General features: G+C 43.6%; 34 protein-coding genes across 34 annotated transcripts; 18 read left to right on the top strand and 16 right to left on the bottom strand.

The window, feature by feature from the left end:
* Nucleotides 1-144: 144 nt before the first annotated feature.
* On the bottom strand, nt 145-1,968 carry HO173_011293 (uncharacterized protein; the record flags this gene model as incomplete). Its single annotated transcript, XM_037313174.1, has 1 exon — nt 145-1,968. One exon carries the CDS (start codon nt 1,966-1,968, stop codon nt 145-147), a length of 1,824 nt encoding a protein of 607 aa, XP_037159969.1.
* A 562-nt stretch (nt 1,969-2,530) lies between these two features.
* On the top strand, nt 2,531-3,060 carry HO173_011292 (uncharacterized protein; the record flags this gene model as incomplete). Its single annotated transcript, XM_037313173.1, has 3 exons — nt 2,531-2,607; nt 2,662-2,700; nt 2,760-3,060. The coding sequence occupies 3 exons, from the start codon at nt 2,531-2,533 to the stop codon at nt 3,058-3,060; spliced, it is 417 nt and encodes a 138-aa protein (XP_037159968.1).
* A 3,142-nt stretch (nt 3,061-6,202) lies between these two features.
* On the bottom strand, nt 6,203-10,255 carry HO173_011291 (uncharacterized protein; the record flags this gene model as incomplete). Its single annotated transcript, XM_037313172.1, has 1 exon — nt 6,203-10,255. The coding sequence occupies one exon, from the start codon at nt 10,253-10,255 to the stop codon at nt 6,203-6,205; it is 4,053 nt and encodes a 1,350-aa protein (XP_037159967.1).
* An 885-nt stretch (nt 10,256-11,140) lies between these two features.
* Nucleotides 11,141-11,891, top strand: HO173_011290 (uncharacterized protein; the record flags this gene model as incomplete). Its single annotated transcript, XM_037313171.1, has 4 exons — nt 11,141-11,178; nt 11,234-11,254; nt 11,311-11,364; nt 11,405-11,891. 4 exons carry the CDS (start codon nt 11,141-11,143, stop codon nt 11,889-11,891), a joined length of 600 nt encoding a protein of 199 aa, XP_037159966.1.
* Nucleotides 11,892-13,267: 1,376 nt separating this feature from the next.
* HO173_011289 (uncharacterized protein) lies at nt 13,268-16,485 on the bottom strand (the record flags this gene model as incomplete). Its single annotated transcript, XM_037313170.1, has 3 exons — nt 13,268-15,752; nt 16,158-16,261; nt 16,450-16,485. The coding sequence occupies 3 exons, from the start codon at nt 16,483-16,485 to the stop codon at nt 13,268-13,270; spliced, it is 2,625 nt and encodes an 874-aa protein (XP_037159965.1).
* Nucleotides 16,486-45,998: 29,513 nt separating this feature from the next.
* Nucleotides 45,999-46,493, bottom strand: HO173_011288 (uncharacterized protein; the record flags this gene model as incomplete). Its single annotated transcript, XM_037313169.1, has 1 exon — nt 45,999-46,493. The coding sequence occupies one exon, from the start codon at nt 46,491-46,493 to the stop codon at nt 45,999-46,001; it is 495 nt and encodes a 164-aa protein (XP_037159964.1).
* Nucleotides 46,494-52,796: 6,303 nt separating this feature from the next.
* HO173_011287 (uncharacterized protein) lies at nt 52,797-55,189 on the top strand (the record flags this gene model as incomplete). The annotated part of the gene is made up of 4 exons (XM_037313168.1): nt 52,797-53,102; nt 53,166-53,438; nt 53,509-54,754; nt 54,816-55,189. 4 exons carry the CDS (start codon nt 52,797-52,799, stop codon nt 55,187-55,189), a joined length of 2,199 nt encoding a protein of 732 aa, XP_037159963.1.
* A 2,539-nt stretch (nt 55,190-57,728) lies between these two features.
* Nucleotides 57,729-58,086, bottom strand: HO173_011286 (uncharacterized protein; the record flags this gene model as incomplete). The annotated part of the gene is made up of 2 exons (XM_037313167.1): nt 57,729-57,979; nt 58,080-58,086. 2 exons carry the CDS (start codon nt 58,084-58,086, stop codon nt 57,729-57,731), a joined length of 258 nt encoding a protein of 85 aa, XP_037159962.1.
* A 1,294-nt stretch (nt 58,087-59,380) lies between these two features.
* HO173_011285 (uncharacterized protein) lies at nt 59,381-60,744 on the bottom strand (the record flags this gene model as incomplete). Its single annotated transcript, XM_037313166.1, has 5 exons — nt 59,381-59,436; nt 59,490-59,630; nt 59,684-60,124; nt 60,203-60,278; nt 60,382-60,744. 5 exons carry the CDS (start codon nt 60,742-60,744, stop codon nt 59,381-59,383), a joined length of 1,077 nt encoding a protein of 358 aa, XP_037159961.1.
* A 568-nt stretch (nt 60,745-61,312) lies between these two features.
* HO173_011284 (uncharacterized protein) lies at nt 61,313-62,001 on the top strand (the record flags this gene model as incomplete). The annotated part of the gene is made up of 2 exons (XM_037313165.1): nt 61,313-61,416; nt 61,473-62,001. The coding sequence occupies 2 exons, from the start codon at nt 61,313-61,315 to the stop codon at nt 61,999-62,001; spliced, it is 633 nt and encodes a 210-aa protein (XP_037159960.1).
* Nucleotides 62,002-62,524: 523 nt separating this feature from the next.
* Nucleotides 62,525-65,962, top strand: HO173_011283 (uncharacterized protein; the record flags this gene model as incomplete). Its single annotated transcript, XM_037313164.1, has 3 exons — nt 62,525-62,762; nt 62,823-65,706; nt 65,767-65,962. The coding sequence occupies 3 exons, from the start codon at nt 62,525-62,527 to the stop codon at nt 65,960-65,962; spliced, it is 3,318 nt and encodes a 1,105-aa protein (XP_037159959.1).
* A 373-nt stretch (nt 65,963-66,335) lies between these two features.
* HO173_011282 (uncharacterized protein) lies at nt 66,336-67,547 on the bottom strand (the record flags this gene model as incomplete). The annotated part of the gene is made up of 2 exons (XM_037313163.1): nt 66,336-67,259; nt 67,359-67,547. 2 exons carry the CDS (start codon nt 67,545-67,547, stop codon nt 66,336-66,338), a joined length of 1,113 nt encoding a protein of 370 aa, XP_037159958.1.
* A 266-nt stretch (nt 67,548-67,813) lies between these two features.
* Nucleotides 67,814-69,996, top strand: HO173_011281 (uncharacterized protein; the record flags this gene model as incomplete). Its single annotated transcript, XM_037313162.1, has 2 exons — nt 67,814-67,845; nt 68,124-69,996. 2 exons carry the CDS (start codon nt 67,814-67,816, stop codon nt 69,994-69,996), a joined length of 1,905 nt encoding a protein of 634 aa, XP_037159957.1.
* Nucleotides 69,997-76,113: 6,117 nt separating this feature from the next.
* Nucleotides 76,114-76,636, top strand: HO173_011280 (uncharacterized protein; the record flags this gene model as incomplete). The annotated part of the gene is made up of 3 exons (XM_037313161.1): nt 76,114-76,382; nt 76,449-76,512; nt 76,568-76,636. 3 exons carry the CDS (start codon nt 76,114-76,116, stop codon nt 76,634-76,636), a joined length of 402 nt encoding a protein of 133 aa, XP_037159956.1.
* Nucleotides 76,637-76,661: 25 nt separating this feature from the next.
* Nucleotides 76,662-77,492, top strand: HO173_011279 (uncharacterized protein; the record flags this gene model as incomplete). Its single annotated transcript, XM_037313160.1, has 2 exons — nt 76,662-77,108; nt 77,169-77,492. The coding sequence occupies 2 exons, from the start codon at nt 76,662-76,664 to the stop codon at nt 77,490-77,492; spliced, it is 771 nt and encodes a 256-aa protein (XP_037159955.1).
* Nucleotides 77,493-78,659: 1,167 nt separating this feature from the next.
* Nucleotides 78,660-80,933, top strand: HO173_011278 (uncharacterized protein; the record flags this gene model as incomplete). Its single annotated transcript, XM_037313159.1, has 3 exons — nt 78,660-79,154; nt 79,203-80,761; nt 80,825-80,933. 3 exons carry the CDS (start codon nt 78,660-78,662, stop codon nt 80,931-80,933), a joined length of 2,163 nt encoding a protein of 720 aa, XP_037159954.1.
* Nucleotides 80,934-82,055: 1,122 nt separating this feature from the next.
* Nucleotides 82,056-83,439, top strand: HO173_011277 (uncharacterized protein; the record flags this gene model as incomplete). The annotated part of the gene is made up of 2 exons (XM_037313158.1): nt 82,056-82,649; nt 82,852-83,439. The coding sequence occupies 2 exons, from the start codon at nt 82,056-82,058 to the stop codon at nt 83,437-83,439; spliced, it is 1,182 nt and encodes a 393-aa protein (XP_037159953.1).
* A 1,880-nt stretch (nt 83,440-85,319) lies between these two features.
* HO173_011276 (uncharacterized protein) lies at nt 85,320-85,964 on the top strand (the record flags this gene model as incomplete). Its single annotated transcript, XM_037313157.1, has 1 exon — nt 85,320-85,964. One exon carries the CDS (start codon nt 85,320-85,322, stop codon nt 85,962-85,964), a length of 645 nt encoding a protein of 214 aa, XP_037159952.1.
* A 370-nt stretch (nt 85,965-86,334) lies between these two features.
* HO173_011275 (uncharacterized protein) lies at nt 86,335-86,883 on the top strand (the record flags this gene model as incomplete). The annotated part of the gene is made up of 1 exon (XM_037313156.1): nt 86,335-86,883. One exon carries the CDS (start codon nt 86,335-86,337, stop codon nt 86,881-86,883), a length of 549 nt encoding a protein of 182 aa, XP_037159951.1.
* An 892-nt stretch (nt 86,884-87,775) lies between these two features.
* Nucleotides 87,776-91,293, bottom strand: HO173_011274 (uncharacterized protein; the record flags this gene model as incomplete). The annotated part of the gene is made up of 6 exons (XM_037313155.1): nt 87,776-89,792; nt 89,862-90,081; nt 90,271-90,448; nt 90,501-90,851; nt 90,946-91,171; nt 91,232-91,293. 6 exons carry the CDS (start codon nt 91,291-91,293, stop codon nt 87,776-87,778), a joined length of 3,054 nt encoding a protein of 1,017 aa, XP_037159950.1.
* Nucleotides 91,294-92,221: 928 nt separating this feature from the next.
* On the bottom strand, nt 92,222-93,274 carry HO173_011273 (uncharacterized protein; the record flags this gene model as incomplete). The annotated part of the gene is made up of 1 exon (XM_037313154.1): nt 92,222-93,274. One exon carries the CDS (start codon nt 93,272-93,274, stop codon nt 92,222-92,224), a length of 1,053 nt encoding a protein of 350 aa, XP_037159949.1.
* A 1,303-nt stretch (nt 93,275-94,577) lies between these two features.
* HO173_011272 (uncharacterized protein) lies at nt 94,578-97,155 on the bottom strand (the record flags this gene model as incomplete). Its single annotated transcript, XM_037313153.1, has 8 exons — nt 94,578-94,746; nt 94,802-94,886; nt 94,936-95,200; nt 95,354-95,995; nt 96,042-96,792; nt 96,844-96,938; nt 97,011-97,080; nt 97,133-97,155. The coding sequence occupies 8 exons, from the start codon at nt 97,153-97,155 to the stop codon at nt 94,578-94,580; spliced, it is 2,100 nt and encodes a 699-aa protein (XP_037159948.1).
* Nucleotides 97,156-97,646: 491 nt separating this feature from the next.
* On the bottom strand, nt 97,647-99,761 carry HO173_011271 (uncharacterized protein; the record flags this gene model as incomplete). The annotated part of the gene is made up of 6 exons (XM_037313152.1): nt 97,647-97,728; nt 97,788-97,935; nt 97,992-98,472; nt 98,530-98,933; nt 98,985-99,082; nt 99,154-99,761. The coding sequence occupies 6 exons, from the start codon at nt 99,759-99,761 to the stop codon at nt 97,647-97,649; spliced, it is 1,821 nt and encodes a 606-aa protein (XP_037159947.1).
* Nucleotides 99,762-101,230: 1,469 nt separating this feature from the next.
* HO173_011270 (uncharacterized protein) lies at nt 101,231-102,215 on the bottom strand (the record flags this gene model as incomplete). The annotated part of the gene is made up of 3 exons (XM_037313151.1): nt 101,231-101,353; nt 101,519-102,069; nt 102,128-102,215. 3 exons carry the CDS (start codon nt 102,213-102,215, stop codon nt 101,231-101,233), a joined length of 762 nt encoding a protein of 253 aa, XP_037159946.1.
* Nucleotides 102,216-102,638: 423 nt separating this feature from the next.
* Nucleotides 102,639-105,099, top strand: HO173_011269 (uncharacterized protein; the record flags this gene model as incomplete). Its single annotated transcript, XM_037313150.1, has 8 exons — nt 102,639-102,875; nt 102,932-102,983; nt 103,053-103,074; nt 103,124-103,172; nt 103,228-103,312; nt 103,372-104,039; nt 104,092-104,991; nt 105,043-105,099. 8 exons carry the CDS (start codon nt 102,639-102,641, stop codon nt 105,097-105,099), a joined length of 2,070 nt encoding a protein of 689 aa, XP_037159945.1.
* A 1,224-nt stretch (nt 105,100-106,323) lies between these two features.
* HO173_011268 (uncharacterized protein) lies at nt 106,324-107,247 on the top strand (the record flags this gene model as incomplete). The annotated part of the gene is made up of 3 exons (XM_037313149.1): nt 106,324-106,707; nt 106,767-106,832; nt 106,882-107,247. 3 exons carry the CDS (start codon nt 106,324-106,326, stop codon nt 107,245-107,247), a joined length of 816 nt encoding a protein of 271 aa, XP_037159944.1.
* Nucleotides 107,248-112,973: 5,726 nt separating this feature from the next.
* HO173_011267 (uncharacterized protein) lies at nt 112,974-113,252 on the bottom strand (the record flags this gene model as incomplete). Its single annotated transcript, XM_037313148.1, has 1 exon — nt 112,974-113,252. The coding sequence occupies one exon, from the start codon at nt 113,250-113,252 to the stop codon at nt 112,974-112,976; it is 279 nt and encodes a 92-aa protein (XP_037159943.1).
* A 1,864-nt stretch (nt 113,253-115,116) lies between these two features.
* On the bottom strand, nt 115,117-115,918 carry HO173_011266 (uncharacterized protein; the record flags this gene model as incomplete). The annotated part of the gene is made up of 4 exons (XM_037313147.1): nt 115,117-115,182; nt 115,242-115,493; nt 115,543-115,629; nt 115,694-115,918. 4 exons carry the CDS (start codon nt 115,916-115,918, stop codon nt 115,117-115,119), a joined length of 630 nt encoding a protein of 209 aa, XP_037159942.1.
* Nucleotides 115,919-117,700: 1,782 nt separating this feature from the next.
* On the top strand, nt 117,701-118,282 carry HO173_011265 (uncharacterized protein; the record flags this gene model as incomplete). Its single annotated transcript, XM_037313146.1, has 1 exon — nt 117,701-118,282. One exon carries the CDS (start codon nt 117,701-117,703, stop codon nt 118,280-118,282), a length of 582 nt encoding a protein of 193 aa, XP_037159941.1.
* Nucleotides 118,283-119,664: 1,382 nt separating this feature from the next.
* On the top strand, nt 119,665-120,314 carry HO173_011264 (uncharacterized protein; the record flags this gene model as incomplete). Its single annotated transcript, XM_037313145.1, has 2 exons — nt 119,665-119,959; nt 120,025-120,314. 2 exons carry the CDS (start codon nt 119,665-119,667, stop codon nt 120,312-120,314), a joined length of 585 nt encoding a protein of 194 aa, XP_037159940.1.
* Nucleotides 120,315-120,449: 135 nt separating this feature from the next.
* HO173_011263 (uncharacterized protein) lies at nt 120,450-121,499 on the bottom strand (the record flags this gene model as incomplete). Its single annotated transcript, XM_037313144.1, has 1 exon — nt 120,450-121,499. The coding sequence occupies one exon, from the start codon at nt 121,497-121,499 to the stop codon at nt 120,450-120,452; it is 1,050 nt and encodes a 349-aa protein (XP_037159939.1).
* Nucleotides 121,500-125,754: 4,255 nt separating this feature from the next.
* Nucleotides 125,755-127,470, top strand: HO173_011262 (uncharacterized protein; the record flags this gene model as incomplete). Its single annotated transcript, XM_037313143.1, has 1 exon — nt 125,755-127,470. One exon carries the CDS (start codon nt 125,755-125,757, stop codon nt 127,468-127,470), a length of 1,716 nt encoding a protein of 571 aa, XP_037159938.1.
* A 554-nt stretch (nt 127,471-128,024) lies between these two features.
* Nucleotides 128,025-128,790, top strand: HO173_011261 (uncharacterized protein; the record flags this gene model as incomplete). Its single annotated transcript, XM_037313142.1, has 3 exons — nt 128,025-128,288; nt 128,382-128,477; nt 128,620-128,790. The coding sequence occupies 3 exons, from the start codon at nt 128,025-128,027 to the stop codon at nt 128,788-128,790; spliced, it is 531 nt and encodes a 176-aa protein (XP_037159937.1).
* A 301-nt stretch (nt 128,791-129,091) lies between these two features.
* HO173_011260 (uncharacterized protein) lies at nt 129,092-130,668 on the bottom strand (the record flags this gene model as incomplete). Its single annotated transcript, XM_037313141.1, has 5 exons — nt 129,092-129,773; nt 129,832-129,895; nt 129,989-130,073; nt 130,130-130,142; nt 130,202-130,668. 5 exons carry the CDS (start codon nt 130,666-130,668, stop codon nt 129,092-129,094), a joined length of 1,311 nt encoding a protein of 436 aa, XP_037159936.1.
* Between the last annotated feature and the right edge of the window lie 2,856 nt (nt 130,669-133,524).

Here is a 133,524-nt window from a genome sequence, read left to right as displayed (position 1 = left end):
ATGCTATGTTAGTGGGCCGCCACGAAGCCTCCATACATTGGAGTGGAAGAGATATCTTTGATCTGTTCAAACTCTCCCTGCATGGCGACTTTACCATGTTGTGCTTCGACTTTGGCCGGTACTTCCGCCACTCTACCGACGGCATCAAGCATTCTGAACATGGCCGATCTTGGCAATACTTCTCAGGCAAATTTCAGCCTTATCGCAACCGAGTCGAAGCAGTCTCCACGTCCAACCCAGAGAAGTTGAGCTTGGTTTGTCGCCACAAGTATCAGCAGAGGGTTCCGTTCCCTGCTCTCGGGCTTCGACTTTGCTCAGGAGTGGGGGCTCGGTTACAAAAGCGTCCATGTAGACGGGTTTATCATCGAACTGATTCGTAGAATCGTTAGCTACCATGGCTTGGTCCTCATCATCTATCTCTGTCGCTTTGGTGTCGGTGCTGTCTTTATCACTATTGCTGCAGATGTTGCTCTCGGTGCCGCTGCCGCTGCTGCCTGAAACGTACTCCACTGTGGCACTACCCAGCTTGCGCTCTATCATCTCGGTCTCTATTTCATTCTGGGTTGAGAAGGATGAGTCACAGTCGGGCTGTACATCCCCCCAGTCCAATTTTGTGAGGTCTACAATCAAGGCCAGCATATGGTCAACAATATCGGAGGTAACCATAGGAGTATTCGTAGCAATTTCCAAATTTTTCATCACCAGAGACCGCCGAGTCACATCAGCTTCTTCCTTGGGCGTGGTACCGTGGACTGTGAGATGTGCCGACCCTTTAGTGTTGAGCGCAATTTCCTGTTCCATAAACTGCGCGTACATCGCTCGGTAGCACGAAAGCTCGTTAGGTGAGCTCTCATTATATCCAGCTTCTTCCCGTGGCTTTCCCGCACTAACGTCGTAGTCATATTGAGTCTCTATCCAGTCATGCATCAGCCAAATGGGAAACTGGGCGCAGCCGACCTCTCGCGGCACTGCAGCAACACCATCCCAGTCAATCAAACCGCGTAGCGTTCCATCTTCAGCAACCAGGATATTCTGAATATCGAAATCGGGGTGTGCCAAGACAAAACGGGGCCCGTGTGGTTTCTTTTGGCACGCCCACTCGACGAACATGCGCAGTAAAGCATCAACACCCTTGAGGTATGCGTCATCTTCAGGTCTAGATGGACGACGGTCCAGCATGAAACGAAGAGCGGGTTTTGGATCAGCAAATGGTCCTTTCTCGCAGAAGATGTCGATGTTGTTTGGGTTTTCGTCTTCTGAATACCACATGGCATTCGCATCAACGATCTTCGCTCCTCCAACACCGACCGCTTTGCCATCAGAATCGAATACAACCGAGCCTCCATGATCCAGCATGAACAGATTAAGCTGTGCCATAGCCGCTGCAAGGCTCTGTAAAGCTCTAGCCCGAAATTTCTCGAGCTGAGCCTTTGGTTTTCCGTCTTCGTTGAACCATCCTTTGTACAGAGGTGTCCCATCGATTCGCTCCATTAAGATGAAAGGCACATGCAACTCGTTATCCAAAGAACCGTCAAATGCATACACAGCAGGAATAAGAATCGTTGTTGCTTTCTTGATCATTTGCATAGTGCGCGCTTCAGATATAAGAGCCTTGCTTGCAAGCTCACCGAACTGCTCATTATGGCCGTTGGCGGGGATTTTTAGCATCCAGCAAACGCCATCAGTAAACTCGATCGCAAAGACAATGTTGTAAGATCCCGAGAATGGTGCTGTGTTTACTTTGCAGGGTGTGAAGCCGAGTGAGGCCACTATCCTCGTGAGGTTGGTTGCTGTGGAAAGGTGGCCTGACTGGCGCACCGTAGAAGCAAACTTGGATATTGCGTCCAAATCAACGATTGCAAGGATGGATGCGAATGTCGCGCGTTCCTGTCCGCCAATTCTGATGCCATCTGCATGCCGATCCTGCTCGTTGGAATTCATCGACTTCTGTGTCTTAGTACTAGCCATGACACTGCCACTTCTTTAAGAGCCGACGATGGCGGGTGCGGACTGGTTCGAAGTTGCTGAGGATTGCGGGAAGATGCTAGATGAGTGCACTGACGCTTGTTTGTGATGTTTTGAGCTGGAGAGTGGTGAAAGAATCTGACGCAGTTGGCCGTCTTTTTGTGTACGTCTCATACAAAAGCCTTCCCGATACTGTCCTCCTGTTCAGTGAGCAGATGCCGCAGTTGGAGATATGTTTCGCTATCGATGTGCTTCAATGCCACAGTGATGTCGAGCTTGTGGTATAAATACCTACGGCGGGTGTTGTTGAAGCGCGGAGCGTGTTCTTGAAGTGCAGTGGCAAAGGTCAGACATTGAGTTTAGCGTGGAGAAAGTTGCTAATGGAGACGCGCTAGATGCAAGTTGTTATGGTTTTGAAAGTGTGTTGACTGACGTTGATAGGACTTAATACATATATACCGATTCCGAACACAGTCCCTCGCTCCCTGTCTTCTGTGAAGCCCATCACTCCTAGATTTCTCACCCCTCAAAAGTTTCAACAAAGATCTGTGACTACGCCCAAGCCATGGGTCAAAACCCTCCTCTACCTCCACCCTACCTCGAGGACAACTTGAAGCTCGCGGCAGAATTGAAAGTACCAAGGTTTGTTGGATCTTGTTGACATCTACAGATACTCTGCTGACAATTATCCGGTAGACGCCCAAGCGGACATGTATCAATGAAGAGCCACCACTGGTACTGCCTACATGAGAGACTCACAGACTTTCATCGACAATCTCTGATCAATTGTTTAGTGGAAAATGTCACGGAGTGTTCAAACAAACATGCATCGACGCCAAGCACATGGTCCTTTGCCTCAAACACAAGACGTATTCGAAATGGGAGGGCCAATGTCCACCATGCGAGCGAGAGTGGAAGACTCAGGAAAAGGAAATAAAGGAAGCAGAAGCCGCTCTGAAAGCCGACAAGGAACAGGAGGAGGCGCAGGCTACGAAGATAAGTAAGAAGACTAAAAAGACGGGGAAAGATGGCAAAAAACTGGGTTCCAAATGTGTGCCCGGGTGGGTGGAAGCGAAGAAAGGGGATCGCAAGTAGTGGACCCTCAATCTACATCCTGTCTTTTCCAACAGTGGATCAACATGGAGACGACGGAGACTGTCGTGAACCCCTATATTATTCAGTCCTCCTTATTACTTCCCTCACACCGCCAGCAACTATAAGATTGAGAAAGATCCAACTCCAAAGTCGGAGGTTTACGTACCCACAACCTGCTTAGTGTTCACAGCAAGATACCCCCTGCGACCCTGGCACGCTGGGCAGCCGGTGTGGTCATTATTCATCCACAGTGGGACTGGGGGTTGGTGGGTCTCATGATATAACCGCTTTTTTCACGCATGTGGCTATAGCAGTAGACACCTATTCATCATGGCCTATATAGACATCCCCTCATCAACCCCTACACAGACACCTCTTCTGCACCAGCAAGTGGCTGTTCATTCATATTCATCTCTTTCTGAACCATAGTATACTTTGACCCACCCATCCGCGCTTGTACATGACTAGACTTCCACTCCAGATCTACGTCGTACAGACATAACACTTTCCCTACGCTGAACTACGAGAATATGCCTGTTCCGACCTCTGTTCGGACTTCCTTAGACTTACCATCCCCGGCGTGAGATGGCACAACCACTTGTTCACATCCTACGTGGGAAGTATATGTGTGAGTGGGTGGGATATACGTTTTTCACACATGGAACAACTAAGTTGACATTTACTTGGCAACAGGCTTCGTGGATATCGATGGATTTTTTTTTGATAATTAGCTCTCTGTCTTGTTTGTCCAGGCCACATACAAACGAATCTTCAAGCAACACTGTTCGCTTCTCCTCTGGAGCTTTCTCGAAATAAGAAGGTTTGACCATATCTTTCTAGGCTCTTGATTTGGGTAAGTTGCTATTCACGGACCCTGTAGTCTGAGTAATTACCTCAGAGTGGCGAAAGGTTTTTGTGTTACGCTGAATAAGAGTTTCAGTGCCACAGTATGACCCCATGACCTGGCTCTCGACACCTATGTGTCGATTACGACTAGGTCCTCTTCTAGCGCCTTGATGTACAATATATATTGCACTCCATAGCCGCCATTAAAATTTCTTTGTATTACACTACACACATACCAACGCAGTTATAGCTCGTCAGTAAGAAACAAGAGGTAGTGTCCATGGTGCCGAGAAATTGAATTGCAAAACTTACTGAGACATTAGGTAAATATATAAACATAGTTATGGCATCTCGTGCACGGCCGCTGCTGCCACAGGGAACACTCACCACCCTTCTACTTTTCCACTTCCATTAGAGAGAAAAAATCCTACAACGGAGCTCATTATCAAATCTCTCAACAACATTCGCCACGTCTTTGAAGTTTGCATCCTCTCTTCCGAAATTGGCTCCTGCGACCCTCTCTGATCTGTTCAGAAGGTATTAAGGCTTGTCTCACCCATAACTCATCCTCGAGCTTTGATGCTAACATGATGTAGCTCAAAACGCCTTGACCTAAACACGACAAACACTCAAAGGACGTCAAGACGTACTAGGGTATGGCACGCCTTACAGACTTATTCCGGTCCCTGTTGACGTTACCACGGTAGGAAAGAGAGATAGCAGGAGCCATCACCGGTACGATTACAAGAACACCGAAAATCGGATGCTACCCAACTATTCCGAGCTGGTGTGGCAGTACCAATATCCACTTCTTGCGTTGAGATACACCACTTGTACCAGTGCCGGATCCACCCCAACCACTTTTGGAGAAAAAGTGGTAAATGCATAGAATCCATGGACGAATGGGACCGAAGGGAAAGAGCACAGAGGGAGCAAGATCGCGTGAGGAAGCTAGAGAGGAAGGCTAAGGACGCCGGTAACGCTGACTTCGCGAACACAAATAATGATAACCAGAGGGAAATCATCATGAAGCCCGAAAAACCTCGACAAACAGCGACTGCCAAAGCCGGGGTAACTCAGAAGTCACGAAAGTGGCCAAAGAGGGAGAAGCAGCAGGTCTCCGGGGCACAGTTGGCTCCAGAGGGTCGCAAAGGAGAAAGGAAAGGGCAAAGCCAAGACTCAAGCAGTGTTGGAATCAGCCAATAGGAGGCCAGCATGGCTACACTACTAAGTTCCAAATAGGTGTTATTACTACTCCTCATGGTGGCAAAGACACAAGTGGCAAATAGCCTTAGTGTGGACTTCACACCATAAATAGATAGTCAACCTCCATTCTTCTTATATACTTTATAGAATATCACAATAGAATAACTATTCTACATGCTATGAGATTACTGAATGCACACATTATCCAATAAGCAGGATTTGGCAGCAAGCGAATAGTACTACGGATGCTTAGTATAGAGAACCATGGCTTTTAAGCATGTTTGAGCAAGGGTGCCGCATTTATTACTTGTCTGGGGAACGCGCTTGTGAACAGCACCTACCTCCTCTCATTCGACACTTTCAACGCCTTAGTGTACCACGAGGAGCCTGTATCTGGAGTGATGGAAGACAGCATTATTTTGTTAGATCTAGAAATCTTGGGGTTGCCTCTAAGCATGACTTTTGAATATTTGCACTCACATTTTCTTCCAAGTCCATAGTATAGAGTCCTCAAAGTATAGAACTCAATCTGCAAGCATGAGCATTAGTATGAACTTGCATCATCTCTATCCAGACCAAAACGCGAGGTATGCTCTTACATGGGATAGTTATCCTCGATTCGTGATTCTTGGTCTTGTCGACGCTTGTAGAAGATCTAGTAATTTAGACAGCGCCCGAGAAAGATTGCCTCAATGGTCTAGCTATGTTATTGAGCCTATGTATGCAAGCCAATCATCGAGTCTGAATACAATCATGACCATAGGAATCTCTCTCGCTGCAAAGGAAAAAAAGAAATACCCTGTCTCTACCATTTTCCATGCTTCTAGGCGCTTTGACTCGCCAGAGCCAACTGAGCTTTATGCCGTCCCCATATATCGTATGTAACCGCTTCACCATCTCGTGAAGAAAGACCCTACACATCGCCAAACTCCTTGGAGTCCACTACCGCGTCTCACATTGCCCTTGCTAACGACCCACGACGTGATGGCCTCCAGCACTTGAAACGCTCCTCTTTATGCCTTAGAGTGTTCACCTCCATCCCCACCTTCTTCGACAGCATGTGACTCCCCCCCAAACCCTTCATCGAGCCTCAATACTGCTCAAGTAGCATCAAAAACCCCTCTTTCAGGCGTAGCAGGCGCAGCTCGTCGAGTTCCCCCATCCCTAGGAGGTTGCAGACGGTGTAGCGATCAAATCCGCCATGATCCTCGAATTCAGGTATGCCTGAGTCACCCAAAGATTCAACCCCTTCGTCGCCGCCAGCTTGATCCTCATGGCCGGATTCAATGTTCGCATCTCCTTCATCTCCGCCGTCATCGTCATCTATCATTTCGGCGAGTCGTGCTTTGTCACTTGTTGTAGTTGTGCTTCCAACCTTGGTTGGTTTGTCGAAATTCTTTGCCTCTACCCAATCTTCAGTGCAGGGGTCATACGTCCTTCGAGATGCGCAAGGCTTGATGAGCCCGTCTTCCTCGCGCGAGCCTTTGGCGAATGACGCATGCTTGTGGTGGTTCGTCTGTCCCATCGCTTCGTTTATTCTACCTTCTTCGCGTCCCTCTTCGTCAAACTCTTCGCCATCTTCATCTCCACCGCATCCACCTCCGTTGCCTTCGTTGGTAGCAATGACTGCAAATTCTGGCGTATCATCTTTATCTTCCTTGATTTCATGGTTCTCTTCATCATTGACTTGGTCGTCACTTAGCGAAGTGGCACTAGAATGATTATCTTCGACGTCGCTTCCTCCTTCTTCTTCATTACCACTCTCACTGGTTACACTGCTTTCTTGAGACAAGCACCCTTTGTTTTCCTTGGATTGGTTGCGGTTAAAGAGGATCTGCGTGAAGTACGACGTCCCAAACTTGCAAAGAGCTCTAAGGCTGTAAGAGATTTTAGCGGCCGCCGGTAGCACACATTCTCTAGACGTAGATGAGGACCCGGACGATGTCTGCGATTCTCTTACTTTGGTGAAGTCTCTAGCCGCTTCTTCGTGGAGCATCTTGTTCTTCTGCCCGACGTTGAACCCAACAGCAAAGTCATCTTCTTCGGGTGGTACTTCTGGTTGGTTCGTTGAAACAGAATTGTTCGGGAGAGTGTTGAATGCAGACCATTCTGATGAAGAAGGATTCTCTTTTCCCAATGCAGGCAACGTCTTGTCCCCTTTAGCTGTCGTCGGCTTTTTCGTTCTCTTCTTACCATTTGACTTCGAGGTACGGGAGTCCCGAGGAAGACACAACCCAGCTTGAGGCTGTGGTGTGGACAGAATGGCATTGGGCGACTCTGACTCATCTTTGTTGTCTTTGAAGATTTCGAAGACGCTGTTCTCCGGTGCACGAATAGCTTGACATGTGGTATTCGAAATTTTCAAGTAAATCCGGTGAGCCTTCGACTCAAGTCTACTATTCTCTGCAACACCGGGAATGGTGACCTTGGACGCCCTCGACGGCTCATCGCCGTTGACCTTCGCGGTCTGTGGCACGTCTTCTTCTAGCCGGACTTCCTCTGGTTCCCCTTTTGACTGCATGGAATTGTCTTCAAGACGGCTCAGAGCAGCTGCACTGCTATCTACCATCTCGGCGGCGGCAGCGGTTACTTCAGTCGCTGATGGGAGATGAGTACTCACTGCTAGACCATCCTCATGCTCTTGCTCCGAGCGGATCATATCGACAACCGAGCTAGCAATCTTGCCCTGGTTCAGTTGGAGCTGCTCGAGAGAAATACCGCGACGCCAAACCGCAAGAGCAATGTTCTCCCACACTTTTAGCTCTTTCTTTATTGCCGCTTTGTCAGCAAGATAATGAGCCTTTCTTTCCGCCTTCTTCACCGCCCTCGCTGCTTGCAGGAGCTCAGCCTTTCGTAACAGAATGTCTTGCGGCTCTACGGTGGGTGGGATAGAGGCAGATCTTTTGATCCTGTCTGAAATGATAACCGTTTGAGTTGATGGGATTTTCTGTACATCTGCAGTGGACCCGATCGACCCAACGTCGTTGAGCTGCTCCGGCCCTCTCGTATCGTTAGTTGACAGGGTGTCTTTGAGTTGCTTCGTTCCCATCTCTTCAGAAAGCTCAATCGCATTTATTTGCTGTGGAGTGTCGAGCTCCCCCACCTTCCCAGTATTTTCTTCCGCAACAGTCACGGCAGATTGTACTCCGGCTTCAGATGATAGCTCTGCGGCTTCGTCAACGGCAATTTCTAGGGCATAGCCGATCTTTGCTAGTTTCCTCAGAGATTTCTCTGCAGTGTTGCAGCCAAATCGAAGGAGTCTGCGTGTCCAACCTAGATGAGCTGATGTCGTGGAGCAGTCTTCTTCAGGATCCACTTTGGATGCTTTGTGCGTCTTGGATTTGCCAACGTCTGTTTGAGACGCCCCCAAAGGGGCCGGGAATACTCGATCCTGTGCCCCTGCTCCCCAAGAGTTGTTTATGACCTTGACAGTCACTTCAGGCACAGTGAATTCCATCTCTTTAGATTCCTGGTCTGCCCCATGAGCAGAAACACTCACTCTCATACCAATCGAGCCTTGCTCGTCTGTTTCAGGAGCTTGGGGTTCTGTATCTTCTTCTTTGATACTACTGTCAACACTCCTGCTAGAGTCACTGTCAGAGTCACAGCCACTGGAAAATGAGGAAATGGAATCTGTGTCCTCCCATCCAGGAGCTGTCAGTTCCTCGATCTGATCGATAATGTGATTCACAGTACCCAAAGCAACCCAAGGGTCACCTGCTGAAAGATCCAGGTTCCTCATGATCAAGGATCTGCGTGTCAAATCGGCTTCCTGCTTTGGTGACGTTCCGAAGGTAGTCCTCTTATTTGAACCACCGGTCATCTTCTCAATCTCCACTTCCATCAAGTGGGCGTACAAGGCGCGATAGCTTGCAAGCTCTGCAGGCGAGCTCTCTTCGTATCCGGCGCGTGTACAAGCTCTTCCTTTGTCTATATCGTACTCATACCGTAATGGCACCCAATCGCGCATCAACCATAGCGGATACTGGGCGCATCCAACTTCACGGGGCACGGCTGCGACTCCGTCCCAGTCAATCAAGCCGGTCAATGTACCGTCTTCGGCTACCAAGATATTTTGGACATCCAGATCAGGATGGGCGAGGACAAAACGTCGGTCATGATCTCGAGAATCGGCAAAAGCCCAATCGATGAACAGGCGAAGAGACCTATCGGTCCCCCGCTCATATGCATCAGCTCTGAAAGCAGGGTCAGATCTGTCTAGATTGGACATGAAATATTCTTTCGGGTTGCTGAATGGGCCACGCTCGTAGATGATGTCATCATCATCACTCTTGTCGGCGTTGATCTGACTACACCCAAATGCGTTAGGGATGCTGGATTTGGCTGCTTCGACACGAAGATCATCGGGGTTGCTCTCGTCGCCCTTGTCGGAGGTTGTTTGATGGACCTGAGATGCTCTGGCCTTGTTGAATATAGCTACTCCATCCACTACCTTTGCACCACCAAGACCAACAGGAGTACCATCAGTATTGAAAACAAGAGAACCACCAGTATTGAGGGTGAACTTGTTTAGCTGCACCATAGCTCCAGCAAGGCTCTGGAGGGCTTTGATACGAAAATGCTCAAGACGAGCCTTCGGCACCTCGCTATCGAACCACAGATGATATAATGGTCTACCATCCAGCTTCTCCATTAGAATGAAGGGAGTCAAGAGATCGTTATTAGAATATGTATCGAATGCGTAGACTATTGGGACTGGTATGCTGGTCTCTCTTCTAAGCATCTGCATAGTCCGTGCTTCGGATGCCAAGGCAGCAGCAGCAACGGAGTCGAAGTGATCGCCTTTGGCGGGAATCTTGAGCATCCACTTCGCTCCATCCGCGAATTCAATGGGAAAGACGATATGGAAAGATCCATAGAGAGGAGGATTGATGACCTTGCAGCTGATCGAGCAAGGCTCAGACAGACCCTGGATAGGGCTACTGACTGTAGAGTAATGGCCGTACTGGCGAACGTTAGATGCGAAGTCGGGAATCTTGTCGAGGTTCATGGTTCGCAATATTCTGCCGAAGAGATTCATTTCCTCTTCGTATAAACCAAGCATGCGGATCCGATCATTCTCATCACTGGAGCTTGCCATGTCTGAAACGTTTGCGTTGAGGGTGTTGATAGTCATGTCCATGAACACGTCAATGCACGGCTCCGAGCTCTTGTAAGCTATCAGCAATGGAGATTGTCTTGGTTGAAGCAAGGTAGACTCACCGATAAACATACACAAAACAGTTTGCAAGCCCCTGTTGTGCCTTGACGTGAAGAACCGGATCGAGCACCGCGTGGTGTAACTCGGTATCGGAAACAGTTTTGGGAGCAGGGTTGGGTATATTGGATTAATGAACCTGATCTTAGCGTGGTGCGATTTGCAAGTGCAGGTATCCGTCTGTTTGTCTCTGGTGTCTCACATCTGACGGCCGTCAAAGATTGCTCTGCGCTACTACAACAGCGCTCACAGACAGACTTAGCGTCAGTGCCAGCTTTCACTGCTCTCCTAGCATCCAGGATATGTCGCTAGATAGGCTCAGAATAAGAAGACGAACAGGATTTTGATGTCAGAAGTCAAGTGCTTAGCGTGTTGGGAAGCTTGTGTGTTGGAAAATTGGTGTGTTAGGAGGGAGCCTAGAGTAGAGTAAGCGGGAGTGAAATGAAACTGTACATGGGTGGTCAAATACAGCTGTGTTGAAATGACCAATACGCGGGGTAAATATATACACACAGGCTTAGCGTGTTTCCTATGGCTCTTGATGCTCTAAAATCGAGCAAGGTTCCTTACCTCGACACCTCAACCCACACGATCCACCTTTCAAGATAGCCTCCTTCACCAAGAGGTTCCCTTCAACAAGAGGTTTCAACAAGCCTCCTGTCTCATTCAAGCGTTTCCATCAACTCGTTGGGGGTCCAACAGTATCGTTCAAAAGAGGTACCCGCCATCCTGTCTTTCACTACCACTTTCTATCGAAAACACATCAAAGTCAGCGATCCTTGCCTCCTAACATCGAGTTCGACTGCTGACATGTATCAGTTCAAAACATCCGAAGGACACACAACAAAGTTGGTCATACCATTAATTGTCTATTATGAGCATTCTGCTGACATGCTCGAGCAGTCTCAACCCAATCATACAAGAGTATGAAACATACTACTCGCTCCCAGGGTGACCTTGCTGACACAAAAGAGGTCCAGATTGCTAGCATGGGCGTACATAGTCCTCATCACTGGTACGGCAGACAACACCCTGTGATGACTCTGTATTCAAGACATTGCTGACCACAATTAGTCCCTACTGCGGCAAAAACGCAGTGCCACGGTGCGTGGAACTGGAGCATGTGTTCCATTGTTCATACCATCCAGAGGTATACTGCCTTGACAAGGAAGGGAAGACATGTGTCTTGTGTGAGGAAGGCGAGAGACGATTCGAGATGAACCAACTAAAGGTGAAGAGATCCGTTCGAGACGCACAAGTCGCGGCAGCTCTCGCCGCCAGAGCAGATACTATGGCGACGGGAAAGGTCCGGTGGGATGACAAGCTTCCCACCGTTGACAAGCTTGCGAAAACGGCGGCCAAAAAACCTCAGCAGGCTCTAAAAACGGGAAACTCTCAAAACATGGAGTATGGAATAGCGGAGAAGATCTGGAAGGGACCCAAAGGAAAAAGTCCGGCAAAGGTTCAGCATACGGAAGCAATCAAAGCCGACGAGACTTTCCAGGCCGAACAATACAAAGCAAAGGTCAAACCCAAACTCCGAATTCAGCGAGGACGATGAAGCATGGCGGTCAATGGGTAGCCATCTGCCCCTACTTGTGAGTCATCTTACCTTAGTTGAACACAACAGACGCTGACTCGTTACTACACCAGCTACCAGAGAGATCCAGAGCAATGCCAACTAGGCGTAGTGCGTGGCCACTTTAGCTTTTGTGATGGACCAAACACTTGTGCATGCTCATACGAGTAGTAAGACGCCTGTCGCGTTGGTTATGGTCCGGACGGATCCTCACTTGCATTACACCATCTCTCATTCGCTTCTTTCGATGTTTGGTATACAAGAACTTGTTATCATGGAATCAGCGAGCAGTTAGAGTGAGCATTGCTTATTGAACAAGTCTGTGCGTGGTCTGAGGCGGACTAGCAAAGGTGAGCAGCTGATGAGAAGGTGGAACTGCTCTGTCGGGTATAATAGATTACCAGCACGACTGTTGTACTCATAGCCCTTGTTATCTCCTTCACACAATGAAGAATTAACCATTCGACACTGGTCAAGCTCCATGCCTCCTTTACAAGTTGACAGAGCGTCCTGACACCACTGAGGAGGGAAGTCAATGTCGAAATAAGGTTCCCAGCCTCCTCCTGTTGGAACAAACACCTGATTTGTGTGGGGTACAAGTACTGGCCCAGGGGAGTCCTCAGATAGAACAACTCATGCAACCTACACACCACTCACTCTACTTAACCTGATATTCTGACAGTCAACCCCGCAATAACGAAGCACAAAAGATCATCATTGCCTTTTGGCTTAGGCTAGATGCTCTTGATGGAAGCTATAGTATACGATATCCTTGATGGAAAGGCGATCACTCGAGATAGGTAGTGGTTGTTGAAGTTGTGAGTGTGAGGTTGAAATTGGCTCCCTGGTGTGCCGTAATGAAAGATCTACAAGTCACGTGACTGCAATTTCCCCCTGCACAAATTTCCTCACAGTATCGACAACCAACTTGAACATTGGCACTCACCATACGCTATTTCTCAGATCAGACTGTACGACAACTATCATGTTTTACTTAGGGAAAACTTGGGCTCGAGAAACAAATTTACCGAACCATTGACGAAGCGGCTAGCAAAGTTGCCTAGAATTCTATGCATACAGCTGCCGACATTTTTGCACTCAAGTAACTCAACAAAAGGCTTGACCAAGACTCCTCTGCCGCAACCAGGAGGCTCGAAGCGCCCTTCAAACGAAGCCCGCGCTGCTCACAATGTTTGGTTCAGCAGTCCGAAGAAGCCGTCTCTAAGTCGCTGCATCCGCTGCTCCTCAAGACCATCAGTCGCAAGGGCGATGCAGACATCCAAAAGATCAAAAGCTCCTGTGTCCACTTGCTCGGAGTTGTCCGGCTTTGGACTAACCGCGGCTTGTGATACCTGGCTTCATTCCTCGTCGAAGTTCGTCTCTGCAGTTTCTGTCGCAAGATGATCGCTCTCACCAGACAGCGACCTACAGGCTTGACCCATAGGCACAATATTGTTCTCTTCAGCATCCTGAAGCCCAAGTCTTCCAATACCTTCGTCTCCACCTTGACCATCAGTACTACTTCCTCCTCCATCTTCATGACTTTCTTCATATCCAGAGTCATTTCCTAAATCGAAATCTCCACCATGCTCACCCCCTTCGTGGCGTTCCGCCATCCCATCTGCAGGGCCATATGTAGGACCCAGGCTCAGGTCTGAAAAATCTGGGCTCTGTAGCATCTGAATGATCCACTGGGCAACGGCAACTTGTTGATCCACCGTCAGGCAAAGCTTGTTATCTCGTACCACGTGAGAAAAATTTTCACAGACGGTTCGCTTTTCAGCTGTTGTGAGCTCTTTGGATATGCTTGTGACCTGTTGATTCCGCGAAGCTTCCTCTTCGCCGCCTTCAGAGCCCGTGGAGTTGTTATTCCCCTTGCGATGCAACTTCTGTCTCAATTGCTTGAGTTTTTTCTGTAACCGTTTCAGAACATCGATTCCCCCGTTTTGCACCGCCTCAATCTTAGATCCGATTTTGTGCTGATCGTTATCGTCGCCGTCCCAGTGCAAGCAGTGAGCCACTCGCCGCAATCTCTTCTCAGTCCAGCCACAGAAGGTTCGGGCAGCTCTAACAGGCCCAGAGCTTGGGGGCAATGCTGTATTGGAGACAAGGTCCTCCTTTTTAGGCTTCTTGTGGAGGCGCTTCGCTCCTCGTTGCATCTTCTCCTTGAGCCATCCATAACCGCGAGCCGCTCTAGGGTTAGGAGCTTCCTTGGCATATTCCACTCTGCACATTCCTTGACGCTCAGTTCCGGGATCTGGTGTCTTATCCCCAGCTGGGAAGGTATCTTGAAGTTCTGCCGAATCCTCTGTAGATTCAAGATTTGGATTGCCGGCCGATGACATATTCATAAGCTTCTCTATCTCGTCCATCAACTCGTCTATTGATAGGTGCTTAGTATCGACTACCTTCTCTTCGGATCTAGCATTGTGAACGCATGACTCCTTCCCCACACCATCACTGTTGTCCACATCGCTCGCCTCGGTGTCTCCATCTTTGTTGCCACCTTCACTACCGTCTTGTTCTCCAGAATCTGCGGTCGATGACTCTTCTTGCCACTGCGCAGCCGTGATCTCTTCGATCTCATCGAACAAGTGCACCATCAGTTTCTGCATCTCAGACGGTGCTCTTGCCGCAAGATGCAGAGTAGTAGTGATCAGAGATCTTCGTGTTATGTCAGCCGCCTCCTTGCGTGACTTTCGAACGCGCGCAGCGTGCCGACGGCTCTTAGCCAGGTTCATCCGATCATTATTTGAAAGATATGACTCCATGAACTGTGCGTATATCGCGCGGTAAGAGGCGAGTTCTGCTGGTGAATCGGCAGCACAGCCTTCCATGGGTTCGCCAGCTTCCACATCGTAAGCATAATTTCCCGCATCGTAATCTTGTGTCAGGAACTTCGGGAGTGATTGAGGTCCAATGCAATGGGGTACAGCGGCAATCCAGTCCCAGTCGATGATACCAGCGAGGGAACCATCGTCATTGACGAGAATATTCTGACTGTCAAGATCGGGATGGGTCAGAACGAACGGCTTCTTCTCCTCCACAGTGCTTGCATCCATTAGGCTCCACTCAATCAAGAGGCGCAGTAGCTTATAAGCGCCTTGTTCGACTATGCCGCGCTCGCCTTTTTCCTTGCGAGCATCAAGAAAAGACAGCAAGTAAGCTTTTGGATCTTTGAATGGTCCATTTTGGCGGAAGGCCATGGTATTGTCATAGTCCGCCGAGCGCATGTTTGCATACTGTGCCTCGAGATCGACTATGTTCGAACTACCAATGCCTACAACATCCCCTTTGGCATCGAAAAGAAGCGAGCCACCCTGACTGAAAGCCAATGAGTTGAGTTGCGCCATTGCTTCAGCGATGCCGTGAAGAGATCTTATGCGAATTTGCTCTCGCTTAGCATGAGATATCTCCTGATCAAACCACACATCTTGCAAAAGTTTCCCATGAATATGCTCCATGAGTATGAATGGGCATCCCAGCTCATTCTCGAGAGAGGCGTCAAAGGCAAAGACTTCTGGAAGCGGGATTGTAGTTTCACGTCTTATCAGACGCATTGTGAATGCTTCAGAGGTCAACGCCTCACCCGCAGGTGCATTCCAACTTTGCTGGTGCCCATTCGCCGGGATCTTAAGAACCCAGAGAGTCCCATCGGCAAACAAGATCCTGAACACGGCATTATAGGAGCCGCAGCTAATGTGAGATAGGAGTCTGCAACCAACTGGTCGGGGAGTAGTCGGTACGTCGATGGTACCCGTGGAAGCGTGACCTGAGTAACGAACTGCAGATGCAAAAGACGGAATGTTGTCTCGCCTCAAGTTCCGCAGTACAGTTGCGAACCTAGCTTTATCAAAATGGTCTTGATCCGAAGAGTCCATAACTACCGTGGACAACTCTGTGTCGTTGAAATGGAGAAAGAAGAGGAGGAGTCGATCCGTCGGCTTCACCAGGTATGAAGGGAAGGAATCCAGGACCTAGCAGTGGATAGCCGGCTCGGCAGACTGCTTGGGATATAGTGATAGTTTCGAGACTTCTAGACCAGTCTGTTATTTTGTGAAGGGTGTTGACAAGACAGTCTTTCTGGATTTACCACAGACTGTGTGTGTTGAAAGTCGTAAGACTTGAGCTGTGTTGATGGTTTTCTGCAACCTCAAGAGGATTGAGTCACCGAATGGAGGATGCTAAAAGAGCTCCAAAAGTCAGAAAACCTTTGCAGGGCAGCGAGTTGGCCGAGGAAAAACTCACCGAGAGCGATCCAGTGTTTCCAGAGGGATGGTGAGACTTCGATGCCTGCCAGATACGAGCGCACAGCTGGCCGTTTCGGAGGGCTCGAGATATTTGCTGAAACCCTTGGACTTATCAGAATAGACCTTTGCGGGCAGAAGTGTGTTTTGCGTTTGAGTTCCGAAACGGTGTCGAAGTGGTGAGAAGGAAGGAAGGAAGGGAATCCGAAAACGCTGAAGATATATTTGCTAGAGCGACATAACACATCCTCCGACTATTCCACTTATGCTCAAGCAGTGTTGACGCAGCCTACCTGCGAGATAGCACTATTGAAAAGCCAGAGATCCATGCAACCTTTCTTCTAGCCAATTTATCGACTTTCATAGACACCATCTCTTCCCACACAACTAATCTCAATCCTCAACACAGCCATCCTCCAAAACTTCTACACTCTCCTCAAAGTGGGTATGTAGAGGCCTATCCGCATGGGCGCAACCGTCAATGGCAGGTAACAGGTACTCGATTTCTCCATCTCCGACTTCCATCGGCGTCCGCCCGGGGATTAGGCGTTGGGATGCGTAATCACGGATTGTTCGTGTACAAGGGTTGTTATGTACTCTGGATACTTGATGTGCTGTGGGTTGTTTTACACAATGATGCATACGGCTGAACGTCAAATTTCAGCCGAGGGACGGTCTGCTTGGCGAGAAGGGATGTGATTATGACTAACAAACAGCTTTTGATTTAGCATGGTACTGATTAGCTCACGAAGGACGACGCAATGAGAATCGTTCATCCATATTAACTAATCCCAGTTGTCTTAGTGCGCACCCATTCCTAGGGTATCCATCCCTACCAATCCCAAAGCAGAGCATCGAGCAATGAAACCGAACAAACACAGCCCCCCTTCTCTCCTTCTCAATCAATCACCCTATCGGCCCCCCATCTCGAAAAGAATGATGCCAATCGAGCTCCCACCCAAAAACTTCCAGCCTTGGTCCGGAACTCAGAGTCCAGATCCCCCTCCCATCTCATGATAGTACCCCCAAGCTCTCTCTAGCTCAGATCCTAGCGGAGGTAGTATCCCTTCTTCATTCAACCACGGTCCAACTCATGCGAGATAGATGCGATCGTCATCTTTCTCCGCAAGGCTTCCCAGGCTGAGTAAACGGAGGAGAGGACATATAGAGCCGGTATGGCTTCATTGGTGATGACCTCAGTCACGCAAGAGGCAGAGGACTGACTTTCCCAATGACATTTGGAGTTACGCAATTCCCGAAGCACGAATCCGACAATCTCAACTCGTTCAAATCACGCGAAATGCAGTTTAAGGATAGCCTTAAGGCTTGGGGAGAACTAAGACCTTCGTGGAGGTCGAGAAGCTTGAAGGTGACCTTCTTCTAGTGGCACATTTCGTGGCGGAAGTTCTGGAAATTGGTGCGTTATTATATCACGCAGCCAGTGTAGGAGAGGCAAGATATCCTTGTCCAGCTCGTGGCGGATATTTCAGGCTGCGCAAGCTGCTCGTCGAGCTCGGTTGGGGCCTTACGTTGCGACCAGCAAAGGTCTGAAAACGCCACAATGCAAAGAGAAACGCGCAGTCTCGTTTTTCCCCAGACGTCCGATGCTTAGAACTTCAACAAAAGGACACAGATGACAGTGATCAGCCGAGGACGACTACAACTGTTCTGTTGCCTGCGGCGGACTGGAACTACATTTAGCGTATTCAAAAACGTCTGGAATGCTTGGCACCGGAGATCTTTCACACCACACATCCAAATTCGTACTGTAGCATAGAAATCTCTCCGCAAAATTATTCAATAACACTGCCATCGTTAGTATAGGTCCCAATTGAAAAAATGAAGCTATACTGAAGTCTTAGCGTGTTCCTCAGCCCCTCAGTTACCTGTTTCTGAGCTTCTTGAGCAGAGGCTATTTCAGTAGTTGCGGGGGGGTAGTTCTTGCCGCGACGGCGGCGGTTCGGTGGCTGCTGCGTTATTGGTGCGTTTGGGAGGTATAGCTGAGGTTGTATAGCTTCAAAATTGATTAAATGCGACTATTTACAATGTGGCTACTTGATTTGAATGATTTTACGGAGAGATTTCTGTGCTACAGAGGGTCGGGTACAAAAGTCTCTGCCGACTCTCTTCCGCAGCCCCTATTAAAAATTAGCTGGAACCCCTAGGATTATTCTTTCTTTTTTTTTTTAATAATAATTATATTTATATATAAGAGAGTCTTTACGTCTATATTCTTATCTAATTCTATTACTTTTAAATATAAATAGCTTATATTAAAACGCGTAAAAATTATTATATTAAATTAAAAAAAAATTTAAGAGATATATATTACGAGTATATTCTATATCCTTAATACATTACTTAGCCCTCTCACTTATTCGAGCCTAGCGTATCTTAATAGAGACATTTATCTATTATTTAATATCTTTCTTCTATCTATATAGTTCGATATCTTAATTATCTTATTTAATATACCTATATTAATATTATATCTATATCGATTCTAATACTATAATTAAGATTAATCTACTTATTTCATTTATATTAATAAACGAATTTAAAGAAACGCGCTAATAGAGGCTTTAATAAGAAATTAAGTTAAGCTAATATTTATCTAGATAAGTCTATTAAATAGATAATTCGATTTTAGAGTAAATTAAACTCGATAAATAGTAGTTAAGAGATAAATAAGATATTAAATTATTTATATAACTAGCGAATCGAAAGAAATAACTAATATTATTAAAATATTATTTATAAGCTTTCTCATATATAACTTCTCTATAAGATAAGGGATCTTCTAGACGAAGTAAGTATATTCGAAAGAGTACTATTTAGAGTATCTATAGTCTTCTTAATATCTTAAACGATTAAGAGATAAGTATATTAAACCCTCGCAAAGAAACACTTCTTAGACTTTATAATAAAATTTTTTATTCTTAATATCGAATAATTTTTAAACGCCTTAAAGAGGCTTTATTATTTTCTACTATATCTAATATCTCTAACACTTATTCTTTCGAAGTATTTAAACTCCTCTTTACTTTATTTTAAACCTTTCTTTCTTCTTTTTTATAATAAAGTCTAATATCGAAAGAATAGATTAAATTAAGATCTTATTTAAGTAAACTAAGTTTTAATAAGTATTAATTCTATTACATAATATAGTCGACGATATAAACTCGATAGAAATATTTTAGAATATTATTAATAGTTTATAATTATAATATTAGATTAAGTATTAACTTAACGAATTCATGATTATATTAAATGAAATTCGTTAGAAGCGAGATAATTTTTAAAAGGTTATTACTCGATATTACGCCGTTATAATAAAAAAGAATTTAGTTATAAATGATTTATTTTAGATCTATAGAATAACTAAGAAGATTAATTAACTAATCTAAGACTTTTAAAAAAATATAACTTTTTTATAATAAAAAATTAATAATCTTAATCTATAGTTAATAAAGGATTTACGGCTACCCTCGATTGATAAAGAATATACTTTTAGACGTTTAAAAGAGAAATTAGTTAAGATCTTAGACTTATCTCTATTTATCGATAATAGCGACCTTATTTAAAACGATTAGTTCTTTAGAATAGAATAGAAATTTAAGATTAATAGCGATTATTATCTTATTAAAGACTTTAAGATAGTCTACGTAGTCTTATAACTCGATAATAAGACTATATAGTATACTATATATAGAAGACTTCGAAACTTTATTAATTTATATTAATTTATTAGTAAGATTATAGACGAATTAACTAATATTTATAAGAATTTAGATTAATATAATAATATATAGTATAAGATAAATATTCTATAATAAGAAATCTAATTCTTTATCGATTTCTATTTAGACTTTATTCGACTAGTCATTATTCTTAATATTAAAAAAACCCTTCTATTAGAGAATTATCTTTTAAAGAAATTAAGAAAGAATTTAAAGGATTTATAAGAGATTATAAGAGATTTTATTATCTTAAAGACTATAAAGAAATATCTTCGAAAATTAAATAACTCGTATTATACTAGATAAAAAGATATAGAGCTTATAAAGATTACTATTAAGTCGATTATTATACGAATCGCGATTAATATACGCTTTATATTTATTATTAGAGTTATAATCGCTATACCTTTAAATATTAAGATTAATCTAAAATTAAGAAAATTAATATATTATAATTATAATAAAAAAGATTATTATTAAAATATCTATATAATAACTATCTAAATTAAGATCGATAAAAAGGTCTTTAAGAAAGTATAACTCTACGCGATAGAAATAGATAAAGAATTTAAAATTAATAACGTCGATATTATAGGTAGCGACGATATTTTATCGAATTTAAGAAATAAATAGCCTCTTCTAAAGTTAAGATAAGAGATATTTATAAAGTATATTTAATAGATACTTCTAATAACGCTCTAGCACGTCGTCCTTTTTATATATAAATTACGCTTTCTTTATAAGAGAGAATCTATTTACTTAAGAACTCTCTTATAAATAATAAATATATCGATATTTATATAGTTATAAATGAGTTCTTAATTCTAGCGATATATAAAATCCTATATCTGAAACTACTCTTATTATTACGATTTAAATTATTAAGAGATTATAATAACTAGATTATAAAACGATTAATTATATATTACTTACTCTTTACGATAATAGTAGAAGGCTATTAAAAAGGAATATATTTAATACTAATTATATTATTAAAATACGATATAATAGTTGGAAAACTATAGATGAATAAATACGGGGTAGTTCTTAATATATTATAAGATAAGATACTCTTTTTACTCGATTAATATAATTATAATAATAATTAGATATTAATAATAAATAATCTTTTCTTTCTATTAACTTCGGAACTACGATTATCTATACTATTTATTCTCTTATCTATTATATTAAAATAATAAAGCCCTCCTCTATCTATCTACGATAATAAGATTAATTTAAATATTTTCTTATTAAATAAGAATAAGAATAGTAAGAAGTCTAAGTTTATTAATATCGCTAAGATTAATATAGCGATTTATATTACGAGCGTACTCTTAATATTACTTAGCCCTATAACTAGCGAGCTCTAGCGAAGATATTCTCTATTATATTATATCTTCTTTTCATATATATAGTTTAATAGTCTTATTATTCTATTCTATCTTATTTATATAATATATCTCTATACTAATCCTAATATTATAATAAGGCTCCTTTATACCCCCTTCTCGGCGAAGAGAATTAACGAGTTTTTTACTTTCTACTCGAAGCAAGCGATCGAGTTTAATAAAGAAAACGCTAGATATTTCTATTATATAGAAGTCTTTATAAATAACTAACCTATATTAATTTAAAGAATACACTTTATAGTATCTATATTCTTCACCGTATCTCGAACGAATAAGAACTCGTCTTACTACGTTCTCGCAAAGATATTCTTCTTCGTCTTATTTCTCGCAAAAAGTCTATGCCGAATAATGGAGCCTTGACGAACTTTCTATTATTTAAAAGAATACTATTTAGAGTATTTATTATATTTACGACGATCTAATTAATTAAGAAATAAGTATTATAGATTTCTATAAAGAAATAATACTATTTTAAACGTTATACTCTTAATATAGAGATCTATTATATTTCTCGAGTTATTACTATCTTTATAATATCGAAATTTTAGAGATCTCTTTACTTTATTCTTATCTATATTTAATATATTATAAATTTCGACTTAAATCTATCTATATCAATATCGAGATATCTATCTTTATATCGTCGATTATCTATATATCTTAATTAGTTCTATCTTATATACGACGATCTATATAGAAGATATTTATCTTCTAACTCGCTATTATTACATATATTATATATATAGCGATCTCTATCTACTAAGAATCTTTACTAGCGATATTATAAAATATCGAGTTAGTTAGAAGAGAATTAGATTTAAAAACTTAAGATATAAAATTAAAACCCGTCTAATATCTCCGCTTCGCCTTTATTCTTATTTTATATTAATTAAGAGAAGATATTAGGATAGTAAGAGAAGACGTAGGGCTAAAACTCGGCTAGCGTCTCTGCCCTTCCACCCCCGTTCTCACCTCTACTTACTTTATAAGATTTTGAGACACTTAGAGTAAATCGATATCGATCGATTTTATCGTATGTCAGATAACCGTAAATTAGATAATTACTTAGTCTAAGACTATTAGATCTATCTATCTTTATAAATACGAATTTAATATTATTTAATAATTAAAAAATAAGAATCTAAGATAAACTTACTTATAATAGCGATTATTTTCTTATTAATATCTTTAAAATTATCTACGTTATAGCGAGACTTAAAGAAAAGGCTAGTTAGCATATATCTACTAGACGACGATATCGCTTATATTCTATAATCGACGTTCTTCTAAATTATCTAAATAATATATACGAAGTATCGTTATTTATTATTCGATAGATATATTAGCGTATTTATAGTAGAATAAGTTAAGAAAGTTAGCTCTTTCTTAAATTCTATAAAGACTTTATAATATACGTCGAATATAATAAAGATATTAATAATATTATACGTAATTTATAAGAGAAATTAAAGCTTCGTTTATATAACGTACTTATTATATATAGAAGAAATTAAATTATATTTTAGCTAAAAGAGTATATTATAAGAAAATAGCTTAATTATTAATAATTTATAAAGAGACTAGTCGAAAAGAAAGTAAAGAGATTTATAGAATAATATATAAAAGTAAAGGTCGAGGTCGATATTAAAAAGGGGAAATACTTAATTATAATTCGTCTTAACGTAAGCGATAACGACGATTTAGATATCGATAAGATATACGAACGTAGGTGTAAAAACTAAGTTAATATATAGAAGTATAATAAATACTCTCGCTCTGATATAAATATCGATGAAGTATTCGAACTTAGTTGCTAGGGCTATCTATAATTAAAGACGTAGTAGTTAGTCGAAATTAGCATAGATACTAGTAAATCCTCGAACATCGTATTTTTAAACGAATTAAAACCGTTCGATATTTTTAGAATAGCCTTATTTTCTCACATTCGAAAATCGATTTCTTAGGTCTATATTATTTATTAATAGTCTTATATCAGATCTATTAAGTAGGCTTCTCTTATTATTATATATCTAAAGAGCTTTCGAAGCTATAATACGTTATCTACGTATCTCACCGTCGTCGTTAATAGTCTCGATCGATATCGACTATACGGCGTTTCATGAAGAAACGTATATTAAAATCATTTAATATTGATTTAGAGTTTTAGCGTCTACGGTGTCAGGACCGGTATAGATGCAATATTAATATAGATATATTGAATAAGATAACTAAGGTACCGAACTATGTAAGTAGGAAGGAGGCATGATATGGTAGGGGATACCTCCGCCAAGGCCCGCTAGCCATAGGGCTAAGGGATATATCAAGGGTACGCTCGTAACACTACCCCCCCCCTTCGTTAAATTATATCCCATAATTAGTGAGTGGAAAGGTAGAAAAATAGATATACATGCACGCTTAACGCCTGAAAAATAATAAAAGCAGTAAAGAAATAACCGTATCCGGGAACCCCAGCATTATACCTTTCTCCGTAAGAGGTATTGGGGATAATAGCAGCTTTTTATATTTGCGCTGTAGCGACGTCGCTAGCCGAGGTGTATACGCATGTAGGAGGCCTAGCCGGGAGGAAATCGGTGTGGTGTGGCGAAAACCATGCCTATGGGCGCAGGGGTAAACAATAGTGATTTCCGAATTCGTATTTGAGCGGATGGGATGTCTATAGAATGATGCGACGTGATTGGTTGAGGGCTCCCGAACCAAACCGAGCCGCAGGCGCTAAAAACTCTAATCCAATATCAAGTGACTTTGGTGCAGTCTTCTCTGTGGTATGTCATTTAGCTGATATCGATCATGTTTCGTGACAGCGACAACGTGGTCCATGTGTGTACTGGTATAGCTCCGGAAGGTCTTCAGGGTTATATTAGCAACGGGGGCCTGCGCGGAAGACCATGTATAAGGTGATTCCTGATTAACATAGGTCTGAGGGATCGATTCTCGGTTTTAGAAAAAATAGAGCTATCCTGAAGACATCGGACGGTTTCAATTCGACTGAAAACGAGGTATCCGAGGTAATTCCGGCCCGGGGACGCTGCCGCTATTAAAGGCCCCTCGCCCTGATTCCTTCATAGGTGAGGCTCTTCGAAATACCGCTTATAGAAGTCGTCTATTAGATCCTAGCAATTTTCGAATTCACCGCCGTCCGCATTATACCAGGTAAGGTCATTATCGAGGCCTTTCTACTTAACTTTATACTTGAGACGGCCATAGATCAATTTAAAGCCAAGTATTTCTTTAATAACCTATTCGATTCGGCCATTGATAGTGATATACTCCGACGAAGGGTTTACCTGCCCTAATAAGGGGTTATTTACCACGAGACTTAAGAGATTAGAGTAGAAGACGTCGTGGATCCTTATAATTGACGGAAGTTCCAGACGATATAAGATTTCCATAAGGCCTGTAATCTCGAATAAACCGAGTCTCTTATGGTCTAGTTTGCGGGAAGGGCGATTGAAGGTAATATTCTTGCTATTTAGAAAGACCTTATCGCCTATTTAAAAAGTAACCTTTTATCGATACTTATTAGCTTATATAACCATGGCCTTCTAAACGCGGTCCATATTACTCCGAATATACTTAAGAACTTATTTCATATAGTCCGTGATATTCTTCGCTCGAGCAGTATCGAGACGCTTACGTATGGTCTCGTAGTCGATAATATTCAGACTGAAAGTTATTCGAGGATAGAACCCCTTATTCGCGAGGAAAGGTGGGATATTAATAGCCGATAAGGTAGTATCATTGTCGGCGAACTCGGTGATAGGTAGTCATCTTGCCCAGTCGTCCTGCATGTAGTTGCAGTATGTCCGAAGATAACGCTCTATATCCTGATTCGCTCGTTCGATCTGTCCATCGGTTTTAGGGTGGAAGGCTATTAATAGCTTGGCTGTGATGTCTAGTCTCTCGCAAAAAGACTTTCATATGGTAGCTATAAATTAAGGGCCTCAATCCGATATTATTAAGGCCGGCAGGCCGTGTAGCTGGAACACTTCCTTAAGTAGTAAGTTAACTGTCTTCTCAGCGGTAATACCTTCATCGATGTCGAAACAGGCTACGTAGTGACATTCCTTGGTGAGCCTATCGATCGCTACCTAAATAGCGTTATAGTTATCGGACATAGGCAAGCCTGTGACGAAGTCGACCGATATATCTTACCATCGTTTCTGTGGGATTGGTAGAGGCTACAGTAAACTATGCTCTCGATCGCGAGGCGCCTTAGCCCTCTGATAGGTGTAGCAATTCTTAACGTAGGTGGCCACGGTAGCCCTCATACCTCGCCAGTAGTATTCTCTTTTAAGTAGTTCATAGGTACATGCTACCCCGGGATGGCCGTAGGACGGTTGATCGTGGACCTCTCGAATAATATCGGTGTATATGTTATCGGATATCCATAAACGGTTTTGATGGTAAAGTACCCCGTCTTGTACGGAGTATTTACTGAGAGTGATCTCTCGAAATTTGTCCTTGCCTTCGGCGATAGCGTTACGGATTTCCGTACAATATTCGTCTTCCTTGTTGGCCCCTACTACTTTGTAGTAGATAGGGTCGTCGATTGCATATACGTCGATATGTTCGCCGTCTAATTTCAATCGATTAGGGGTAAGGATTGTTTGATGCTGTTGGCGTAATCGTTCGTCCCCGGAATCGGTTGGTTTGTACTTAGCCATTCGTGTGAGTGCGTCGGCCTTGACGTTCTGAGGTCTAGACCGGTAAATGATCTTTATATTGAATTCTAACAACATATCTAAATACCGGGCCTAGCGACGGCTAAGGTCTCTTCCTTCGGCGAAGTACATCAATCCCTTATAATCTGTGAAGATCTTGATAGGGATATCGGTGCATTTTAGTTTAGGACGCCAGTGTTTAAGACAGCGAATAATGGCCAGCAACTCCTTATCGTAGATCTGATAGTTACACTCGGCTAAAGTGAGGTTCTTGCTGTAGAAGGCTATCGGGTGAAGCACTCCCTTATCGTCGTATTGGGAAAGAACACCTCCGTTGACGTAGTTGGAAGAGTCAGTCTCTAGGATGGCGTCCTTTATCCTATCGAAATAACGCAGAACTAGGGCTTTCGTAATAGCGACTTTAAGAAAGTAGAAGGCCTTTTAACATACTGGGAACTAATTAAATATAACCTCTTTCGCCGTAAGTTTTACCATAAATTTAACTATTTTAGAGAAGTCTCTAATAAACCGCCGATAAAAATTACAAAATCCGATAAAGGCCTATACCTCTTTAAGGTTAATAGGTGTAGTCCACTCGATAACAGCCTAAATTTTAATAGGGTCCATTCGCAACCCGTCTATAGATATCAATAAACCTAGAAATTTAATTTCCTAAACGTGGAATTCGCACTTAAGGATATCTACCTAAAGGCCGGCGTCCCTTAATTTCTAGAGGATTTATCTGACGTGTTAAATATATTTCTTTTTTATCTTATTATAGATGAGTATATCATCGAGGTAGACCTGGCAGAAGTCGTTCAGGTACTTAAATAGAATGTCATTCATGTACTATTGATATATGGCTGGGCCGTTGGTCAGACCGAAGGGGAGGACCCGATACTTATATGCTTCAAGGGAGGTGACAAAAGTAGTAAAATCCTCACTATTGAGATGTATACGTAGTTTGTTGAACGCGGCTATGATATCTAACCGAGTGAGGTATTTATATCCCTGGATCCTTGCCAAAACCTCATCTATCAGTAGAATTAAGTATCGATTCCTTTTGATAATAGCGTTTAGCTTCCGATAGTCCACACAAAAACGCAACCCTTCATTCGGCTTTTCCGCGAACAAGACGGGTAAGGCGAAAGGTATATGACTTGGTGTTATGAATCCCTTCTTTAAATATTCGTCCAGGTACTTCTTGACCTGTTCCAGTTTGTGTCTCGACATTGGATAGATTCTGCTTTTAGAAAGTTTCGTTTTATCGAAGCTATCGTTGAATTCTAGCTTGTGGTCATAAGGACGGTGTAGGGGAAGTATATCCGCCTTAGTCCTATTAAAAATATCGAGGTAGTCGTGATACTCCGCAGATAGCTTACGTTTCATCTCCTTAGGATTGACCTTGTCGGCGCTATTGATCTAAATAGGGCAATAAGAACCACAACATCTTTTATATTTCTTTCCTAAGTCGCAGGGACACGGTTTATTAACCGGTATGCGAGTTCCGCGAGGTGTTCGGGCAGAGGAAGGCGTATATAATGTAGGCGACGTATCATAGATCTCATTTATTGTCAATATAAATAGCTTATTACTTTTTTCACGGGCTAGTTAATAGTAAGCCGCTGTATTAATCTTAGCGATATTAATGAACTTAGGCTCCTTGCTATTCTTATCCTTATTTGATAAAAAGGTGTTTGAATCGATCTCGTTATCGTAGGTGGGTGGGAGAGGGCTCTGTCGTTTCAGTATAATAGGTGGGGGGTTGGTGGTGTGGGTGGCCGAAGGTCCGGAGTTGGTAGGAAGGGGAGTTCGTCTATTGTTGATATCTGATTATCATTATGGTTACATCGACCGGGTAGGAAGAGTATCTTATCTCGTAATATGTTAAGAATTACCTCGTGTTTGTTCATTTAAGGTTTCCCGACTATTATGTTGTGTTTTAATGATATAATCAGCATTGGGCATGTTTTTTCTCGATAGCCTTCCACTATTACCGTTGGGAGTAAGTAGTGTGTAATTAGTCGTTTTACGATCTGGCCGTCGTAACCCCTTAGTGGTTTAGGTCGTGATAGTGGGAGTGGTTCTAGATGTAAGGCTTCATATATCGCTGGGACTAAGGACTCGTTTATGACTGTGTAAGCACCGGTATATCCATTATCTACAAGGGAGTCTTTAAGTAGATAGATCCTCTCTTATAAGGAAAGCGTGACTTGTATACGGAAAGGACGACGTGCTAGGGCGTTATTAAAGGTGTCTACTAGGCATACTTTATAAGTACCTCTTATCGTAACTTTAGAAGAGGCTATTCGTTTCCCGAATCTGAAGAAGAACCGTCGCTACCCGTAATATCGACGTTATCGATTTCGAATTCTTCGTTTATTTCCATCGCGTGGAGTCGTGCCTCCTCGAAGGCCTTTTTGCCGGCCTCGGTTTAAATAGTTATTATATAGTCCTTTCGGTAATAGCCTTTCTTGCCGCAGTTATAGCATATTAATTCCCTTAGTTTCGAACCGGTCGTGATATTTAGAGGCGTAGTGGTCGTACTTAAACTGGACCCGGTAACGGGTATAAGGCGTGTATTGGCCGCGGGTATTATCGTCGATGTCCGTGTTATAGTTGACTTAACAGTGGCCTTTGTGGACTCAATATCCTTATAATCAGCACGTTGTAAGTTATCCAGCTTCTGAAGGTATTCTTTTATAGCCTTTAAGGTAGTAAAACCTCCTACGATCTACTATACCTTCTTTAGCTTCTTTCTCAGTTTCTTAGAAAGATAGTCCTCCAATATAAGGGCTTCGTTATAATTAAGAATAGTATCTAGTCGAATAAAGTCTGAATAGAAGTCGATAAAGGGTTAGATCCCTTACTATAGAGCTTACATGTTACGCAATACATTACTACGTCGGTTTAAGTTCTCGTAGATATCAGCCAACTCATCTATGATCTTAGTGAAAGACTAGTACGGGTTAGTGGAGTTCCGAAGTCTTCTATATATCGTATATTATATAGCCTTACCGCCGAGTCGTAAGACTACGTAAACTATCTTGAAATCCTCGATAAGATAATGATCGCTATTGGCCTTAAATTTCTATTCTATTCTAGAGGATTAGTCGTCTTAGATAAGATCGCTATCGTCGATAAATAGAGGTGGATTTAAGACCTTAACTAATTTCTCTTTTAAACGTCTAGACGTACGTTCCTCCTCGATCGATAATAGCCATAAGTCTTTTATCGACTGTATCTTAAGGCTATTGACTTTCCGCTAAAGAGAAGTTAGGTTCTTCTAAAAGTCTCGGGCTAGTTAGTTTACCTCCTCGGTTATTCTATGGGCCTAATAGATATCGTTTATAGTCAGGTCCTTTTCTATCACGACGGTGTGATATCGAGTAGTAACCTCCCGAAAATCGTCTCGCTCCTGGCGAATTTCATTCAACATAGTCATAAATTCGTCGGGTTGGTGCTTGACTTAATGTTATAGTTATAGACTATTAGCGACATCCCAAGGCGTATCTATCGAGTTTGCCTCGTCAGGGGCATCATCTGGTAGAACTGATACCCGTCGGAACTTAGTTTGCTCTAGTAGGGCCTTAATTTGATTCATTCTTTCGATGTTGGACTTCGCTATGGGAACAAAGTGGAGAGGAGTTTGAATACTCCGAAAGAATAGATATTGGGGATACCAGATGTACTAGAGAGCAGTGAAGTTTCCCGAAAACGCGTCGAAATTATTCGGTATTGAGAATAAAAAATTTCACTATAAAGCCCGAGGTAAGGTTGTTTCTTTGCGGGGGCTTAATACACTTATCTCTTAATCGTTTAAGGTATCAAGAAGACTATAAGTGCTTTAAACAGTGGCCTTTCGAGTGCACTTGCTCCGCTTAGGGGGTCCCTTGTCTCATAGAGAAGTTATATGCGAGAAAGTTTCGGTTCGAAGAACAGTATCCTAGATTGACTGTAACTCGGCCGTTTCTTATCTGATTAGGGCCCCGTTGAAACCCTAGGCGTTATAGTATATGAAGTTATAAGTGCTGTTACTGGTATGTGTTTTGAATGTGGAGATGTGAGATGGTATTAGCTATTTCTTTCGATTCGCTAGCCGTATGAATGGTCCAATGCCTTCTTTATCCCTCGACCACTATTTACCGAGGCCGTTTCGCTGTCCCTTTTAGGCTCTTTAAAATCAATTTACCTATCTAATAGGCTTATCCAGGGATACAATAGCTTAACTTAATTTCTTGCCAAAGCCCCTGCCAGCGCGTTTCTTTGAATTCGTCCGCTAATACGAATGAAATGAGTGGGTTAACCTTAGTTATAGTATTAGAACCGGTATAGATGCAATATTAATGTAGGTATGTTGAATAAGATAACTAAGGTATCGAACTATATAGGTGGGAAGGAGGCATGATATGGTAGGGGATGCCTCCGCCAAGGCCCGCTAGCCATAGGGCTGAGGGGTGTGTCAAGGGTACGCTCGTAACATACGGCTCGATTCGGTTCGAGAGGCCTTAACTAATTAAATTATATTATCTTATCGATTTCTTCTCTATTATAAATATGAAATTAGATGATTACTATATAGTAAATTCGTTTTCGATTACTATTTATTTAATTCTTTATAAATCTTCGTTAAATTAAGAGCTCTTAATACTTTAATAAAGTACTATTAACGATACGCTAGCGAAATCTCCGAGACGCGATATTATTATCGCCGTCGTCGTTAAAGAATAATACTAATTTAATCTAATATAGTATATCAAAAGTTCTTATTTCTTTAAATTGATTTTCAGCGAGTAACTAAATTTATAATATATATATAATTCTTTTAAAGAATTATTATAAGAAAACTAAAGAAGGGCTTAGAGATTCTTACTTATATATAGATAAGATATAGTCTATATCTTTAGAATCTCTAGTAAATCTTCTTTAATTAAGATCTATAGAAACTATAGATATTTAAAGATATAAGATAAGTAATAGATCTATATCTTCGATCTATTAGCTATAGAGGCTATGGCTATTTAAGAGAGAGAAGTACTATTACGAGCGTATTCTTAATATATTACTTAGCTCTATAACTAGCGAGCCTTAGCGAAGAAATCCTCTATTATATTATATCTTCTTTCTATATATATAGTTCGATAGTCTTATTATTCTATTCTATCTTACTTATATAATATATCTCTATACTAGTTCTAATAGTTTACTATTAACTAGTCTATAAAAAAGATAATAAACTATTTATATTAATAATAAATAAGATTTATAAAAATACGTTAATATTATATATATCTTCTATTAATTAAACACCTCGCGATTCTTATATATCGATTAATAAATTCTATTTTTATAACTTAGAAAAGAAATATAAAAAGTATTATAGTTTTTATTATTTTATTTAGATTAATAATATCGACGAGATTATAGAAATATAGCTTCCGCGTATCCCAGCCATTATGTTTTTCAGCCATCTGATTTTATACTTTATTTAGAACCTAGCCTCGGAGAGGTTTTAAAGAATTAATTCGTTCGTTCTATATATTATATACCTGATATTCTAATAGATTATAAGCCCGATTCTAACGCTACTATTATACCTCGCTACTATCTTATTCTACTATCGTATCTTATCTTACTATTATATCTCGCTACCACTATATCTTAACGCGCTATTCTCGATCTATTATTTAAGTTACCGTAGAGTATATAGACTAAGTCGCTATAATGTCAGCTTTCTATAAAGACTAATTTAGATAATAGAGTTATAACTACGTCGTCGTATCGTCGTAAAGAATCCTCGTCGTTGTAAAGAACTCTCGTCGTCGTAAAGAATCCTCGTCGTTGTAAAGAACCCTCGTCGTCGTAAAGAACCCTCGTCGTCGTAAAGAACTCAGTTACACTGATAGGCGAGCTGTGAAATAGAAAGAATAAAGAGGAACGTCGCGAAGGACTATAGATAATTCTATAGAGATACGTATTAGTATAATATATAAGTTCTATATAAAATAGCTATATTACTTCGAGATAAAGTGTTATATGTTACTCTTATTACTCAGAAAGGGTGTTATGCTCTAGAGGTATATTATGTTACCTCAGAAAGGGGTGTTACGTTAGGAAGACGTGTTATCTAGGATAAGTATCTGTTATGTTAGGAAGACGTGTTATATCAGGATAGTGTGTGTTACGGCTGGAATGGCCTATTGTTGTTACGGCTGGAATGGCCTATTGTTACGGCTGGAATGGCCTATTGTTACGGCTGGAATGGCCTATTGTTACGGCTGGAACGGCCTCTTGTTGAAAGGCTGGAATGGCCTCTTGTTGAAAGGCTGGAATGGCCTCTTGTTGAAAGGCTGGAATGGCCTGTGAAAGGCTGGAATGGCCTCTTGTTGAAAGGCTGGAATGGCCTCTTGTTGAAAGGCTGGAATGGCCTCTTGTTGAAAGGCTGGAATGGCCTCTTATTGAAAGGCTGGAATGGCCTGTTGTTGAAAGGCTGGAATGGCCTGTTGTTGAAAGGCTGGAATGGCCTGTTGTTGAGAGGCTGGAATGGCCTATTGTTGTCGAAGGCTGGAATGGCCTTTATCGTTGATGGGAGTTGTGTATAGCTTCATTTCTTGTTGGGTGGACTGGGAGCGTGGCTGCAGGGGAGTGTCGAAATGTGGCTCCCGCGCATCCCAGCCACCATGTTTTCCAGCCACCTGATTTTGTACTGTATTTAGGACCTGGCCTCGGAGAGGTTTTAGAGAATCAATCCGTCCGTTCTACACACCACATACCTGATATTCTAACAGAGATTAGTTCTAAGAAGGTAAAATATAGGTTATCTACGGAGTATTACGATTACCTCGATATTTTCGATAAAACTAAGGCGAATATACTTTCCCTATATCGTCCTTATAACTATAAGCTCGAATTCAATAATAGCTTCGATAAAATAAAACTTTCGAAAAGTAGAATCTATTTAATATTAGAATATAAACTAAAATAGATAAAGAAGTATCTAAATAAACATTTAAAGAAGGGATTTATAATATCAAGTTATATATTATTCGCCTTATCTATTCTATTCGCGGAAAAGTCGAATGAAGAATTACGTTTTTATGTGGATTATCGAAAGCTAAATACTATTATTAAAAGAAATCGATATTTAATTTCATTAATAGATGAGATTTTAATAAGAATCTAGAAATGTAAATATCTTACTTAATTAGATATTATAGCCGTATTTAATAAATTATAAATATACCTCGATAGCGAGGATTTTACTACTTTTATTATCTCTCTTAAAGTATATAAGTATTAAGTTCTTTTCTTTAAACTAATTAATAGTCTAGCTATATATTAATAATATATAAATAATATTTTATTTAAGTATTTAAACGACTTTTACTAGATTTATCTCGATAATATACTTATTTATAATAAGATAAAAAAGAAATATATCTAATACGTTAAATAAATCCTTTAGAAATTAAAAAACGTCGACCTTTAGATAAATATTCTTAAGTATAAATTTTACGTTTAAGAAATTAAGTTTCTAGATTTATTAATATCTATAGATAGGTTATAAATAGACTTTATTAAAATCTAGGCTGTTATTAAGTAAATTATATCTATTAACCTTAAAGAGATATAGATCTTTATCGAATTTTATAATTTTTATTAACGATTTATTAGAGACTTCTTTAAAATAGTTAAATTTATAATAAAATTTATAATAAAAGAGATTATATTTAATTAGTCTCTAGTATATTAAGAGGTCTTTTATTTTCTTAAAGTCGCTATTATTAAAATTTTAGTTCTATATTATTTTAATAGAATAAAGAAGATCGTTTTAGAGATTAACTCTTTCGACTACGTTAATAAAGATATTCTTTCTTAATACGATAATAAAAAAGTATTTTACTCGATAGCCTTCTATAGTAAAAATCTTATTTTAATAGAGTATAATTACTAAATCTACGATAAGAAATTATTAATAATTATTTACTATCTTAAATATTAACGTCTTAAATTAAAATATATAAATATCTTTATTAAGACTCTTATAAATTATAAGAACTTAATATACTTCGTTAAAGAAAGAGATCTTAGTTAACGCTAGGCCCGATATTTAGATATATTATTAAAATTTAATATAAAGATTATTTATTAATCTAAATCTTAGAACGTTAAGATTAATATATTTATATAAATAATTAGATATAAACTAATTAATTTCGAGAATAAACGATTACGCTAATAATATTAAATAATTCTTATTTCTAATTAATTAAAGTTAAATAGCGAAAGTATCGATATATATATAATTAATAACTTTATTTACTATAAGATAGTAGATGCTAATAAGAAAGATAACTATTATATGAAAATCTATAAGACTATCGTCGAAAATAAGAATAAGTTTTAAGAGATTACTCTTAATAAATACTTCGTATAAGACGAAGTACTTTACTATAAGAATCGTTTATAAGTATTCGATAATATATATATCGATATTATCTAAGAGATATATAATTAACTATTCTACGACTATTTCGAGATAATACGCACCTATAAACTACTTAAAAGAAAGTATTATTAGCGAGAAATAAGGGCGATAGTAGTCATCTATATTTAGAATTGCTATATCTATTAAAGAGTTAAAGTACTCTAAAATCGAGAATATAATTTACTTTAGTCTCTATTAATTCTATAGAAACGATAGTAAGATATATTAGTCGACTTCGTTATAGGCTTATCTATATTCGATAGCTATAACGCTATTTAAATAGCGATTAATTAATTTATTAAGAAACGTTATTACGTAATCTATTTCGATATTAATAAAAATACTATCGCTAAGAAAATAGTTAATTTATTACTTAAAGAAGTATTTCGTTTATATAGTTTATTAATCTTAATAATATCGAATTAAGATCTTTACTTTATAGCTATTATATAAAAATTCTTTTATAAGTAATTAGATATTATAATTAAACTATTAATAGCTTTTTATTCTAAAATCGATAAATAGATTAAGCGAGTAAATTAGAATATAAAGTATTATCTTTAAATATATTATAATTATATATAGAATAACTAGATAAGATAATTATTTATTATCGAGTTTATCGATAATAATACTATTTTATCGATTATTAATATTCTATCTTTCCTCGCGAATAAGAAGTTTTATTCTCGAATAACTTTTAGCTTAAATATTACTAATTATAAGACTACTTATAAGCGTCTTAATATTACTTAAATAGAGAATATTACGAACTATATAAAATAGATTCTTAAATATATTAGAAGTAATATAAATTATACTTAAAAGGTTATAATTATATAAGCTAATAAATATTAATAAAAATTTATCTTTTAAATAGGCGATAAGGTCTTTTTAAGTAATAAGAATATTATCTTTAATCGCCCTTCTCGCAAATTAGATTATAAGAAACTTAATCTATTTAAGATTATAAGCCTTATAAAAATCTTATATTATCTAGAACTTTTATTAAGTATAAGAATCTATAACGTCTTTTATTCTAATCTATTAAGTTTTATTATAAATAACCCCTTATTAGTATAAATAAATTTATCGTCGAAGTATATAACTATTAACGATTAAATCGAATAGATTATTAAAGAAATATTTATATTTAAATTAATTTATAATTGTTTTAAGTATAAAGTTAAGTGAAAAGATCTCGATAATAACCCTACGTAGTATAATACGAATAGCGATAAATTCGAAAATTGCTAAGACCTAATAAACGATTTTTATAAATGATATTTCGAAGAGCTTTATCTATAAGGGTTAACTTATAAAATAATAGAACTATCTTAGATACCTCGTTTTTAGTTAAATTAAAATCGTTTAATATCTTTATAATAATCTTATTTTTTTAGAAGTCGAGAATCGATTTTTTAGACTTATATCGATTATAAATTATATTATATAGAGTCTCCCGTATATAATTCCCTTATTAATAGATATTTAAATATCTTTTAAAGCTATAATACGTTATTTATAAATCTTACTATTCTTATTAATAGTCTCTATTAATATCGATTATATAATATTTTATAAAGAAACTTATTAATATCGAATTAGAGTTCTTAGCGTTTACGACTTAATTTAGTTCGATTTAATTTAGAAGCCCTCGATTAATTATATCGCGTTATTTTATAAACCTTTTATTCGCTTAAATATAAATTCGAAAATTATTACTATTTATCTCTACGCCTATAAATATTATTTTTATTATATTATATCGATTTTCTTCTAGCTAAGCTCTCTATATACGCTTATATCTTAGTTAGCGATATCGCTATAGCGTAAATATAAAGAGCTACTATTATTCTTAATATCTCTTATAAAGAAAGATACGATGATGTAAATCCCAAACACGATTATTTCTTTACTGCTTTTATTATTTTTTAGATGTTAAGCGTATATATATACTTATTTTTCTATCTTTCTACTTACTAATTATAGGATATAATTTTATAAAGAGAAGAATAGTATTATAAGCGTATTCTATATTCTTAATATATTATTTAGTCCTCTTACTTATTCGGGCCTAGCGTGTCTTAATAGAGATATTTATCTACTATTTAATATCTTTCTTCTATCTATATAATTCGATATCTTAATTATCTTATTTAAAATATCTATATTAATATTATATCTATATCGATTCTAATAATATAATTTAAAAGATTATTTATATATTTAAAAGAATTTAAATAATTATTATTAATAAGTCTATATAATAATCTAAGAGAAAATATATTAAAAGATTTTTTAAGATTAACTAAGAGATAATAGAAAAGATAATTAAGATCTTATAACAATAATATAATAAGTAAAAAAAGCTATAAAATTAGATTGCGAAGGAATTTATATACGCTATTCTTAAATATTCTCTATTAATATTTAAATATTTATTAATTAATTAATTAATTAAACGATATATAAATAAAATTAGATATTATAAATATTAAGCGTATTAAAAGAGTTAAATTAATAAGAAATAAATAAAGAATTAACTATATTAATATAAGAGATATAAATAATCTAATTAAAAATAAATATTTATTAATTAATTTAATAAGTATTATTTTTATTAGAATTCTCGTTATATAAATTAAATTATACGTAATTCTTATAAAAGAATATATTTTAATTATATTTAAAAGCGAAGATATATTATAGCTAATTAGTTCTTAATATAAATAATAATCTTAATAAATTTTAAATTTAAACTTATCTTTTATTAATATATCGAGAAAATAAATAAAGAATTTAAGAATAAAAAGATATACTAATAGATATTATAAGGGTGAAAGTACTCGAAGCGAATTAATAGGCTCGCTTACGTCGCTTATTAGACTATAAGCTATATAATTAAAGCGAGTATTTAATATACTTAATAAAGTCTTAAATATTTATAAGTTCTCTTTCTTCTTCTTCTTTTTTTAGTTATTAATTTATCTAGTAATTAATCTATTTATTCTATTAATTATATATCTAGATCTCGTAATTATATAGCTATTACGTAGTTTTATTAAAAGAAGTCTTACTATTTTATAATTCTAATAACTTTATTTATATAAAGTTACTTAGTTTAGTTATAATAAGTAACTCGCGAGTTAATTCTATTAATTTATAAAGTAGAAATATTTTATTATAATCTATTAATAACGTTTTTAATCTAGTAAATAACTCTTATTAGAATATATCTATTATATAATTAAGCGATTATAATATTAATTTTAATATTAATAGAAATTCTAATAATATTATTAATAAAAATAATAATCGCTAAAATATTATATCTAACGAGTAAAGGCCTATGAATTAAATTCATAACCGTTTTTTTTTGATCAGGGCTGTCGAGTAAATTTGGTGAGCGGTCTTTGGTGAGCGGTCTTTGGTGAGCGATCTTTGGTGAGCGATATTTGAATGCCTTGCCTTTTAATAATTATAAGACTAAATTTCGAAATTCTTAAAGCGTTTAAAAGCGCAATATACGCTTCATAATTTAAAAAAATAATCTTAAAATTTTAATAGAAAATAGTAAAGTTATTAAAGGGTTAAAAGTAGGGTAAGAGATTTTGATGGTTGCGGACGCTAATTTGTTTACCCGCGGTGACTCAGCCGGTCTAATCAAAGAGCGTAGTGACCCTAAATTTATAATTAACTATATATATAAATTCAAGATTTTCTAGCTTAGCTCTATCTTATTCTTTTATATATACTAATAATTCTTTATCTATAAATAAAAATCTTTATCTTATAAACTTAATTTAAGTTTAACGCTATCGACTTTTAGAGTTTAATATTAAGAAGTAGTTAGTTATCGAAAAATTTAAGTTAATTAAAATATAGAATATATAAGAATATTATTATAAATATAACGATAATTATTATCGTAATTTAAGTTATAAGAAGATAAGTATTATTAAGATATTTAATATATAATATCTTAATAACTATAGCTCGATAGTTATATTTCTTTAAAATTATAATAATTTTATCGTCTCGATATCTTATATTAATTTTTATATAAACGAAGAAAAGACTCGCTGATTTTCTACTCTCTTAATAAATACTAAGAAATAGATTTAAAGAAATATTAGAGATACGATATTATATAATATTAAAGAATTTATCTAGAAGAAATATAAGAGATAATACTTAAATTAAGTTTATAATTTAATTATTAAGTCTTATAATATAGAACGCTAGTTAATTAAAGTAGTTATAAAAAATATATAATCGATAGCTAGCTTTAATAACTATCTTATTATACTTTAATTATAGCGAGATTATTATATAATTAATCTAAAACGTATAAAAGGCTTATAAGATAGAGTAATAGAGAAAATTTCTTTAAAAGCTATAAAGGAGATTACTTAATCTATTATTTATATTATATTACTATAATAATATTAAAATATAAAGTAAAGACTATAAAAAATAAAAGAGCTTTTTATTCTAGATAAGACTCGCTTTAATAATAAAATAAGTAATTAAAGAAGTAGTAGTTAATAATATATTAAGTTTAAGAAATAATATATAAAAAATTAATAAGATTAAAGAAAGAGTTTATTCTTATTAACGTTATAAAATTAAAAGTTTAAGCGTATTAAATTTAAAGATAACGACTTTTATAATAAGTCTAAAACGTCTTTTATTAAAATATAATATTATAATTATAAATAGTTAAAATATTATAAGAATTCTTCTAAGTATTTAAACTACGTTATAAATAACGAAGTATATAATTACGAGTAAAGGCCTATAAATTAAATTCATAACCGTTTTTTTTAATCAGAGCTGTCGAGTAAATTTGGTAAGCGGTCTTTAATGAGCGATTTTTGAATTCCTTGCTTTTAAATATCTATAAGACTAAATTTAATAATTCTTTTTTTATCTGAAAGCCCACATTACGTTCTATAATTTAAAAGAAAAATCTTAAAATTTTAATAGAAAATAAAAAAGTTATTTTAAAATTAAATAATGTACACCTGTTTTTTAATTAGGGCTGTCGAGCGGACTTTGATAAGCGAACTTTAGTGAGCGATATTTGAATTCCTTGCGCTTTAATAATTATAAGACTAAACTTAGAAATTCTTTTTTTATCTAAAAGCTCATATTTCGATCTATAATTTAAAAAAAAATCTTAAAAACTTAATAGAAAATAAAAAAGTTATTCTATATATTAATAACGTATATCTATTTTTTTAATAATTGCGAACGCTAATTTATTTACCCGCGGTATTTAATTAAAAAGCGTAGATCTAATAAATTAATAATTAGCTATATATATAAATTTAAGATTTTCTAATTTAATTTTATTTTATTCTTTTATATATACTAATAAATCGAATAAGAGAAAAGATAAAGTCTAATACTTATCGCTATAGTATTAAATACGCTATTAATTAAGCGATAACCTCGCTCTCTATTATTAAGAGATAAAATTATTATTAATATATATAAAAGAATAAGATAAAGTTAAGCTTAAAAATCTTAAATCTATATATATAGTTAATTATAAATTTAAAGTTATTACGCTCTTTAATTAGATCGACTAAGTTATCGCGAATAAATAAATTAGCGTTCGTAACTATTAAAAAATAGATATACGTTATTAATATATAGAATAACTTTTTTATTTTCTATTAAAATTTTAAGATTCTTTTTTTAAATTATAGAACGAAATATAGGCTTTTAGATAAAAAAAGAATATTTAAATTTAGTCTTATAATTATTAAAGCGCAAGGAATTCAAATATCGCTTATCAAAGTTCGCTCGATAGTCGGACAGCCGACCCGTCACAGCCCTGATTAAAAAACAGATATATATTATTTGATTTTAGAATAACTTTTTTATTTTCTATTAAAATTTTGAGATTTTTTTTTTAAATTATAGAACGAAATATAGGCTTTTAGATTTTTTCTTTTAAATTATATCTTATAATTATTAAAGTGTAAAGAATTTAAATATCGCTTATTAAAGATCGTTTATCTATTTACTCGATAGTTCTAATTAAAAAAATAATTATAAATTTAATTTATAGACCTTTACTCGTATTAAATAAAATGCGTAAAATAACTATCTTAATAGATATCGATAGCGAGAAAATCTTCGTATTATAATCTTTTATTAAAGAAATATAAATTTCTATATCTAAATATACGTTAATAATAATATATATTATTAATAGTTATTAGATACTCTTATATAAGAAGTATAATCTAATTTTTAATCTCGCGAATAGTTAAGAAAAAAAGTAAGAGTAAATCTTAAAGGCGTATATTATAAATATACGAGGATATAATCTTATTTTTAATTTTTCTTAAATCTATAATATCGATTTAAATATTTATTAGCGCGAGTAATTCTAAATCTATCGCGATTTTTTTATAAGTAATAAGATATAAGTAGATATCGTAATAGTAAATATAAAGTAGTTTATATTATTAATTAATACGATAATTACGTATAATCTAAGATAAGCGTTTATCGCTTTTTTATATTAGATTCTATTTAAAAATAATAAGAATAATTATAATAAAGTTATATAATATAATATTACGTAGCTAGACGACTTTAGCGTATTTAAATAATTTAAAAATCTATTAAAAGTCTTTTTAGAAGAGTTATTTAATAGTTTTAATATATATAACTAGATCGAGTATTTAATTAATTTATTATTTAAAAGGCTATTTAAAAGTAATTCGATTTATAATATATCGTATAACGAGTTTATAGCGATTAAGAATTATCTAGATATTACGCTTAAGAGAAAATAAAATTAACTCTTAACTAGTTAGATTAACTTATTAATACTATTTATTAAGAAACTAGACGACTCGCTATAATTATATATTAGTATATATAATAGAATAAGATAGAGCTAAATTAGAAAATCTTGAATTTGTATATATAGTTAATTATTAATTTATTAGGTCTACGCTTTTTAATTAGACACCGCGGGTAAATAAATTAATATTCGTAATTATTAAAAAAATAGGTGTATATTATTAATATATAGAAAAACTTTTTTATTTTCTATTAACTTTTTAAGATTTTAAATTTTAAATTTTAAAGCGCAGTCTGCGCTTTCCGAATTTTTAAGAATTTTGAAATTTCGTCTTATAATTATTAAAGCGCAAGGAATTCAAATATCGCTCACCAAAGTCCGCTTACCAAAATCCGCTCGACAGCCCTAATCAAAAAATAGGTGTACATTATTTAATTTTAGAATAACTTTTTTGTTTTCTATTAAAATTTTAGAATTTTAAACTTAAACTATAGAGTATAATGTAAGCTTTTAGATAAAAAAAGAATTACTAAATTTAGTCTTATAGATATTTAAAGGTAAGGAATTCAGATATCGCTTATCAAAGATCGCTTACCAAAATTTACTCGATAGCCCCGATTAAAAAAAAATGATTATGAATTTAATTCATAGGCCTTTACTCGTTAATTATTAAAAGTTTAACGAGATAATTATTAAGAATAATTACTCGTTATTACTACTTTTAAAGATTTTAAAAAGATTTATATATATAAAGTACTTTATTAAGATTAATATTCGTAATATATATTATCGAATACGAGTATAAAAGAAAGATAAGTAAAAAATTATTTTTCGAACTCGCTATAGCTAGTTCGAATATTAAGTAATATCTTTTAATCTTATAAATACTCTTATAATCTTTTAAGCTTATATAAATAAAGTATTTAAACTATATATTAATATCTTTTATATAATATATTTAAATAATATACTAATTTATTTTAAAATAAAAGAGTTATATTAGAAGTATATACGTAAAGTACTACGCGTATTATTAAAATATCGACTTTATATAAAATTATTAAAATATACTTTTAATCGTAATAAGATTATTTTTTTAAGATTCTTAATAAACTAGCGTAGTATTTAAAGAAAGTTATTACGTATTAAGATTATTACTAAATAATTAAAATTAGAGTCTATTAAGAATATCTTAATTTTTCTAAAATTCGTAGATTTTTATTAATAATTTATATAAGACTTTTTATAGATAGCTACGTCTTTAATAGATTTAACTCGAAAAGTAAAGAAAGACGAGATTAGATTACTCTTCGTATTTAATAAAAAAGTATATAAGACTTTTAAAATACTTAAGCGAGTATTTATTATTATATTTATATTAAAATATTATAATTAGAAAGTATCGCTTATTATAAAAATTAATACTTTTAACGTAGATATAAGTAATATACTTAATTAATTAAGCGAGAATAAATAATAATATCTTATTACTTTTTTTAGCTATAAATTTAAAAATACTAAGTCTTACTAAAATATATATAATAAAAAGCTTTATATAATTATATTAGACTTTAAGAATTAAAGATATTATTTATAAAATAGTAAGTACTTTATTTATATAATCTTAGATTATAATAATTTATATTATTTTATAACGATAAAAGAGTTTAATATAAAGTAGATTCGCTAAGCTAAGAAATTAGTTATATTTAACTTTATAATCGAATATTATAAGAGAAAATTTAATTCTATAAATATATTATTAAGAAGACTTAATATTATTAAATTAAATAATAGCGAGAATAATAATAATAATTTTCTCTCTATCTTACGAAATAAGCTTTATAATTAAGAATATTAATTTAATTTATAAAAATATAATAGCGTATTTACTATAGTTAAACTTATAGCGTTAATAAAGTAATTAAATAATATTATTATTATAGATATTTAAGTTATTAATTTAAATAAAAGAGTACTCGATAGATAAATACGTATTCTAGATATTATAATATCGTCTTAACTTCTAATTTATTAAATTTTAAAGTTAAAGAGATTTTATTTAAAATTACGAGAATTAATAATAATATAACTACTTAAATTATAATATAAAAACGCTTTTATTATAAATAAGAAGTAATATTAAAAATACGCTATTAAATAGAATAAGCTTTCGAAATAGAGAGTCGATAAGAATAGACTACTACGTCGTAATCTCGTAATTTATATTTCTAATAATTCTACTATAAAGAAAGAGATTCTTTATATAAATTATAATAATCTTAATATTAAATACTTTATCTATAAGCGTATTAAAAAGAATATTAAATCTAAATATTATTAAATAGATATAATAAGTAATATAATATAATATATTTATACTTATCTCGATTATTAAAGAATATAAATTTATTATTATAAGTTATATAGCGAGTTAACGTTAATTTTCTTAAAATAAAGTAAATTTATTTTATACTATAATACTAAATTTTATTATAAATCTATTATTTATAAGAGATTTATATTATTAAGAAATAGTTCTAAGTAAAATTATATATATAAATAATATATATATAATATAATAATAATATAAATATAGATCTATATAAAGAATAATATTAAAAGTTCTATATATATGCTAAATCTCTTAGTATACTTAATATTTTAATAAATCTAATCTTTTTTTAGATAGCTTTATTTTTCTAGTAATAATACTTTATATAGCTATATATATATTTATTTACTTACTTCGTAGAGTTATAGAATTATATATTACCTCTTTTATAATCTTCTTTATACTCGTTATCGCTTTTAAGATAAATAATCTCTATAATATATCTTAATATTCGCTCTATTTACTTCTAAATTCTCTTTTATATAAGCTCGTAATTTTAGTAATATAATTATTATTTCTTAATATCTTTATAAGTTCTTAATATATCTTTTCGAATAATTTAACGCTTTATTTATAGTTAATAAAGCTTAATTATATTAAGATTTAAAAAGTTATCGTATTAAACTATTTAAATAATATTTATTAATATATAAACTATTTCCTAATACTTTAATATATAAATCGAGGCCTTATCTTCTATAAATATTATATTAAATTACTCTTATTTATACTCCTAAGCGAATTTTAGAAGTTTTAAAATAAGAATCTATATCTAGTAAGAAGGAGAAATATAAAAAATATAAATATATATATCTTTTCTAATAGCGATATTAATTAATTCCTCTCTTTTTTCTTTTAATAATAACTTTTCTAATCTTAATAGTAAACTTTCACTTAAGTTTCTTATTAGAAAGATTCCGTAGACTTATTTATCGTATATCGATCTTAAGTTTCTAAGCTTCTTTAATTTTAGCTTCTAAAGTATTATTAATTTAAGCGAGATTCGCGATATATTCTTTCTTTTTAGCTATAATTTCCGCTTTTTAAATATAATATAACCCCTTCTTATTATATAAGAAATAACTCTAGAATATAAATTTTATAGTATTTATAAAACGATATCGTATAGTAGATTTAATAAAGATTTCATTAGATTATCGCTATACACGTACTTTTCTTTATTAAGAATTTAAGATTATATTAATGTTATTACTTTAAATTACTTTTTTTACTTCTTTATAATCTAGTCTTAATATCGTAAAGCGAATTAATATTAAGCTTTTATTATAGCTTTTATAAAAGAGAGTTTTTTAATAATCTTATAAGGTCGAAAATTGTTTCGTTTAAGTATATATAAAATTATTATTAATAAGAATTCTTATTTAGTAGTTAATATAAATAAGGTTTTTTTATAATCATAGCGATCTCTTCGTATAGCGACTATAATAGTACTCTTAATCTCGGGAATAATAATTAGAGATTATTTAGATCTCGATATATTACTTATATATAATAGTAGTAATTTCTAAGATTTACTAGAATTAAATTCTCTAATATAAGTTTATTTTTATAGATAATTAGTAATAAAGCGAGAGATCTTAATAATAGTAATAATAATTTAAGTTATAATATTAGCTTCGATTAAAATAAGTATCTAAAATTTAATATTATTATTATAATTAATAGCTTAAGCTTTATCTATAAATATTTTAATATAGAGAATATAGAGAGGATTACTTCTTATAGCTATATTAAGAACTTTATATATAATATAAAATCTTAAGATTCTCTCTCTTTTCTTATAAATTAATACGTTTAATATTAACGTTATAATTCGATAAATATACTCTTTATATATAACTATAATATCGCTATAACGCGTATATACTTCGTATATATATACTTTATATATATATACCTCGTATATATAATATTAACGTCGCTATTAAGTAAAAAGTAGTGATATTAAGGATATTTAAGATATTTAGAATATTTACCAAGTATATCAAGAGATTTAGCGCATGTGCAGGACTTTTGGTGTCACCCTCCGTAGTGAAAGAAGTCTCTGCAGTGCCAAGGCACTAAGCCCAATCGGGACGCCTAGTGGAGGAATCCGTAACAAATGCCACCGAAGAAGAAAAATGACAGCGTCCTCGCTGCAGACATGGAGACGCCAGAGATACATCAAGTGCCATAGGCCTGCTTCTCCCGATTCTTCTCCGAAATCCCCATGGCCAAATGCTGAATCCCTAACCGGCTACATAGAGCATGCGCCATTCACATACCCATGCACCTATCCTTGACCTGTAGCCTCCATATCCTTCGCATATCGAATATAGCCGAGCGGGGAGGCGAGTTGAGAGGCGAGAAAAGAGGCGAGAAGAGAGGCGAGAAGAGAGGCGAGAAGTGGAGCGTTACTGAGGCGAATGGCAGACTCTCCGCAATAGTGCATAGTAGCCTGGTGTGGAATAGTGGAGAGCGTGCCCGTATTGTCATTGTCGCTGCTGCTGCCCGTGCTCTTGTTCTCCGTAGTCTTCTCCGCAGTTTTCTCCGCAGTTTTCTCCGCAGTTTTCTCCGTAGGTTTCTCCGCAGTTTTCTCCGCAGTTGACTGTTGCTGGTATTCAGGCCCATGTCTGGCTTGAAGGTCTGCCTGTCTGGTCTCGAAGGCTGTCATAGCCTGACTGATTGCTGCTTTGATCATGACTTGTAGGGAGGCTGTTTGCTCTGCTGTAAAGCCAGGCATAGGGCTGGAAATGTGGCTATTGTACGCCATGGTGGTAGGAGTCATGGTGGTAGGACGAATGGCCTAGTGAAAGGATCGCTGTAGACGAGTGTTTGTAGGGTCCGATTAGGTGCTGGACAAGGCGAGGTGGGCGTCTTAGAGACTCTGGAGATACTGCACCCGATAGGAGTGGTATTCTCTGTGTATTTCTCCGATAGTGAGTGTTGTAGGGTCCGTGTAGGTGCTGGACTAAGGCGAGGTGGGCGGAAGCAATTGGACGGCTTCTTCTGGTCTATTAGAACCAGGGTGTTGCTACCATTGTTAAGGAATAGTCCTAAGTGGAATCATATGCATGAATAATGTGTGTGTGGTGTGATAATGATATGAATGTAGGCCTGCAGTGGAAGAAGTCTCTGCAGTGCCAAGGCACTAAGCCCAATCGGGACGCCTAGTGGAGGAATCCGTAACATATATATTAATAAGATTTATAATATTATTTTAATCTTAATAAATAAGCTAACTAAGTATTTAACGTATATAATAATTATAAAAGATTTAAAGATTAATAATCTTATTAATATCTTATAGCGAGAGTTTATATTATTACGCGATATAATATATAACTTAATTTCGAATTAAAACTCTTTATTTATAAATAAATTTTAAATAATATTATATTAATATCTAGATACGAAGCGTAGATTAAGTATTATATTTTATTCTTAAATTAATAATTAGATTAAGAGATAAAATTAGATATTAAAATATTATCTATAAGTATATTATAATTATAAATAAGATAATTAGTTTAAAATCTTATTAATAATTATATTTATATATAATAATAATATATATATAAATATTAATAAGATTTTATAAGACTTATTAATAAAATATATAGTAGATCTAGAAAATACTTTTAAGAGTAGAATCTTAAGAGAGAAAATATCGCTTATTATAGAGTAAGTAAAATAATTATAAGAAATAAGATTATATTTAAAAGAATTATAGAAGCGAGCGTTAAAGTAGTAAGTAAAGTATTATAATAATAATTATAAAATTATAATCTTTAAAAAAGAAGATAAAGTACTATTATAAAGTTTAAATATATATATCTTATAATTAAAGAAGAAACTTAATTATAAATAATTTAGATCTTTTAAAATATTAAAGAAAATAGATATATAAATTTATAAGCTAAATCTCTCTATTAGATATAAAAAAATTTATTTTATATTTTATATATTACTATTAAAGTCGTAATACTCGTATAATAATAATTTAAAGTTATAAATAATCTTAATTAATAAAGAAAAAGAGTAGAAGATTAATAAGATATTAGATAAAAGAGTTTATAAAAATAAGATTAAATTTTTTATTAACTAAAAAGACTTCTTATCTTATAAAGCTTTATAAAAATTAATAAAGTATCTTAAAAATGATAAAGATATAATTAAGAATTTTAAGTAAATAAAGAAATTATATAAATTAGTATTTAAGATAAAGTTAAAGATATAATTATTAAAAGAGATTAAAAAGTAAAAAAAATTACGAAAGTAGTAATAGTAGAGAAGTCTCGAAGAGTAAATAAGTTATAGCTAAAAGACTTAGCGAAAATAGCTAAAATATTTATAAATCGATTTTAAAGCGTCGAGGCGTTATATATAATAAGAAAAATAATTATTAAAGTTATATATATAATTATTACTATCTAATATTAACTTATTTATTCTCTTATATTAAAAAGTAATTATTTATTTAAAAGATTTATTAAATAATAAAAAGACTTAATATAAGAAATAGCGAGAGAAGTAATTAAAAAAGAGGCGAAGATAATAATATTATATCGAAGTTTCTTAACGCGATAAGCTATTACGTATATTAACTATATATTTTAATATATATTAATTAAAATTTATATTAATTTAGTAATAAAGAATAGTATAAATATTCTCGCTAATATAAATTATAATAAGAATATTAATCTAATAAATAAGAATTAAGTTTATAATATATATATAATTCTTATAAAAGTATCGCTTATATTTACGCTAGCGTAAATTAATAGAAAATACGATATAAATTATATAAAAATTATATATAAGAGTATATATATAATAATAATAAAAGGAAATTAATATATATTAGCGTAATCTCTTAATTATTTAATATCTCTTTTATTTATAAACGACGTTTAAAATAGCGATAAAGAGAATTAATAATCTTCTTAGTTAAGTATATCTTTAAAATAAATATAAATATCTATTAATAATAGCGCGGGGTATAAAGACTATAACGATTATAAGTATTTAATAACTTATAGAATTATAAAAGCGAAGATTTAATATTACTATTAATATATTAATATACTTCTTATACTATTTATAAAGTATTATAAAGTATTCTTCGAGATACTTATTATATATAAAGTTAATTTAAATAATTATAATCTTATTTAACTATTATCTTAATCGATATATATATTATATTATTATAATAATATATAACTCGCTATCGCGATATTACGATAAGAATAAATAAAGATAAAATAGTAAATATAAAGAAGAATAGAATATTTACTTATAATAGCGTCGACGTTAATATTATTATTAAAAAGAATAAAAGTTAAATTAAAAGTAAGTCTTTTATACTTATTAACGCGATTTTTAATAATTATTATAATAGAATTATTATAATTATAAAGTAATAATATAATAATAGCGTATAATAATAGCGATAATAGTATATCGTAATAAGATAATATTACGTCTATATTCTATTAATTAAAATAATAATATATATAGTAATATTATTATAATTTAGTATATAAATATAATAATATACTTAAAAAGATCTTAAGATATATAATATAAATACGCTATTATAATATATATTAGTTTAAACTATATTTAAGCTAGTAATAAATAGCGTAAATAATATTAATAAGTTTATATATATTTAATTATAAGACGTAATAATAATAAGATTTAAAGATTAAATCTTCTAAGAAGAAATATAATTATAAGAGTAAAAGTACTTAAAGCGAATTAATAAACTCGTTTATATTATTTATTAGACTATAAGCTATATAGCTAAAGCGAGTATTTAATATATTTAATAAAGTCTTAAATATTTACGAGTTCTCTTTTCTCTTCTTTTTTCTTTAATTATTAGTTTATCTAGTAATTAATCTATCTATTCTATTAACTACGTATCTAGATCTTATAATTATATAGCTACTACGCAGTTTTATTAAAAGAGATCTTACTATCTTATAGATATAGAAATTCGAAGATTTAATAACTTAAGAATAATATATTAATAAGATTCTTTTAATTATCTCTAAAAGAAAAGATCTACTCGAGATTTAGAGTAAAGAAATACTTTTTTAAAATAATAATAATAAAAGTTATAGTATTTAAAGCTCTAAAAACTATTATATATATATTAAGAATAAGATAAAATTATATTATATTTAATAATTAATTAATTAACTCGCTATTAGTAACTTAGCTAAAAAGTCTAGTTTCGAAGATATCTACGCTTAATAGTTAGACACCCCTATTTAAATCTAAATATCTATTCGTAGAGGCTTCGTAAGATCTTCGTAAGGGCTATTTCTAATAATACCTTCCCCTTTAAAGAGCTTATCCTCGAGTTTCGAAGATAGTATAAAAATCGCGACGTTTCGAGAACTCTTTTTCGAAAGATCTACGATTTTAAGAATAATATACCCTATACTCCGAGGTTTACTCCCTCGAAGACTTCTAAATACCCGCTTATTTACGGAGCTTAAAATATTATTACTAGAGTTTTTATCTACGAGACTATTAAGTAAAAGATCTTTAATCTCGTCTTTATATTAATATAATATAAAAATAAAACTATATTTTAAATCTATAGCCTCGCCTTAGCGTATATAAATTAAATTTAAGCCTATCTTAGTCAGCCTCGAAGTTTTATTTCCCGAGCGTCTATTTAGACTCTTTATTCTAAGACGTTCTATTCGAAATATTCTTATTAAAATAAAGCTATTCTATTCGAAAATCTTATTGAAATAGAACGTCCTATTCGAAAATATTCGACTTCGAGACCCGCCCTCGGCGTGACTATTTCCCGAGCGATCCTCTAAAAAAATCAAATTTCTAATTTTTAATAGAAGATTTAAGTATTCTCGAACCCTCGATCCTTAATAGACTAAGCGTATTACCCTCGACTATGGCTAATATCGCTTTAGAATAATTCTAGCCGGGATTCTTTAAACTATAATCGACTCGGAATTAAGCGTAGATACTATTATTAGTAACTTAGCTAAAAAGTCTAGTCTCGAGAGTATCTACGCTTAATAATTAGATATCTCTATATGTTGCACATCCACCTCGTCTACCAAATACCATACCTATACGAATACGTTCCACCCCTCAGCAAGCGGAGTTTTGCTGAAGACCTAAAACCGGAGCATCGACAGTATCAATATGATGTGTTGGCGGGAATGAATACCAGCAGCATCAAACTCAGTGCATGTGAACGCAGAAATTACAACAAAGGCTTGACAAGGCTGCGAAGATCCGCAGTCTACAGCGTCGCTTTCGGCTGAGCGAGGACGCCAAGGTCGAAAGTATGCGCCGATTTACAGCCTTGGATGCTGAGAGTCGGAAAGCGGCTGTTGGTCTACCTCGAAGCTATGACAAGGCTTTGAAAGATTGGCTGCGCACCACAGTAAATAATTTCTCGGCTGTGGGGAGTTCTACCCTCCGACATTTGTCGTGTGAAAATCATTCCATACACACTTACACTCCGTTAAGCCTGACGCTGTCAGTCGGTGAACACAGAATGCAGAAATTCTGCGATCAGCAATATGCCCCGTTAGACCCTCGATTCAGGATGGAATTCCCTGTCAGCAAATTGCTTGCCGGATGCGTAGCGCCATGCAGCTACCATAACAATGCCCCGCTGAAGTGCTTTGCACGATTTGTGCCTAGCAGTAAGCCAATTCCATTGCAAAAAAGATTCTGCACACAGGCTCGGCCCCTTCTATTTTGCCCCGAGGTCTAATCGTTTGTCTCAACATTTATACTTTGACCCATGAATCTCACGTCCAACTACAACCAGGTCATGCTAGCATAGCCTTCTCATATCTAAGGTTCTAGCCAATCGGCGAGGAAGCTGTTGCAAAACAGAGGTGGATAAGGTTCTGTCACTTGTGTCACTCTCCGGACTTCGTTAGCTTTTCGCTAAGCTCAAGATTTCAGAATTTAGGTCTGGAGGATGAACAAAACAAAACAATCCGAAATCGAGGTCGTGTCAGACACAGGGCCACAGATGTCTCTTCTTCCGGACGCGAAAAAGTACTACGCTGGGCCGGAAAAATCGCACGATCATGCCCCTAACGAGCCGAACCTGCCACTTCTTCCGTCCACGGGAAATCACAGCCCGCACAAAGCTTTTTGGACATTTGCAGTGATTACTGTGCTGTGTATGGCTGTAGCTTCGGGTGCTGGACTTGGCGCAGGTCTGGCGACTCACCGCAAGTCCAACCCCTTGGTGTAGGTCTAGTCTTCCGGAATGGTCCTGACCCAAACCAACCAGTCAGGGTGCCAAACTTTTCTCTCTGCACAGAAACACTACTATTGCAAAATCCAATAACGGCGTAACAACCAGCATCCGCAACCATGACGTCCTCTGCAAGTCCACGTCCACGTTCGAAGGGAGCTATGGTAGGATGAACTAGGGAACCGGCTATACGATGTCGGCATATTTCATGCTTATCGCAAGATAGCTTCTCGGGAAGCCTACTAATCATTCAATATCCGAGATGGGTGTTTACGGGCAGTGTAGCCGAGGCTTCGGACCGGGTTTGGCCAAGTCTACGGCTGAGGGCGGGCTGAGTATGCATGCAGAAAGACCCAATGTGAGGGTCCTAGCTCCGCAGCGGTGAGAAACATCAGCAGAGTTTAAAACAATCATCTTTGCTGTACGTCAGCCTCGAATGAAACCCTTTTCAGGCAACTGAGGCATCTCAAAAATTCGCGGGCCACGTCATCACCTCTCACAATACATGGTCTGGCGAGCTTCATCGGCGCTCCACCCTAGGCAGAATGAGATAGGCCATTGGAAAGCAACCTCTCACAATACATGGTCTGGCGAGCTTCATCGGCGCTCCACCCTAGGCAGAATGAGATAGGCCATTGGAGGGCAAGACTGTGCGGTGAGTCCTTTCTACTGAATCATCCTTGCGCGTCTCCATTGTAGGTACTCACAACCTATTTGAAATGTCTCCACTTCAAAAGGGGACGGCTCGATGCATAGCTATCTATTCACAAGAATGCGACGGTCCCAGTGTTTATTCAGTTCTGATGTGTCGCCATAATGCACTCTACCCCTGGCATTTTCGCGCGTGCTTGTCGGAGTCTTGGTTTCGACATCGTTGCTTTTCTACGTGCACTCTCGCTGCCTTACTTGCAACAGCTCGAGCCCAAAAAGGTGGTCATCGAAGACTCTGCTCTAGCCGCTTTCGGCCGCTGTCTTGTACATCTTCCACCACTCGCCGTCACACTTATACTTCTTCGACTTAATTTAGGCGGTTTCTACATCGGTGAACATCTTCAACCTTCCAATACCGATCAGGGGGATGCCCTAGCTCTTGGGTTCATTCAAGTCGCCGCCAAAATTCAAGTAACAATACCCTACAATGATGCACCAGTACTCAGCCATCACATGCTGATCACGTCAAGCCAGGAACTTCTCGTAATTGCAGGCGTTGGAGCAACATTCTTTCATGTCATCGGAAGTTATTTGCTGCGAGACGGTATTCCTTTAGGAATAGCCGTTGCTGGCTTCTCGTTCGCTCGTCCCAGTTACCTATGGTCGTCAGCTCTATGGGGCGGCGTCTCGGGGACCTGGTACTGTAAGCGGAAAGGCGCACAGCTTTTTGCGCAGATCACAATGGGTTGCACCCTTGCCCTTGCCGTAGGTCCGGCAAGCGCGATCTTAATGCTACCTCGAATCGCTGTGAGTAGAATTTAATTCTTCCCCCAGTCAAGCGAACTGTTTGCTGATTTGAAAGTTCTGCTTGCAAAAGACCTGGCATTCTTTCAGCACTGCTTATTACGTGAAGGGGACCGCCTCTGACTACTGGCCAGATCAACTGACTGCAAACAATGTTGGGGGTCCTCTTTGCCTTGGAACGAATAGCTCAAACTTCAAACAATGTATATCGCGAGGATCTCGTAATCTTGAGAGTTATTATAGTTACGCGTTGTACAAAGACAATTACCGAATCGGGACGCAAGAGACTGGAATTTCGCGATTCTTGGACGTTTGGCCAGGAGAGAGCACCGTAAGTGCAGAGACCTGGGCGTTCGCTCCACACGCAGCCACCTCTCAGGTCGCGTACTATTTCTGGTACGACCCGCAATGGAATCCCGGGCACTTGTATCCTCTACCTTACCAATCTAGAGGGCAGCGTTCGGGAAGTATCACCTCACAAGCGTCAGCTGTCCGGACCGTCTGTGCCCCTGATATCCAAACATTCTCAAGCAATACCACGACGGTTTCTCTACCATTGCTCGAAGAATACAAAGCTTGGGCTCAAAGCAACAGCTCCGGACGGCAGTTCGTTACCATACAGCTTCCAAAGCCAATATGGGGCACGTCTCACAACGCCCTGACAAACAACACCTCATTCACAACCGTTTGGGTTGCTATCGCCAATGCCACGTCGATAACAGCAGGACTAGTATTGTTGGGACCCGTTCGATCGAATACAGGAACTGTTCGTGACGGCTTTGTGTGTTCAATAGATGCTCGATGGAACAAAGTTGTGCATACAATGATGGAATCATCGAGGACTAACACTACCTTGAAAGCCTGGGGTAACCCTGTCAGCGTAGCTATCAGTGACGAGGTCTCACGCAACAATCTCAGAACAACCGCCTTACCAGTCAATAACGGAGATTGGAGACATGTGGCCGCCGACAGAGCTTGGCTCGAGGCTCTGAGCCCGGTGACACAGAACAACCAGGGACCCAACTCCACAATGAGTGCATCGAGCTTGACGACAGGTCTTGAAAACGTCTTTGTAGCAGCCAACCTTAGCATCCCGCCTGTCAACGGCGGAGCCGCAGTTTATGAGCCCATTATCTCCACTTATTTTGCGGACGGCATGTCGCGCGTGGGCCTCGAGAGAGTATTCACGCATGACGGCCAGATTGTCTACACAAATGATCGTTCAAAATGCGAAAATGTCACCTCAAACTACCTATTCTGTCCGAAGCCAACTGGGACGGGCTCCCACACGGCAATGGCATTCCAGGGTTATCTGACAGGTGAGCGTCCTCCTTCTTGATCAGCGCAAGAGAACAGAGCTGAACGATCCTCTCAAATCAGGCTACGCTTTCAATGCGTCAAGAGCAACAGACTACTTAGCCATCGCCGTTCTCCTCGTCTATGTGGTCGTCGCCCTGGCCCACATTTCACATCTTCTTCTTTTCCGGCGAGGATCCGGCTGTTGGGACACGCTAGAAGAACTCCTCGTGCTAGCTCAGACATCTAAGGTGAGCACTAAGGATCTAAGCAACACCTGTGCTGGTATCAAGCGTTTTCGGACCATGAGCCTCAATACGCGCATCAGGACGGTCGGATCTGGTGTCGAACTTGTGGGCGTGGAAGACCATGAGGAGTTGCAGTTGCTTATCGGTGCTGCCAAGGGAGAGGCTCAGATGAATATGGTAGAGCCCAAAGCAGAGTATGGCAAGACTTGAAGTGATTCTTAGATGCTCGCGAATCTTCCCATTCAGATGCTGAGATTGCATGATGTGATTTCAGTGGCTTCGAAGAGACAGAGTGCTGGCCTTTGACTCCTCGAGTCTTTCTTCTAAAGCAGTGCAATTCTCTTCACAGGAGACAATCTCTTTCAGCCCCCAGTGAGCCAGCCATTCTTGACCGGGAATGTACTCGGACATCTAATCTCTTTCAACCCTACCGGACGAGGGAGAACTAGGACTTATGATTCAACTTGTGGTAATGAAAAGGTAGCCATGACCTGGCAAAGACCTATCATCAAACGCTCTGCTCTTTGACTTCTCATATATGAAATTTCACATCTCTTCATTTCCCCCGTTCCAACACCCTCCCAACGCCGATTGCATTTCTTTCTTGTTCAGAGCATCTTCCTCTCCATCGTTATTACCTTCTGTGGCAATGGTAGGTGCCGTACCACGATGCATTATGACACTGTTTACCGCAAAACCTGTACTGTGCTGGCAGTTCGTTAGATGAGGGTTCGGAGACCAATTGTTGGGTTACAGTATTGACAATGTGCGTTCCATGTTTGAGTGCTAGCGTGCTCGATGGTCCTGATGGAGCAGAAGTTAGACTCGCAGACCTTTCCAATTCAGTACTTGTACGGAACACTAAGAGGTGACTAAAGGACGTGCATCGTTGACCATCCCAGAAAGATGTTTTAGAGACATGAGCTGTGAGATGTTACGTGAGTCAAGCAAGGGGACTAAGATGAGCATCGTACACCTTTGGGTTTTGAACGGGCGGATTTTTCCCCTATCAGTCGGCTTGTGTCCTTCTTCTTAGCACTGGTATATGTCAACCATACACTTCAACCATCTCGCACTGCCAGCATCAATGTGAAATTCAGCAATGAGACAGATCCACCAGCGAGGTGGAAAGGAACAGGATCAATAGTGAAGCTTCACAGAGACGAGACAGAGACCAGATGAGATCCAACTAAGGAGAGAACCCCACCTTCAAATCGGCTAAAACTGTCGTTCATGCGGGCCGCTGCAGGCTCCCGTGATGCCCGATAAGCCTGCCATCCACTACCTATCACGACCTATCGGCTTGCGCTAGAGCTGCACATCAGCACACCACCAGCCTCTTGACATCGAATTCCTTCCTTATCAGCTGACACAATTGGTGCTCCGCCTGGCGCTTACATTGTCCGAACTGGCCAGGATTCGAACTAGGTCCACAGCCATCAAACCGGAAATGTTTGTTTTGGCTAATACCTAGCGTGGATTAGCTTGTTGCAGAACTACCTCACATCTCCACACATGGCTCAAGTTGCAATGATGTTTCTGGCCAGCTTGTGCTGGTAACATCGACTCCTCGCACGGCATCATACAAGGCCATCGTACACAAGTCGGTAAAAATCTCCGAACCCTGCACAGGCGCAACAATGGTGGATGAGATACTGGATGATCCGGTCGTGTCTGTATCGCGTAGACGCCCACATGTGCCGGCAAGGCCTTCTAGCATGACCCCGTTCCATTGCGTAGGTGTTGGGTAGTCTTAACACTCACTATGAGCCCGGACAAACATCGTGGAAACGCTGATCGCCTCAAGTCGAACCTTTCGCTCACCAACTTGCAGCTTGCCGCTCTGACTACAGCCTGAGTAGGCAGCCGCCATCTATTATCCGAGAGAGTAAGATGAAAGCACCTCCTGGGATCTAGCCTTGTCCCATAACGCAAGACACAACGAAGGACACAACATTATAGCAAGCGGTACCTACGACTCAGTCCCTACCCTACCGTAACTTGCGACATTCTCTTACCTAGGCCTCCCCATACCCTAAGGCTTCCCTACCAATCTGAGCCTTCCCGTATACCATCCGATAGTATCTAGACGACCCTTTCCTTTCGATAGTGTCGAGACGCAAGCATGCGGTTTTAGAACTTTCGGAAGGATAAAATCTAACCCGTTTTCTCCAAAGAGAAAATATTCATCACCGAGACCGGGTGTCGGCTGTACCCCTGCTCACCTCGCACACTTGCTAAAGCGGCTATGTCGGTACGAGTTGCGAGTGAGTGAGAAGCACGTTTTGGTCACCTGCGTATAGGTTGAATATCGACCATGCGGCGCAATCGTCAGGCTATGCCATCATCATAGTTGGCGTGAAGATACTTAACTTTCACTGAAAGTGATCTCGACTTTTGTATCTCTCCTTACATAAAACTCAGGCATCTTTGCCCCCATCACCCCCTTCATCTTCGTCTCTTGCTGACCTCCCCTGCTCTGTCTACCCCATTCAAGTCAAAGTGACAGTCACTCGAGAGTGAGAAAGCTTAAAGACTTCGGTTCATAGATGGATGGGGTTTGTCTCATGCCAGTTAAGTGGCTGGATCTTGTCTTGATTCCTAGCCATTCGAGCGTCTGGGCGTTGACTGACCATGCGAGTCTTCCTCTGAAACCTTCATGATGCTGTCTTCGCCCCTCCAAACACCGCCCATTTCCTTTTCTTTTTCCTTTTGCTTTCGTTTGTAAGGTTTTCCAAATTCGTATTCATCATTTCTCGTCTGATCCATCATTGCCATCTCGATTGAGGAATTGCCTGCGGTTTGGTGAGTAATGCTCAGACTGGGTGGACACGTTAATGACTGTCTCGAGATGTTCCTTCCTCAAACCGATACTCTTCTCTCTCTCCCCGTATCTTGTCAAGAAACTCTCGGAAGCGCGATCGCTTCCGCTACCTTTCTGGTGAGGGTCCGATGCTGCTGCTGGCGCTTGTGAGGCCTCATACTCAGCAAGAGAGAGCCCTATATGGAAAATTGAGGGACATTTTTAGCACCAGGTCGTCTTTCGCACATACGTCTCTTGATCTCCGGAGATGGTGGGGGATTATGTATGACCGGACACTCACCATTTTGTATCTGGAGTAATCAATTGCGAGTTGAGAATTCCTTTCCTGAGCATTAGCACCTGTCAAGATATAGCTTTCTAAGTATTCACCTTACTCCTCCTAGACCGACCAGCGCAGCTCGAGAGGCCGGCTTCGAACATTTCTCGTCGATCTCGGCGAGGATATTGCCGATCGACGAAATCAGGATCCCGTCGGAAAGGGATGGTGGAGCAAGGGTTGGGCTTTGTTAGAAAGTCTTCTGCGGGTACGCAAATGCAATATCAGTATCGATGCACTCCAAGCTGATCCAGAAGGGCTGACTAGCCTAGCTGACTACGAATACTGACATCAACGTATCACCAGTTTGCGCCTAATTAAAACCCCTCGTTCTTGTTGCCCGAGAATGTTGTGATGGGATGGGCAGTGGTCATGCTGGCGTTTTAGGCTGGATTATGCGGTCTTCGGTGGCATGTCGCCAACATCGACACGTTCGGATGGGTGAGACCGGAAATGGATCAGCTTCTGCTCATTCTCAAGCTTTAGGTCCTTCGCGCAGAGCACTTGGATACTTTGGAACGTGCCCAAGATCTTGCGATCACAAAGAAAGGGCAAGAAAAGTATTCAGAGGCTGAGGAACTATACTACCGGGTCCTCTCTGTGCAAGAGAGACTTCTCCAGTCGAGAGGGTCCGGAAGTTCTCAAGACAACGGACGGCTTGGCCGTAGTTATCAGCACCGAAGAGCACCACAAGAAGGCCGAGAAGATGATTCGAGGCGTGATTGGCAAGATGAAGGAAGTATTAGGACCTGGTCACCCAGAAATCTTAACAGCACTGAGCAACGTAGCAACCGTGCTTTTCGGTTAACGCAAGAAAAAGCAGCCATCCAGCTCCTTAGGCTTACTCTGGACAAGAGAGAAGACATCTTTGAGGAAGGGCGCCCTGATATGCTACTCAACCTCGACCACTTAGCCGTTGCACTTGTGACTCGTAGGAAGTACAAGGCAGCAGTGCCGCTCTACAGACGCGCACATGCAGGACAGAAAATGACGCTAGGGACATATCATCCAGATACACTGACGACGCAGAACAATCTTACATCTGCCCCTCACGAAGGCTTGTTTCGTTATTGTCCAAATTTCCCCAAAAGGAGAGGACCGCGCTTGCAAGACTTTCAGAGTATGTATCTCCCGTATTGGCCTACTATCGCGCTTTATCAGACCGTATCTGCCGCCGCTGATGAGTAGCGTGGCAACCTACTTTCACGAAGAACTCCTCTCTATTCTAGCGGCGGACATTATCGACTATAAGCAAATCCATTCAAGCCACCCCGCCAATGGAACTGATCGTTCGTCCCAGATTTCTGAGTTTGTTTGCTTCTCCAAGTCAGCGAAATCAGAAGTCCCAGGCCGTGTTCAATAGTGCCTACCGATAGTGAGAAATGTGAAATTATCTGTGAGGATGATTAGAGATGGTATGAAGGGTGATGGGCTGTGAGACTTGCCAACATTACGCGGTGCGCCTGTGTCCGGGTGTGGGTTTGACGATAGAGTTCGACAATTCGCCCAGGCTTTCGATTGGTCAGCTTCAGAGACATGGCCTTCATCAAATGTTGGTGCTCACTGTAGGAATTTCCACCCGCAACATCATCCCTGAAGTTACCGATCCGAGTATGGTACATCTGTATCATCAGCGTTAGGAGATGGTTTGAATCCAAGAATAAGCCAAGCGTAACGCCAACCTCATGCGCAATACCGCTATCAAACAGGTTATAGTAATCGATCGGCGCGTAAGTCCGCTGCGTGGACCGTCCCTGCCAGAACCGTGTCTCCCGGGTGAAAAAATTATCGTCGAAAATTCCCGAGTCCTGGTACGCGGCCGCCAAACCGGCCTCGACGTACCACGGGCAGATGATGATGGTATCCGGAGCATCCGGTAGTTCGCCGTCGACCTTCTGCCATGCGAAGTTGAGGGCGCTCGGGACATCGAAGTTGCCTCGGAAGTTGCTCTTGGTGTCTCTGCAGAGTAGATAGGCAGGGTCTGCGTCATTGTAGCTTTTGAGGGCTGAATGAAGACGTTAGTAAATTTGGTGGATGGCCTGCAGAGAAAAGGGGGGCACAGAGAGAACAATGAGAGACTCACATCTATCATACCACTGCACGAGAACTCCTTCTTCGTTATATAGAGGTTTCATATGGCTCATGTCGCAATAGAAGATCTTGAATCAGATCAGCCTCGAATCAAGACCCTTATTTGAAGACCGTATGCGGCAAACCCGCCAACAACAACGACAAACAAGACCACCCAACTCAGTGACTCACCACGTCGCCTCCCTCCGCCTCTTCCGCAGGGACCTCCCCAGTCACACCGGCCATGCCAATGATGTCGTCTTCTCCGGTGCCCGTGCCACCGATGATGGCTCGCGGCGCTGCGTAAGCGTCGTACGCAGGCGTGCTGGTACCGAACATCCACCGAACGAATCTATTTGTGTCGGCATTTGGGTTGCGAAGTGCGGCCTTGGTGCTCGCGGCGGATTCCATCACCAGCGTGATTTCTTCGCGCATGAAGGGCGCGTTGGCGGCGGTTAGGCATGAAGGGGCGAAGGCATATTTACCTCTTGCGCAGGCGAAGTGGGGTTTGAGAAGGAGGAGAAATTGGAGGAGAGTGATGAAGAGTGTTTTCATGTTTGTGAATTGAATTGTTGTGGGAAGAGATGGAGAGCATGAGATTGGCAAGGATATCGCTCGGTATTGAATCAAATACCGACGGAGGATTGCGCACTCGCTTTATTTTGACCGTCAATGTCGCAGTGCTTCGTTGGATATCTCGCTCATGAGTTCTTTCGACTACGGTATATCGTAATGACATACAGTCTTTGTGAGAGGCCATAAGCATTATTAATAAGAAATATGTTTTGGCAATCATATTCAAAGATTTCATCAGAAACCTACATTAGCTGTCTCTTTTGATATGCGACAGGACGAACTTGATCCAGCGCACGACGTAGAATGAGTGAGAGAGTGGGTCCCTAAGAAAACCATCAACGATTTCCATCCTAAGACAACGATGATTTGGACAACGATATGGATGGTAAGCGCTGTCGCTGCGCTTGGCGACGCTACGACAACTTCATTATCTTCAAGATTTTCTTCCTCCACAAAAGCTTCTTCGTCACAGATTTCGAGTAACTCGTCATCCTTAAGATCCTTAAGCAGTACAGCATCTTCAATAATCTCAACCCGTACAGGATCGATGTCTACTCGATCAAGCGCGACATCGTTCAACGGTACAAATGCACACTCCACACCGATGAGCAGGATGACAAGCACTCAGCCACCGGCATCACGAACGACAAGGTAGAGCTGACTTAATACCCTAAATGCATGAGCCCGTCACTGACTATGACCGACAGCGTCTCTTCCATGCCACCTAAACTCATCGATTTTTACCAGGCTGGAGTATCGATTCCCCCTGCCATTTTAACGAACAACTCAGCTGGAGATGTTATCGTCACGCTCTCACATGACTTCGCCAATAACATTGCGGATCTTCTCTCCCTAGTAACCTGTCCCGTTTACGACCCTAGACCCTCGGAGCCAATAATCGAGAAACGCCAAACTTTCGCAAGAAACCCATGCGCAGTCGCAAGATCGAAAAGTGCCATCAAATCCATCAGCGGCGGAACCTCACTGTTCAGAGCCCTTTTCCACCTGCCGAGAGCATTCCCCACCCTGGTGAGCCCACTTGAAGCTGATGTGCAGGACATCTCCTCGTATGTGAAGTTAAACCTGCCGTCGTGGTCGTTGGCCCCCGAACCGGCAATCGATGCTACGGCGGAACTTTTCTATTTCCTGACGTTGAAGCATGAAATGGACATTGGCGGATCCATAATTGTCAACACGATCCTGCTTGAAGCGGTTTGCTTTAGGTCTCTTCAGTAGCTCTGCTGGCGATACGTCGTTTCGGCTCATGACCGCATGAAACAAAGATAGAGTCGAGGATGACTATGGGGGAGATGGTGGTCTTAATCTTTTGGTCACAAGAGCAAGGACTGAAGAGCCAGGATGGGCGGGGCACCGCTCCCTTTCATACCCCACCTCGGCAGCCATCTCTGAGGCCGCTGGGGTGGGCTGTGCGAGAGCGCTTTTCTGGATGCTCGAACCAGAAGGTCTTGATGAGTGGAAGGATCCCTCGCTAAAGCGGCAGCCCCCAAGTGAGCTTCGATTGGGGGCGGATTTTTGTCGCCTGCATCTGCCAAGGTGCCAAGTACTCGATTAAGATTAGACGGACTACGGCGCGCGCTTGCAAAACACTACTCTACTTTAGAGTAGCGCCATACACGAGTGGGCTTGGCAGAGAGCTCGGATTTTGTACTGTAGATAGAGCTAGCAATCATCATGCGATTGAACTGATGGAGACGAGATCTCGCAAAAGTGTCCCCATGCCGTCAACCTCTCTATCGTCATGTCCTCCTCGAAACCGAGGCAATCATTCGACACCCAAGGATCGCCTGTTGTCAGCCCATCATCAACCTCTCAGTACGCTTTCCCCCAGAGCGACACGCCTCAGAGACCGGGCTCAAGCGGACGGTATGGGCATAACCGACGTCGAGGCTCAACCGCGAGCTCTATTACATCAATCGGCGGGGTCTTGGACACGGCGACACAGAGTAGAGATTCCATAGCAGAGGCGGGCAACAATGGTTCGTGCAACTCTTGATTAGTTACGTTTGCGAATAAATACTGATCTCTGCTATGAGAAGCCATCGCAACTCTTCTGCAGCCACCGATTGTTCGCACAGGTCTTCTATCGCATGCTTCAGGCCCCAGCGCACAGAAGCTCCCTTCCGCCAAGGACATCCCTCCGGTCACTCTAACGAACATTTCCCACGTCGAATCCTCGTCGTTCCTACCCTACCTCAAACAAGCGGGGTCCTTATACGATGCATTTCAGCGTGCAAAGGAGAGCGAAGGTACAGGGCCGTCGCAAGTCAGAAGTTCCCGAGCTTCTTCAAAAAGTGAGCAGCTGTCAGGCTTTCTAAATCCGGGTCATCAAAGTCGACAAGCAAGTATATCTAGCGCTCAGAAACCAGGGGATATACTCGCAGCACTTGGGTCAATACCAGAAAGGCCACAGCCCAAGAGAAAGAGCAGTGGAGGAATTTCGCGGCGAGGACCGCTTCCAGTGGCGCCATTATCCACCGTCCCCCAAGTCTACTTCGACCCAAACTTTCATCTGGAAAATCCTAGGACTTTCGATATCGTAAGTGAACGATCAGAAATCGTACGTCCTCCCCCCGGGGCAAATGGAGCTTCACCGACGCCAGGGACAGGCGGGAGGAAAGCGCTAGCATCCAATGCCATCCTGCAAGAGAAACTCTCATGGTATATGGATACGGTGGAGGTTCATCTGATATCATCCATCTCTACGGCTTCCACATCCTTCTTTGCAGCCCTTGGCTCACTACGGGATTTGCACATGGAAGCGTCGGCTTCTGTAGCCAAGATACAGGCGCTGAGAGCAGACCTGGCCAGGTTGGACAAAAGTATGGCCGTCGGAGGTCTCAAAGTCGTTGCCATGCGAAGGCGCCGCGAAAATGTTCGGAAGCTAGGCGACGCTGTCCAACAACTGCGTGATGTTGTTGATGCCGTAGCTCGCTGTGAGGACCAAGTCGACCAAGATAACATCGAGGAAGCCTTGCGAGGATTGACCAATGTGGAGAGGTTGATAGCAGGAGAGCGATCGGAGCCTACAACATCGGACTCAAATGAAGTTACACCTGGCGGAGGCAACCTCGTCGATCTGCGAGGCATTAAAGCTCTGGACGGCGCCAGTGCCGAGATTGCGTCTTTAAGGGAAAGGATAGGTAAAAGCTTCGAGGCAAGGTTTCTGGAAGCTCTGCTCTCTGATCTGCGAAGACACGTCGACACTGTGTCTTCAAACGCTACTTTTCAAAGATGGGACAAGGCTTCCCAGAGATCTCGAGGCACCCACGCTAGGACGCCATCCGTATATCCGGCCTACCTACAAGTTGACGAGTCGCTGCGCGCAGTCCTCCTGTCTAATCTTGATGGATTGGCCAAATCAGACTCGGTGAAGCCTGCAACAGCCGCTTACCGAGAGGCAGTTTGGAAAGAGGTTAAGACTTTGATTCGACGACATCTGCCGAGTTCTAGCGATGACGACAACGAGTCAACAATGTCGGCATCTACTCAGGGTGGTAGACATCTAACACAACAAGAGAAGTCTAGTCTCTTAGCGAGGAATCTCCGTGCTCTTGAGCCCGAGGATGCGGAGGTTATGCTCAAGAAGATATACTCGAACGTTGGTGAAGCCTTGCGCAGACTGGGGACTCAGGTCAAGGTCGTGTTGGACATTACTAGTAGCTTTAGCAGCGCTTCGGCAACAAAGCCTCCAAGGTCTCCTATGAGTCCACCAGTCGCGGATTGGAATAGCTATATAGGCGCCACTCCGACCAATTTAGCGACTCTTGAGACAGCCCAACAGGAAGACATCCAGCAGACACTAGATATGTCAAATCTCTTAGGCCAAGCCGTGGACATTGCTCAGACTCAAATCACAAAGATTCTCAAGGTCCGGTCAGAGCAAAGCACACGGCTTCCATTACCACAGTTCCTAAGATACTTCCATCTTAATAGGCTCTTTGCAGACGAGTGCGAGGCGGTATCCGGACGAGGAGGCATGGCGCTCAAGACCGTCGTTAACGCCCATATCGTCGACTACGTACGCCACGCGGCAGACGCAGAGCGGCAACACCTTGTAGCAGGCATGGATGCTGACCGATGGGACGCGAAAGACTTTGATGACTCTGATTCACAAGTATTATCTCAGATTATAGAAGCTGGCACTAAAGAGATCGAGCCGTGGGTCAGAGCTTCGATGATATGGAGCGATGAACCTCACGGTGTAAACGGCGATCAACAAACCAACGGAGCTATGACAAATGGTTCTACCCCGAAGGACAAGACACGCCCGGCCATCATTGACGAGCAAAGATTCCTTCTTCCTGATTCAGCCCTCATCGTCCTGAACGGCATCGGCCAATTTGAGCAGCTAATGACTGGCATACCGAGCATGACACAGGAGCTTACCCCATCACTTCTCGAATACCTCAAGCTTTTCAACTCACGATCCTCGCAGCTCATCCTCGGAGCCGGTGCAACGAGAAGCGCAGGCTTGAAGAACATCACGACGAAGCACCTAGCCCTTGCATCTCAGGCTCTGAGCTTCGTCACCGCGCTGACGCCCTACGTCCGAGAGTTCGTCCGAAGGCATTCCCCTGGTGCTGGAAGCTTGATGGTGGAATTCGACAAGGTCAAGCGACTGTACCAAGAGCATCAAGGCGGCATCAACGATAAGCTAGTGGATATCATGAGTGGACGGGCTACTACGCATGTCAATGTTATGAGGAAGATCAACTGGGACTCGTCATCACCAGACCAGGCTGTGAGCCCGTACATGGAAACTCTGGTAAAGGAGACGACGACGCTACATAAAGTGCTCAGCAAGCATTTGCCAGATATGACAGTGCGGATGATCATGGATCCGGTGTTCAGCAGCTACCGTGAGCAATGGGGTAAGGCGTTCCACGATGTGGACGTCAAAACGGTAGCTGGGAAAGAACGGTACGCATCAACCTTTTCTGCGATCCCATCTGAAAATACTGATCCTGATTGAACATCTAGGATGCTTCGTGACACCGAATTCTTCAAGTCGCGAATCTCCAAGATCGATGGCGCCGGCGATATTGGAGATCACCTCGTCGACATTGTGAAAGTCAAAGCTGTTGCCGAACAGCCGAAAGCACCTCGGGAACCTCCCATAACCACCAATGAATCGACGGAGAAGCAGCAGGAAGCTGACGTTCTGGAGAAGAGATGAGCTGCTGCGCTTTGTCCTTCAGATGAACACCTTGCATTCCATCGGCGCGTGCTACTATACCACTTCCATTCTATGATTGTAATTTGCTCCTTACAGAACTCATTCCGCTGTCGCTGGACCTGAGATGCATAGCAAGGCGTCGAGACGATTCATGGAAAGCTCTAGGCTTTGGGGTGTACATGTACAAAATCTGATGATTCTAGGTACTTTATCTGGTCTTTATCCATCGGAAAATTTCCCCGATGCAGATCGCACGCATCAATGTGAAATATATACGTGTCCGGCACAAACGCGGCCGCCATACATCGCCATGTTGAATTGCTCCTCCTCTAAAGTCGCGCGTCTTTCTTCCCTCTTGCTCGCATGGGAGATGTTACTTCTTCCTCCCATAAATCTTCCCCAAAAACCCTTCGAATACACTCCTCTTCAATCCGCTACTCTCATCGACCCCCTCGATCATCTTCCTAATCCTCCCCACAACATCTTGCTCGTAATCCAAATAGACCTGCTCCAAGTTCAAGTCCTCGAACACCTCCTTGACCCTCCTCTCCTTCCTGGCATCCTTGCGCCCGTAGCACTCATCCAGCACCTTCCTCTGCTCCGGACTCGCCCTCTTCAGCGCCTGGTTGATGATCCAGCTGCACTTGTTGTCTTGGATATCCGTCCCGATTTTGCCAATTGCCTCCGGAGAGCCGTAGGCGTCGAGGTAGTCGTCTTGGATTTGGAAGTATTCGCCGAGCGGGATGAGTATGTCTTCGCACCGCTTCAGGTTTTCCGGGGTGGCGAGCTCGAGGTAGTGCAAGGCGAGGGCGACGGGGAGGTAGAAGGAGTAGTAGGCTGTTTTGTAGATGACGATGAAGCGGTGTTTTTCGGGCGTGAAGTTGTTGAGATCGACGTGGTCTTCCGGCGCGGTGAGCAGGTCGCAGAGCTGGCCGACCTCCGTTTGGAAGGTGGTGGTGTGGAAGAGTTCAACGATATCCACATAACTTGGATGGCTCCGGAAATGTTTCTTGAGCAGTACGTATATTGACATCTCGAGCATGAAGGCGTCATTTATAGCAATCATACCCACGCCTGGCTTACGGTACCAGCATGGTTGGCCCCGGCGCGTTATGGAGGAGTCCATTATGTCGTCCGAGACGAGGAAGAAGGCTTGTAGGAGCTCGGTGAGCCAACCGAGGGTTGCGGTGAGGAAGTATTCGGTTTCTTCGAGGGGGCGGGAGAGGAGGAGGGAGGTGGAGTCTGGGACGGAGAGGCCGCGGTTGCATTTCCCGCCTACGGTATTGTGGTAGAGTGACTGGAGGGTTGAAAGGATTAGCTTCGCGGTCAATTCAATGTGGAGACAGTTTCAATGGATTTAGGACGGAGTTGAAGGGGTTGGACTTTTGGAGCGTACGTCTGAGTACCATCTTAAGGCCTCTTCTGGAATGTTGTATTGTTTGGCATTCTCCTCGAGGTCCTTGAGGAGCTTGGGGAAGACGGCCTCAAAGTCCTTGAGCTTGTTGGACGAGGACATGGTGGTGGGTATTGGCACTTCACCGTCCGTAGCTTGCTGTAAGTTTTGGGGAGTCGCCAGAAAAGGCATTTTGCGAAAGTCAATGGATTGAAGAAAGAATTGCGGGGAATTTAGAAGCAGTTTGTTGACTTTGTTGACTTTTTGATCCCTCGGATCCCATCGGATGCTCGCGATCCTGATCGACGGCAGGGATAGCTTCATTAGCGCCGGAAGAGCTCCCAATTAACTCCGACGTGCTTAGTCTTGTCGTGCTTGTCAACAACGCGGGCTCGCCGACAATAAGAATTAGTAACAGGTTGGACTTGGGATTGAGTGCATTGTCTGTCTACGACATCATGAATATCAGGAAGCTACGCATGTTCTTCCTGTGAGTTGTGATCTTGTGGGATTCCTTTTCGATTGCGGAATTCACGTTCTCCATCAGATGAGACTTGATTGAGATCCCTCGGTTGTCTTCTTAAAACCTCTTGTATATTCTGTCGCGCCGCAATGGCAGAGTTCGCCCGAAGTAACACAGAGCAGCTGCGAAGAACACTGCAAGAAGCCGTGGTTAAGTGTTCAGAGCGTTGTCTCTACCAGTCAGCGAAATGGTAGACTTAGGTTCTCCTCCTCAGAGTTATTAGATTGGCTCTGACTAGCTATCAGGGCTGCAGAACTCTCCAACTCACTCCCAGAACCCCTCTCAACTTCTACCTCTTTCAATTCAGACCCTGATTCTCAAATGTCAGATGTGGACCTACCTCCGTCACTGCCTATATCGCTCTCCTCCAACCCTAATCTCGAAGAGGCTCGTCTTGAAGCGCAAGAATTGCCAAAATATCTATTGGCAAAGTCGTACTTTGACTGCCGAGAATACGACCGCTGTGCTGCCGTCTTCATACCATCGATTCTACCTCGAGGCCCATTGACTCCTACGTCTCCCAACGCCAAGACCCGCACGCCTACAAAAGCAGCAAAGGGAAAAGCGAAAGAGTCGAGTCCAAATACCAAAACAGATTCAATACCTCTAAGCAATGCTTTGCCTCGTTTGAGTCAGAAGTCTCTTTTCCTGTCAATGTACGCTAAATACATGTCCGGAGAAAAGCGAAAGAATGAGGACAGCGAATCGATACTTGGACCAGCCGATGGGGGCGGGACGGTCAACAAAGAACTTGTGGGTTTGGCGCGGAGCCTTGAGGGCTGGTTTGCAGACCGAGCGGCCAAAGGCCTGGAGCGCGGCAATCAGGGGTGGCTAGAGTACCTGTACGGCATCGTTCTAGCCAAAGGAAAGACGGAAGAAGATGCCAAGACTTGGCTGATCAGAAGCGTTCATCTATGTCCATTCAATTGGGGTGCTTGGCTCGAGCTGAACGAGTTACTAAACCGGTTCGAGGAACTTCAGAGCATTGTCCGAGAGTTGCCGCAGAATCTCATGACCTTGGTCTTCCATCTCTATGCAAGCCAAGAACTCTATCAATCAACAGAGACGACGCACAATCAACTGAATGATCTAGAAAGGATCTTTCCTGAAAGCCAGTTCCTAAAGACACAGCGAGCGCTGCTATTCTACCACTCCAAAGACTTTGATGAAGCCGAGTCCATTTTCTCGGCCTTGTTACATGCCGATCCTCATAGGATTGATGCTCTCGATCATTACTCAAACATACTTTACGTCATGTCCGCAAGACCTAAGCTTGCCTTTCTGGCTCAGGTTGCAAATGCAACGGACAAGTTCAGACCTGAGACCTGCTGTGTCGTGGGAAACTACTACTCACTCAAATCGGAGCACGAAAAGGCGGTCATGTACTTTCGCCGTGCACTAACTTTGGACCGGGACTTCCTTCAAGCGTGGACATTGATGGGTCATGAATACGTGGAGATGAAAAACACACACGCTGCGATCGAAAGCTATAGGCGCGCAGTAGACGTCAATCGAAAAGATTATCGAGCCTGGTATGGACTCGGCCAGACTTACGAAGTACTCGAGATGCATCTCTACGCACTGTTCTACTATCAACGCGCAGCAAGTCTTCGACCCTACGATCCTAAAATGTGGCATGCGGTCGCTAGCTGCTACGATAAGGTTGACAGGCCAATCCAAAGTATCAAAGCTTATAAGAGGGCGCTGGTGGCTGGTACATACTATGATCAAGGAAGCTCCTTCGGCTCCGGTGCAACCAATGGAGAACCTCCTCAAGGAGTCCTAGATCCTGAGATGTTATATCAGATCGCCCTTGTGCATGAGAAATTGGAGCAGCAAGATGAAGCCGCATCGTATATGGAGATGACTCTAGCACAAGAAGAAGGTCCTGGAGAGGACGATGATGACGAGATAAGACGGCCAGGGACTGGGGTTACTAATATAACTTCGAAAGCGCGGATGTGGCTTGCCCGATGGGAGTTCGCTAGGGGCGGTCTCGCAAGAGCTATGGAGCTAGCGAATGAGCTGTGTCAAGATGGTGTGGAGGTGGAAGAGGCAAAGGCGCTGATTAGAGACTTACGGGCCAGGATGGAATCCCCGAGGTCGCCGTCCCGATAGTTCCGCGCCGTCCTAATTGATGCAAGCAGAGGCGGAATTCACCTTGCATGGCTTTTTGTACCCTTCCAGCCTTCCGCCTAGCATTTGCTTTTCGCCATCTTGATACCCTCTCGGAGATCGATGAAGAAATATTGCCTCGAAGCGATTTCACTGCACATGCTCTTATCATCTTCGTCAACTCACGCATTCATACCCGTGCTTACAATTTACGAAGGGTATAGCTGCATTGAGATGTAAGTCTGATCGAGTCAAAGATGTCCCGTCTCCTTACAAATCGCCCACACTCATTCATTGACTGGTCAATTTACCAATGGACTGACGAATACGGTCAGTTCGCCCCGGCCCTGACTTGCTGCAGCACGATTACTACAACCTTTCGCCAAGCACACACACCAGCTGCTGTCTTTATCGCATTCTACTTCATGCTTCGTTCCCATGCACTTTCGCCACCGAGTCACCGAAATCTCGCAGTCGCAATACCATAAAGATTAGCATTTAAGAATCAAGGGCAGTGTCGATCTGCGGGGCGAAAAGGACTGCAGCGAAGATGACCACGCGCACGCGACCGCGACGTGTTGTACGTGCTTCAGGGCCAGACTACTGCAAGCCACCTGCAAGTGATGAGAGCAGCATGAGTCCATTCAGAGTACAATCCGTGCATGCGAATGGCACAGGTTGAAATCCGCCGACTCCCACAAAAATGCATTCGTGTTTTCGAATTGGCTCTCAATACTGAAGAGTCATGCTTCGGCCATATCGTGGGATGCGGATGATGTGTAACAATCCGCCTTGGGTTCAATCTTCAGCCTGAGTACCCTATGATAGAAAAGAAGGGGCCATAAGCCATAGCTGAGACGCACAAACAAATGATAAGAGGACAGTCGAGGCTTAGTGCGCAGGAAGTCGAAATCTTTTAGACACTTTGCTTGGCTTCCCGCCTCACCAACACAGTCGCTTCGACGTAGCATTATCTACGCACACGATGGATTATGTCTGTGAGATGCCCGAGTCGATGTTTTTCGCACAAGAACCCATTTTGATATGCAGTCTCCTAGGGTGAATAGAAGAAAGCCTTGACCGTGCCAATCCTGCCTCGGGATGCTATTGGAAAGGTTCTGGTGGGGTCCTTGGACGGGGAAATCGAAAGCCCAAACCGTCCCCTTGCATGAATGGAACCTCATTTCCTCCAAATGGCCTAAAGAGGAAGGTACTCGAGCAAAACGTAAGTGCGGGGCATGACTGATATATGAGCAACGGTACGAGTCGACACAAAACTAGGAGTTTTATTCATATGAGAGTGAACGAATTTCTTGAAACTTCCTGCACCTATCCACTAGCCCCAAGCTATCTTGACTTTGAGAACGCTGTGAAGCCATGGCGATGATTATAGCTAGCTTTGCACCCAGCTACACTCACAGCCTCTAGATCCTTCCTCTTACGCTGTTTATGGTTAGCGCATGCGTGCGAGCTACGCACGGCACCTCGTTTCCCAAACTTGCTACCAATCTTCAAAGTGTCTACTGAAATATGTATAGTACTTACCCAAACTCGCCATTAACAGGCTCCTATTCTCCCAACCCACCAGATTCCCAGGTCCGAAGCTATGGGCTCTGACACGGATACCTCATATAGTCTCGCTTAGAAAAGCAAAGCTGCCGCAAGATATCCGAAATATCCATGAGTAATGTGGTGACGCATTTCACGTAGCACCAAACGAAGTCTCTTTTGCCATATCAGACGCCTGGCACCACGTACATGCAATTCGGTCAGGCCAAGCCCCTTTTGCTGAAAACCTAGTGTGGTACAAGCCTCCACCAGGACAAACTACTGAATCAATCGTAACCACGTCTAACCATACAAACCATGCTCGTATGCGTGGTCTGTTGAAGGGACCCTTCACAGAAAAGGCTCTCCGACATCATGAACGCATCATCCAGTCATGCGTCTATCTTCTTATGTCAAGTCTCCGTCAAACAGCGCCCTCTGGTATCTCTGTCAATACGGTGGATTGGTTCAATCACGCAATCTTTGGGGACCTTGGGTTTGGCGAGCCGTTCGATTGTCTCAAAGACAGCGCCTATCATCGCTGGGTCTTCATGATTTTCAATTCGATCAGAATCTTTTCGTTCGCTGCGGCAACTCGATACTACCCTCTCGATACCGCCCTCTCGTCGAAATGGTTTCGATGAAACTGCTCCCCAAGAAATTGCCAGAGAATGTCCAGGATCATCATCAGTTGTCTCTCAACAAGGTCCGTCGACGCCTCAACTTGGAGCAACAGCGTCGTGAATTCGAAACACCCGTCATCGAGCTGAATACAGACGTGCAGGAAATGAGTCTTCCGGACATTCAGTCAATCTTCTCCCATTTGATCCTTGCTGGCAGCTAAACCACCGCTACGACTCTATCTGGAATCACAAACTATCTTATTAAGCCCCTCGTGTGATGCAAAGACTCGTTTCGGAGATCCGAGGCGCGTTCAAAGGAGAGGAAGATATCACGCTGGATTTCGTCCAAGGACTGCCGTACCTTGGCGCCATCATCTCCAAAGGCCTGCGGCCCTGCCCCCGGTATCCATAGGCTTGCCTTGTCTCGTGCCAATCGGGGCCGACACAGTCTGTGGGCATTGGCTTTTCGGCAATGTATCATCCCTTTTAGCACCCCCAGCGTACGTACGTACACCCAGTCACTGCTAACAAAGCCTCTGTCATACTTACACACGCATATCTCCGTCCACCCCTACACAATATACAACTCACCCCAACGCTTCCACCAGCCCAGATCCTTCGTTCCGGAGCGCTGGCTGCCGCACCCGTTTTGCCTGGCGGAATGGGCCTCGGACCAGCTTTCCGCCGTGCTCCTTTTCAGCCTCGGTCCTCGACGCTGCATAGGGCAGAATCTAGCCGTGTTTGAAATGTGGCTCATCCTCGCGCGGCTTATTTGGGTGTTTGACATGGAGGCCGTGCAGGGAAGTATTTTGGATTGGACGACGTTGAAGTGTTTCAGTACCATACAGAAGAAGCCGGTCAGGGTGAGGTTGAAGGCTCGAGTCGGGTAGAATTGAAGGGCGATGAGCGGCTTAGGTCTATTTTTGTCATTCATGCAAAGTGTACCCTACATACCGACGAGTGCCTTTCCACTAGCACTGACGGGAACGTGCAGTTATGGATATACAAATGCAACAATGATGACTCTTCCCCGATGTCCGATTTACAGTCGCTGGATAACATGGATAAAAACGACCCAGATTAGAAGAAAGAGAGAAAGGCATCACTTGTCTCGCCAGGACGCAGCCCGTCTCAGCTCGCACACTCTTCTCGTATACCCGTCTCTACAGACTAATGACAACACCGTAAGCTCCTCTCTGTCGGTAAGAGAGTATCTTCTCCTTCAGGCTCTGAGCAACATCAGCCCTTCTCTCCCCTTTGGCAACGACACACACAATACATCGCCACCAACCACTCTCGTGGCAACTGCCCCCTCAATCTCCTCGTCTCCGCAACGCCGCATCCATGATCTACCTACCTACAAACTTGTCGTCTGGATCTCAACATCAAACATATCAAACTTTGCTCACTCACAACAGCACGTTGGCCGTGACTGTAGTCTAAGTAGGTAGGTTGGGGGGAAAGATTATTTCTTCGCCAGGAACGAAACGACTACGGCAGCCAGCAAGCATGCTGACATTGCAAGATGGGTCTACCCGATACGAGAGGCTCAGGCGCAAAGCACGATTTGGGCTGGTCGATCGACGGTGGTGACGGGTCTGACTGAGTCCGGCGGGAGCATCAAGGGGGGGAGTTTTTGTGTGTTACCTCTGGGGTAGTAGAAAGTCAAACCCACTCTCCAGCTCCAGTCTTTTTAGCCGGAATCTATTCGTGGTCTTAAGCTCGTGAGGCGCTTCTTCGTTTGAATGGGTGTGGGTTAACAAGGTGGAACGAAGGAAGTGTCAGCGGTTGATACCTTTTCAAACTCCGCGAAAACGTAACGGATCACCGCATCTGGTCCCCACCGCACCGATTACCAAAAAAACACACGTCATGCGCTGCCTCTTTCGACTCGTACACTCGCCGTCTTACGTCAGATGAATGCGAGTGCAGCCGGCGTTTTCATCCTCGGCCAGCTCCTTGAACCATCTCACACCCCCCCCCCCGACTTATGCATGCGTGCTCTCACCTCGCAGACACATAATCGCCGTCGCCGTCGCCAACGCCGATACGCACAACGCCTCCTCTGCCCTCGGGGCTCGAAGTTGCAAAATCGATCGGAATCCCAACAGCCGTGCCGTGCCGTTTGCGAAGAAAAGAATCAGGACGTCTATCTATCTTGTATGGATACATGAGGGTTCATGATCGGTGCACGGGCGTAGAGCGCTCCTCACGGGCGGGGGGGAAGGGGGTTGCTTACGTGCTAGTTGGTACTGGAATACTGGGACGAGGGAAACTTTCGGGCTCGATATATACTCATATCATTTCGAGTCTCAGTTCCAGTTCCAGTCTCCTAGATTCCAAGCTTTTAGTGCACCATTGCCGCAATTGTTTACGTAGGTAGATATAATATTCGCGCTCGGAGGCAGACGTGGGGGGATAGCACCGAACGAGATGCACTCGATAAGAGTGGAAAGGCGCGAATGTGAGTTAGGCAAGCGAAGGGGGTATGTGTGTGAGAGAGATGAATTACGGGAAAAAAGAAAAAAAAAGGGGGGGGGACTCACCACATAGATACACAAACGCGAAGAACGAACGCCTAGACCAGAGTGGACTCTTAAGGCGATGATTGATCGTGGTATGATAATCGCAACTGAAAAAAGATCGAAGGCCAGCAGTACCAGGGACGGGAGTATTCATATTTAGACATATACATACATACATACGCACATACACCCATCGCAGCACCGCGACGGCCTAGTGTCTGTCTGCCGGATGTCGTCCATCCATCCATCCATCCGTACGCAAGACAGTATTTTCTGGTTCCATACATACTCCAGAGTGCAGCAGCACGGAGGAAGGTTAAGGTATCGACTCATTAGTAACATCCCTCGTGGTTTCATGGGCGTCGTGATGAATCGCTAGGCGTGTGGGGATACAGAAGCACCGTGTGGACATGCGGGCGTGGCACGTGTTGCGAGGCCAGTTTTAAGCTTAGGGTGAGGTGGTCTAATTTGTGTGGAGAGCGACTTGTAGCTTGTATTGAGGACGGGGTTGATGGGGAAAATGTCGCGAGAAAGTCTCGTTGCTTGTGTGCGTATTTGTCATATAGGAGAGAGCCCACAGGGTGGTTCGAAGAAATACAGTGGACAGTGGGCTGCGGACACCATCGTTTTCCGGAAGTGGGCTTTGATGGTTCTCTTCTGCAAAAACCTCGTGACCCACGGCGACGATAACTTAGAGTAATGTGATGAGGAGCAAGGGGCCGTATGCTTCACAAGTTCGATAGCTATGGTGTCGTGGCCAGTTCGTCTTGCTTAACACAGACCTGCAATGGGTGACGATCGGGTTTTACGTCCTCGCGCGCGTAGTTGTGGTGATCGAGTTGAGGTAGTCATGCTGTAGCCCGCATGAGAACAAGTTCTCCGATACAGAGATCATACTAGAGGCATTGAACACGGTCTCGTACACATCCAAACCATTAGAAATGGATTGCTAATTGCATACATTGACACCAGCATCACCGGGAATGTTGAAAGATAGGAAGCAATGTCTGTGCGAAAAATTCCCTCATTGAACCCAGTCAGTAGAGATATTATTGGTTCCATAGGCTAAAGATATGTCGAATGCTGCTGGTATGCCCGCCGAAAGGCTGACCCACTTCAAATCCGAAGGTAGAAAGGTACGAGCTCACACGTGGCACGGTCTGCGGAACCCACCGAGCAGCGCCTCAAAGGCTCGGGACTGACCGACGACAAGTCGGATTGCACATAATCACGAGGGTTTCATTGGTCAATAAGGCTTGGCAGAGGGCAAGGATGCGGCCAAAATGTGTTATCCTAGAAACATGCCACTTTTGCAATACCGCCAATTTCGTCATATTCCGACCTCATACCACTGCTGAAAAAGCTAGGTACAGCTGCATCGTTTCATCTTTTCTACCTGCTTGGTTTTGTTGTTAGCCGTCGTCATGGCAAGCGAGAAAACCTTTATCCGTAGATCGAAGGTCCTTACACACTCTCTGGGGGGCCAAGCCGGTCTACTACGAGAATCGGGCCTCATTGACAACAAAATCGGCATGTCCAATGCTTGGAGCCAGGGTCTGGATAACAGGGTGCTCTGGCGTCGGAAAGAGACGGCGTTGCCTATGGAATTCATCAATCTCATCTATGATGAGCCTCTACAAGCAACGATATTTGGGTTGAAGGCCAAAGATGAACTCGCTAGGAGGGCTGAGATGTAAGCCGCCAATTCTTTTGCAGGACACTGTCCCTGTTAAACTGACCCCCTTCTTGTATTGGGCAGAGGATTTGTCAAGGATTCTAGAGATAGCCACCCCAATCAAGCTTGGCGCCCTCCAGCGTCTCAGGTCAGTGACACATTCCTAACGTTGTTGATTCAGACGCTTACTATGTGAAGATAAGCTCATTGAGTCTATCATCCTCTCGACTCCTTCTGCCAGTATAACCAGTCGCAGGTGGCTCTATCAGTGATTGATTGACTGGCCACAGCGTCACCATGCTTGGTGGAAACTGTTCAGCCTGTTGCGTGGATCTTGACAGTGTCGCTGGGGAGCATGCCGGCGTATTCGGAAAAGTGCACAGACTAGGAGGGGTCTTGACGCATAGCCCAGCTATATTGTACTGGGCGTCCACTGCGAATCCTTACTCTGGGGTGACGAGCTTTGCCATTGCAACATCCACCGGTGCCGTCATCCTGAACGAAAGCCAGGGGCGCTGGACCACTGAAATCGGCGAACGGTGTCTTGGCGCACCGGAAGTGATGGCTGTGGATTGGCTATCCCCGAACGTTGTAATAAAGGGTTGTAAAGACGGCGGAGTGCGGCTGTGGGACATCAGAAGTCACGGGGAAAGTCGGGAAAGTCGCATTCAGCATGCAAGCCAGATCAACCATGCGAGGAGAATCGATGAGATCACGATAGTGGTTGCAGGACTGGACAGTCAGGTAAGAATTTCTATCGCAGGTAGTTCTCGGATTTGCTGACCTCTCAAGCTATGTACTTAGGATCTGCGCTTTCCATCTGATCTCGCGACCTCTGGCCAAGTAACACGACCTTACAATCGGTTCCCCTCCTACGAAAACTCCGACCTTGGACATCTGGCAACCGGATTCGACGTTCATGGCGATCTCGTTGCTGCCGTTACAGACGACGCTCGCGTTATAATTTGGGACGTCAAGCGCGGTTTTGAGCTGAAGCAGGCGAGATGGAGAAGTACCAAACCGACAGGGGATTCCATCTGCGTACGATTTGTTAATGGAGGCAGCGATAGGAAGGTGCTACGATTGATGACCGCGGCTGGGTTGGCGGTTACTGAGTTCGCTTGGTGAGTCTAGAAGTACGTGCCCATGTCCCAGTGATTGGAGCATTGCTGCATTGGAGAAGGCGGCCCAAGATTAGCACAAGATTGATACGATAAGACACAAAGATTCGCGTCCATAGTAGATGTATCAAGATGAGGGAACGGTCTCCTCGCTGAGCGAACATTCTTTTATGCTTCATTACCAGCGTGCCCTTGAGATGAAAATTAGCCTCACGACTAAAGGAAAGCAGCAAAGGTGGAAGGTTGCATTTGTTGAATATTGTTCAAGTAGTCGTCTGTCCTTCCTCGTCCTCAGTCGTAGACTGTAGTGGCTTTAATGGATTCTACTTTTTGAGGCAGCCTCCGCTGACAGCAATGGTAGGTATGTTGTAGATCCAGGCATTGGGCGTTGTCATTGAATCTCTGGAGTCTTTGCGCATAGTCTCTGCTCTAAGCATCCATCTGATATAGTAGACAGAGCCTCATTTTTATGCGTAGGGTGAAAAGGCCATGATCAATAGCATGGCGTGGAGAGTCGGACCGATGCTTAAACATGGCGGTTGGTGGGTCATGCGAGCGGGGTAGACGTAACGTGGGATTTGCCCCAGCATATGACGTCGGCCTCGACGATGGAAGAAGCAAGTTCCCATACAAACAATAAATTCGAAGATGAATGTTCAACCACGAAATACTTTGCTGTTTGTTCAGAAATTGAATAGATGTTGGATCGTAGTGGAAAGGTGTAGAACGAAGAAATCCAAAAGTCATCTCCGCACTCGGCCCTATTTCTTGGCATCCCTGTCCGCTAGCAGACGCCCAAAGAACCATATTCTCTTCGCCGACATCCACTCTTCATCCACAACACTATCTATCCCAATCAGCTACATAGCAGGTATCCTTGGCCTTCACCGTATGCATCCTTTGCCCACACTTGTCTTTCGCTTTCTTTCCTTGGGATGCTGCAATCGAGTTGGTACGTCTCACACAGACTTCCTTCCAAACAATGCGGGGAAGCTATTCAGCGCGTCAATGCCACCACAATCCTTGAAATCAAGTCCCCAAAGCTGATTTGCTGACCACTGGAAACCAATTATAGAAAGCCCACCGTGCCACATTCCCAACATCCAGACCCACCTTCTCTCCGCCCAGTAATCGCCTACCGCTCGAGTATCGGAGCTGCGGGCCCTTCAACACCATGTCGACGGTACCTATGAATGGGTCCATTGAGGACAAAGTCCTAGCAAATGCAGAATCCACTGGACGAGACATCCGGGATCATATGCTTTTCGAGGTTTCTACCGAGGCCGCCAATCGAGTCGGAGGCATCTACTCCGTGATCAAATCAAAAGCCCCTGTCACCACTGCCGAATATGGCGATCGATACACTCTCATCGGCCCTCTCAATCGTGCTTCAGCTGCGGTCGAAGTCGAGCCCCTCACCCCTACGAATCCCGAACTCGCCGAGACCATAACAAACATGCAGGCTAGGGGCATTGGATTGGTCTACGGCAGATGGCTGATTGAGGGTGCACCACGCATCCTGCTTATCGATACAAAAACGGGCTACCGATGGCTTGATGAGTGGAAGGCAGATCTGTGGCATACGGCTGGTATACCTTCGCCTCCTGGAGATGACGAGACGAATGAAGCAGTGGTCTTCGGATACCTCGTAGCTTGGTTCCTTGGCGAGGTATGGCTCTTCGAGTAAGACCACTGTCGAATGCTGACTTGGTACCAGTTTGTATCTCATGAGCGCAAGCGAGCTATCATCGCCCATTTTCACGAATGGCTCGCGGGAGTGGCTCTTCCCTTGACGAAAAAACGGAGAATAGACGTGACCACCATCTTCACCACACACGCTACCCTTCTCGGAAGATATCTTTGCGCTGGGTCGGTCGACTTTTACAATAACCTCCAGTACTTTGATGTGGATGCAGAAGCTGGAAAGCGCGGTATATACCACAGATGTTGCATCGAACGAGCCGCAGCACACGCTACCGACGTTTTTACCACCGTCTCCCACATCACGGCTTACGAAAGCGAGCATCTGCTGAAGCGGAAGCCTGATGGAGTACTGCCCAATGGCTTGAACGTGAAGAAATTCTCCGCCATGCACGAGTTCCAGAATCTGCATCAACAATCAAAAGAGAAGATTCATGACTTCGTACGTGGACACTTCTATGGCCACAACGACTTCGAGCCGGACAATACGCTATATTTCTTCACGGCAGGGCGGTATGAATACAGAAACAAAGGGGTGGATATGTTCATCGAATCTCTGGCGCGACTGAACCATAGCTTGAAGAGCTCAGGGTCTAAAATGACCGTGGTTGCGTTCATCATCATGCCAGCAAAAACAACATCCTTGACAGTGGAGGCTTTGAAAGGCCAGGCAGTCATCAAGTCATTGCGAGATACCGTGGGAGTCATCGAGCGAGAAGTGGGAAAGAGGCTGTTTGATCGATCGCTCCAGTGGCACGAGGGAGAAGATGTGCCCGAGCACAAGGACCTGCTGACGAGCGCTGACCGGGTCATGCTTCGACGACGACTCTTCGCGATGAAGCGAAATACGCTGCCACCAGTCGTCACGCACAACATGGCCAACGACGCTGATGATCCAATCCTGAACCAGATACGCCGAGTGCAGCTGTTCAACCACCCGTCTGACCGCGTAAAGGTCATTTTCCACCCGGAATTCCTCAACTCTGCCAATCCTGTCCTACCCCTCGACTACGATGATTTCGTCCGCGGCACGCATATGGGGATTTTCCCATCCTACTATGAGCCATGGGGCTATACGCCAGCCGAATGTACCGTCATGGGTGTTCCGAGCATCACCACAAATCTCTCTGGCTTCGGATGTTACATGGAGGAGCTCATTGAGAACGCATCCGATTATGGAATCTACATTGTTGATCGCCGAATGAAGGGCATTGACGATTCCGTCAATCAGCTTGCGAGTTATATGTTTGACTTTGCTTCCAAGAGTAAGAGACAACGTATCAACCAGAGGAATCGGACAGAGCGCTTGAGCGATCTTCTGGACTGGAAGAGAATGGGTATGGAATATGTGAAGGCTCGGCAACTGGCTTTGAGGAGAGCATACCCAGCTTCATTTGACGACGACTATGACGAGGCAGGCATGTTCGATGCTACAGAGCCTAAGCTTAGCCGGCCGTTATCCGTCCCAGGATCACCAAGAAACCGGTCTGGCATGATGACGCCCGGTGACTTTGCATCGCTGCAAGAAGGCCGGGAAGGCTTGAGTACCGAGGATTACATCGCGTGGAAATTGCCGTAAGCCCAGTCTTTCTGTCTCATAGGTTCCATTTCCGAAGTCACCGCTAACGATATTCATAGTGAAGAGGAAGACCCAGATGACTATCCCTTCCCTCTGACCTTGCGATCGCCAAAGAAGTCCACACCGATGGGTTCGCCAAATCCAGGTGTCATGAATGGGGTGTCTTGAGCTTGTCACGCTTTGACTACAACTTGGGGCGCAAGCGAGCACCAAGCCTGCGACTCAATAGCACCTACTCTCATTTAGCTCTTCTCGCATCTTGTACAGCATGTTCTCTGACCTTGTTGCATTCCTGCCTGGTTTTGTTGTTAGTTGAAGCCTTGTAGGATAGGACGATATTGTCTGAATATACTGCTTATCCAATTCAGCTTCGCCTCTTTCTCTTCGCCTTTGTCAATCTACTATTTTTGAACTTTCAGGACCGAGTGTACAGTAACATCAAAGAACTGCAAAACGAGCTTGGGTACCAAATCACCGCCGTAAAACGGCCCCAAGCCAACCAAAACTAATCAAGAGTTCAAACAAGGCGCACTAGATGTGGTACAACGGTGTCCTTCCAGTACAATTCCCAACTGCCAACGGAACAAAGCGGGACTATCGAGGGTGACGATGAAGCGCATTTGGAGTTTATTCACTTTTTTGATATTGCCCAATTTCCTTTCACCGAAGCCATTGAACACAAAATCATCGATCCCCATGCTCATCGTGCAGACTGAACAATTCCCTATCGCCTCCGTTAGATGAACAGAGACACTTTGCGCTTTGCGAGGTCTTCCAAATCTCCATTTCCGAACCCCCATCCATCTTCCATCCATCTTGTATGTATGTATGTATGTATGTATGTATGTATGTATGTATGTATGTATGTATGTATGTATGTATGTATGTATGTATGTATGTATGTATGTATGTATGTATGTATGTATGTATGTATGTATGATACTAAGCAGTTTCCGCTAACTTCAACGGAGCTCATCGTTCCTCTTTATCGTCAGATTTCCGACCTCTTGACCTCGACACTTGCACGTACTGTTCTCTTCGTGCTGGGAGCTACAACGTGACAGGGATTATCACCATTCCTTTGTTTAGAACAACGACTCCCTATTGTGCTCATTGTGAGCCAACTCTCCAACTTGTCCTGCTTAAATACTGTTCTTCGTCGCTCCATTGCTCCTCCTCCCTCACACCTCGCAAGCCTCACTCATCATCCGACCTTTCAGACCACTCGAGTTCTCAAAAACAGTGATCAGCATCAACTTTGACCGGACAAGAGCCCGAGACATCTCAGAAATGTCTCACTACCCACCACCCCCAACGCCACACCTGCGTAGACGTGGCAACGACGCCTCAGGATACGGGCAAGCGCCACCGAATCTACACCAAGCATTCATGAGAACTGATCCTCGACAGGCATTTTCCGACCGTAGCAAATCTTCCTCCGACAGTCGAAGTAGCGGTAGACAGGCGAGTGAGCAAGCTACTGACGAACATGGCCGTCGTCCGCGACTTACGATTCAGCTGCCGACGCCCAAGAGTTCGCCAGAGTCGGAAATTTTGCAGAGCCCGAGGGACTTGGCGCGGCTAAGTCCTGTCGATGCGGAGACGGCTTTGGTGGATCGGTTTAGGAAACCCGTCTCCAAAGTGTCTCACCCTGCCTGTCTCACCCTGCCTGTCTCACCCCCGGACAACGTTGTACTACGCGGGATGCGGAAGAAGCTCACCCAAATGAAGAACAAGCCAATCATGCACACGGGCCCCTCGCTACCCGCGCACGAATCTCAGACGGAGATTCTCCGACCTTGGATTTGGCCGCAAGACAGCTGTTTCAGCAGGCGGTTCCGCCTGGCTTCAACACCAACACTGACTTTGGTGATTCTGGCCGGGGTTTGCAACCCTCAGCGGCCGCCGTAGCCATATCATCTCGCTGTAATCGAGTCACGCCAGCTCACCAGCGCCACACTGGATTCCCACAGGTGAAGACTATCCCAGTGTCCCCTCGAATCAAGGGATTGGGTCTCGATACCCCGCTGGAGCTAGGCGAGTTCCTACGAGCAGACGCGCTAATGGCGGCGCAGATGCTGTACAGGATGAAAGTATGGGTGCTCTCGCCGCGGTAGAGGACGTTGCGATGCGGGTAGAGGTAATTCTGCATGGATATGGAGACCGTCTCCGCGACTCCCGACATCATCCGGACATCTCCCAAGAAACAATTCCAGCAACCCCAGCCGTAAGTATTAAAGCTGACAACTCCGAAATCCATCTTCACCATGGACGGCAAGCTCAACGAAGCAGAGGCTGTCGCTCACAGACCCCTTCACATCATTCCGAGTCAAATGCAGACACGGCTTCGATTTCTTCTACAGAATCCCTGCCGTCCACCACCTCACCCGTCTTCTCCCCGCCTCCACGCGTATCCTGCGACGTCGTGGCGCGCAACCCGATCCCCGCCACCAGCCAGCGCTACTTCGGACCTGAGAACGTGGGCCGCGCGGATATCGACGACGGCGAAGAGGCTACTGTGGTAGATTTTGGCAGTACCGCAGGTGCAGATGCGCGTAGACGTAGACTCAGTTTGCAGATGCAGGAGTGGTGGGTGTGGAGCAAGGAGCTGGAAACACTTGAGAAGTGGTCCATCGATTTTGACGAGGTTCAGCATCGGGGAGACGAGAGATAGAAGGGGGAGGGGAGCGGAGACGGTGAGTGATGGGTTGGAAAGGATAAAATTGAAGCTGAGAATTTTGTGGTGGTACGTTCATTCGGGTCTTAGTTCCTCTTTTCTTTGCTTCAGGTTGCTTGTATTACTGATATCGCCGCTGTTGTTGTGTTTCTGTAAAGGGTGAGGAAGAAACAATGGGTGGGAGATGAGATGGGATGAGGTTTGAGCACGGCTGTAAGTTGCTACTGCTTATCCAATTGCATCCATGGACTGGCACATTCAACACGGACTCGGAAAGTAGTTAAACTTTATGGGTCAGAAAATGGCTGCTGCGCAGAAGCCTTCCACCGACTGGCCTGTGACGGACGTCTCGTTCGTCTTAGCACCACCATAGATCTTACAATAGGTTCCTGGTCGGAGGCGGTACTCTTTCCAAACCTAAAATTTAAGACGATTCTGGCATCAACCACACTTCCTTCGTAGGAAGTGCGTTGATGATTAGGTACGAAATATACATCCTCACAATCCGGTCACAAACCATTGGGATGCTGGCCAAACGAGGACGGATGATCAGTTCGGACAACATCCACAAAAAAAATCCCCCGGCTTAGAGTATCCCAAGACTTTTGAGACCCGCAAGTAACAGATGGTTGCTCGTGCAAGAATAATAGGATGCGAGCATTCGTTGATTGTGGTGTTAGAGTCTTTTGGGGACAAGGGTATGCATACTGCCCCGCTAAATTGCTAGAAAATACTGATTGTTCGCCTCAGGGGTGTTTGATTCTCGAGCTGTGACCGCAAAAGCGAGGAGCAGTTCGAAACCAGTATCATAACCTCCCTACCTAACTTGGCCACTCATAGCGTTGCTTGGAGATGTATATAGCTCGTTGCTTGACTTTGAGATTCGGGAGTCAATTCCTGCATTATTCGTCCATTGGTTGCAATTCCAGATTGTATGTTTTGGACGAGGTCAGCTGCAGATACATGTTGCTTACTGAAACTCGGATACCTGAACCGTATTTCCTTTGAGCTTCCAGTCTCTCATTTTTCCAGTCTTGCGATATCGACAAGAACGACGGAATGAATACTTAAGTCCAAATATTGCAAGCTCATATCAAACTTGGTGGGCAGTCTCAATAAGCCAAAGGGTCAGATGACTCTTCATACTCCCTGTGACCCTGATGGTATCAGTCTCCTGCGAGCCTTCGGGTCTCCTTTCCCCCGTCTCGGGCGTCCCCAACCCATGCCCGAGGGAGTGACTACCGTCGATACTTCACACCAACAATGATATCGCCCTCCGAAACATAACTTTATTCAAAAACAAATCGACGCAGGAAAAATGAAGGCTTGGTGCCTTTGAGAGTATGCTAAGTACTCAGGTTACCTCAGCTTCATTTTGAGAGAACTGTTTTTCTTCTTCAAGCCTCGGGACACTAAAAGATATAGTTCTGAGTCTTTGCTCGAATACTAGCGAGGTTTCTTATGTATAGATAAATCACATGCTCTGCATGGTTCAGCTTCAGCACCCGTAGCACCACATCACAGCGATACGTTAACATCTCTTTCTGATACATTGACATCTGACACCCCCCTCTGACACATTAACACCCTTCCATCAGGCAAGCTTTTGACGGGAGCTAACCCAATCGGGTAAAGCTCTCACTCAGTCTGTGGTGTTTGCTCGTCACCTTGTAAACTTGTTTTCTCTCCTCCGACTCAGTACTTTCAACCAAGTTCACAGAATAACTCCAATTCAAAAGTGTAACCCAGTGAATTGAACTGGTCCTCATACACGTCACTTTCCTCAGGCTACCTAGCGCCATAGAATAGCAGCTGATAGCGCTCGCTGCTTGGTTCAAGCGATCCAAGCGATTACACAAGAGAAACACACATCTAAAATGGACCAGCAGAAACCGAGCTTTCTTCCGCCCAAGACAGCATCAATTCCGCCTAATAACCCAGAATCATACCTGACGAGAGTCGTTTCCTACACCTCATGGCCACACACCTCCCCTAATGCCTCAGCGATGGCCAAAGCTGGATTTCATCAACAGCAACACTCTCAACGCCGAGACCTAACTACATGCTCCACTTGTGGCCTTAAACTCTCAGAGTGGGAATGCAGTGATGATCCTCTTGATGAACATGTACGACGCTCACCTGCATGCCCTTTTCTACAAACTCTTCGAGTTGTGAAACCCGCCTTAACACCGGCGCAAACAACACCGATCCCGAGCTCAGCACCTCCCAAAGTCAGTCTGGCATCAGGTGCTCTGATCCGGGCGTCCGCTACATCAACAGCAGCTGCTGAGACCTCAATATCGACCCGCGCAACTATGCCCCGGCTAGCATATCCGCCTCCGCCAGCATTTCACCCGCCACACCACCACATGTTGAATTCAAACTCTGATAGAAAGGCCGAAAATGCGCTCGCACAGGCTGATTCACCGGGCGAGTCAAAGGGGGAAGCCGTGCTGGACGTGGAGGGTTGGGTGGAGCTTGGGTTTGACGGGGAAGAGAAGGACGACTGGGTCAAAGTCTGAATGATCTAGGCGTTTGCACTGATGGTCGATGATAGCGACACCTTCAATATCGACACAGTGAACTTTAGATGAAAATCCGAGGCGTTTCTCAGGCTTGACTTGCGCTTAGTGTAATGAGAGTCGTCCCACCTTCGTATCTTCTATGTTCTACTACTATCTATGCAGTCCTTTAATCTTTGACTGGGTCGCCACCACCGTGAGCGCGCAATTCAGTTTCATACTTGCCGCGAGCGCCGCCGGCAGAGACGTCTAGCACTTACACTGCAAGCTCTTTTTCTTTTCAGCACCTACTGGGTCTTCAAGTCTAACCAGCTGCAACATTCGCGGTCAATAGTAGTGATCATCGCTATACTGAATCAAGGCCCGTCTAATGCATCCCCTGTCAAAGCCAATCACTCTCACTCACCACGATGACCTCAGCCCTCTTCCAGCGCATCATCCCCTTCTCACTCCTTTCCCTCATTTCCAGACAGCCCTTCAACACGCCAAGGCGGAGCCTACCCACCACAGCGACCAGCAACATTACAACGAAAAGCTCCTTCACACTCACCACACCACCACATCCGGTACGCTGTCTATACAGTCTTTGGCGGAGACGGGCGGGATAGCTGCGGATATCACGCGCACCCATTCGCAGCCAGCAATCGATTTTTTCAAACGGGATACCAGTAGAGTTGAGAGGTTTTTTTCTAAGATCTCTGGTGTGGAGCGCGGAGATCAAGTGGACTGTTTAAATCCACCTGGAGCCCGCCGCGGCAACAGACTGCACCTACATGATCAATCAAATCGTCCCTCACACCTCAAATCGGACCAGCGAAACCACATTTGGCACCACAGACGCCGCGGACATCGACCTCGCAGAAGCGGAAAATCGGAAACAGCAGCATGGGCAGTGCGAAGTATTGCCTCAGAACGATGACTATAGGCAAAAAGATACTTTGCGTCTGCTTGATAGATATAGCGCAGACGGCTCGGAGACTCACTCACAATATTTGATTCATTCAGACACGAGATTAGCGCGGCTGCTGCGATTCTTATGACTGAGCGGAGAAACTTCTACGTGCATGTTGGGGGTTCCTTAGCCTTGGGATCTGGAGTGGATAGGATAGCACGGTTGGATAGCGACGAAGGAGTTCGGGTAATAGACTGTGTTGTAGCCATTCAGATAGTGAGACCAAGGGAATAATGCAACCCGTTGAGTTGTCCAATGCTGCTGCATGTGAGATGGACTCTCGAGAGTCGAGCGAGAGCATGTCGTAGGTTTTGTTACATGGAGGCTTCGTCCATGTTCATCATCGAAACCGGTGGGGCTTAGTGGTGTTTGTGGCTTCGAGAGCCTAACCTGTGGGTGAGAATGCTACATTCGGATTCTTTGCAGTGTGCGCACATGATGGCGATGCGGAAAGGCTTGGGATGTTTTGGTGCTAGAAGCTTTCGCATGAACATAGGACAGACAGACAGACAGACACGCTCAGCCAGCGCATAGTCCATTCGCTTAGAAGTTTTTATAATAGCATTAAAGAAAAGCACCCGTAGACTCCGGCGACAGTAATACAAGAACAGAGCAACAAGCCCGCGCAAGAACCGAGCAACCAATCCTACCAGCGTCTCACCAGGATCTCAAATGAATGCGTGTTCGAAAACGTAGACCGGTTGCGTCGTGTTCGCAGGCGCGATCTTGGTCTGTCCGGACGTGAAAGCTGCATCCTGGCACGACTCATCAATGGCCGGGATGGCTTCTCGCGCGAGGCGACGAAAGATCTCGGAATAGTGACGCCAGGAGCCGGTTAGTTTCGTTGCAGTCGATTCCTTCATGAAGAAGATTCGCCTATGCGGCGTCGAGTTTTCGGCCAGAGCCTCCACCCCTTTCTGCTCGAGATCTCTTCACCCTCCCGATGTGGTAGTTCCTGGGGCTCGACTAGCATTTCGGGTACGGCCGTCGAGGTATTTGCGCTTTCAGATTGTAGCTGTGCGCTCTTGTATTGCAGCCACTTGAGAGCTTCTTTCTGTGTTTCTAGCCAATCGTCTGGCATTCTTCCTTGCCCGACCTCTAGTGCCTTGATCATGAGCGGTATCCCTTCCTCTGGCTGACCAATTGTTCCATATTGGACACCGATATAAGCCATTGTATGGAGGGTATAAGGATGGTCATCGCCGAGAAGGATAAACTGCTCCTTTAGGTTATTCTGAAACATCTCCAAAGCGGCCTCATGTCGTCCTGACCTGTCATACGTAATTGCCAGAAGAAGTTCTAACTGTAGCATTGTCGTAATGTCTTCGTTGGCCATCTCAGCTCTCTTTGCAATCGCATTCTCTAACAAATCCACAGCTTCCCTATATCGGCCCAATTCACTATACACCATTGCAACATCACACAAAGCTAATAGAGTGTGGACATCTCTCCCCTCTAGCGACTTCTCGCAGATTGCCAATTTCTTCTCAGCAAGCTCTAGAGCTTCCTGCTTCCGACCCAACTCTGTATATGCCCAAGCGAGTTCACGCATGATACCCAAGGTCAAATCTGTTGCTGGGCCGAGTATCCGAATGCTTACATCTAGCGTACTCTGGAGTAGGTCCGAAGCTTTCTGGTACTCACGCAAATAAAGGAAAATCTGCGAGAGTCGAAGAGACAGTAGGCATGTAGAGTAGCATTCATCACCGAGGAATTTTCTGCTGTATTCGAGAGCTCGCTCTGAAAGCGTCAAGGTATCTTTCCCTGGGCAAAATTCGTATACAGAGATGATCAAGGAAAGTATTTGTACCCTATCCAAGAGGACGTCATCCTCTACGAAGAGATCATCAACTTGCCCAATGTCTATACAATGGCGCAAATGAACACTTAATTGCATTTGCGCGAGAGGGGAGGAAACGTCTGCTGCCAGTGCCAGTGTCGATACGGTGATATTCCACCATCTGAAATGCACTTCTTCATTTAGGGAGTCCCGAATCCATGAGTGCACTAGAGGATGTAGCGATATACGATTGTTTGGTCCGCTGACATATATGAGCGAATAGCTCGACAGAAGTCGCATGGACTCATTGAATCGTATGGAGTCCCATTCCAAGAGCCGACGATCTCGAACCATACCAGGCAAGTTGGAAGCCCACCACGTATACCCCTCGGTACGGCCAAACTCGTTCCATGCGGATCTAAACATGTCTTCCGTAATGTCATCAAAATGGCAAAAGCCAAAAAGAGTCAGAAATTCGAGGGCATTGGCCGCAGTGCTATCCGTTGCATTGTTCGACAGCTCTTTTATGGAGTCCACTGATATCTCCCACGTTGTATAGACGGTATACTCATAATCTGAGTCCGCCTGTACTGGGCGACTGCTCAGTAGCTTCTTGCGACGGCGCGCATAGTTGTCAAGATAATCCTCTAGAGAGCAAATTCTTTGTCGAATAGAAGCCCCAGCATGGCTCACAGCGAGGGCTAGGTATCCTAGTGTTTGGACGATGGGTAGGGCAATGCTTCGCAGATCCTCGTTCTCGCTGAGAAGATCGCCCGATCTCAACAGGAGAGTAATAGCCTCATCGCTTTCCATTTCACGCAGCTCTCTTGATCCAACGGTAGCATGACATCTGCAATCAGGATTTCGACTTGTGACGATGATGGTACCCCTATTACCTACGGGGAAGAATTGGGAGATGTTTAGTGATGGATCATCAGCATTGTCCAGTATCAACAGCCAAGGTTCCAGCGAATTGGTTAGGCATCTTCTGAAGTCTTCCATCCCTTCCCCTACTTTGCATACTCGGGCCATTTTCGAAAATGCTTGTCGAGCTATGTCGACACTGCTGGTATCGATGAAGAAGACCCCCCAAAACCTGAATATAGATCAGCAGAGCTACGACAAGAGATGACATTTGCAGAGCAGTGCCCTAACACTGTTATACCTCTCTCTATAATCGTTCGCAAACTTCAAGGCCATTTGAGTTTTGCCGGACCCTCCGAGGCCGTATAGAACGAATCTCTGTTGCATATTTTGTGCAGGAGGATCCTCCAACGGAAGACAGCCTTCGCGAAGCTCGCCACATACATCACTACCGCCGGTAAAATAGGGGCTAACATCAAAAGGGAGCTCGAAATGCTTGTTGCGGAGCTTTGGGGTGGAACCTATTCATAGAGTCACCATTTACACCAATCTACTACTCCCAGAATAGAACACAGGTACAGTGAATGATGAGAGTATTTCAGCTGACCGACAGGATACATGAACGGAGGGTTGACAGACAACTAGAGCGGAAGAGGTGACAATACAATGGACCTCTGAGCGATAGATTCGTCGATAACTTGCTCACATACAATCAGAAGCGGGCAAAGATTTGTCCTTTCCTTTCAACATCCGATTCACCCTCTTCACCAGCTTCTTGTAAGTCTCATCATTTCGCGTGTCGAATTTACACATGTCCCGATGGTTTGCATCCACTGGTTGAGTGTCTTCATGACTTAATTCCAGAAGCGCGGATTGCTTCTCAACAATCTGGTAGAGCAGTCAGTCAGAAGTCGGAGGAATCAAGACCTCTCGTACTTACGAGGCGCGAGAAAATACCCATTGGTCTAGTTTCATAAAAAGTTATGATCTCCATATTGGGGGCTTCGAACTTGAACTCTGAAGTGAGTTTCATCAATGTCTCGCTATTGCTCTGTAGAGCATCAATCAATCTTGATTTGGGTTTGTGCATAACCCCTGTGGCGACATTGGCCAGTATCCTCCCGTAATTGGCCTTGTCGCTCCCTCGGTGTGGTGTGCCAAAGAACACAATTCCAAGGGTGTGGTCCTTTATTGCTTGGTATTGTGGTTCCCTATGTGCCCAAACAAGAGCCTGTTTGACAATGATACCCCCTAATGAATGCGCAATGAAGATGATAGGCCGTTTGGATACCTACATCATCGAGAGGAATAGCATCAGCGATGCACCATGCAATATGCGAGGATCGAAGTTGCGTTTGCAGCTGATAAGGGTAATAGTGTCTTACATCGTCTGTTTCGCGCTCATCGATCAAGCTACCTAGTAGGCTTTTGGCGTGATCCCACACATTAACAGTAGTGTTACCAAACGCTACGTCTGCGTTGTAGCCATAACTCAGGATTCTTGCCCCTTTGACATCAAGCGGTAGAGAGTCCTGAAGCCAGAAATGGTTGTTTTTAGGGTGCTTCCAGGTGTTCGTAGCGTCACCATTAAGTCCGTGGACCGCGATGATACTGGATAAAGAAGGGGCTATCAGCCCGGAGACAGGCATCTTCTGTGAGTGAGATGCTTACTCGACGACAAAAGAATCAGGCTGTGCGCTGCCGGGTTTCGGATACAAGATCTCCAGACCCATGTTTTCGCGGCGCAGATCAAGCGATTCTACCCTCTCAAAAGCTAGCGACTATGCGCGTGGAAATTTCGAACTTTCATAGACTTATACGATAATGTAGCGGTATGTGAAGGAGAAGGAAGGGAACTTGACGTTCGAAGCCCAGATCGGGACTGACGTCAAGCTGGCAAGGCTGCGTGATACGGCCGCAACATGGCTTATCACCCTGCGTCTCTGGCATTCAACTGGATGACGCCGGCACCAATCAAGACAAAGTATTGAGCAAATGACTAATCAGGTGAGTATTCACAACGCAGACCTCCCATGACACTGAAGCAGCGGCATGGCACGTTACGTTAGCACGAGGAGGTTCAGGACCAACGGTACGTAAGCTAGGTACACCCAACAGACCAGAACAAGGTGTAGTATCAGCCAGGTCTTGTACTTTCATTAGATGGATTGACAAGCTAGGACCTAGAACAGTCGCAAGTGGCCCTTGCGGAGCTTAGCATTGACGTACGTAACGAATCAAATCGATTGAACTTAATGGACTTCGTGTCATTGTTGGAGGTGGATGAAGTAGGTAGTCTCGTAGTGTGGGTGAGCACTCTGTAATTTGGAGATGTACTATATCCGACGCTAGACCTAATCGAGCGATGCCTTGGCATTTCCCTTCAACTGGACTGTTTCGCGGAGGCTTTATTCAGTAGTAGGTTCGATTCCTAATGGCGCTGGTCCAATGGTGGAATGGTTTTTAGTTTTCTAGGACTGCATGACAGAAATCTAAGTCTTTGCCAGCATCATTCGCCTACAGACAGATGTTGGGGACCCGAGCTGGCATACGCTTTGATTGGCATGTGTGAAAGTTGTTGAACATCAGGGTTTTGTACAAATGGTCTAAATCAACTGAAATCATCTAGCTTGATCTACTATATAAAAACGTTTACCTACCTCAACCCCAAAACCGCCAGAACCGCGACTTCTTTCTCCCCTGCTTCTCCCCCCGTCGTAAACCTCCTCCAACCTCATCGCACCCGCGGACATACTCACCACCAGTCTCGCCAAAATGATACCTGACAAAAAGCTCCACCGGCGCGAACGCCTCGTTGCCCGTGCCGTGAAGGTTTCCATCCCTCGACATGTCGTACAAGAACCATATCTCCGGCGGTGGATTGCTGGAGCCGAAAACCGAGCCTTCCCTGCTGCGGAGTTTTCCTCCGTGGAGATAGGGGCCCTGCTCGTGGCGGTGCTTGATCGGGCAGTTGCGGTTGTTGCAGCGCGTTGTGCCGGCCGGGAAGGGAAAGATGGGGATCGGGATCTCGAAGAAGGCGGGGAACGAGCTGGGCGTTGGAGATTCAGGTCTCTCGACCCGGGGGAAAGTTGCGTGCGCAACGACCTTGACGGATGCGATTGATGTTGTGGGGTCAGCCGGTCCCGTTGATCTGTCACTATACTCCGAGGACTCGCTAATATCGCCTTTGGATACTGAAGAGCCCCAATTTTGGTCTCTGGGAGATTGAGAAGAGAAAGATCCCTCCTTGACGGTGATATTAGGTCCAGGTATTGTATCCAGGGCCACTGGCATCTCCACCAGGGTCACCGCGCTTGCAGTCCTCGGTGTCATTGGGTCTGAAGCATACGCAGTATCTGAACGGAGGCTGAGGGTTGCCGACGTTGGGCTAGGTTCGTCCTGTTTTGGGTCTCTCGCGGCCTCCGAGGAACATTGCGACTGATCGTCAACCTCAGTCAAAGAGCCTTGCCCCGAGAGCCTTGTCGAAGTGATGCCTTGCTGGTCGATGAGCTCATCAGACCCAGCCGAATCATCCCAAACACTCCGAGACGCGATGATTTCATGCTCCAGAGGCACATGGAAGAACCCGCTTGACGTATCAGACGACCGGCCCTCGTCCAGCAGAGGGCTGAGCGGTACGTCCTCGAAAGAGTGCGAAGTACCCAAGCTTGGTCGGACATTGCGCATGCAATTTTGGGCTTGTGAAGTGTCCATGGTGGCTGACATATCCAGGGGTACTGTTCGGGATTTCGGATGGAACCTGGGTGATGTTGGGGAGGGAAGAATTGCTGAATCTCGAGTTGAAGAAACTGTAAGCAGTGTCTCCCACGGGAAAAGAAGAAAAGTCCAGTAGAGTCTGAGACATCATTGTTGCGCCCTGCAACAATGCCATTACGCACTCACTCCCTTTGTGCCGACCCTTTGTACCACCCAGATCGACAGCGATGAGTTTCCCCATCCCGTTCGATCCACACCCGCCAAGCCCTAGAGCAACGATCCTTGACTCCTGTAACCAAACACAGCCAAGCCCAAAAGCAACAATCATCGAGTCCCGTACCCAAACAAAGCCCCAACAAAGCCAAAATCAAGACTCAAAAAAGTGCATCCATCACCATCCCCCACCATCTCCCCAACACCTCCAAGCGTAACGTCCAAAACGAAGCTCCTGCCTCAGCAACATCGGCACCCGGAAACATGCCGCCCCCGCCCCCGTCACCGAACCCACCGAGGAGAGATCCCACCCGTCCCGGGACAAAAGGATCCAACGGGTCCTTCCCAGGCTCAACGGAACCACCCCAACCCCATCACATCACAGGCTCCTACCCCACACGACGACGCGCGCTGCCTCTCATCTGAACGAGTGCGGCCTCATGCACACGCTCACTGTGCCCAAAAGCTACGCCGGAAGGGGGGCCGACTCCCTCTCACGTGTTGTAACCCCAGCCAAAAAAACAAAAAAAAAAGAGTCACTTACCGAGCGCGAGGCAGATGCGCATCTAGCCAAAAGACGACTGCCATCGTACGCCGACGTATTTCGGAGGATTCGGACCCAGCGTTGAAAGATCCGAGGGATGCTCGACGATAAGTAGTTTGAGAGTACGGGGTAGCGGAGATATCGGCGGACGGATGTGATCAGTGTGTGCGAATGTGTAGATGAGGGAAGTAGGGGATATAGTAATAGGATGGGGCCCAACTTAACGGAGTGATAGGACGGATGGCTTTGCGAAACAAGAAGGATGATGTTTCTTCCAACGATCCGTTAGACATGAGGGGGCGGTTGGAAACGCGCAATGGAGTTTGATTCGAACCGGTGCTATACCCTTCTGATTGCCTCGAGTCATCTTGCTATCTGTGTGTGTAACAAAGCCAAAATATCGTCCGGATCGAGTTCTGGAGAACACGGATAATAACGCCTATGCAAAGGTATCATGCCGTTGCACCCCAACACAATAAGGATGCTGACAAGTCTGATCTGCTAATGTCACTGAAATGAAGACCAACGTATTCTATTCGTTCCTCATTGCACCTGGCTCACGATCTCACTAGCCTTGCTCAAGCTCTCCACCATCTGAAGGCACTCCTTCCGCCTCCTGATCGTGTAGTCGCTTTCCTTCAACAGATCGTCGAGCTCATTAGTACGGTACATGTTTTCTAGCAGCTCCCGTTGCATTTCTTCCTTGGTGTGTCTGGCCAATTATTAGTGGCTAGGGAAAGACGAATAGGGGAAGTGAAGATTCTCACTGTACGAGTTTCAACATGATGGCTTTGGGCACCATGTCGATCATAGTCCGCCGTGTAATATTGAAGTAAGAGTTGATGAGCAGTTCTGAAATCTTCGTCAGCGCAGGCCAGTGCCTAGCATATTATGTACTCACTTATGACCTCAACTTCGTTTGCCTCCTTTTCGGACAGCGTCCCAGAGGCCTTTAATTGCGGCGGCGGCGAATCCATGGCAGCCATCTTTTTTTTGTTCTTAGGGGCGAAAAAACTTCCGAAAAACCCTCCTTGGTCACTTTGTGGCAGATCGAGCGAGGGGCTTGCTGCTCGCGGCGGTACGGCAGGTGGGAGAGGTCTTCCCGTCTTGGGGTCGACCTGCGTCGGCTTGGCAGCATTGTGCCTATCGTTGACAATGGCCATGGCCTGCGGGGTTTTGTAAGATTCATAGATAACATTACATAGTAGAGATGGACAATGAGATGATCAAAAATTTGACTTCGGGGAACGTGACTTGAATGCTCCGGTTGAAGGGAAAAGGGACTTGGGATCGCGTGCTGGATGAAGGGTTTCTATTACCTTATGGCCGGTCAGGAAGTCGGGGTGGCCAGTATTGACATAGCATGCTTCCATGTTGACGAGATCTCTCACGAGGTTGTTGGTTGGATCGATCGCCTTCTTGAAAAATGATATGACGACGGCGTGGAATTTCTCTTTCAGCGAGGGATATCTTCGTAGTATAGGTTTTTGTAGTATATTTGTGAGGATGCGGACAAGCTCATCATAGACCAGCGAAACGCACTTCAAGCTTGGATCCTCTAATCGCTTGATTTGCTGCTTGACAATTAGCTCGAACGCGGTGGTGCCGACAAAAAGAGCCGGTGAGGAACCCGAGGAATTGTAGAGGATGGTTCGGATGTCGATGTCCTTGACTTGATCGAAGGGGTCTACCGCTTTGACTCCGTTCGAGTACAGCTCATGGAAGACGAAGCTGATCCTGGCACCCCCTGAGAGCTCGATGCTTGATAACTCCTGGTTATTGCCATCTAAGACGGTCCGGTATTCGTTGCAAAACTCTGTGATTATCTGAAGGACGATGTTGGCGCTGTTACCGAGCATGGAGTCGCCCAGCTGACTTAATTCTGTTGTATATTTCTGTAAGGATGAAGATATGCGAGATTTGATATCTGGCAGGGTATTTTTGATGTGCATCATAAGGATCTGGGCAAGTCAGCAAACACTTCGGGAATCTTCTGCAAAGGCTTACTAGGTTCAATTTCCGCGCGAGGTATGGTGTTCCACAATACGAAGCCTTGTTTTTGTATGCTCTGTGGTTGTCGAAGAAATTCCTCTCGTTGTCTAGAGCGAAAGAAATAGTCTTGTTGTTCGCGATATCCCTTTGCCCTCTGTTCACCACGGGGACGTATCCTAGCCGCAGAGGTATGATCCTTCCCGCCAAGATATCCACAACGTCTGTGCCCTCGTCCATCAGATCAACTTTCGTAAGCACGCCAATGGTTCGTTGACCCTCTGGGTCCACTTCTCTTGCCAGCTTCAAACCATCCGAGTTGGCCAAATCTGTATTCGCAGCTGTGACGGCCAGGATGATAGCATTTGGCTTCTGTATTTGCTTCAAGACCATCTCTTTAATCTGCTTCTCGATATCCCTTGGCTGATCCCCAACCGGCACCTTCGTCAGACCAGGTAGATCCACAAGGGTCAGGGTGAGGACGTTCGGAGAGTATATTCGTAGATTGATCGGTGCAGGTGATATGCCCGCATTTCGACCTGTCTTTGAGTCCGTCTCTTTTACGATCTCTTCTCTGATCTTGTTGAAGTCGAAGAACTTCTGGCCTGGTATGTGCAGGAACTCGCCCCACTCGTCGACATTGGATTCTTTGTCTGACGTTTGCAAAGTACCATTCACACCGTTCGTTTGCGATGAGGCAGGAGGAGCTCTGTTGATGAGTTGTAGGATGAGTGGTCGTCTCGTGACAATGCCGGTCCCTCTTGGTAGGCTGCATCACAGGTATCAGCTCCGTCGGTAACAAGTTTCTAGGAGGGCTCACAAGTCCCTGCCCACTATGTTCTCCAATACTGAACTCTTGCCACTCGATTGTGACCCCACCACCGCTATCTGGGGAAGGTCTATCGGATTTTGGACCTGCACGGACAACCAAGGTCAGCCTTTGCGTAGCGGACGCAGGCCAGGATTTCTCCTGAGGTCATCACATACCCCAACAGTTGTGAAGACATCTTGCAATTTGTTGACGAGGGTAATGAGCTGAGGGTCGTTGACATTGATCCTGCATACTGAATCAGCTTAGGCCACAGCTTTTTGGAGCTTTGAGCGCTCACGAGTAGCCGGCGGGCGCGGCCATGGTAGCTGAAACTTGTAGGCAGTCTGGGCTGGTACGGTGAGTCTCTTGTATGTTTCCCAAGTTATTGGAGAAACAGTAGCAGCATATGGGCAGTGTAAATGTCCTTGTGAGAATCTTTCTCCGCGACAAGCTTGACGTTGTTGATACGGCAGACCCCTGTCACTTGCGCTTGGCCCAAGACTGTTTTCGGGCTTGGCAAGGTCAGCCTACCCTCTTGGTGGGTATTCACCTTTCTACGCCAGTCTTTACGTTGAAATTGATCATAATACAATTTAACATATATAGATTTATCGAGCACTAATACTATCTTCTCTGTCCAGAATGCTTTCCATTTTTACCTCGTCTATCCATGTCCCCTGACCGGCGTGTACTCCTGACACGCCCATGCTACCAAATTAGACGGCCATCCTTCGCCAGGTAAATGCCACGCTGTGCTTTGCTATGCAAAATGATGCCGCAAGGAAACAAATACCATATTACCCATACCATGCTTAGAGGTAACGGCTGCCACGATGAGAGGAAGGCGCGCTGGATTTCCGTCTTGAAAGGCTTGGCGCTGTTTCTTTCGACCATCTGTCGATGTTTTTAGAACGAGTGGGCGAAAAGGAGAGTATAAAAGGAGAAACACATACATTCTAACTATCATATCATCGCCCGCAGAGGCAAACATTGAAGGATCTGCCGGGTTCCATGCCACGGCGTTAACACAGCCTCTCGTATGGCCTTCCAGAGTCTCAATCAAAGTGCCGTTCTCTTTGTGCCATATGTAGACCTTCGAATCTAATGATGGAATTAATATCGGCAGAAAAGAATCGTCAAGTGATGCTGGGATGTACCTTCACTACCACTGATGATAAGATTTTCGTCGGCGCCACCAAAGGTGCTCCGTATCACAAAAAGTTCTTGTTTCTGGCCGAGAAATCTTCGAACGATTTCCGCACTCTCAATGTCTATCAATTGAACCTCATTGTCAGCCATGTTGACCAGCATATATCTCGAATCTCGACTGATGCTAAGGCAAGTCATTTTCGTCCTCAACAGGATGCTGTACTCTTCTTCCCGCGTCACAAAGTTGTAGACAAATATCTGCCTCTCGGAAGATATTGTGACCATGCGTTGGCCGTCTGCAGAAATTGCACAGTCCTGTACCCTGTAATCAATAGCCCAATTGTATGAAGGACGGCCGTCCAGAGTCCAAAGGCAAAGCTGGGATTGTTTGTCGAGCGACCCGGTGACGAATGTTTCGCCATCGGGTGCCCAACATGCCGTGGATACGGGTTGATTGTGATGATCGATTTGCAAGAGGCACATTCCGGTCTGCCGCAAGAAAGTCAGCAGATTTCGTGGGGACACTAATGCACAAGGAGACCCTACACTTGCGTCCCATACCCTGGCTTTATTGTCTTGCGAACAAGTGATCAATCGGGTGTCATCTGGACTCCACGCAAGGTAAACGATAGGACGGGTGTGCTCTCGAAGAGTGTGTCGGACTTGGAAAGTGCTTGTGTCGTAAATCACGGTCGCACCATCCGCGCCGCTCGCGGCGAGTCCTTGACCATTGTGAGAAAACTCCACAATATATACTTCTCCATCACTTTGGTTCAGTTCGAAAGCAGTCTGAAGCGGAAATTGTGTCCGATCACACATGTGATTGGTGAATAGAGATGGCGAGGTTGAGGGATTGTGATACAGACACTTTGCTATTTGGCTTTGTTTTATTTGGTCGAGTAGAACAGCTAGCCGATGTTCCGGTATCATCACTGATGGCGAGATTGACCCTGCAGAACCTCATGAGCGTATGACTGTCATGATATGCAAGAGAACCGTACTAGAGAGTTCTTGGAGGAGGGTCTGCCGTGAGTTGCCGAGAGCGCCATGCCAGTGAGCTTGTCTCATCATATCTTCGACCGTAGGGCAGACCATCAAACTATAAGGTCAGCTACTATTTATGCAAAGGAGATCCGGCTGAAATCGATTTGATGGGGGCCAAAAGCCTACCTCGAAAGATGATCAAGCCTGCCAACATCTTGCCGGAGAGGCTGCAACTCATGCCTTAGAACCATTATTGCAGTAGTCGTCTCCGTCTTTTCCAAGAGCTCCAGATACTTCTGCTCACGTACGCTGAACCTCATACTATCCGGATTTGCATTCGCGGCAAGTTTCAAACCTCCAAAATGATGCGAGTGCCCATTGCTTATGCTGACACCCCCACCGTCTGCTTCGGAATCCACCCCAAATAGCAATGACTCGGCTTCTGACCACTGCCCTTGTAGTATAGCGTTCCGAAAAGCTGCCACCGCAGGACTTTCCACTTCGTATCCACTCTCATGAATCAGCCTGTTTGCAGCACCGTGATATCCCAGATCCCCGAGCCCCTGTATCAGCAACCGTGTGACCTCTTCCCTGTCATGTCCAAAGAAACTTGAGCTCTTGGATCTGGCTATCGATGTTGAGAAGCCGTTCTGATGTGGAGAGGAGTGGCCGTTGGTAGGGGAGGAGTGTCCATTCGCTGAGGTGGAGATCCCATTCTTTTGGGAAGTAGGCGATGAGCCGTTGGCATGATGTTGCGGACCGTTCGAGCTTGTAGAGTCGGGGTCAAGACGCATAGCTTTGTTCATAAGTCGTCGGCGTTTCGGCACTGGCGGCCTTTCCCGCTCAGGCCGTAAACCACTGTGCTGCGGATCGTTTCTTGTTCCCTGCCTTTGTTCGCTCGTGAATGAAGGATATAGCTCCGACGAGGAGCGTGAGTCTTCACTATGATTTGAAGGACTTCTTCGCCGCCGTCGAGGATTGGTTTCAGAGCTCGTTATGTGAAGATTCGCGGACGTTACTGTCGAGGTTTGTCTCGTATGTTGCTGTATATCTCCGGAACCTCGTTGTATGTCGTTGTCTAAATGGCTAGGACTGGTTTCTTGGGCTGAGATCTCGGTGAAAGGGGAAGGTTCTGGGGAAGTTGAGGCGGCTGGGTGGTCGGGAGCGATTGGGGCTCGATGGATATGGGGGGCTTCGTCAGCCAGGACGACTAACGCGGAAATACCGCTGATCTTGACTGAGGCTCAGAACTCAGAGCTCCCAAAGTCTTGCACACGAGGATTGCCCCAAGATGTCTCAATTGCTTTGGAACCGTCCGGTAGCCTAATCCTCCAGTGTCCCACGCTTTATTAAGCAAAGGAACTTGTTCAAAAAACTCTTTCGAGCGTAGAGTCCAGCCAAAGTCGTGACTGCCTGCAGGGGGTTGTCGAGGGGCCCTGGAGAGGTAGGCGGAGGGGTAGGTTTCCTAAAAACTAAGAGTGAGCTGCCGCTCGAACGCAAGCAGACGGAGACTTGCAAGCCTTGGCGGATGTTGGAGGTGGGTAGAAAGGTTCAAGGTTGAAATTCAGCAGCTCGTGCCTTGTTTTATGCGTGGAGCCTTTAGTATGTGAGGGGTGTAAAGTGTGGTGGTGATCATTTGTTACAGATCTGGATGAAGCCTAAGAACCGCCGCGTGTTATGCCGACCCAGGCATTCACGGAAAATCCACCAATCAGATGAGGGTAAAGTACGTCAGAACCTCACATCAGATGTTCCATTTACGGTCACGCATGATAAGAAATAGAAAAATAGAGCAAGTCGTTAATGCATTGTCTACTGTATTTTAGATATCAATACCTACGAGTAGGTCTGGAGAGTTCGCTATGCAACTTATACTCTCAATAGCAAGCACCGAGCCACCCAAATGCCGAGCTTTTGGCACGATTTATGGAGATGAGAAGGTGGTAGGTAGGTAACTACTTATTTCTGTCCCATGTCTGATAGCGGCAGAGTCTGCTTTATTCCAATGATATCTTAATCTGCTGACCAGTGACCACGTTCAACGCTCTTGGCAAACTTCGCCAAGCGCTGCAAGCAAAGCCCGTTTTGAGTCCAGTCCTGCAGTTGCGCGCTTTGGGGATCATAAATAATTATGAGGAACTCGAGGGCGAAAGCCAAGGGACAACCATGGGCAACCTGTCGAGCCTGTCTCATCGAGGACGATGTGGGGGCTGGCGCTCCATGCAGACCTCATTGTTTACGGGCGCCCAGAAAACCCCTCTAGCTATTTGCCAAATTCTCTCTCGGCGGCAGCAGCCATCTCTCCCATGGTATCAAATCTCCAAGTAAAGGCTACTTTCCCTTCAACTGCCTTCAACTCATCATTTCCTTCACCTCTTGATATCCACTAAGCCAAATCGCAGTTAGATGTTTGCTTCTTAGGTGAAATCTTAAGTCTAAGGATATGTTCGAGGAACAAGACTCACATCTCTCCTCCTCAACCATATCTGAATAATTGACCAAGGGTATGCAAGAGATAAAAACAAATCGACAACTCGGAAAGGACGCTTACGGCACTGGTCATCCCCATCTTCATCGCCGGCACATGATCTGACTTCAACCCTTTCGCCGTCATCAGGATTTGCTCCATCTGAACACCCAACTCATCTCGGGCATGCGTGATCAGGTACTGGAAATTCTTCAAGTCAGGCTTGTATGATCTAATGTCCTCAGCCACGTAAACTGCGTCGAACTCTATACCGGCTAAGGCACCTTTCAAGACCTGTGCAAAGCTCTTTTTGTCCACGTTGGAGAGGATGACCAGCTTGTAGCGTTTCTTGAGCTGCTTCAACGCCTCTATTGTATCTGGGAAGATGGGCCATTTGCCTACCGACGCGCCAAAGGCATCGGCTTCGGGCTTTGTAGGAGCTGGAAGGTCTAAGGCATCGGCAAGCCCGATGTAAGCCTCTGACAGGAGGGAAGGGTATCTGAGGTCGGGCTTGGAGGCGCAGATGGAAACCTCGATCTCATCAAAGCGTTTCAGAAGTGAGACACGGTCCTTTTTGAGGGGGTTCGATGCTGGTAGGCGGCCGAGCAGAGGGTGTAATTCATCATAAATTCCTGCTATTCATCCACTCATTGTTTAGTTGCTGACTGTCCTGCACTGTGGTGCCGCACTCACATTCCCAATCGACCAATGTGCCAAAGCAGTCGAAGGCGAGCAGTTTAAAGTCAGTCAGACTTTTAGGGTCTATCGTGCGAACCTTCATTCTCAAGACGTATAAGGGTTGTGCTTGGGGACTTTGATTTTGGGGTCCTCGATGTTGGTGGTTGACTGGCGATGGAGGAAAATATCTCTGAAGGGGGATGTATCTTCCCCATTATACTTATACGTTCAACAATCTGGTGGGATTGGGCCATTCTTAACAGCTCTGCTGGTGAATCGCACCGTTCGTACGTAATAAGTAGACAATGTCGCCAAACTCGCCAATGCAGGCGGGGGATCTTGGCGAGGGGCATCTCGCAGCTACGGTTGCCCACAAAACGCATTAAGCAAGCCTTAGTCTAGCGATTTTTGCTTTTGGCCTTATCGATGATGCTGAGATGCTTGAAACCAGCCCAAAATCCGCACCTCCTAGACTAAGCTAGGCTACCAAAGCTCCATTATTTTAAGCCAATTACCCTGCGATTGCATGCTTGGTCTTCGACCTCGATTGAAAGCTCGTAATTCACTCTGGGACCTTGTCAACAAGCACCCTCTGGCCTTGCCTTCATCATCTCCTGTCTCTTGGAAGCAGCCGGTCGAGGAAGGAGCCGACGGCCTGCCATCTTTACATTCCTCCCCATCATTGTCCACTCCACCAAGTCCAGAGCAGAAGCCCCAGCACAACCGTTCGTCTGAAAGCTCTGCCTCCTTCACAATGGCGCCTGTAAGCTCCACAACTTCCATTGCCTCGTGTGACCCAACTAATCAGGCAAACGGCAGTCAAAGAAAGACTCGAAGAGATCAAGGCAGGAGGCTGGTGAAGAGCAATATGGTACGCTTGCAATGGAGCTGAGTGCTCGGCAAACAAGAGCTGGACAGTGCTAATTGTAGACTCGCTCAGGCTCTATCTTCTCCGTCTCTGGGTATGTGGCTACAAGAAAAAACAGCGAGGATACGGTCTGATATACCTAGGCCTGTCATTGTCGCGGAAAACATGATTGGATGTGCTATGTACGAGCTGGTATGTGCATGTCCAATACTGAGATCAAGCTTAAAAGGTCTTACCTCCCGTTAAGGTCCGCGTCGGTCACGACAGCCTAGTCGGGGAGGTCATTCGAATCGAAGCCGACAAAGCAACCGTCCAGGTGTATGAGGAAACTGGTAGGGACAAAACATGTTACCTGGAGCTAGGACTGCGGGCTAAGTTGGTGATCATGCAGCTGGAGTGACGGTGGGAGACCCAGTCGTACGGACGGGCAAGCCTCTATCTGTCGAGCTCGGCCCAGGATTGATGGAGACTATATACGACGGAATTCAACGCCCTCTTAAACAGATCTCCGAAGTCTCCGATTCCATTTACATACCTCGCGGCATTGCCGTGCCTTCCCTGAGCAGAGACCGCAAGTGGGACTTTACACCAGGAGACAAGAAAGTGGGCGACCACATCACTGGGGGTGATATCTTTGGTAGCGTCTACGAAAACAGTCTTCTCGATGACCACAAAATCCTACTGCCTCCGCGGGCGAGGGGTACAATCACTCACATTGCCGAAGAGGGAAGCTATACCGTGGATGAGAAGGTGCTTGAGTTGGAATTTGATGGGAAGAAGTCTGATTACACCATGATGCACACGTGGCCTGTTCGAGTACCCAGACCTGTCAGCGAGAAGCTCCCATCCGATTCGCCTTTCATCGTCGGACAGCGCGTGCTGGACGCACTGTTCCCCAGTGTTCAAGGGGGCACAGTCTGCATTCCTGGGGCCTTTGGCTGCGGGAAGACTGTCATCAGCCAGTCTGTGTCGAAGTTCTCTAACAGCGATATCATCATCTACGTCGGGTGCGGAGAACGAGGAAATGAGATGGCGGAAGTGCTGATGGATTTCCCTGAAGTATGCTCCTCACTGTCGCATTCAAGAGGCTTATGCTAATATGCCGCTTCAGCTCTCGATAGATATCAACGGACGCAAGGAACCTATCATGAAACGCACGTCGCTCATTGCTAACACGTCTAACATGCCCGTCGCTGCCCGAGAAGCCTCCATCTACACCGGTATCACTGTCGCAGAGTATTTCCGTGACCAAGGCAAAAACGTCGCGATGATGGCAGACTCAACTTCCCGGTGGGCAGAGGCGCTCCGCGAAATCTCAGGACGTCTCGGAGAGATGCCGGCAGATCAGGGTTTCCCTGCCTACCTCGGTGCCAAGCTGGCCTCTTTCTACGAACGGGCTGGTCAAGTCTACGCCCTTGGTAGCCCAGAACGAAAGGGTAGCGTAAGTATTGTCGGCGCCGTCAGTCCTCCTGGCGGTGATTTCTCGGATCCTGTCACAAGCAGTACGCTTGGTATTGTGCAGGTCTTTTGGGGTCTCGACAAGAAGCTAGCCCAACGAAAGCATTTCCCGTCCATCAACACCTCTCAGTCTTACAGCAAGTACACCACCATCCTCGACAAATATTACGAGAAAGACCATCCCGAGTTTCCCAAACTGAGAGATCGCATCCGAGAACTCCTCTCCAGCTCAGAAGATCTGGACCAAGTCGTGCAATTGGTGGGTAAATCTGCATTGGGTGATCCAGACAAGATTACCCTTGATGTTGCTGGTCTTCTCAAGGACGACTTCCTGCAACAAAACGGGTACAGTGACTACGATCAGTTTTGCCCGATGTGGAAGACAGAGTACATGATGAAGGCCTTCATGGGCTTCCATGATGAGAGTCAGAAGGCAGTTGCGCAGGGTCACAGTTGGGCCAAAGTGAGAGAATCTACGAGCAGCATTCAAAACGAACTGAGGAGTATGAAATTTGAGGTGCCGTCAGAAGGCGAGGAGAAGATCTCGAAGAAGGTAAAGGAGCCATTTCCCTTCCCCTAGGCTTCAAAACTGACGGGTGCACAGTATGATGAGCTGCTTCAGAACATGACTGAGAAGTTTGCTTCAGTCACAGATGAGTAAGCATTGTGTGCTTACTTCGTCAGCCCAGGTAGAGTCAAACATGGTATTATACCTGGTACCGCAGCCGCCGTGTGACCCTTCCGGTTGCAAAAAGAGAATCCCTGCCTTCCGTTATCTTGTGAAGTAGGCAGATAATGTTGACCGATCCATGCGTTGTACTATATCTGCTCCAGGCTTTGCCAAATATCTCTTTGATTGACGAATTCAACATGGGATGAATTTTCTGCAACGGGCTCTGTCCGTCCCATGCCACCCAGTCCACAATCTGAGCGCTTATTAGAACACAGAACGGCCTATAACGTCTCCAAAGCCTTCATTCACCTAGCCCAGGAGCCTCATAACCTCTGACTTGATGCAGGAACCAACCAGAATAAGGTGCAAAAACAACGCCATTCATTCAGAATGCTTATGTCAAGGCCATGCGCTCTCAAATCCACAGCTACTGGTTTAGAAACGTTCCATGTGGACGCCCCACTAATCTGTTAGGTTGCCAAGATTAGTACCACTAAGAAGACATGGCAACGCTCCACGAGAAGCGCGAACCTCATTACTTGCTTGGAACGCCATCGACTGTTACCGCAGACCTTTGGGCCAAGGGTACTTAGGGGGTCTAAGGTACGTGGTGACCGCTGAAAAGGCAACTTCGTGCTTTAATGACCGAGTGTAGGCGAAGCATCCTTACCTAGTGCCAATGCAGACTTGAAGGTGCTGTTGCTCAGTGCTTAGCAGAGGCAGATGCACTGATCATTCGAGATCATAGCCATACCTGCTGACACAGAATTCGAGGCTAAGGCAGAGCTGAAAGGAGCAATGCATTTGGGGCTAGCAGAGGAGACAGAACGGATGGGATACATGAGACTTGGCCGGTTTCGAAGTCAGCAAATCCGATGTTCTGCCTTGAAGCTTGGCGTAAATCCTTTGAGGCGGCAAATGTTTGTGGAAAGTGCAAGACATTGGGGTTCTGTATCCGGACCGATGATTAAACAAGGCAGGCAACTGACATCTCCCACCGTGCCAGCGCGCTTATTTGTCTCCCGTAGCTAATCACCGTCTGTGATTCGCCTTCGACACAATATGCCAAGCCCCCGAACTTTCCACCACAACCTCGACCTCTCGTACCACGCCTCACCTTCCATCAACCTCTGCCAGACTTAACACTCATCATCGCTCAATCCACTAATCGCCTCCAAAAAATTTGCGAAGATTTGGACATCTTTACACATCATGGCCTCAAAGCGCAAATCAGTCACGTTTCGTGAGAACGTCTCAGTAGTCTACCCAAACAATTCGGGCGGGTCATCATCGCCAGCCCCGATCACCACTGCGCCCGCAACCGCGCCTCCATCTCTCGAACTCGACCCTACGTATCTGACCTGGCTAAGCTTGGCCACCAAAGCACAATACCCCTTTATTGTCAACGGAACGTTCGCCAAATACGTCTACCGCCAGAACTTCGATAAGCATCTCAACATGAAGCATGACTACAACCTCCAGATAGCGAGACAGAGAGAGGCGGCAGTGCCACCGCTAGCAGAGAAGTATGGGTCGTTGGGTTGGGGTAGTTTGTATGAGAAAGTGACCGAGGAGGCATGGGTAAAGAATTACAGAGTAGGGGCTCCTGGCTGTGTATCCGGGTGGATGAGCTTGCTGACTAAGATACTGGGTAGCTGATCTATCGATTTGACGGCTCGGATGAGCAACTACTGGATAAAATTGCAGAAGCCTACGACGCAGTATGCGGCTCGGAAACACGCTGCGAGCTATTAGCTGACATTCTTGCAGATCAAGCACACCGTCGCCGAAGAAGAGACAGTGAATACACTCTTGACTCAAGACGGATCAATGCACATCTCACCATCCAACCGACAATGGGAGGCATTCACGCAAGGCGGAGGGGCTCTCATCAGCCCGGACTTCGGCCCCGGCGGTGTCAATCTGCGCTTTGGGCACACAGCGGATGCCCCTTTCGACGACGAGGAATCCGTCCTGCTTAGCCCGAGGGATCGGAAAGGAAACGGGGGAGAGATGCTGATGGACAGGGCGGTCGTGAGCAGGGATCTCGGGAACGCGATGGTGGATGCTGGGACTGGGGTCCAGATGCTCTGGGCAGACCGTCGACGGAGCAGGGCGAGATATTACGCTCGCTGAGGGGGTGCCGTGGTTCATTGGGGTGGCATTGTGCTACCGTGCTTGAGATGGAAGAGGTCGTCGGTTGCTGGACCATGCTAGGTTGCGGGATTGAGCTATGGGCGCAAGATGGTGCGTGCAACGGTGAGATTAGGAAGCATGCATCCTCATTGCGAGGGAGATCATCCAGGCCAGGTCGTCATTGCCCTCCCTCTACCTGCTGCGGCATGGAAGAATGCGTTGATGCACATCTCGCCTTTTCAATCCCTACAACACACGCAAGATGTTCCCCTTTTCTCCCATCCTCGTCGTTCCATCCTCCCTCACTCCTCCACCACCATCATCACGTGTCCCATCTCGTCCACAACAGCCGCTTACATAGACGTCACGGCGCCTACTCCTCCCTCCATGTCCGTGGCACTCGGAGCGCTGTACGATGTGAAGCCTGCCTCCACTACCCCGCCTGGCTCTACTTTTTATGTCTGTATCTACCACTCCACCTGCATTCACGACTCTATCTTCCAGCCCAGCACAGAACAATCCCCAATCAAGGACCCCCGCTGTGATGGGGTCGCTGGAGCTCTCACGTTGCTCTTTTGCCCAAACTTCGGACTCAGATGAGGCGTCTGAAACGGACCGAGTAGGGCAGACGAATAAATTCGCTCAGCGTTTCTTGAGGAGACGATGGGGTTGACATTGATCATGAGCATGGAAGCTAGGGGCGAGATGTATTGGCGGGTCATGTAACTGGCTTATTGAATTCTTTATGGTAATTCGTAGTAGCTGGTGTTCCGTTCCCCGCTCCGTGAAGAAGCGGACTCTTGTGTGACATCTCTCCCAGGCTCCCAGCCCGGTCAGCGAGTAGTCGTGCTAGAGAGCCGAGTGGAGTTTCTGCATGTTCTTAGTTGCTACTGATTGAAAGTACGGAAAGAAAACTTGCACAGGTATCGATACATCGCTCAGTATGGCATGGTAAGAAGCTGAACGTGTATTATGTTGGAATTCTGATCCCCTGCACTGCAGATTTTGGTGGGTAAAGTCTTAGCATATGTATGTGTGGTTCGATAGCTAATGCTTCAACGGCTGAAAAGGAGCGAGGCGAGGACGGCAATCGAAAACCTGTATGTGCGATGATACATCTCCGATCACCGATACTGAACCTTTCGTAGCCAGATATTCAGCCCAGCCATCCACGAACAAGGGCCGGCGCAGACGAGAAAGGCATGGGATCGCCTGGCCTGAGCAATCTATGCTCAAGAAGCTGTTGAATGGGCAATGTCGGAAGAACCTAACATTCCTATGAATAAGAGATCCGAAAAATTTCCAGCAAACTACTAAACGCACGGTCATGCTCCACATCCAACCTACCAAAAAAAAATTCCCCTTCATAAACTTGACCCCGAACACCTCAGCCAACTCCGCAACCGCACACGACACCACCGGCCACACATCAACCAAACCACCGCCATCAACAAAACCAGCCGAGTCCCCCTCCACCACCACCACGAATTCCTCTGCCCCGGCCGCCATCCGCTTCAGTCACGGAAGGTCAACGGACAACAAACCAGCGTGCGCGAAATGCATCCGATACCGCAAAGCCGCCCCCTTTCGTAAAAACCCACGGCAACCAGCCCGACGTTTGGCCGTCGATCGATGAGAAACGCGGGATGGGGGGGGGCATGGTCACGTGAGTACTTAGCGTGACGTGATCGTCAGAGGGAGCCGAACGCGCAGTGCGACAAGCAACGGACCGGCAAGAGAGCGGATTTTGGGGGGATTTATCCGGGATGAGGGGATGGTTTGTGGGGGGTTGGATGTTGGAAAGCAAAGAGAGCGAGGCTGGGGGAATAGCCATCGGGTTCCTTCTTTGGGGGGGTCGGGCGGGGTTGATGGGGTGGGAGTGGGGAGGTCGGGTGAGGGTGTGGAGGGCACGGACGCGGGGTTCGTGGATGCTTTGGCGGAGGCGTGTGGAGATGGTGGGCTGAGTGGGGGGTTGGGTCGATGTAGAAGGGTGATGGATCAAACGAGAGGAGGATGCGATCGAGGGGACTTTCGAGCCGATAGGTTGATAGTGTCCTTCCTTCCTTCCTTCCTTCCTTCCTTCCGTTTCAGAGGATTCCGCTGCGTGGACAGAGCACGCTTCCTCAGTCGATAAGTCGGGGGGGGGCCGTTATCGGTATGCGGGGACGTAACTTCTGAATAAGTATCCTCAATGCATCCGCCGATGGAAGTTCGAAGACTGCCTATCGGTATTCAGGACGTCGCGCTCAGTCTCTACGTAAAGAAGGAGAATGTAGTAAACGTCATGCATGGAAGGGATTCCAAAGCTCCGGTCTCGGAAGGCACTCGAATCCTACATGATCGTCCTTGTCAGCGAAGGGATAACATGATTCCTACTTCGAGCGGCCGCCTTTCTGGGGGTTAGCGGCTCTCATGATACTTGCCGCAGGAGACACGTGTCTATAGCGGAGCAGCATATCTACTCGTCCTACTGTTATTGGAGGTATTGAGTTCGTATTAGGTTCGATTCCTAATGGCGCTGGTACAATGGTGTTGCGCTGCTTCTTATTTTCTCCTACACCAGCATGTGGCTCTTCATTCGACTTCGTCTCTCCCAGAGCCAATGCGTTCTCCCCATCCGCCCACGCATGGATGTAGCTACAGTCTCACTCCAGGTCTTCGCCTCATGGGTAAGGGGGGTTTTCTTAGCGCCGGGGTAGTACATATGCTAGCCCTGGCGTTGGGCCGGTTCAAACGCGTTTAGCTGTTCCCGTGACCGTTCAAAAAGATGTGAGACCATTCATGAGTTTCTCAAGATGGCCAAGTCGATTTGTCTCTGATTGATGATGATGAAAGTGTGTCACTACGGAAAGGAGGCAACGCTCGGGATTATATTTCCCCTCCCCCCCCTAAGCAATTTGCTCAAGAGTCTGGTTTTGACATATTCACCTTCCACCTCAGTGAGGTGGCTGAAACCTGCGAAATTTTCGCCCGCATGGTTTGCCCCCTCTTTGCCTGCCTTGGCTGGAACCTCTTACACATTACAGTCTTACTGTTACAGATCTATTGAATCATGTCCCGAATAACCTTGTTCTACTCATAGCTTTCTTTCCATACCAGCCAATACCCCTAGCGTTCGAAGCAGTGAGAGTACTTGAAACGGACATGATCCATTGCTACGGTTGTAGTTGCCAACAACGGACCTACCGTTCGAAATGTCTTTCATTCTATGTCATCGCCCGTGTCCAGATTTTCTTCTCATACGTATTGAGCCGTGATATAACTATCCCATCCCCGTCTATCTGTTGTTCCTCGTACAACCGCAGACGGGACAGTAGCGCCAAAGCCTCCTTTTCTTCGATGGGGGCTACAGTCACATCTTCTTCGTCAGTCTCATGATCCCTTTCAACTCCACCGGTGCTGTAACACTCCACAAGCGACTCGAAGAAATCGTCATCGTTGTCGTTGTCATCTACAATCTCTTCGACGGGGTCGATGAACGTGGCTATGTTCATAGCGGATCTAAAACGTTGCTGCTGTGAGAGATATTCGATCTGCTGCTCCATTTGAGCCACGGCGTTGTTGAATATCTGATCATCTTCATTGACGAGAGTTTTCCACTCCTCAGTCTGAGGAGCGTACTTGGGCCCCAGTATATTTGACTGGACCCAGCAGTTTTGGATTGTAGTCGGTGTGACATCGTCCTCCCATGCGGCAATGCCCCAGCGCATAGCTTGCAGTACATTCATTGACTTCATAGGATCCCTATTCTTATCGTACTTGTTGCACATGTTTGTCAGCCATCTTCTTCTGTAGTGGGCCTTCCATGATCGAGTGATTCCCTGGTTAAGAGGTTGAAATGTAGAGGTGGCATTAGCAGGGAGAACCAGGATTGTAGTATTTGCAAGACCTTCAGGAGATTCGCGAGGTAGGAACTGGACGACCGCCCCGTGAGCAGAAAATTCATCAACAAGAAGGCACACTTTCCGGCCAGCCATTTGCCTGTCGAACCATCGCAGGTATTCCTCGAATATTACGCCCGTCATCCAAGCCTTCCCATTGGATCGCCAGACAGTAGGAAAATTCTCCACGCGAACACCAGAACGGTCGAAGCATCGCGGAGTCTGAGCCTTCCCAACGAACCATGGTGCGAGCTTTCGAGTGCCCGTGACGTTACAGGCGAGAACTACGGTGATCCGAGCTTTTTCCAGCTTGCCGCCAGCCTTGCTTTCGCTCGTGAGATCATCGTTCGGGCTCATCTTCCAGAAGAGAGCTGTCTCGTCCATGGTGTATATATCCTCGCACTTGTAGATCTTCAGACCTTTACGAAGACCTTCGAGCTCCGCTTCTACGCCTACTTGATCTAGAGCACCGGACTTGCCTTTGCGATAGTATCTTTTGACTTGGTACCGAGCTTTGTAGCTGTCCAACCAGCCCCCTGAAAATCTGGGGGGCTCGACGTTGCGGTATTGGGGGAGTTCATAGAAGATTTTGTTGGCGATGTCCCTGAGAGTCTCTTTCGAAACGGTAACTTTCTTCTTTAGCATTTGCTGATGCCAATCAAATACAGCGGCTTCCAGATCCGGCCAGTAAGATGTCCGTTGTCTCTTGGCGTCAGGATTTACAGGGCGGTCTTCTTCATCGAGGTGCTTGAATGTATCGGAAAGGCTTTCCGATATCGTGGACTGATTGAGAACCCTATGGTACTTCTCGTAAAAGAAATCAAGCATCTGATTGGTGGTCCATTTGCCATTCTCCTGGATCAATGCTTGTTGGTGTATACGGAGATCCTTTCGCTGTACATCTGTGATAGGGTGGCGACGCTGTTTCGGCTTGGGTGGGTTTGGATCGCCGGAGTCCGAGGAAGCCTCGCCAAGAAAGGCCGGGGAACGCCTTTTTGAGCCTTCTGAAGATTGGAGATTATAGTTTTCCATAGTCTGCAATCGCTCAAAGCTGGATTTCTTTGAGCCAAGGATCGCTCTAACCTAGATTTCAAGTAGGCTGCAATCGCTCAAACCTGGATTTCGTCGAGCCAAGAATCGCTCTAACTTAGATTTGAAATAGGCTATAGAAAAGCAAAAAACTTGAGCGTACTTATATCTCGGCAGGGAAAATAACGGCCGAAAGCAAACTGATAGCTGCGGCAGACAGCGCAACGGCCAGCTCAGCCCCAGATTCAAACGCATCATCATCGCAAACGCAAACTCTCCTCCGAGCATGCATTGCGACGTGGTTATTTGTTCAGCTTGGAAGCGGACAGGCTCTTCAGCCAACCACAAAAGAGCTTTCCCAGAAATAATTACGGCTCAAAGACTTCGTCCTGTGACAGACAGGTTGTCACCCTTTTCGAAAAGACGACAGCGTCCTTGTTGCCATCCTAATACTGCTAGTAAGCAGTAAAGAAAGAAGTAGATATGCATGACGAGAGGTAGTCGCTGTTGCGGGGTACCCTAGGGGAAAGCTGAAGAACAAGGCTAAAGTTGCTCCAGCTCTCCAAAAAGTCTTGGCTGAGAAGACGAAGGAAACTGAGAAAGCATAGAAAGTAGAGAAAACAAGTCAAAGGATTGGCATGATTCCTATTCTGGAACGTTTTTAGCCGTACTTTCAGCCCTTGCTCCTGTCATTGTCGTTCCAGAATCTTCAGCGAGGCTGCTGCTGGGCATGCTGCCAAATTATCGGAATACATCGTCTGTGTATTCCAGCATCTACCGTTAGCCTGTAGCCTCCATAGTAGCCATGTAACGTGTTTAGGTGAAAGAAACGAGAAGTGAAGCATTGCGTAATCGGAGGGAAGCTTCCTGACCAATTTGCATAGCGATTCCTTGTCGAAATATGGAGCGTAGACCTGTCTTGTCACGGTCATTACTGTTGATGGCCTCGCTCTTCTTCGCGACTTTTCCCTTAGCACATTGCTTCTCTCGCTCCTGCTCTTGTTTCGCTGCTTGCTTCAGCGGCGTAGTCGATTGCGCTTGCTGAGGCAGTGGCCCGAATCGCTGGTGGAGTGCCGAGTGAGGCATGTCCTCCATGAGCTTGATGATAGAGCTGATTCACTCTGGTGAGAAGCATGGATATCTGATTGCTGAATGTCATGATGATCGAATAGCGTAATGAAAGGATCAATGTGATCATCGTATGGAGGCTCAGGGAATGAGTGAGTACTGGTGTATAAGTGTATCTGACGTTGAAATAATGTAGGGTCCTAGGGGAGAGATTGACAACTGGTGTATGCTTTTCAATAGAATCGAGACCGTCTTCTTGTAGGACCAAAATTTCTACCGGTGTGGCTTCCATCTGCAACGCTCGACTGTAATGTGTGCGCAGTGCGCAAGGATTCGTCCTGTGAAGAATCATATCTTTTTTCGGTATCCTCACTTCTTCGAGACCAGAATGTTGATGAAAGCAGAGAGAAAGATGTTCCAATTGCATTTGAGTTCCAAATCAATACCAAGGGATGGGGTCTTCTCTGAGTGCTCTCTCCCTTCGGAGACAAAAGTTTTGAATTGCGATAGGGAGGAGATCCAGCTTGGAACAGTATTACGAGTATGCCAAGGCCTTACTAATCCTTTGGTACTACCTTCACCTACCGTGACCTTCCTATACGTGACTGTATCTTCTACGACCTCTTAAGAGATTAGAAACATCAAATAGCATAAAGAGAATATTAGTTAAGAGATATATTATTCCAAGATAATTTTCGATTAGCTACTTTTCTTTTTATTTACTTAGATTATAATTATTAAGTAAAATAGAAGAGAAACTATTTAAAAGACGAAAGTATTGGAGATAATTTTCGATCTACTACGTTCGATTTCAGTTATTTAGAGCTAAAGCTATAAAGTAATATTAAAAGTAACTTATCTAAGAGACAGACGTATTCGGGATAACTCTCGATACACCGCGTTTATTTTCAGACACTTAGAGCTATGAGTGTAGAAGTATATAGGAGCAAATCCCATGGCCTTGCTACATTTCGCAGCTCTCGACTTATCATTCTTACGTACATTTACAGGCGCCAGCCAGAATACTTTGACTGTTTATATGAAGATGCAATTTCCTTGCCACCCGAAGGACAGATACTCTTGAAACTTATCCGGTTACAAGTGTACATTGTACGGGGACCAGCCTAGTTAATCTGACTGTTTATGTAGAAATATAGCTTCTTTTCACTCAACATGCAGACAGTCTTGACATTTGTCAGGCTATAAATGCCGGGAGCAGCCCAAACAGTTGAACTCTTCATGTAAAAGTACGGCGATTTTTCACTTCAAGTATAGATATTCTTGGCATTTATCCGGTTACAAATGCAGTTTTGCTAGGGGTAGCCCAAACAATTTGACTGTTCGTATAAAAACACGGTTTTTTTTCACTCATAGTGCAGATAATCGTGGAAATTATCCGGTTACAAATGCAACTTTTGCGACAGCTAGCCCGAATAAGTCGACTGTTTATTTGAAATACAGCTTTTCCCACTTAAAGTGCAGGTATACTTAGGATTTCTCCCACTATACATGTCACCGTTTCGGGAAAAGTGCAATGCATATACCCGATTCTTCGGGCTTGTTGCCTACGGAACTTGGCAAGAGTCATCAGGAAATCCATAAACTTTTGTGGCAAACATATTAGGGCTAATTACTAATTCATACCCCAAAATAAAAAATTACTGAATCATACCCCTAGGGGTATGATTTAGTAATTAGGGTATGATTCGATAATTTGCCATTCATGATTTCGATAATTAGCCCAAACATAATACGCTAGTAACTATAATACCTGCAGGCTACCGAAAAGACCATCGCGGAAAGTAATAGAGTGGCGAAAGTGAGCGAATGAAAAAAATGACCGAGATATATGCTTGAGATGCTAGCTTGTCGTCCCCATCTCTGAAGATCCTCAGCCGAACCTGCCCAATGGTTGCTCAAGGAGCCATCCGTCAGACCCTTCCCACTCTATCTCTTGCTAAAGACCGTCATCAGTAAACACTCGCTCAGTGGCAAATGCGGGAGAGAATGGATTACCCTGGTGTACACCATCGTAGCCTCCTCTTCTCCCGACCACCCAGGCGCTCCGGCTCTGGCCCTGCGCGTTTGGGAAGCTGGTATCTTCCGCTGATAATTGGCGACCCTGAAGTCTATCGGTGGCATTTGGACCGTGGTCGGCCCGCAGAACTGGTTGTTGCTTCCCTCGAGGGTGAGTGCTGAGGGTCTCCGAGAGTCGATCCAGATGATGAATTGCATATGAGTCTCCCAGGTTCGGCCTTTTGCGGACAACTACAGATCTTTAAACCCTTTCCCCTGCATATCGTCGCTGCTTGCATACCTTGTAGAATTTGATCCACAGCGTGCCCCTGTCGTCTGGACCCCCATACGCAACCTGGAGCGCGCCGTACCATTTGTGGATGAATTCCTAATGACCTTGGTGTTAGACGTCCTTCCGCCATTGTCGCGGACTAGACAAGCGGTGCACTCACTAGAATATCACAGAGAGCGTCCATGTCGCCGAAGGCCACTCGAAACTGGCGACCAGGTGGGAGACCGACTGAGTCGAGACTTGGTAGCGTAGTGGTCAGGGTCCTCAAGACTTTGAGTTGTCTCAAGAGATCGCACACGATCACTTGGACCCAGACTGGGCGTGCTCTCAATCTGAATATGGGCTCCCACGCCTGCTGACTGACGACATTCTGCACGTACAACATTCTGGGAGAGGAAGCTGGAAGAAGTGCGGCTAAGTATAGCTTGGAAGGTAGGGGAGGCGCTCTATGGGATGAGAGATCTCTGCTGCTTCAGGAGAACTTGGAGAGATGGGATGGAACAGAGCTCTAATATACTCGCACCGTAGTCATGAAACTGCTTGTCGTCATCGAGGAGAACCGAGGCAATCGTTTTTTTAGCGCCATCGCAGCGGTGAATCGGATGTATCACGGTGGATGAATCAGGTGGCTCGAAAGCCTGCATCTTGGTTCGCCACCGATCATGACCGACATCAGGTAGGATCAGCTTTTGGTCACAGGACTTCTTGGAGACGATAGCCTAAAGAGTCAGTGCAGGACGTGATTCTCTTGCGGCCGACAGGTTTTTAGTCGATGAGTCACCTTCTAGCAGCTTTGACGCGACCGTGAAACAAGCTTGGAATTTCTACAAAAAGTAGCAAGGCATATAGAGAATACTTTTCTCGTGGGTATCGTGAAGAAGTCAACAAAAATGAGCAAGTACACGACTGTAGCGAGACAGTTCTGTCATGTTGACAGCATTCTCAGCGCAGAATTTGAAAAATGTAACCATACGTTGATGAAAATGTGATTGGTGGACTAAGCCGCCGATCAATCTCTCTTCGAGCGGCTGCCTGCATAATGAATGATCCTCCCGCATGGTTGCTACGCAGAGGTGGAGGTCGGAGCCGAATCTTAATGCCTTGCTCAGCTTTCACAGAAGGTTCGGGTTACCGGACTCAACCGGATGTCACCATCCTCTACGGGTTGGTGGGGTCGGTAGGGTTGGTCGGATTGGCGGGGATGCCTAGACCCAAAGAGGTGTACTCCAAGTCGGCGAATCTTGGAACTGTTACTGGCAATCTCTAAGTGCAGATTTCAGCCGATTCCAAATACGGCGTGGTGTTGGCCTCGACAGAATGGCTCAAAAAATCTCTCTAAAGAAGATGAGAGGCACTAGAAGGAAAGATACACTAGGATGACCCTTCATGTACTTCTAGAGGAAAGCCTTGAGGCGATTGGTCTGTTGTAATCCGCAGCCGCGGGTCAATTTTAGCAAAGTTTTCTCGAAAAGACAACAGAGTGTGTGAGAAAATCTGCGCATTACACCTAGGGAGACTCTGCAATTGTGGTATGTGCTCTCTGTTTAATATTCCATTCGAAGGTAGAGACGCCTGGCTTGAAAGAGCCTCGTTTGGCCCAATCTTTCGGCAGAGCATCGAGCGTAGAGCGAGAAAACAGGTCTTTCCTCCAATGACTGAAATTCAGGGTACCTGACTAAAGGTGTATCGTAGGAGAGTGTAGCGAAAGTCACACCTAGAGGCGATTTCAACTTTTCAAGGTCAAGACGTGCGCTGCCAGAAAATGCAACATCATAACATAACGCACCTTCATTGGTTCTCGAATGAAGTGAAGGGATGTTGCATTATCTTAGTCGAGTGCTCTTTCTCGAAATTTTGAAGACAAACAGCCAGTCCGTCCTGGTTGATATCCACAAAAGTATGCGAAAAGAATCTTTCAAGCTGTCCTCCATAGCTGAGTGGCTCGGAAGTCCAAAAGAAAGTGCTCGTACCGAGTTATCTATCGTGCTCTGGACAATCATTGCAGCATCTACAGATCGCCGGAAGATTTGAGCTTTGCTGTTATCGGGGTTTGCTACTTCTTCCTAATATGCCACGTAGGTTTGTTTGTCTTCGGTTTTCGACTATCCTTTACCCTTCGATCCCATGATCCTCCTCGTTTCTTTCAACGTCAATCTAAAGAACAACCATGGCTTCATACTCGTCTTCAAACACCGAGCCGGAGAGATGGGCAAAGATAGTTACGGGAGTCGATAGTGGGCGGCATCCGGAAATCATGATAAACGAGGAGGGGACACTTGTTGCTGTTTCGATGCCCAGTGCCAAAGGTGCTAGGATCCAGAGTTTTTTGGCTGATGTCTTCAAGGATGGCGACAACGAATGGTTCAGCGCCGTCGGTGACTCTGTCGAAGCAAGCAAAGGGAAAGCTGCCGATTACGGACAGCCTGAAAGTAGCAAGAAAAAGAAGGTGTCTCTTACACAGCAACGTGCAAACCGTAGGCAGGAAAAAAAAGATAAAGGGCAGGTAATGCAAAGGGCAGAAGAGACCAGAGACAGCTACTCACCTGCAGAATGGGCAAGAATCATGGGGGAAGCGAGTACGGAAAGACCTCAGGGAGTGTATATCGAAGGAAAAAAGCTTGTTGCGACCGATCATACTACTTTGGATGCCTCGAGGAAGCTTGAGTTGTTCATAGCGCATGCGCTTAGACATGATACAACAGGACGTGGAGAAGTGGTGGTAAGAGGAGATCCGTCACGGCGCTCGTGAGAAGCGACTTGCAGAGTCAACAACCTCGTACTACGGAGTTCACACAATACAGGCGCTGCAGGTTCTCTAGTAACCAATCCTTTGAAAGTAGTCGCAGTAGGGAGTTCAGATGAAGAATCTATTCGTCGTGCTTTCTAGCTTTCCAAAGTAGCTTCTGCGGTCCGTTGGTGCAAAATTACTCAACCGCAGCCTCGACAAAGAATTCGGAAAAAGGGGGAAACCGAAGAAACAGACGTTTCAAGAGACTGGTTCCCGGTGGGCATGAAGTGATGCCAGTGAAGAGATGTATCATAGCTCCGTTGCACGGCCGTCTGTCAGCGATTTGTAGATAGTATCGTTCCGCGAGCTGCAGGTATCGCTGAAATGTGACTGAGAGTTGCCAAGGATCCAATATATTCAACGGGCGAGAGGAATAGATGGAGTCCTGTCTTGAAGATGTCCATGACGTTAATTTGATCGCTGATACCGGCTTGGTGCTGGGGCTGCCGGTTGTACAGCTTTGTACCCTTGCAATGATCCTGGAATTTGGCATCTAACCTGATGGATGGCATGGTTCTTGATCGTTGACAGGCATCAGTTTTTGCTCTCTAGAAGCAATTCGAGATATTAGTGGACTGATGACGCAAGACAAGTCGTGCTGGGTGTGAAACCCAAATACGGCAGTACCAAGCTAGCTAACAAGATAAATGGAGAAGTTGAAGTTTCAAAGATGCCACTATATCTAGCAGTCAACCAGAAAATCATCCCCTGCAGAGTTGTAAGGCTTGATCAGATCGAGAGTTTTTGGCACCGAGATCACATTCTCATATCTTATTCTTGGAGAAAATGGCTTGGCAACGGCTTGCCGAGGCTCACAAAATTGCCACATGGTTTGATAGCTAGTTTGGTGCCTTGAGCCTGCCCATGAATCCATTGAGCTTCAACGGCAATACGCCAAGAGAAACAAAGCCTCAACAAGATTTTCTCGTCGGACATGAACGTGCTCTGAGGTCAAGCCATAGGTGTCCAGTATCACTTCACATACATGTGCAACAAGAACAGCGTGTGCAGAACGGGCCATTGCATCCAGATTATAGCGGCAGAAAGGCTGAGACTGCACACGGCATCTTGAAAAGGAATCCCACAAATCATCCCAGATATCCTGAGTGTACATTCAGATATATTCACACCGTCCCTTACGGAATAACAAGTTTGGCTGGTCGAGTTGTCGTCCTGTCGCACAACGCTAAAGTACTCTACTAGAGTACACGCGCGGCTCCTAAGCGCTCTGGCCCCAGTTATGGGGAGAAAGTACACCCTCGATGACCTCACTATTCAACCCTGGATCCTCACAATGGCGCTGTCGACACTCCTTGCTCATTCTCCAAACTCTACATTCAATCATGGCGTCCCGCGCAGAAACCATCCAGCAAAATCACGAGCCCCGCCCTGACCCGCAATCCCTGACTTCCAATCCAGATGCCTCCCAAAACTCCTCCACTGGCGTTGACTATGAGCCACATCCTGAGCAGTCAATCAAGGTCTCACCAGAGAGGGAGAAGATAGTGAAGAGCATCACGAGCTTGTACTCTGGGAGCGCCAGCGAGGAGGACATGCAGGTGTACGCGAAGGAGGCAATCTACGACGATCCATGGAGCTATTGTGACACCAGGTATAAAATTGCGGGGCAGTGGTACGGTACGTAAGAAGATTCAGCGTGTGCCGCTACCACAATTCGTTTGCTAACGCTGTTTTCGGCTTAGGTATACCCAAAGTCATGGCCTCCTCGAAGACCCTGTCCACCGAGATCGTCTCTAGCACCGACACAGAGCTCATCTTCAAAATGAAGCAAGAGTACACTCCGCGGGTAGTTCAGTCTACGAAGCCGGTCAATAGCCTGGTATCGTTGACATTGGATGGAGAGGGAAAGGTCAAATACCACAAGGACATGTGGAATGATAAGGACTACAGCCATGAGGGCCTGGGAAAGATCATGAAGACATTGAATGGGGATCACTTGACGAAGATCACGAGACCGCCAGGGGATTTATGAGGCATTGCCGTAACGAAGAAAGGCTAAAGGCTGGCAGGGTTATGGCGTATGACTGGTTGTGATTGGCAGCAGTGTCGGGATACTGAATTTTCTATCCGGTAGCATGGAGCGTCGCTCCTTGTTTCTATAGTCCGCCTATTTTTTGAATGCCGGGTCTACACCCTTCTTCCATTCGTCAAAGCTGATCCCCGATCCTGCAAAAGCCAGAGTGTTCTCTAATGAGACCTCATTCCGCCATGGAATGGCACTCTGAACGCCTCCTTTTTGTACTGTCTTCGCTGCGGCTCTATTTGCGAAATCCACCAGCTCCATCATACAGGTGAAATCTCTGGAACCCCTCCCACTTTTTGCCAGCATACCCGCATAAGCGCCCACAAAAGTATCTCCAGCGCCAGTGCTATCTATCACTGTCACCTTCTCTCCTGGGGCTTGCAGGACCCGTTGTATTCCAGTATCTAGGTAGATTACTCCTTCGGCTCCAAGAGTGACAAGGACATGGCGGACTCCCAGATCAATAAGCCGCTGTATGTGCTCGCCCCAGAGTGCCCAGGAGTTGTTTTGCCCCGTAGTACTTGTAATGATGCTAGCTTCTGTTTCGTTGACGATTAAATGGTTGACCGCTGAGTAGGCTTCTTGCGGCAGCTTCACGGCTGGTGCAGGATTCAGCAGTACCTCCACATTTTTCTCCCGAGCAAGCTTCAAGATGTGTAGCACCGTAATCAACGGTATCTCAAGCTGTAAGATAATCAAATCTGGCAAAGGGTCTGGTAGACTTTTGAAGTCCGATGGCCTCAAAGCATAATTCGCATTCGGACTCATCAAAATCCTGTTCTCCCCACTCTCCTCTTCAACAATGATGACAGCCACACCGCTCTTCTCGCCATCTTTCACTCTGACACCATCAACATCAATACCATTGCTGACCAACCCATTAATCAAGTCACGTCCAAACATGTCGTCGCCAACGGCGCCGATCATGTTGATGGTGCATCCCGCTTCCTTAACCTCTGAGCCTTTCTCGCGAGAGAGTCTAGCACAGGCTACTGCTTGGTTGGCACCTTTTCCTCCACAGCCCGTGTCGTACGACGAGGTGATCAGAGTCTCTCCTGCTGCTGGGACGCGGGATGTGCGTGTGATTAGATCAGTGTTGAGGGAGCCGATTATCGTGATATTTCGTGTTGGCATACTGACGAGGAAAAAAGCCAAGTCATTCACCTGCTCGAAGACCTGAGTCTTCCACAAGAATGGAAGATTGGGAAGAGATAATCACCGGGTTACACCTGCGCCAAGCCATGAGGCTGAGTATGGGCACCCAAGAGTGTCCCTATCAGCATTTTTATACCGACATTCTGAAACAGAAAATAAGAAAGACACACTCAAACACCATTGTACCAGCGCCATTAGGAATCGAACCTAATACGAACTAACTACCTCAACAACAGATATCTGTAGCATGATCTTACAGAAGCTTCATCAATAAAGAGTAGACAAGCAGTGTACTTATGCCCTGATTGGCAGTAGAGCCATGGAGGTACCAAAAGAGCCTGGTGTGTCGAGCAGAGCCGCCGCTTCTGCTAAAGGAATCTATGAGTATAAGCCCTTTCCTTGTGCCGGGATGGAACGCTAGTAGGGGGATCAAAGTAATTCCGGCCGTCTTAGCATCATTTTTCGCCACTTTACGCGGAGAAGATTTACGCCCCCAAATTAGAAGAGTAGCTATCTATATATTAATACCCTCTATATATATAAAAATATATTAAAACTGAGTCGAAGGAATAGGCTATATCGCTCACATCGATTACGCCATCAACTTATTTCTCGCTATATTAAAATTTCGTCAAATTCGAGTCTCTCTATCTATTAAAACCTTATAAATCTTTTATTTAGATACGCGTAATTAATTCGCTTTTAACGTCGTTAATAGCACGTAAGAAGTATAATAATAATATTATATATACTTTCTCGAAGCGAGTAGAACTAGATAATATTATATATAAAGAAATTTAAGCCTTTAAAGTATTAGTTAATTACAGATCTTTAAGAGGCGAATTTACTTATACTATCGAACGAGAGTCTAAAAGAGAAATTATTATATTATTAAATACGTCTAAAATTAATAATAAAACATCGAGGTTTACGCGACAATCTTCTAAAAGAGTTAGAAAATAATTACTTAAAAATATAAGAAAGAGCTTATTAGAGACGAGCTATAGAAGTATATCCTCTATCTACTAATATCGTCGCCATTAAGAAATTTAATACTTTCTATAATAACTTAAAATATGTAATTAATACGTCTACGAGAAGCTAATATCGATCTTAAAAGCTCTAGCTCAAATTTATTATATTAATAGAGGAGAGAAACGAGCTAAAGAAGACTCAGATATATTAAAAAAGAATTTTATTATAAGAAAAGCTCGAAAAGATATCATAGCTAAAGAAAGAAGAAGGCTATAAAATAGAAGATTAAGACTAATACTATAATTATTATTTCTATCGATTAAGTATTAAAGTAATCTCTAGCGATATCGTAGAGAAGACTTTAAACGCTATTATAAATACTATTACTTCTATATAATTAATTAAATATAGCAGTAAAGATAAGAATAATAAAAAAGATTATTAAGATTAAGAGAAAAGCGGTTTTAATAAAAGAAAGAAAGCTTAAAAAATAGTAAGCAAGGATCGAGAAATCGCGATTCGGTGCTATTAAAGAAAATAACGCTATTGCTACTACTATAGCTAAATTCTCTATAACTATATTTAATACTTTTTAGAAAGAATTAAAGCGTACTTCGAAGCCTTAAATTCTAGCGAACCTAGATTAAAATAGCCTATTTACTCTATTCTCGCTATTCTTTATTAAAGAGATATTTAAGACTATTACGCGAAGTATTAATATATATACCTTATAATAGCTTACTATATCTCGAGAACGAGACTCTATTAAATTAAGGATTTCTAATAAAGATTTTAATTAGCGTTCTTAATAAGTTATTAATATAAATAAAATTAAGATATTTATAGATAGTTTAATCTATATAGATATTTATTAAGAAGACAAGATAGCAAGCTATTAAAATAAGAAGCTATTTTATAATACGTATTATCTTATTATAAGTAAGTTATTATTATACTAATCGATTTATTAGATCTTATATATATATCGCAATTATTTATAACTTAGAATAGATTTACTTAATTATAGCGATTTTTTTATATTAGCTCTTTAAGTAATAATATATCTATAGAGTTTATAGAAGAAGAGATAAAAGTAATAATCGAGAAGGAATTAAAGTCTTAGAGGCTTTAATAATAATATAAAATAAAGCCTCTATTAACTTCTTTTAGAAATTACTATTAGAGATATTAAAGGCTCGATAATAATATCGCTATCGATAAGATAATGATTCGATTTTTTAGATGATTAAAGTATATCGTCGATATAAGAAATAAGTCTATTAAACGGGGGTATAAGTTCTAGACTCTCTATAAAACTAGATATCTATATAACTTCATATACTACTCGCGCACTTTAAAGATTAACAAATTAAAATCACGTAAAACGCTAATAGCTATCGAATCTATAGTATATTAGCTTACGCTTATACTACCTCCTCTTTCTTCTAATAAGATATATACTTTTTACCTCGATAACCTCTTTATATTAATCTCGTTATTTTACGAGCTATAAATTATAAGATATTAAAGTATATAAAACTACTCGTATAAATAATAGCGTTAATTTTCTAGTAGTTCTATAGGTTATAAGGGAAAAATAGAGTTATAAGCTATTCTAGAATACGCTTATAGCTATTTTAGTAGACGACGTATTATATCTAGACTAGATTAATAATAATACGATACTCTCGCTATCTACGATATATATCGTAAATAAAATAAGTAATATTATTAAGAAGTAGCGAAAAGACTAGATCTTACCTTCATTAATACAAAGACTATAAGAGAACTTATTTAATAAATAATCTAGGGCGATATTTAAGATTTTATATTATATTAATAATTATAACTATAATATAAGCTCGATAAATATCGCTAATTAATATCGCTAGGCGTATAAGACTTAGAGAAAGACTATAAGAAATTAATATTTAATCTTCTTTTAAATATTAAATTATAGTATTATTAATAGCTTTAAGATTAAAAGTTATATAGACTATTATTAAAAGAAGAGATAATATAAAAACTTTAGGATTCGACTATATAAGAAACTATTCTCATTTAAAGAAGAGGTTAAAGTTAATAAATATATCACTTATCTAGATAGTAAACGATTTAATTAGACTATTAAGTATATTAAAGTCAAGCTATATAGTAATCTTATAAGAGTTATAAAGAAATATATAATATATACTTAATATAAGTATTAGAATATTATCGCCGAGTCTAGATCACGTATATCGAGTTTAAAAAAGCGTACTTTTAATACTTTATTAAATTCTAATATTTCTATAAAGAAGAAATAGCTTTATTATATATTATATAACTACTTTAATTATTAAATCGCTTTATATATAATAGAAGATAAGAATTATTAAGAGCGGTAATATAAATAAATATAGTTCTAAAGTAAGCTTATAATTATAGTAAGTATATATAGTTATATAGAAGCATATATAAAACTAGTATATAATTCGATTATTCTTCGAATATAGCTATTTTCGAGCTTATTTAATAGCTATATAATCGTACTTCTTTTATTATTCTTCTTTTATATATTAACTATCTATCGCCCATTAAGCCATCTTCTCATCTTTACCTCCTTTCTATCAATTATCGACTATCTCTACTATCTTTCTCTTTCTATATAATATTATTTAGAGTTATTATAGATAGTATAGATTAATAAGAGATAATTCTAAAGCTATATTATAATTATAAACCTTTCACCTTATCGTATCCTATTATCTTATTATCGTATTCTACTATTTTATCATCTTCTACTAGATTAATCTCGCGTACTAAGATCTAATAATAAGTCGTAAAATAAGATATTTCTAATACGGTTTAGCTCTCTAATTACGTAATATTTAGAGAGTATAATTATAATATACTATTTGCCTATATACTCGATCTTCTTAAGAATTTTTTTAATAATCTAATATCTAGAGGTTCTACTTAATTTTCGATAATTTTTAATAAAGAATACATTTATTATAGATCGTATTTAAGCTAGCATTATCGATTTCTAAAAACAATTTTTTCTTTTAGATCATTACGGCTACTCTGTTTAGAGCGCAATATTACTTGATAAAGATTACACCAAATAATAATGGGATCTGCGCTAGACGTTGGATTTGACCAATCAATAGCCCTGTCCAAAGAACCCTACTAGCGTGTCCATCCCGAGCACAAGGAAAGGTATAAGCCCTTACAGAACGCTTCTCATATACGACTACTCAAGGTCACCCCTCAGAGCATGGCGAACTCGGGATCGGGAGAGCTGGTCCAAGTACAGCTCGAAGAGTACTCCCTGCAGCAAGCTCCACTATATAAAGCCTTGTCATACACTTGGGGCACGAACGAAAGGCCCGAGCAGATCACCATTGGAAATGACTCCCACCTCAGTGTCACCGGGAACCTACTTGCATTTCTCGTGTATCTTTGTACGAAAAAATCAGTGTTTTTCTGGATTGATGCAATCTGCATCAACCAAGATGACATTCAAGAGCGAGGCTCGCAAGTAAGGCTAATGAAGCAGATCTACCAGCAGGCAAAAGAAGTTGTCGTGTGGCTGAATCAACCATCCTTTACGACGTTTGCCGAGAGTATCGCCTGGAACATAGTCAAGAACAATAAAGATCGGCGGCTCGCCAAGCTCCCTCTGTGGTCACTGAAGATGTTCCACCACCCGTGGCCCATGCGAGTGTGGGTACTTCAAGAGGTTGTCTACGCCCAAAACATCACCATAGTGTCCCAGCGCGATGATAATAGAGTAGGATACATCACATGGGATGAAGCTCTGGATTTTGGCGCTGAGTACCTAGACCGATACAAACATGACAACCGCAACACCCCTGTGGATGAAGACATTGAGCTGTCAATAGCCATGATGATTGCCATGAATGACTGGAGAGGTAAAGCTGAAAGTGACATCTTCAACCTGACTCTTTCCGAGCTCTTGTCGAATACGAGATTCTGCGGCGCTAGTGATCCCAAAGACAAGGTCTTTGCCCTTTTAGCCCTCGCGTCGGACGTGGATCTCGATATTTTCCAAATCGACTATGGAATGTCGTGGAGGAATCTGTCCGTATGTCTCGCTCGACATACAATTTCGCAAAGCAATACGCTCGATATCCTACGTTGGAAAGGACTTTCTAGGCCTACTCCGCAAGTAGATGTTTTGCCGTCTTGGGTACCAGACCTATCCAGTCCGGCATTACTAGCACCCATATATCCTTATGATTGGCCGAACCGAGCTAAGCTGAGTTTCGAAGACAGTCCCGATGTCACCCTCATATGTGACGAGACCTCTCTCGTTGTAAAGTACTTGACGATTCATGATGTACTTACCATTGCACCAGCTCGCATGACAGCTGATCATATAGAAAGATACCAAGACATGCTGGCCGTCCTACAACAATGGTACCAAATCGCGAGAGAACATCCCAGCTTTGTGGACGATCAGAAGAAAAGGATCGATTCATTTTGTGGTACCTTGAAGATGACTTTCGGCTCGCAGGGAGATGAAGAAGACATAGAAAAGGTCTACAGCGCTGGGTTAGGATGGCAGTGGCACTTCAGGAAGCTCATGGGGGAGGATGTTAGCTATTCCGAGCCAGACGACCCTGACGAACTTGAGTACGATCTTGATGATGCAAGAATCCTCTCGCCAGAGAACCCACATCTTTATACGCCTTGGGCTCGTGAAGTGATGTTTGGAGAACTCGATCACCTCCAGGGACGCTCCTTTGGGTTCACCTCCGATGGGCAGATGACGCTTCTGCCACCAGGCGCCCGAGAAGACGACCACATATGCCTCTTGTATGGACTCCAGCTTCCCTTCGTTCTACGAAAAAGCATAAATGGGTACTTTCAAGTCATCGGTACATACTACGTTCATCACCATGTCGACTGGGACAAGTTTGAAGCTCGGCAGACTTGGGAACAACTACAGTCGATTACGCTTCGGTGAATCTTGTATCTAGAATGCTTGACCAGAAAAATCCGATACTAGCGAAATGCCAGGATCGCCAGTCCCGAGATTTCAAATATCCGTCTTCATTCTTAGCCAATCGGAGTTGTTCCCGCCCTGCCGTGGCCTTTCAAGATGGGTCCCTGCTCTTATGTCAGAAAATCTAGTACAAGGTCTCTGTGAAGTTATGGTCATATCTTCATATCCATTACTCCCCAAATTCCAGGAAACATCATTCTGTGGTGAGAAATATGCGTTGATCTTAGCCTTCACTGAGCGCTCACAGAAATGCGGACCTCTTGACAAACAATTCTCATATCCCGAATCCTGGATCAGTAGTAAGAGTGGAATCCTGGCTGATGATTCAATTGATACTTGGAAGCGCATTTGTTCATGTGAGCATTTGACCAGTGACAAGCTCAGACACCCAGAAGAGAGACCCTCAAGGATACCAGCAAGGACAGCTCAACACATAACTCCAACACCGGTGGTCAACCTCTTCAAATCACCATAACCCCAAACTTCCACCCATGCCTTCCAACAGCGCGCCCACCATGGCCAAATCCTCCAAGATGCATTCCAAACACCACCGAAACCACCACCACACCATGTCCTCCACCTACACACCCCAATACTGCACGTACCCGCAACCCACCGCGCGCAACCCCACCTGGCCCGAAAAACAAGCCGATTTGATCCTCTGCCTCCGCGACGTCTCCAAACCTCCCGCCAAAATCCCAGACCCCGATGTCCGAAACCTCCACCCTGACAGTCAAATCCACGTCCGATGGACAGATCCGGATCTCGTGCGCGCATTGGTGCGTGTTTTCGTTTCTACTCTTCTCAACACACTCTCGAAGTTTCTTTTCGGGCTATGTTAAAAAGCGACGAAGGTCGACTGACTCCTCCAGGCGCAACTCCAGGAATCCCTCCCCCGAAAAGTCAACCTGTCCCTTCACTACGGCGGTCGCGACGTCACTGCCGCGACGTGGGTTACTGTACATCAGGTAACTATTTCTTTACGCCTTCCTTCCTTCCTCCCTTCCTCCCTTCCTTCCCTTCCCTCCCTCCCTCCCTATCCCCCTCCTCGACCCATGCAAATCAACGCAAGCTCAAACCCACAACGGCGCTGGCGACTGACACGTCCAGCACGACCAGACATGGCCCGACGGCGTTGCGGAGCTGAAGTACGTACTGTGGTTCCACGAGTACGACGATTTAGACGTGGAGGTTGGGGAGTTGGAGGGGATAAAGTGGGGTGGTGTTAAGAAAGAGGAGGAGGAGGTGAAGGTGAAGATGGAGGATGTGGAGGCGTGGTGAAGGAGGAATGAGGCGATGGTCTGCGAGCGGAGCAGATAGGGAGGGCGAATCGAGTTGAGTTGAAGAGATTTGGATTGGATTGGATTGGAAAATCAAAGTCTATCTTACTCTGATCGATGAGCTTTTATAAGCCGCCTTTTTGTCCCCCTTGCGATTCTATTGTGATTAAAGTCTGAAAATTGAACTGTGCGAAGCATCTTACATATCCTCGTACAGACTCATAACGACACAACACCGACCGTCGAAAAATTTCACAGCCTCATACATAACTCCGTAGTGACCATTACAGCCCACTCCCCCATCAAACCCTCCTCATGATATCCTTGTTGACATACAGTCTCACCATCGCCACCAATGCCATCGCTAGCACAGCGAGAGATCCGGCCCAGAACATAGCTGGATGGTATGCCGCCAGCGTGCTCTTTTCTCCGCCGTGGGCTTCGAGCAGATACCCAGCGATCGGGGCGCCCTGCAGCGAGTCAATCAGCATTGCTCTATCACTCTCAGGCCGTTCTTCACTCATGGGAGGTAAGTAGGCTCGTACCATCAAGTAACCGCCAGCCCAACCCGTCACAACCATGCCCATAGCAACCGAGACCCTCTGCGAGCCAAACACCGTCCCGACGACCGTCGGCATCGTAGCGAAGAATGCTCCGTTGGCAGCACCGTTGATGATCACGAAGACGACCAGAGGCCCTAGCGAATCCGAGACGGGCCAGATCACGAACATGCTGACGGTTGTTAGGAACAGGCCTATGAAAAGCGTGTTCAGAGGTCCTAAGGCGTCGGCAGCGAGACCAGAACTGAGGCGGCCGACCCCGGAGGAGATGTTGAAGCCTGCTACCAGAGCGGCACCGGTGCTGGATGAGAGGCCGAGGGAGGCGCTGTAGAGGGGGATGAAGAAGGGTGGAACGAGGAGGGGGAAGGTGGCAACGACGCCGACTAGGAAGATGGTGACGAATTTGAAGTCACGGAAGAGTTTCCTATGGAGGTGGTCAGTCAGCGATCATTTCATGCGAGGGAGGGATAGGGGATGGGAACCATTCGATGAAGGTTGCCGATCGTATTGGGCATCGCTCTTTGATGAGCCAAGCTGCCGGTAGACCTGTTGCTAATGTCAAGAGGCCGAGGATTCTGAAGGTCCAGGCTGGGCCGACGCGCTGTGTGATGGCGTTCATTGAGAAGCTGATGACCGTACCTCCAAGGCCGCCGCCGGCGCAGACAATACCGTTGGCGAGGCCGCGCTTCTTGTGGAAGTACTGTGCCGGGGTTACGTTGATGACCTAGTGATGTCAGTTGTTGATCTTGGGTATCATAGCGAATTGTAGGTTTGAATCACCATGAAGCAGAGGCTACCGTCAAGGCGACAATTAGCACGTAAATTAGGTCAAGTGAATGAGCTGCATCGTACCTTGTCCCAATCCCGGACACCACGCCAGCGGTGACGAACAATCCGCCCACATTGTGTGTCAGAAACCCACTCAGTATCTCCCCCAATGCCAACATGGAGATCCCTAGGAGCGCAGTACCCCTCGCTCCAAGCAATCGTATCACTCGCGCATTGACAAGAGCAAGAAAGGCTATGCATGCGAAGTCCAAAGACCCAATCCAGGAGAGGGTTGGGGGAGAAGAAAGACCCTGCTTGAACAGAGCAGCTTGCATGACACCCCAGCTGTAGACAGTGCCTACAATCCAGAAAGATATGGAAAAGCAGGCAAAGACGACTGCCCAACCATAACCACCTTCCGGGGCTGTGGAGTCAGCGTATTGGGAGGCATGAAGGATGTTGTCGCGGTCTTTTAATATCCGCCGCGCACTGTGATTGGCTTCGACGGGGGTTGAGGGTTCCGTGAAGGTAATATCCTGAGGCTTTGACATGTCGTTGGCTTGCTTTTCCATCAATTGACTTTAGCTGTGCCCAAAAGGTAGGAGATCAAGACGTTGATAAGAGGTTTGATAGGTGTTGGGTGATCTGCTTTGGCCTGGGCAGCAAGACTGTAATATTTCTGAATCAATCAACGTGAAAGCTTGACGGCGCCAACGCGATACCTTGATGCATAACCGAGCAATAGGGACTAGATCGTCCACCATATTCGATGACGATTACCTACCACTTTATTCAAGATCAGAATGTACTCTGTTTGGTCTTTTGACAGAGATGATACATCCACCATTCGCTACAACTGGCTTCGGTGATTAAAATTTCGCTCCACAAACGACTGACAGGCCCTGGTGCAACCTTTAGGGGCTCAAGGAGACTCGCATATGACGGCGCTGTAACTGCTGCAGGAATGAGGTAGGCATCTTCTCACGGTACGTTCGTCTTGAGTGCTTGCCATAAGCTGAGATGCTCGCCCCAACTAGATACGCAGCCAGTCAGCCGTAACAGCGGTCTTACATGCAAGCTCTTCGCTGTGAATGTAACTGTCCCCTTCCCCTTCTTCAAGCACGTGGTTTGTTTCAAGCATTTAGCGAACGGACCACGAGGTCGCCAGAACATGAGATAGGAAGATCGTAGAGTCTAGGCCTTCATCATTAACTTGTCCTTATACAGTTTTCCATATTACTGATTGGTTGTAGGGTAAAGAGTCGGAAGCCTAGACGGTCTTCTATCTCGATACTCGCCCCTGCGGCCGTAAAGATGTGTCAACTTCTACTGATAGTGGCGACTTATTGCAAACAAATAACTACAGACCTGCGTGGGTGTGAGAATCAGCTTATGACGGATCCACAGTGAAGTCCCCCATAAATCCATCTCCTCTCCTTTGCAAACCAGGGTAGACGGAGATTATGCACGACTAGAACCATCTCATGATGTCGACGGAATCACGGAAGACCCAACCACCGTAACGGCACTGCATCGCACGTCACTCCCCTTTACTTATGATCCATCCCACCCATCCTTCAGGTCTCGCGTGAGTTCAATGTGCTACCTCAAACAAAAACCGTGTGCCATCTTTAACAGAGACACGAGACAATCGTGAGAGATCAAAGGTAGCTAGGGTCATCTCTACAGAGACTATGAGTACTGAGCTGAGACGACAAGTCATGAGCGTGTGCCTGACGTTGGGTCTTGATGGTAGAGAGAGCAATGCACCAGATGGGCGCCCGATCTGGTATACATTGTAGTACGGTGCTGCGAAAATCCCATCCCGCTAGTAAAAACGTCAGAGACAACATCGAAATTCGTATACAAACCTGGGTCGGGTGCTGCTACTCTATATGATTAGACCCATGTGGCCTGTATTTTACGATGGTCTAGTTGAGGGTATGGAATCCTAAAGCTATATTTTCTTTTTTAGCAGAGAGGAGCATTTATCCCCTTACCGATGTACGTAGAAACCAATGCCACCGTAAGGTAGCTGCGAGCGACCTGTCGCATCTGCCATTTTCTGCTCGAGCTTGCGATACTCTTCGCTTGGGTGGGACCGGTCCAGCATACATACCGGCATTACTGATAGAACCGAAAAAAGAAATTTTTTGGGAACGAACGAGATCGCCCATGCGCAGGAAAGAGACAAGAAAAATTGGAAAGGGCGAGTGTGAGTACCTGGATATATTGAACGCCACCGCAACGAAGCAGCCAGTCCATAACGAGCGGCCCGTGCTTGTTGGCCCAGTGGTTGTGAAACTCCTGTTCAGGGGTGTTTTTCTTACGGCCGACGCAGATTGAGAATCGGATGAGGCCTTCGGTCGACATAGGTGGAAGTGGTGGTAGAGGTGCAATTGAAATAGAACAGGAATGAGGCTTTGGCAATAGTGATGGTAGTCAGCCTTGATGGAAAGTGAGATGAATGGAGATGTCAGCGCCTATTAGATAGTGAGTCCGGGGCAACCCTTTTCCCCACTAGATATGTAGTCCGGGGGACATCTAGCACGAGCGTGGGAGGCCGCAACTGCAAGCTAGTAGCCGTACCAGCTGACGAAGGGACGAGGCATGGTGACAGTCGGTGCTTCGCGCTGTTTGGCCCGCTTGATTTCCAGAATTACGGATTGATGTCCGTACAATTATACAAACCTCCCGAGGGCCAGTCACCGCGCTTGGCGCTTGCACAGGTCATGAAGGCAGACTGGCCCCGTTCCGCTCACGACTGCGTTGGCAATCCAAGATGGTTCTGCTGCCCCTGTTTAATATAGAATTCCATCTATAATTCCATGTTAAAGTGCAAGAGGCAGCGAAACCCGCAACATTCGACCGAGCGTTTTCCACATCACGGGAAAAGGAGTTCTCATTTTGACGATCTCCAGCATATCAATCTTCCGCTCTGCCCCGAATCAGGTACTCCCTAAACCCCAACGACCGCTCAGCCTCTCACATATTCCACCACGGCTTTCTCCCCGCCAGCCAATTAATCGAAAATTGCACCGGCAGCGTCGTCACCGCTACGACTAAAGTACCTTTACAATTATTGGGCCATGGCTCTTGACCAATCTCAGATTGTCACTGCCGACGAAGTGGTTGTAGACGATCCGCACTTCGAGCATGAGGGGTACTCCGAGTATGCCGACGAGCCAGCGCCGGATACCGGCTAGAACGGACGGATGACCTAGTGGATAGAAATGAGGAGAAGAGTAGGAATCGGTTGGGCGAGATCTACGGACTTTGAGGGGGGTCGTGAGGCGCGCTTTCGAGGGTTTGGGGGGAGTTTTTCGGATGACATGCTGAAAGGACTCGAGAGTTACTCGGGAAGGGGAAAAGAGAAATTCTCAGAGATCGACTCTATAGCTGCTGAG

This window comes from Letharia columbiana, assembly GCF_014066305.1.
Source record: "Letharia columbiana isolate WasteWater2 chromosome Unknown Sc0000060_s1, whole genome shotgun sequence".
Classification (NCBI taxonomy): domain Eukaryota; kingdom Fungi; phylum Ascomycota; class Lecanoromycetes; order Lecanorales; family Parmeliaceae; genus Letharia; species Letharia columbiana.
The sequence above is the reverse complement of the archived record's forward strand: the minus strand, read 5'-3'. Positions and strand labels throughout refer to the sequence as shown.